The 140,232-nt window shown below is 35.8% G+C and overlaps 4 protein-coding genes across 4 annotated transcripts in view; 1 reads left to right on the top strand and 3 right to left on the bottom strand.

Moving 5' to 3' along the window:
* Nucleotides 1-18,105, bottom strand: part of LOC129808677 (paired box protein Pax-6-like) — a 60,755-nt gene extending 42,650 nt beyond the window's left edge. The window contains exons 1-3 of the mRNA XM_055858448.1: nt 17,423-18,105; nt 1,035-1,200; nt 861-918 (exon numbers count right to left, since the gene is read on the bottom strand). Of these exons, the coding sequence (XP_055714423.1) occupies nt 861-918; nt 1,035-1,200; nt 17,423-17,498 (300 nt within the window). The 5' untranslated portion in view covers nt 17,499-18,105. The remainder of the gene's footprint in view (nt 1-860; nt 919-1,034; nt 1,201-17,422) is intronic.
* A 23,090-nt stretch (nt 18,106-41,195) lies between these two features.
* On the bottom strand, nt 41,196-101,584 carry LOC129808813 (apolipophorins). The gene is made up of 9 exons (XM_055858712.1): nt 101,121-101,584; nt 93,854-95,118; nt 84,314-86,209; nt 75,378-77,874; nt 60,730-62,467; nt 49,309-49,588; nt 47,877-49,241; nt 42,045-42,521; nt 41,196-41,972 (listed from the first exon to the last, which is right to left on the bottom strand). Exons 1-9 carry the CDS (start codon nt 101,191-101,193, stop codon nt 41,490-41,492), a joined length of 10,074 nt encoding a protein of 3,357 aa, XP_055714687.1. The 5' UTR covers nt 101,194-101,584; the 3' UTR covers nt 41,196-41,489.
* Nucleotides 101,585-107,111: 5,527 nt separating this feature from the next.
* On the top strand, nt 107,112-108,103 carry LOC129808676 (putative nuclease HARBI1). The gene is made up of 3 exons (XM_055858447.1): nt 107,112-107,285; nt 107,397-107,719; nt 107,797-108,103. The coding sequence occupies exons 1-3, from the start codon at nt 107,112-107,114 to the stop codon at nt 108,101-108,103; spliced, it is 804 nt and encodes a 267-aa protein (XP_055714422.1).
* Nucleotides 108,104-114,558: 6,455 nt separating this feature from the next.
* LOC129808812 (protein BCL9 homolog) lies at nt 114,559-131,839 on the bottom strand. The gene is made up of 7 exons (XM_055858711.1): nt 131,098-131,839; nt 119,592-119,875; nt 119,012-119,503; nt 117,178-117,597; nt 116,892-117,098; nt 116,392-116,815; nt 114,559-115,330 (listed from the first exon to the last, which is right to left on the bottom strand). Exons 1-7 carry the CDS (start codon nt 131,333-131,335, stop codon nt 114,654-114,656), a joined length of 2,742 nt encoding a protein of 913 aa, XP_055714686.1. The 5' UTR covers nt 131,336-131,839; the 3' UTR covers nt 114,559-114,653.
* Between the last annotated feature and the right edge of the window lie 8,393 nt (nt 131,840-140,232).

The raw sequence follows: 140,232 nt of genomic DNA, 5'->3' as shown, positions 1-140,232 counted from the left end.
GTCGTTCGTTGTGAGGCAGGAGGAAGATCCAATGTTCAATTTGTATCATGGGACTTTCTCTTGCTTCAAAATGTTCGATGTGCCATCATCGTCAACATTGGAAAATCATTTAGAAGGATGTGTGGAAAGTGTAGCAGATGAAGTGGAATGATGGACCTTATCAAAATTTGATTATTTAGCATATTTTACATAATACTGAATGTCTTCAACTATATTTCAGACATTTTCATCATGGTGAGATCTCCGTGAGATTCAGGTGAAATCAGGTGAGATTTTCGTGTGGAACTTTTTGTGGAAATCGTGTTTTTTGAGTGAAGGAGTAAGAAGGAAATGAATGTCGTTCGTTGTGAAGCAGGAGGAAGACCCAATGTTCAATTTGTATCATTGGGGTTTCTCTTGCTTCAAAATGTTCGATGTGCCATCATCGTCAACATTGGAAAATCATTTAGAAGGATGTGTGGAAAGTGTAGCAGATGAAGTGGAATGATCGACCTTATCAAAATTTGATTATTTAGCATATTTTACATAATACTGAATGTCTTCAACTATATTTCAGACATTTTCATCATGGTGAGATCTCCGTGAGATTCAGGTGAAATCAGGTGAGATTTTCGTGTGGAACTTTTTGTGGAAATCGTGTTTTTTGAGTGAAGGAGTAAGAAGGAAATGAAAATGTCGTTCGTTGTGAAGGCAGGAGGAAGATCCAATGTTCAATTTGTATCATTGGGGTTTCTCTTGCTTCAAAATGTTCGATGTGCCATCATCGTCAACATTGGAAAATCATTTAGAAGGATGTGTGGAAAGTGTAGCAGATGAAGTGGAATGATGGACCTTATCAAAATTTGATTATTTAATGTCGCGACTCGCGGTTTTGAACCGCCAATTGCACGTGGACGTATGGATCCGGTTTCGTAGTACCTGCAAAAGTTGAGGCTGAAATGTGCCTGAAAAACAGGACAATTTGTGGAATAGCCCCTCCCCCCGCCCCCCCAGGAACCGATCCCTGTTGCCCATGGAGGATTTGCTAAACTCACCTGCCGAGGATCTTACTGACGCATCCATTGGACACCTGAAGGATGCGCGAGATGTCACAGGGACGGGCACCAGAATGGGCCAATTCGACGATTTTTTGTCGTGTGGAATCCGGAAGTGGACGTCCACCAACAAATACCCCACCAAGTTGATTGACCCCACTGTGACCTTTTGGTTTTTTTTGTCCATTTACATCAAAGAGAACAAGAACAAAAAAAAAATAAACAATAAGGATAAGGAATTAATTGCCTGATCATCCAAAAGCTCCGTCAAATAGTTTTCCCGCCAAAAACAAAAATTCATTCAGAGCGAACTCATAGAGATTAACCTGCAGCATAATGAATGGTTTTCCTGCTGTGAAACATGAATTGTCGGGGTTTTTGGCTTTTGTTTGGGGTGAAGAAATTTTTAGGGAAGAAAGACGAAAGGGAGGAGGGGAAAAATAGAGAGGAAAAATGGACACAATAGCCATTGAAGTGTTGACATTGTTAGAGTAACAACACTCATGAAATTTCACGCAGAAAATGTCGAATAATATTAGTTCCTTTTTGGGGTATTGTTAACTTAAATAGTCACACTCTTGAAGTCCTCTCCTCTCCCTCTCTCTGTGTCTTTTACACCAAAAAGGGACCTCAACATTATGAGCATAATAAATCACAATTGATCACAGGGGATCTATTTCCATTGACATACCAAAAACCCAAAAAAAAAAAAAAGTGAGAAAAATCCAAGGAAAATACGGAAAATACAATTGTGCAGAAGAGAAAACTTTCTCTCCCGAAGTATATATTAAGTCAAAAAAAAAAAGATAATATTAATTGAGCTACTAGAAGCTAGTTTCGAGCAATTTCCACCAATGTGAAAAATCAATATCAGTTCCAAATCATCTTCAGGAAAATCTAGGCTTTCCAAAACTGTCAAAATCATCAAAAACGGATTGAAAATAGATTTTTTGATTAAAATTTTCGCAAAAGAGTTATTTGAGAATGTGAAAAGGGAAGTTTGGTGACACTTTTCACCAATTTCCCTAAAGAAAAGTCAGTTTTCTTATAAGATAGTTTTCTGGGGAATCTTTTGATGATTCCAAAACTGTCAAAATCATCAAAATCGGATTTAAAATAGATTTTTGGCTAAATTTTATTCCAGAGGGCTTATTCGTAATATAGAAAGGGAAGTTATTCAGACACTTTTCATCAATTTCTCCAAAGAAAACCCAATTTGTTGGATAGCTAGTCCTTTGGGGAATTTCATGAGCACTCCAAAACGGTCATGATCATCAAAATCGGATTAAAAATGGATTTTTTGTCTAAAATTTTCTCAGAGAGAATTGCGAATGTAAAAAGGGAAGACTTTGGCGACACTTTTCACCAGTTTTCCACAAGAAAACTTTATTTTCTCATTAATAAGTTTTTTTGGGGAATCCCTTGACCTTTCCAAAACTGTCAAAAGAATCAAAATCGGATTAAAAATGGATTTTTGAAGAAGTTTTTGCTGAAACCTTGCACAAAGTTGTTTTGGAAACATTTAAAAGAAGACTTTGCAAACACTTTTCATCAATTTCCCCCAAAGAAAACCTAGTTTTCTTGCTAGATAGTCCTCTAGAGAATCCCTTTGCCTTTCCGAAACCGCCAAGATCTTCAAAATCAGATTAGAAATGGATTTTTGGTGAATTTTTCACTGAAACCTTGCACAAAGTTGTTTTAGGAAGATTCAAAGGAAGATTTGAAAACACTTTTCACCCATTTCCCTAAAGGAAACCCTGTTTTTGTGTTGGATAGTTTTCTGAGGAATCTATCAGACTTTCCAAAACGGTCATGATCATCAAAATCGGATTAGAAATGGATTTTGACTAAAATTTTCGCAGAGAGAATTGAGAATGTGGAAAGGTGAACTTTGGCGACACTTTCCACAAGTTTTCCACAAGAGAACCCTATTTTCTCATTAATAAATCTCCTGGGGAATCCCTTCAGCTTTCCAAAACTATCAAAATAATCAAAATCGGATTTCAAATGGATTTTTGGTGAATTTTCGGATGAAACTTTGCAAAAACGTGTTTTAGGAAGATTTAAAGGAAGATTTTGAAGATACTTTTCACCAACTTTCCCAAAGCAAACCCTATTTTCCTGTTAACCAGTTTTCTGTGGAACTCTTTTAGCTTTCCAAAAAACGTCAAAATCATCAAAATCGGATTTAAAATGGATTATTGGCTAAAACTTTTGTATACGGTTTGTTAAGAATGTAGAGAAGGAAAATTTAGTGATATTTTTCACCAATTGTTGCAAAGAAAACTCACTTTCCTTCTTAACTACTCCTCTGGAAAATTCCTTTAGCTTTCCAAAACCGTCAAGATCATCAAAATCGGATTAAAAATGGAATTTTTGTGAATTTTTTAGTGAAACCTTGCAGAGAAGATGTCATTATGAAGTATCAAAAAGGAAACCTTTTGGAGGGTGCTTTAAGGCAATTTCCTCCAAGAAAAGCCCTTTTGATTCTTTAGAATTTTCCCCGGAGAATTCTCTGAACTTTCCAAATCCACCAAGAACGTTTAAATCGGATTTAAAATGGATTTTCCATGAATTATAAACCGAAACCATGCAAAATGGTCCTGAGGAATGATTTAGAGAGACTTTGAAGACACTTTTCACCAATTTTTCCCAAAGAAAAGCCAATTTTCTTGTTAGAAGATCCAATATGGAATCTCTAGAGCTTTCCAAAATTGTCAAAATAATCAAAATCGGTTTTAAATTGGATTTTTTTTTGGTGAATTTGTCAAATTAATCCTTGGCACCATGCTGTCTTGCGAGATTTTCTGAAGACTTTTCCGAAAGAAAAGCCAATTGATTCTTTAGAATTTCATTCAGAGAATCTTCTGATCTTTCCATATTCGCTATTAATAATTAAAATCGGACTTAAATTGGAGTTTTTTGGCCAAAAAGCCGCTGCAAAGAGAATTCTAAAAAGAGTGTTTTGAAATGAGCGGACTTTGAGGGTGATTTTCACCAATTTTCTCGGTGAAAAGCTATTTTCCATCCTGAGAACGATCACTGGAGTATTCCATCAGCTTTCCAAATAATCCAAAATCATTGAAATCGGATTAAAATTGGATTAGTAATGTAAATATAAAGAGTAAAAGGGGAATTGTTGCAAAAATTGGGAAAATACTCAGGTGATTTTTCCTCAATTTCCACAGAGAAAATCTGTGTAATTTTGTTGAGAAAAATTTCTAATAAATCTTTTAAGGTTTCCAAATGTAGCAAGATCATCAAAATCGGATTGAAAAAGGATTTTTAGTGAATTTTTCAGTGAAATCTTGCACAAAAGTTGTTTTAGGAAGATTTAAAGGAAAACTTTGAAGACACTTTTCACGAATTTTTCCAAAGAAAACCCAGTTTTCTTGTTATCTACTCTTCTTGGGCATCTCTGGAGCCTTTTAAGACCGTCAAAATCATCAAAATCGGATTGAGATTGGATTTTTGGGGGTATATTGAGCAAAATGTTGCCGAAAAGACATTCTTTAAAATTTTCAATCATTCTTCCGGCCGTTTATCTCAGGGAAGATCTTTGATTGCCCTTGATCTATCTACTAGAGGGTTTTCTCATTTTTCTGACAAGTCCCAAATCATCAAAATCGGATCAGAAATGGATTTTTGGTGAATATTTGCCGAAGGGTTATTGACAATGTAGAAAGGGAAAATGTGGTGACATTTTTCACCAATTTCTCTCAAAGAAAGGCCAGTTTTCTTGTTAGGCGATCCAATAGTGAATCTCTAGGGCTTTCTAAAATCGTCAAGATCATCAAAATCGGATTAGAAACGGATTTTTGGTGAATATTTTGTTGAAACCTTGCAGAGGTCTTCCTGGAAATGATTCGAACATGAAAATTTTGGGGACACTTTTAACCAATTTCCGCAAAGAAAATCTAGTTTTCTTCTAAGTTATTCTTCTGGAGTAACACTTTAGCTTTCAAAAACTGCTAAAATCATCAAAATCGGATTTAAAATGGATTTTTGGCGAATTTTTTGCTAAAACCTTGCACAAAGTTGTTTTAGGAAGATCCAAAAGAAGAGTTTGAAGACACTTTTCACCAATTTCCCCAAGGAAAATCCAATATTTTTGTTGGCTGGTCGTCTAGAGAAAGCCTTATCGTTTCCAAAACCTCTAAAATCATCAAAATCGGATTTAAAATAGATTTTTAATGAATTTCTAGCTGAAACCTTGTATAAAATCGTTTTAGGAAGATTTAAAGGAAGACTTTGAAGACACTTTTCACCAATTTCCCCAAAGGAAACCCTATTTGCTAGTTGACCAGTCTTCTTGGAAATCTTTTTAGCTTTTCAAAATAGCTAAAATCATCAAAATCGGATTTAAAGTGGATTTTTTGTGAATTTTTTACTGAAACCTTGCAGAGGTCTTGCTGAAAATGCTTCGAAAATGAAAATTTGGGGACGCTTTTCACCAATTTCCCCAAAGAAAACCTAGTTTTTGTTTGAGCCTATCTTTTGCGGAATCTCTTTAGCTTTCCAAAACCGTCAAAATTATCAAAATCGGATTTAAAATGTATTTTTTGTGAGTTTTTTGCTGAAACCCTGCACAAAATTGTTTCAGTAAGATTTAAAGGAAAACTTTCCAGACACTTTTCACCAATTTCCCCAAAGAAAACCCAATTTTCTTGCTAGCTAGTCTTCTGGGAAATCCCTTTAGCTTTTCAAAACTGTGAAAATTATTAAAATCGGATTGAAAATGGATTTTTGGTGAATTTTTTGCTAAAACCTTGCACAAAGTTGTTTTAGGAAGATTTAAAGGAAGACTTTGAAGACACTTTTCACCAATTTCCCTCAAGAAAACCTAGTTTTCTTCTTAGTTATTCTACTGGGGAATCTCTTTAGCTTTCCAAAACCGTCAAAATCATCAAAATCGGATTTAAAATGGATTTTTGGTGATTTTTTCACTGAAACCTTGCAAGAAAGTTTTACATAGAAGAGTAAAAGGGAAACTTTGAAGTGACTTTTGAGGAATTTTCACCAAGAAAAGCCTTCTTGGTGTATTAGAACTTTCTAGAGAGAATCTCATTGGCTTTCCAAAACCGTTAAAATTGCATAAAATGGTGGATTTGGGGGAAATCAGTGCCGTTTTGAAGTTTCTTTTTTGTTTTATTTTTTGATGCAAGGGAATGTCTTTGATTTGGGAATGGGGTTATATCCTTTCTATTTGTATTTTATGGTTGCCTTGTACTGTATCTCCCTTTTATTCCGGAACATTGATCGCAGTCAGAGGCAAGTGATGTTGCGTTTGATGTGGCCGCGAGCAGATGACAGGACACGATATTTTCAGGGGTTTCAGTCTTCTAATCCCCAAGTTCTCAACACCACATCCCGACGGCAAAAGGATAATCCATTTATGCTACTCTCCCTTCTTTTTGCTGCAGCATAGAACAAAAAAAAATGCCCATGTTCACACTGTTTGTCGGCTCTTTAGGCCTCAACATACTTTTAACGAACAAAAATTAGGGAGACTTTCTATCTCTCTCTCTCACCCTTCCCTCCTTTTTCCTTTTTTTTTTTTTTTGCTGTTTCTGGCTACTGATTTCATTTATGTTGAGATTTTGCAAGCAACATACAAAAAAGCAGCATAACAAGAGAGAGAAAGAGGGAGAAAGGGAGAGTTACATGGGATTTAGCTGCACGATAATTAGGACATTACGCACAATTTGCACAATTGACAGACAACAAATTGACACTGTGGTTAGAGAGAGAGAGAGAGAGACCACAAAAAGGATCAACTCTTTGTCAATTAATTTTCCGATTAGATAATCCCAGGTTCAAATCTCCGACACCTCCCAAACAATTTTCACCATTTTTTCTTCTTTTTTACCTCTCTTTCTCCTCTGAAATGGAGATTTTCCAAAGGAAAATTAAGTGAAACTTCAAAAAAAAAAAGAAAACAGGGTCAATATAAAGAAAATTCTCGCAAAAGCGTTTTAAAGGAAGACTTTGAAGACACTTTTCACCAATTTCCCCAAAGAAAACCCTGTTTTCTTGTTGGATAGTCTTCTGGGAAATCTTTTTAAATTTCCAAAACCGGTTAAATCATCAAAATCGGTTTTAATTTGGATTTTTGGTGAATTTTTCTCTGAAACCTTGCACAAAGTTGTTTTAGGAAGATTTAAAGGAAGATTTTGCTGTCGATTTTCACCAATTTCCGGAAGAGAAACCCTATTTTCTTGTTGGCTAGTCTTCTTGGAAATCCCTTTGGCTTTCCAAAACCGTCAAAATCATCAAAATCGGATTTAAAACGGATTTTTTGTGAATTTTTAGGTAGAACCTTCCAGAATTCTTGCTAAAAATGATGCTAATAAAAAATTTATAGACACTTTTCACCAATTTCCCCAAAGAAAATCTAGTTTACTTCTTAGTTAATCGTCTGGGGGATTCCTTTAGCTTTCCGAAATCGTCAAAGTCATCAAAATCAGATTAAAAATGGATTTTTGGTGAATTTATCACTGAAACCTTGCAGTGGTCTTACTGGAAATGATTCGAAAGAAAAATTGCAGTCACTTTTCACCAATTTCCCCAGAGAAAACCTAGTTTTGTTCTTAGACAGTCTTCTAGGGGATCTCTTTGGCTTTCCAAAACCGTCAAGATCATCAAAATCGGATTAAAATTGGAATTTTGATGAAGTTTTCACTGAAACCTTGCACAAAGTTGTTTTAGGAAGATTCAAAGGAAGATTTTACCGACACTTTTCACAAATTTCCGCAAGGGAAATCCTATTTTGTCGTTGGCTAGTCTCCTGGGGAATCTTTTTAGCTTTCCAAAACCGTTAAAATCATCAAAATCGGATTTAAAACGGATTTTTGGTGAATTTTTTGCTGAAACCTTACACAAAGTTGTTTTAGTTAGATTTAAAGGAAGACTTTGCAGACACTTTTTACCAATTTCCTCAAAGAAAACCTAGTGTTTGTTTGAGCCTATCTTTTCCGGAATCTCTTTAGCTTTCCAAAACCGTCAAAATTATCAAAATCGGATTTAAAATGGATTTCTTAATAAAACATTGCGGAAGGTTTGCTTGAAATAATTCAAATGAAAATTTTTGGGGACACTTTTCGCCAATTTCTGCTAAGATAACCCAATTTTCTTGGTAGCTAGACTTCTGCGGAATTTTCTGGGCTTTCCAAATCGGTCAAGATCATCAAGATCGGTTTAAAAATAGATTTTTGGCGAATTTATCACAGAAACCTTGCAGAGGTCTTGCTGGAAATGATTCGAATGAAAACTTTGCAGACACTTTTCACCAATTACCCCAGAGAAAACCTAGTTTTATTCTCAGTCAATCTTCTGGGGGATCTCTTTGGCTTTCCAAAACCGTCAAAATCATCAAAATCGGATTGAAAATGGATTTTTGGGGGTTTATTGTGCAAAATCTCTCTGAAGAGGCGTTCTTTCAAATTTTCAATCATTTTTCCTGGCATTTTCTTCAGGGAAAACCTTTGATTGCCACTGATCGGTCTACTAGGGGGTTTTGTCATTTTTCTAACATGTTCAAAATCATCAAAATCGGATTTGAAATTTTTTTTTTGACTAAAGCTTTTGCAAAAGGGTTATTGAGAATAGAGAAAGCGAAATTTCGAAGTCGATTTTCATCAATTTCCCTAAAGAAAATTTAGGTTTCTTGTTAGCTCGTCTTCTGGGAAATCTCTTGGGCTTTCCAAAATCATTAAGATCATCAAAATCGGATTAAAAATGGATTTTTGGTGAATTTATCACTGAAACCTTGCAGAGAAGATGTCATTATGAAGTATCAAAAAGGAAACCTTTTGGAGGGTGCTTTAAGGCAATTTCCTCCAAGAAAAGTCCTTTTGATTCCTAAGCATTTTCTTCGGAGAATTCTCTGAATTTTTCAAATCCACCAAGAACGTTTAAATCGGATTTAAAATGGATTTTCCATGAATTATAAACCGAAACCATGCAAAATGGTCCTGAGGAATGATTTAGAGAGACTTTGAAGACGATTTTCACCAATTTCTTCCAAAGAAAAGCCAATTTTCTTGTTAGAAGATCCAATAGGTAATCTCATGAGCTTTCTAAAACGGCCAAGATCATCAAAATCGGATTTAAAATGGATTTTTTTTTAAATTTTTGGCTGAAACCTTGCACAAAGTTCTTTAAGGAAGATTTAAAGGAAGACTTTGAAGACACTTTTCACCAATTTCCCTAAAGGAATATCCAGTATTTTTGTTAGCTAGTGTTCTGGAGAATCTCACGAGCTTTTCAGAACGGTCATGATCATCAAAATCGGATTAAAAATAGATTTTTGATTGAAATTTTTCCAAAAGGGTTATTTGAGAATGTGGAAAGGGAAATTTTTAGTGACACTTTTCACCAAATTCCCTGAAGAAAAGTCAGTTTTCTTGTAACATAGTTTTTTGGAGAATCTCTTTAGCTTTCCGAAACAGTCACAATCATCAAAATCGGACTGAAAATGGATTTTTGGTTAAAATTTTCGCAGAGAGAATTGAGAATGCAGAAAAGGAACATTTGGTGACACATTTCATCAATTTCCCCAAAGGAAACCTAGTTTTCTTGTTGGATAGTTTTCCGGGAAATCCCTTTAGCTTTCCAGAACCGTCAAGATTATCAAAATCGGGTTGAAAATGGATTTTTGGTGAATTTTTGTCTGAGGCCTTGCACAAAGTTGTTTTAGGAAGATTTAAAGGAAGATTTTGAAGACACTTTTCACCAATTTCCCCCAAAGAAAACTCACTTTTCATGTTAGCAAATTTCCTAGGGCATCTTTACAGCTTTCCAGAACGGTCCTGATCATCAAAATCGGATTGAAATTGATTGAAAAGCGAAGAAGTTCAGTGAAACATTCTTGAAGCTCATTTGAAACATTCCTCAAAAGGATAACTTTGAATCTATTTTTGGACATTTTCTTCTAAGAAAACCTGTTTTGTTACCTTTAGAAGTCCTTTGAGGAATTTTCTTAGCTTTCCAAAACCGTCAAAATCATCAAAATCGGATTTAAAATGGATTTTTGTCGAATTTTCTTGGTAAAACCTTGCACAAAGTTCTTTTAGTAAGATTTAATGTAAGGCTTTGAGGACATTTTTCACTAATTTCCTCAAAGAAAACCCTATTTTCTTGTTGGCTAGTCTTCTTGGAAATCCCTTTGGCTTTCCGAAACCGTGAAAATGATCAAAATCGGATTTAAAATGGATTTGTTGTGAATTTTTTGGTTGCGGAACCTTGCAGATAGCTTTCTGGAAATGATTTTCAAATGGAGACTTTGAAGACACTTTTCACCAATTTTCCTCTAGGAAACCTATTTTTCTTGTTACCTAGTCTTCTGGGAAATCCATTTGGCTTTCCAAAACCATCAAAATCATCAAAATCGGATTTAAAATGGATTTTTGGTGAATTTTTCTTTACTCAAAATAAGAAAACTTTCATCGAAAGATTGAAAATAATTTGAGCAATTTTCCACAAATTGATGGGAAAAATCGGGAAAAATAGAAAATAAGGTGCCGTCGCTTGGTTTGTGTGCTGTGTGGAAATTTGTGTCTTTTGGGGCGTGTTGTGAATCCTCCTTCTGTCCTTCCTCCCGGTTGGTTTTTCTGGGCTGGAAAAGCAGGAGCAGGAGGAGGAGGAGGAGGAAACCGGGTGGAACCAATCGGAGCGGAAAGTCTCCCTTCAGCTGGAAAACAGTGTTCGTGTGTGTTTGTGTGTGTGTACGTGGCTGTGTGCCCGGGAAAATGCCGATAAGAGGAAAATGAATGAAGGCGATTGAATATCTAAATGGCACGTTGCGCCTGAATTCAGGCAAAAGTGCGCTATTTATGAGCAAGGACGGAATTGGAGGGAGGGAGGGGGGGGGGGGTCGGTGAAAAGCAGTGGAATGCTATTTGAGATGGAGGGGGCTTTGGGAACGACAAATTCTGTGTGTTAGCTTTAAATTTTCCGTGGTCACAGCTAAATTACCACAAAACACAAATTTTGAGGTTACCAAAATTCTCCTTTTCCCTTTCCCGCCAAAAACAAAAAAAACAGCAAAAAAAAAAGAAAATAGAAAAAATACAAGTGAAATATAGAAATTCCATATGATCTTAACAATATACTTCTATATTTCACATAGGACAACATTAAGAACATGCAAAGTTTCTACCTATTTTTTCCAGTTGGCGCTACAATCGCTCAAAATGTCTACTAAAATGACAATTTTCACCAAAGAAAGCCTTCTTGATCCTTTGGCGCGTTTTATTGAGCATTTTATGAGCTTTCCAAAACTGTCAAAATCATCAAAAACGGATTTAAATTGGATTTTCAGTGAAACTTCTTTTTTAAAAGAATAATGAGAATTTTCAAGGTGATTTTCCCAAATTTCCCCAAAGAAAACACAGCAAGGCTTTTTAGCTAGTCCTCTGGGGAATTTCATGGGCTTTCCAAAACGGTCATGATCATCAAAATCGGATTTAAAATGGATTTTTGGCTAAAAGTTTCACAGAGAGAATTGAGAATGTAGAAAGGGAAATTTGGCGACACTTTTTACCAATTTCCCCAAAGAAAACCAATTTTTCTTTTGGTAAGTCTTCTGGGAAATCCCTTTAGATTTCCAAAACCGTCAAGATCATCAAAATCGGATTAAAAATGGATTTTTGGTGAATTTTTCACTGAAACCTTGCACAAAATTATTTTAGAAAATTAAAAGGAAGACTTTGAAGACACTTTTCACCAATTTCCCTAAAGGAAACCCTGTTTTTGTGTTGGATAGTTTTCTGAGGAATCTTTCAGACTTTCCAAAACGGTCATGATCATCAAAATCGGATTAGAAATGGATTTTTGGCTAAAAGTTTTGTAGACGGTTTATTGGGAATGCAGAAACGGATACTTTGGTGACACTTTTCACCAGTTTTCCACAAAAAAGCTATATTTTCTCATTAATATATCTTCTGGAGAATCGCTTTAGATTTCCAAATCCGTCAAGATCATCAAAATCGGATTAAAAATCGATTTTTGATTAAATTTTTGCAAAAGGGTTGTTTGAAATTCTGGAAAGGGAAATTTTGTTAACACTTCTCACTAATTTCCCTAAAGAAAAGTCAGTTTTCTTGTAAGATAGTCTTCTGGAGAATCCCTTTGGCTTTCCAAAACCGTCAAAATCATCAAAATTGGATTAAAAATGGATTTTTTGTGAATTTTTGGGTAGAACTTTACACAAAGTTGTTTTAAGAAGATTGAAAGGAAGATTTTCCAGACATTTTTCACCAATTTCCCCAAAGAAAACCTAGTTTTCTTGTAAGATAGTCTTCTGGGAAATCTCATAAGCTTTCCAAAACCGTCAAAATTATCAAAATCGGATTTAAAATTGTTTTTTTTTGGCTAAAAGTTTCGAATAGAGAATTGAGAATGTAGAAAGGGAAGAATTTGGCGACACTTTTTACCAATTTCCCCAAAGAAAACCCGGTTTTCTTGGTAGCACGTCTTCTGGGAAATTCTTTCAGCATTCCAAAACCGTGAAAATCATTAAAATAGGTTTAAAAATGAATTTTTGATGAATTTTTAGCTGAAACCTTGCACAAAGTTGTTTTAGGATGATTTAAAGGCACTTTTCAAATTGGCACTTTGAAGACACTTTTCACCAATTTTCCAAAAGAAAACCTAATATTCTTGTTAGCTAATCTTCTGGAGAATCCCTTTAGTTTTCCAAAACCGTCAAAATCATCAAAATCGGAATAGAAATGGACTCTTGGTTAAAACTCTTGCAGAGAGGGGTTACTGGGAATGTAGAAAAGGAAAACTGAAGTCATTTTTCACCAATTTCTCCCCAAGAAAACATTATTTCGTTGTTGGGAAGTTTTCTGCAGGATCTTCAGAGCTTTCCAAAACAGTCAAAATCATCAAAATCGGATTAGAAATAGATTTTTTGTGAATTTTTGGGTAGAACCTTTCAGAAGTCTTGCTGAGAATGATTCAAATGAAATCTTTATAGACACTTTTCACCAATTTCAATAAAGAAAACTCTATTTTCTTGGTAGCAGGTCTTCTGGGGAATCTCATAAGCTTTCTAAAACCGTTAAGATTATCAAAATCGGTTTCAAAATAGATTTTTGTTGAATTTTTAGCTGAAAACTTCCACAAAGTTGTTTTAGAAAGATTTAAAAGAAGACTTTGAAGACACTTTTCACCAATTTCCCCCAAAGAAAACTCACTTTTCTTGTTTATAATTTCCCTAGGGTATCTTTGCATCTTTCCAGAACGGTCCTGATCATCAAAATCGGATTGAAATTGATTGAAAAGCGAAGAAGTTCAGTGAAACATTCTTGAAGCTCAATTGAAACATTCCTCAAAAGGATCAATTTGAATCTACCTTTGGGCATTTTCTTTTAAGAAAACGTGTTTTACTTTCTTTAGAGGTCTTTTGAGGAATTTTCTTAGCTCTCCAAAACCGTCAAGATCATCAAAATCGGATTAAAAGTGGGTTTTTAGTGAATTTTTCAGTGAAACCTTGCAGAGAAGATGTCATTTTAAAGTATCAAAAAGGAAACCTTTTGGAGGGTGCTTTAAGGCAATTTCCTCCAAGAAAAGCCCTTTTGATTCCTTAGCATTTTCTCCGGAGAATTCTCTGAAATTTCCAAATCCACCAAGAACGTTTAAATCGGATTTAAAATGGATTTTCCATGAATTATAAACCGAAACCATGCAAAATGGTCCTGAGGAATGATTTAGAGAGACTTTGAAGACGATTGTCACCAATTTCTCCCAAAGAAAAGCCAATTTTCTTGTTAGAAGATCCAATAGGGAATCTTTTAAGCTTTCCAAAATTGTCAAAATCATCAAAATCGGTTTGAAAATGGATTTTTTTTGGTGAATTTGTCAAATAAATCCTTGGCACCATGCTGACGCGCTTGGTTTTCTGAAGACTTTTCCGAAAGAAAAGCCAATTGATTCTTTAGAATTTAACACAGAGAATCTTCTGATCTTTCCATATTCGCTATTAATAATTAAAATCGGACTTAAATTGGATTTTTTGGCCAAAAAGCCGCTGCAAAGAGAATTCTAAAAAAAGTGTTTGAAATGAGCGCACTTTGAGGGTGATTTTCACCAATTTTCTCGGTGAAAAGCTATTTTCCATCCTGAGAACGATCACTGGAGTATTCCATCAGCTTTCCAAATAATCCAAAATAATTGAAATCGGATTAAAATTGGATTAGTAATGTAAATGTAAAGAGTAACGGGGAATAGTTGCAAAAATAGGGAAAATACTCAGGTGATTTTTCCTCAATTTCCACAGAGAAAACACCTGTGCAATTTTGTTGAGAAAAATTTCTAGTAAATCTTTTAAGGTTTCCAAATGTAGCAAGATCATCAAAATCGGATTGAAAGTGGTGTATTTTTTGGTTAAAACATTGCGGAAGGTTTGATAGAAATTATTCAAATGAAGATTTCGGGGACACTTTTCGCCAATTTCCCCAAAGGAAATCCAGTTTTCTTGGTGGAAAGTTTTCTGGGGAATTCTTTTAGGTTTCCAAAACCGTAAAAATCATCAAAATTGGATTTAAAATGGATTTTTTTTGTGAATTTTTGGGGTAGAACCTTGCAGAAAGTTTGCTGGAAATGATTCAAATGAAGACTTTCCAGACACTTTTCAACAATTTCCCCAAAGGAAACCCTCTCTTCTTGTTACCTAGTCTTCAGGGGAATTCCTTTAGCTTTCCAATATCATTAAAATCATCAAAATCGGATTGAAATTGATTGAAAAGCGAAGAAGTTCAATGAAACATTCTTGAAGCTCATTTGAAACATTCCTCAAAAGGATGAATTTGAATCTATTTTTGGACATTTTCTTCTAAGAAAACCTGTTTTGTTGTCTTTAGAAGTCTTTTGAGGAATTTCCTTAGCATTCTAAAACCGTAGAGATCATTAAAATCGGAGTAAAACTGGATTTTTGGTGAATTTTTAGCTGAAACCTTGCACGAAGTGGTTTCAGGAAGATCTAAAATAAAACTTTGAAGACACTTTTCACCAATTTCCCTTAGAAAAACCTAGTTTTCTTGTCAGCTGGTGTTCTGGGTAATCCCTTTTGCTTTCCAAAACTGTCAAAGTCATCAAAATCGGAGTAAAGAGGGATTTTTTGTGATTTTTTTGGTAGAACCTTGCACAAATGTGTTTTAGTAAGACTTTGAAGACACTTTTCACCAATTTCCGCAAGGGAAACCTAGTTTTCTTGTTATCTAGTATTCTGGAAATCCCTTTAGCTTTCAAAAACCGTCAAGATCATCAAAATCGGAATTAAAATGGATTTTTGGGGGATTTTTGGCTGAAACCTTACACAAAGTTGTTTTACGAATGTTTAATGGAAGACTTTGAAGACACTTTTCACCAATTTCCGCAGGGGAAACCCTATTTTCTCGTTGGATAGTCTACTGGAAAATCTATTTAGTTTTCCAAAACTGTCAAAATCATCAAAATTGGAGTAAAGACGGATTTTTTGTGAATACTTGGGTAGAACCTTGCAATGGTCTTGCTGGAAATGATCCAGATGAAGACTTTGAAGACACTTTTCATGTATTCCCTCAAAGAAAACCCTGTCTTTTTTGTGCAGAATTTTCTGGGAAATTCCTTTGGCTTTCCGAAACTGTCAAAATCATCATAATCGGATTTCAAACGGATTTTTGGTGAACTTTTAGGTGAAACCTTGCACAGAGTTGTTTTAGAAAGATTTAAAGGAAGATTTTGAAGACGCTTTTCACCAATTTCCCCAAAAGAAACCCTATTTGCTTTTTGGATAGTCTTCTGGGGAAACATTTTAGATTTCCAAAACCGTCAAGATCATCAAAATCGGATTAAAAATGGATTTTTGGTGAATTTTTCCCTGAAACCTAGCACAAAGGTGGTTTAGGAGGATTTAAAAGAAGATTTTGAAGACACTTTCATGTATTTTCTTAAAGGAAACCCTATTTTCTTCGTGGAGAATTTTCTGTAGAATTCTTTTCTCCTTTCAAAACTGTCAAAATCATTAAAATCGGATTGAAAATGGCTTTTTTTTGTGAATTTTCTGGGTAAAACCTTGCAGAAATGATTCAAATGAAGACTTTCCAGACACTTTTCACCAATATTCCTGAAGAAAATCTAGTTTTCTTCCTAGTGAGTCTTCTGGAAAATCTATTTAGCTTTCCAAGACAGGTGCGATCATCAAAATCGGATTAGAAATGGGTTTTTTGGCGAATTTTGGAGTGAAACTTTGCAAATAGCTGTTTTAGGAAGATATAAAAGAAAACTTTGAAGACACTTTGCACCAATTTCTCTCAAGAAAATCGTATTTTCTTCTTAGTGAGTCTTCTGGAAAATCTATTTAGCTTTCCAAAACGATCAAAGTCATCAAAATCGTATTAAAAATAGATTTTTGGTGGATTTTTATCTGAAACCCTGCACAAAGTCGTTTAGTAGGATTTAAAAGAAAACTTTGAAGACATTTTTCACCAATTTCTTCAAGGAAAACCCAGTTTTCTCTCTGTCTGATCTTCTAGAAAATCCCTTTAGCTTTCCGAAACTGTCAAAATTACCAAAATCGGAGTAAAGACGGATTTTTTGTGAATTCTTGGGTAGAACCTTGCAAAGGTCTTGCTGGAAATGATCCAGATGAAAACTTTGAAGACACTTTTCATGTATTCCCTCAAAGAAAACCCTGTCTTTTTTGTGTAGAATTTTCTGGGAAATTCCTTTGGCTTTCCGAAACTGTCAAAATCATCATAATCGGATTTCAAACGGACTTTTGGTGAACTTTTAGCTGAAACCTTGTACAAAGTCGTTTTAGGAAGACTTAAAAGAAGACTTTGAAGACACTTTTCACCAATTTCCCTCAAGAAAACCTAGTTTTCTTGTCAGCTGGTCTTTTGGGAAATCCCTTTAGCTTTCCAAAACCGTCAAGATCATCAAAATCGGTTTTAAAATGGATTTTTGGTGAATTTTTCACTGAAACCTTGTACAAAGTCGTTTTAGGAAGACTTAAAAGAAGACTTTGAAGACACTTTTCACCAATTTTCCCGAAGGAAACCCTGTTTTCTTGTTAGCTAGTCTTCTGAGGAATCTTTTTATCTTTCCAAAACCGCCAAGATCATCAAAATCGGATTAAAAATGGATTTTTGGTGGATTTGTTTTTTTTTGGACAAAACCCCAATCAATTTTCTCAGTGAAAAGCTATTTTCCATCCTGAGAACGATCACTAGAGTATTCCATCAGGTTTTTCAATTAAGGAAAAGCTTCTGGTCCGTTCCACAGACTTTTGATGAGATTGACAGGATCTGTCAAATTTGTGAATGATATTCGATTGTAGCACCAGTGGAATTAGGAGCTTTTGGATGCGATATTGTTGGATTTTGGTGTGTTAAAAGGACCTTTATGGGGCATATCATCGAGTGATATGGTACGATCCATCACTGAAGCTGGCCAGGGCGTCACAGTGGCCCCCATTGCAATCCACGAGACCGTCGAAGTCTCCCTTGATTCACTAATCACTGTTTTTTTTTTGGTTTTGGTTTTGGTTTTCTTTCTTTTTTAACCTCACTTTTCACTGAACGTTCACAGAATATCCATTAATCACAGAGTGATATAGTCTCACGTCCAGCAATTCACATTGAACATTTTTGATACACTTTAAAATTTGGCGAAATCGAAAAAGAAAAAAGGAAGATGATCACATGGAAAAACCGGCCAAAAAACCGAATTTGACGGTTAAAAAACGGACAAATATTAATTTTTAAAAAAATAAATAAATAAATAAAGAAAATCCTGAGTTAATTAAAAAGTGTTCTCTGCAAACAAAAAAAGGCGTTTTAGGTTGTTGGCAGAGTGCGTGATGCGTTTGAACTAAATGGCCAGAAAATCTGTATGCGTATCCTGGACCAAGAAGGAGGGTATAGAGTGTACTCCTGGGGCACATTGAGCAGACTCAGGACAGAGAGAAATTCCCTTTTTTGGCACACCGTTTTGAATGGATCATTTTAACCCGAAAAAATAGGACCAACCACAGTGTTTGCAACAGCAAAAGGATAGGGCAGAATTGATGAAGGCGGAGCCTGTGACTTATCATCAATAAATCCAACCTCCTGCGGTTTAAGGCCAAAACCAATTTGTTCATTTGTGTCTTTACACAAAGCCAAAAGGAAACGCCCTTTTTTTTGCGTCCTGAGGGGTACTTGGCAGGGATTGTCACCTGTTGAGTGCCCTTCCATGTGATTCCGTATCGCGAGGGAACCAAGGACACTTCATCCTGCCTTCCCTCTCACAAATGAAAAATCCACAGAGTGAAAAATTGAATAGAAAAGCCGACGGTTTTTCATTTGAAAAAAAAGAAATGAAAAATTTTGGTTTTCAATCTGAAATATCTTCACTTCCAATTAAGCGATTTTGATGATTCCAGGAGCATTTGAAAGGTCTTGAAAAATACTCCTAGGAATTTTCTTCTGTATTGGCAAATTGGTAAATTAACCGCTGGAAAATAATCAAAAACGGAATTTATAATGAATTTTTTTTGTTTTTTGGACAGAGGAAATAAAAAGAAAATCAAAGGAAAACCTTGAAGATGCATTTGGGCACAATCACACTAAGAAAAGCTTCCACCTGGGGAGATCATCAAAAACGGATTTAAATTGGGATTTTCAGTGAAACCTCTTTATGAAAAGCCCGATTATGGCAGTGATTCAGATGCGAAATTTCAAGGTGATTTCCTCAAATTTCCACAAAGAAACCCCTGTAGGATTGTTAGCCAGTCCTCTGGGGAATTTCATGGGCTTTCCAAAACGGTAATAATCATCAAAATCGGATTGAAAATAGATTTTTTGATAAAAATTTTCGCAAAAGGGTTATTTGAGAATGTGAAAAGGGAAGTTTGGTGACACTTTTCACCAATTTCCCTAAAGAAAAGTCAGTTTTCTTATAAGATAGTTTTCTGGGGAATCTTTTGATGATTCCAAAACTGTCAAAATCATCAAAATCGGATTTAAAATAGATTTTTGGCTAAATTTTATTCCAGAGGGCTTATTCGTAATATAGAAAGGGAAGTTTTTCAGACACTTTTCATCAATTTCTCCAAAGAAAACCCAATTTGTTGGATAGCTAGTCCTTTGGGGAATTTTATGAGCACTCCAAAACGGTCATGATCATCAAAATCGGATTAAAAATGGATTTTTTTGGCTAAAATTTTCTCAGAGAGAATTGCGAATGTAAAAAGGGAAGACTTTGGTGACACTTTTCACCAGTTTTCCACAAGAAAACTTTATTTTCTCATTAATAAGTTTTTTTGGGGAATCCCTTTAGCTTTCCAAAACGGTCATGATCATCAAAATCGGATTGGAAATAAATTTTTGATTAAATTTTTGCAAAAGGGTTAATTGAGAATGTGGAAAGGGGAACTTTGGTGACACCTTTTTCCAATTTCCCTGAAGAAAAGTCAGTTTTCTTGTCAGATAGTTTTCTGGAGAATCTTTAGGGCTTCCCAAAACCGTCAAAATAGTCAAAATCGGATTAGAAATGGATTTTTGGTTGCAACCTTGCTCAAAGTTGTTTTAGAAAGATTTAAAACCAGAATTTAAAGACACTTTTCACCAATTTCCCTAAAGAAAACACAATTTTCTTTTTGACTAATCTTCTGAGGAATTTCATGGGCTTTCCAAAACTGTCAAAATTATCAAAATCGGATTTAAAATTGTTTTTTTTTGGCTAAAAGTTTCGCATTGAGAATTAAAAATGTAGAAAGGGAAGATATTGGTGACACTCTTTACCAATTTCTCCAAAGAAAACCTTAATTTTTTTGTAGCAGGTCTTCTGGGGAATCTTACGAGCTTTCCAAAACCGTTAAAATCATCAAAATCGGGTTGAAAATAAATTTTTGGCTAAAATTTTTTCCAAATGGCTTATTCATAATTTAGAAAAGGAAGCTTTTCAGACACTTTTCATCAATTTCCCCAAAGAAAACTCTATTTCCTAGTCGGTGAGTCTTCTGGAGAATTCCTCTAACTGTCAAAAACCCATCAAAATAATCAAAATCGGATTTAAAATTAATTTTTTTGAAGAAGTTCTGGCTGAAACCTTGCACAAAGTTGTTTTAGGAAGATTTAGAAGATTTGAAAACACTTTTCACCAATTTCCCCAAAGAAAACACAGATTTCTTGGTAGCTACTCATCTCGCGAATCCCTTGACCTTTTCAAAACCGTCAAGATCATCAAAATCGGATTAGAAATGGATTTTTAGCTGAAACTTTTGCAAACGGTTATTGAGAATGTAGAGAGGGAAATTTTAGTGACACTTTTCACCAGTTTTCGTAAAGAAAACTCACTTTTCTTCTTAGCTAGTCCTCTGAAGCATTTTTAGAGTTTTCCAAAATGATCAAAATCATCAAAATCGATCTAAAAATGGATTTTTAGTGAATATTTCAGTGATACCTTGCACAAAATTGTTTCAGTATGGTATATGGGAAAGGTTTGCAGGCACTCTTCATCAATTTCCTCCAAAGAAAACCTAGTTTTCTTGTTAGCAAGTCTTCTGGACCGTTTTTACAGCATTCCAAAACGGTCAAAATCATCAAAATCGGATTGAAATTGATTGAAAAGCGAAGAAGTTCAGTGAAACATTCTTGAAGCTCATTTGAAACACTCCTCAAAAGGATAAATTTGAATCTACTTTTGGACATTTTCTTCTAGGAAAACCTATTTTGTTATGTTTAGGTGTCTTTTGAGGAATTTCCCTGGCTTTCCAAAACCGTTGAGATCGTCAAAATCGGACTAAAAATGGATTTTTAGTGATTTTTTAACTAAAGCTTTGCACTTTGAGGATCTTTGAGTAGAATACTTTGAAATTGCTTTTGGGGCATTTTTCTTCAAGGAAATGCTCATTTTCTGTCTTAATCTCAATATTGAGAATCTTCTGGGCTTTCTAAATCTGTCGAAATCATCAAAATCGGATTTGAAATCGAAGAAATATTGTACTATAAACCGAAACATTGCAGAACATTCTCAAAGTCCTTCAGGACAATTTTCAACAAGGAAAATCCTTATTGATTCTTTAGGTGGAATATTTTCCAATGGATCTTCTGGACATTCCGGGGATTGTTAAAAACGTTCCAATTTCGTTTTAATGTAATTTTTGGGCTAAAACCTTGCAGAAAGCTTGCTAGAAGTGATTCAAATAAAAACTTTGAAGATATTTTTCACCAATTTCCCTAGAGAAAACTGTATTTTATTATTGGATAGTTTTCTGGAGAATTTCTTTAGCTTTTGAAAACCATTAAAACCATACAGATCGGATTAAAAATGAATTTTTTGGGGGTGTATTTTGCAAAATATTGTCGAAGAAGGTATTCTTTCAAATCTTTCAATCATTTTTCCTGGCATTTTCTTCAGGGAAAACCTTTGATTGCCACTGATCGGTCTACTAGGGAGTTTTGTCAATTTTTTAACATGTCAGAAATAAACAAAATCGGTTTAGAAATGGATTTTTGACTAAAACTTTTGCAAAAGGGTTATTGAGAATGTAGAAAGGGAAATTTTGATAACAGTTTTCATCAATTTCCCAAAAAAAAACTTAGGTTTCTTGTTGGCTAGTCTTCTAGGGAATCTTTTGAGCTTTTCAAAATTGTCAATATCATCAAAATCGGATTAAAAATGGTTTTTTTTTTGTGAATTTTTCACTGAAACCCTGCCCAAAGTTGTTTTAAAAAGATTTAAAGGAAGATTTGAACATGCTTTTCAACAATTTCCCCAAGGAAAACCCACTTTGCTTGTTAGCAAATCCTCTGGGGAATCTTTAGATCTTTCCAAAATCGTCCAAATTATCAAAATCGGTTTTAAATTGGATTTTTTCATTAAAACATTGCGGAAGATTTGCTAGAAATAATTCAGATAAAAATTTTTGGGGACACTTTTCGCCAATTTCCGCTAAGAAAGCCTAGTTTTCTTGGTATCTAGACTTCTAGTAGGTATTTTGTGCTTTCCAAAACCGTCAAGATCATCAAAATCGGTTTTAAAATGGATTTTTGGTGAATTTTTCACTGAAACCTTGCAGAGGTCTTGCTGGAAATGATTCGAATGAAAACTTTGCAGACACTTTTCACCAATTTCCCCAAGGGAAACCTAGTTTTCTTGGCATGAGATCTTCTGGGACATCTTTCGGACGTTCAAAAACCGTCAAGATCATCAAAATCGGTTTGAAAATATATTTTTGGTGAATTTTTGGCTGAAACATTGCACAAAAGTGTTTTAGGAAGATTTAAAGAAAAAGTTTGCAGATACTTTGCACGAATTTCCCAAAAGGAAAACCTATTTGCTTGTTAGACAGTTTTCTGGTGAATCTTTTTAACTTTCTAAAACCGTCAAAGTTATCAAAATCGGTTTGAAAATATATTTTTGGTAAATTTTTCACTGAAACCTAGCAGTGGTCTTACTGGAAATGATTCGAAAGAAAAATTGCAGTCACTTTTCACCAATTTCCCCAGAGCAAACCTAGTTTTGTTCTTAGACAGTCTTCTAGGGCATCTCTTTGGCTTTCCAAAACCGTCAAGATCATCAAAATCGGGTTAAAATTGGAATTTTGATGAAGTTTTCACTGAAACCTTGCACAAAGTTGTTTTAGAAAGATTCAAAGGAACGCTTTCCAGACACTTTTCACCAGTTTCCCTCAAGAAAACCTAGTTTTCTTGTCAGCTGGTCTTTTGGGAAATCCCTTTAGCTTTCCAAAACCGTCAAGATCATCAAAATCGGTTTTAAAATGGATTTTTGGTGAATTTTTCACTGAAACCTTGCAGAGGTCTTGCTGGAAATTATTCGAATGAAAACTTCACAGACACTTTTCACCAATTTCCCCAAAGAAAACCCTATTTGCTTGTTAAAAAGTTTTCTCGGGGGATTCTTTTAGCTTTCCGAAGCCATCAAAATCATCAAAATCGGTTTGAAAATGGATTTTTGGTGAAATTTTGACTGAAACCTTGCACATAGTTATTTTTAAAAAGATTTAAATGAAGATTTTGCAGACACTTTTCACCAATTTCCCTCAAGAAAACCTAGTTTTCTTGTTATCTAGTCTTCTGAGGCATCTTAAGGCTTTCCGAAGCCGTCAAAATCATCAAAATCGGATTAGAAATGGATTTTTGACATTTTATTTTTGGATGGTAATTCTTGAAAGAAAAATTCCTTTATTTTTTCCTTGCAACTTTCCCAACTTGGAATTTTCCCGTGAGAAAATTCTTGTTCGTCTACTGGAATGTTTTACGGAGAATTTTGTGTGTGTGTGTGTGTTTTTTTTTAAATGTATTAAAATCGTTGTGATTCGATTTAAATGGTAAGAAAAACCTCTTGTACTTTGCTTAGTGATACTTTTAGTGAAATTTTGAGGAATTTTCCGGAAGGAAAATGATTTTTTCTGTCAATTTGAATGTCATTGAAGTTGTGTGAAGTGGTCAGATATTCCCTGGTGGTCTATTGAGTAACTTATTAACTGTGTAACTTAATTAAGTACTTACTAATCACTTAATTAAGTGCTTAATTTTAAGGAATTGTGTTCAGTGTATCCTTTGGAGATTGAAAAGATGTCTGTGGAAATTCGTGGGATTGTCCTTATTTTTGGTTTTCTTCTGGAAACAATCCACGACGATGTCCCTCCTTCCATTTTTCCCTGTTCCGAGCGCGAGAATGTCCTTTGGGATTTTTCGACGAACTGCAGGAAGTCGACTTAATGAAAGGTGTCCCTTTCTAGAGTCCTCAGGACGTCTCTTTAGGGCTCCTTTTGCGCCCTGGATCCTTCGATATCGCAGCTGGAGAGGAGAGATCTCCGTTGTTGTTGGCAATATTGTTGGTCTCTCAATTCATTCCCATTGTATTGATCCTTCTTTTCTTTCCCTATTTTATTTCTATTTTCATTCTTTTTTTTTATTTTTTTATTATTATTCTTTGAGTCCTCTAACATCTCTGGGATTCATTTTTTTGAAAAGAAAAGGAGAGTCATTAATTAATTGAGAGCAAAGTCAACTTCGATTGGCGACAACAAACTACTTCAATCATCGATTTCTTTTATTTTTTTCTTTCATTCTTTCTTTTTTTTTATTATTGTTCTTTTACAATTCAACTTGCAACTCATTATTTTGCATTTTTGCTCAACAATACGATTTCTATATTTTCTTTCATTTTTTTTATTTATTTTTTTGGGAGGGAAAGGTATTTGCAAGGACAAATTGCAAAGAGAGAGAGAGACTCTATTACCAATGCAGTACATTCTTGAAGACTATCAACAGAGACCTACCAGACTTACATATTGAGTACTTAATTAAGTACTTAATTAAGTACAAAATAAGTACTCATTAAGGCCTTTACATGCATGCAACTGGGTTCTCAATTTCAATACCTTTGAAGAAAATGCCCGGAAAAACGGTTTAAAATTTGAAAGAACGCCTCTTCAGCAACATTTTGCAAAATAAACCCCCAAAAAACCATTTTGAATCCGATTTTTATGATTTTGAACTTTTTAGAAAATTGACAAAACTCCCTAGTAGACCGATCAGTGGCAATCAAAGGTTTTCCCTGAAGAAAATGCCAGGAAAAATGATTGAAAATTTGAAAGAACGCCTCTTCACAGAGATTCTGCACAATACACCCCCCAAAATCCATTTTCAATCCGATTTTGATGATCTTGACGGTTTTGGAAAGCTAAAGAGATCCCCTAGAAGATTGACTAAGAATAAAACTAGATTTTCTTTAGGGAAATTGATGAAAAGTATCTGCAAAGTTTTCATTCGAATCATTTCCAGTAAGACCTCTGCAAGGTTTCAGTGAAAAATTCACCAAAAATCCATTTCTAATCCGATTTTGATGATTTTGATAGTTTTTGAAAGCCCTAAAGATGGCCCAGAAAACTATCTACCAAGAACACTGGGTTTTCTTTGGGAAAATTGGTGAAAAGTGTCTGCAACGTCTTCCTTTAAATCTTCCTGAAACAACTTTGTGCAAGATTTAAGCCAAAAATTTCTTTTAAAAATCCATTTTTAAACCGATTTTCATAATTTTCACGGTTTTGGAAAGCTAAAAGAATTCCCCATAAGTCTAGATAAAAAGAAAACTAGGTTTCTTTAGCGGAAATTTGGAGAAAAGTGTCCCCAAAATTTTCATTTGAATAATTTCTAACAAACCTTCCGCAATGTTTCAGCCAAAAATCCATTTCTAATCCGATTTTGATGATTTTGAACTTATTAGAAAATTGAGAAAACTGTCTAGTAGACAAATCATGGGCAATCAAAGGTTTTTCCTGAGGAAAATGACCAGAAAAATGATTGAAAATTTGAAAGAATGTCTTTTCGGCAACATTTTGCTCAATATTCCCCCAAGAATGCAATCTCAATCCGATTTTGATGATTTTGACGGTTTTGGAAAGCTAAAAGAATTTTCCAGAAAACTATCTACAAAGAAAACTGGGTTACCTTTGGGGAAATTGGCGAAAAGTGTCCCCAAAATTTTCATTTGAAGAATTTCTAGCAAACCTTCCGCAATGTTTCAGCAAAAAAAAACAATTTCAATCCGATTTTGATGATCTTGCCACATTTGGAAACCCTAAAAGATTTACTAGAAATTTTCGCCAACAAAATTACACAGGTGTTTTCTCTGTGGAAATTGAGGAAAAATCACCTGAGTGTTTTCCCTATTTTTGCAACTAATTCCCCTTTACTCTTTATATTTGCATTACTAATCCAATTTTAATCCGATTTCAATGATTTTGGATTATTTGGAAAGCCGATGGAATACTCCATCGAAAAATCCATGGAAAATAGCTTTTCACCGAGAAAATTGATGAAAATCACCCTCAAAGTGCGCTCATCTCAAACACTCTTTTTAGAATTCTCTTTGCAGCGGCTTTTTGGCCAAAAAATCCAATTTATTCCGATTTTAATTATTATAGCGAATATGGAAAGATCAGAAGATTCTCTGAATGAAATTCTAAAGAATCAATTGGCTTTTCTTTGGGAAAGTCTTCAGAAAACCACGCAAGACAGCATGGTGCCAAGGATTCATTTGACAAATTCACCAAAAAAAAATCCAATTTAAAACCGATTTTGATGATTTTGACAATTTTGGAAAGCTCTAGAGATTCCATATTGGATCTTCTAACAAGAAAACTGGCTTTTCTTTGGGAGAAATTGGTGAAAATCGTCTTCGAAGTCTCTCTAAATCATTCCTCAGGACCATTTTGCATGATTTCGGTTTATAATTCATGGAAAATCCATTTTAAATCCGATTTAAACGTTCTTGGTGGATTTGGAAAGTTCAGAGAATTCTCCGGGGAAAATTCTAAAGAATCAAAAGGGCTTTTCTTGGAGGAAATTGCCTTAAAGCACCCTCCAAAAGGTTTCCTCTTTGATACCTCATAATGAAATCTTCTCTGCAAGATTTCAGTGAAAAATTCACCAAAAATCCATTTTTAATCCGATTTTGATGATCTTGACGGTTTTGGAAAGATAAAGAGATTCCCCAGAGGACTTAATAAAGAGAATTCAGGGTTTTCTTTGGGGAAATTGATGAGAATTGTCACCAAATTTTCTCTTTCCACATTCTCAATTAACCTTAAATTTTTGCAAACTTTAATCAAAAATCTATTTTTAATCCGATTTTGATGATTTCGACGGTTTTTGGAAAGCCCATGAAATTCCTCAGAAGATTAGTCAAGAAGAAAATTGGGTTTTCTTTAGGGAAATTGGTGAAAAGTGTCTTTAAATTCTGGTTTTAAATCTTTCTAAAACAACTTTGAGCAAGGTTGCAACCAAAAATCCATTTCTAATCCAATTTTGACTATTTTTGACGGTTTTGGGAAGCCCTAAAGATTCTCCAGAGGACTAGCTAACAAGAAAACTGACTTTTCTTCAGGGAAATTGGTGAAAAGTGTCGCCAAATTTTCCCTTTCAACATTTTCAAATAACTCTTTTGCAAAAATTTTAACCAAAAATCTATATTCAACCCGATTTTGATGATTGTGACGGTTTTGGAAAGCCAAAAAGATTTTCCAGAAAACCTGTCAACAGGAAAATAGGGTTTCCTTTGAGGAAATTGGTGAAAAGTGTCTTCAAAATCTTCCTAAAACAACTTTGTGGAAGTTTTCATCCAAAAATCTATTTTAAATCCGATTTTGATGATCATGACCGTTTTGGAGTGCTCATGAAATTCCCCAAAGGACTAGCTATCCAACAAATTGGGTTTTCTTTGGAGTAATTGAAGAAAAGTGTCTGAAAAACTTCCCTTTCTATATTACGAATAAGCCCTCTGGAATAAAATTTAGCCAAAAATCTATTTTAAATCCGATTTTGATGATTTTGACAGTTTTGGAATCATCAAAAGATTCCCCAGAAAACTATCTTATAAGAAAACTGACTTTTCTTCAGGGAAATTGGTGAAAAGTGTCACCAAACTTCCCTTTTCACATTCTCAAATAACCATTTTGCGAAAATTTTAATCAAAAAATCTATTTTCAATCCGATTTTGATGATCATGACCGTTTTGGAAAGCCCATGAAATTCCCCAGAGGACTGGCTAACAATCCTACTGGGGTTTCTTTGTGGAAATTTGAGGAAATCACCTTGAAATTTCGCATCTGAACCATTGTCATAATCGGGCTTTTCAAAGAGGTTTCACTGAAAATCCCAATTTAAATCCGTTTTTGATGACCTTGATTGATCTTGATCTCTGTGGAAGTTTCATCCTGGTTATGCCTATCTTCGAGGTTAGTAATCCGGATGATGCTTTGGACTTTAGGGCTATCAGCCTCTTACCAGTCTCTGTATAAAGTATTTGAGACTTTTCTTATGGATCAGGTTACAACTTACTCGACTAGTGCACTTCTTAGGGTTCAGAGCGTTCGGAATGACATAACCGATACTCTGAAATACGTTCCTGTGCTTCGACCTTTGAAGGTTATTCTGTTTTTTCCCGAATCTGTCGTATTCATTGCTTCACTGGTCGTACAATCGACGATGAACGATTGTAATTTGAATTTAGCCACCGTTACAGCACTCCTCAGACTTACCACCGCGGCTGAACCGCGGGAGTGGTAGATTTGAGGTATATTTGAATTTTATCACACGATCACTTTACGAGAAAAATGATGAAGGTGAAAAAGAGAAGAAAATCGATTGGAAAAGCTTTCTTTTTTTTGTTCGAAATATTTTCTGCTCTTTTCCCCGTCTATGTGCGGGAAAAATTCTCTCCTGACAAAAGGGAATAAGAAGACCAACAACAACAACAAAAAGAGTTTTTCCGCGGGGAAAGTAGGTGGAAAAAGAAGGAAATTTCTCCTCTCTCGTTTATGACACACCATCAGAAAGATATATTTTTCGCATCACTTCACTTTTCTTCATAACACACACACAGAGCCCAAAAACTTGAGGGAGATATCCCCATGTCGGTCCGGAATTTTCCGCCTCACACCTCAAAAGTCCGTTTTTCCAACGTTTATCTCACCGGGGAAACACCCAACCACACACATACATCGCCGGAAAAACCACCCACATTTTCTTTTTTTTCTTTCTTCTTTTTTTTCCTATTTCCCCACGCCTCCGCAAACATGGAAAAATGCCCTTTTCCGACGGAGAAAATTCATTGATTTTTCCTCGACGTTGTTTCAACGGTTTCCGCGAGAAAAAAACCGCGCACCATCCAACTTCCGACGGGGAATCCCTTAGATGGAATTTTCCGAGAGTAAAATGATGTATGGACGAAATGTAGACACAAATGTCCTCTACAGTTATGTCGAAGAAATCATTAAAATCAGTTGAGCACGTGTCGAGATAATTGAGGTTATGTAAAATGAAATCGGTTTTTTTGACTGTGACGCCTTTAGCGTTACTCCTACCGCTTGCAAATGTTCTAGAAAGTTGTTGCGCTTTGCAAGACCTTTCATTTGCACCCTAACTCGTCAAAATCGGTCAAGTACAACCGGAGATATTGCATTGTGAATTTCATGAGAGATATTTCATTTTGATTATTGACTGTGGCGACCCTGGTGTTGGTCCTACGAAGTGCAAATGTTCTAGAAAATTGTATTGCTCTGTGAGACCTTTCATTTTTGCCCTTACTTGTCAAAATCGGTCAAGTAGAACTGGAGATATAGCATTTTGAATTTCATAAGAGATATTTCATTTTGATTATTGACTGTGGCGACCCTGGTGTTGGTCCTACGAAGTGCAAATGTTCTAGAAAATTGTATTGCTCTGTGAGACCTTTCATTTTTGCCCTTACTTGTCAAAATCGGTCAAGTAGAACTGGAGATATAGCATTTTGAATTTCATAAGAGATATTTCATATTGAATATTCACTGTGGCGACCCTGGTGTTGGTCCTACGAAGTGCAAATGTTCTAGAAAATTGTATTGCTCTGTGTGACCTTTCATTTTTGCCCTTACTTGTCAAAATCGGTCAAGTAGAACCGGAGATATAGCATTTTGAATTTCATAAGAGATATTTCATTTTGATTATTGACTGTGGCGACCTTGGTGTTGGTCCGATGACGTTAAAATGTTTCAGAGTGTTATGTAAATTTTGTAAGGTCTTTCTTTTGAGTGTTCAAACATCAAAATCGGTCAAATAAAACCGGAGATATAGCGTTGTGAATTTCGTAAGAGATTTTGTCATTTTGACTATTGACTGTAGTGATCCTGGTGTTAGTCCCATGAAGTTCAAATGTTCTAGAAAGTTGTAGAATTTTGTAAGATCTTTCATTAGAGCCATCACACGTCAAAATCGGTCAAGTAGAACCGGAGATATGGTGTTTTAAAGTTCGTGAGAGATATTTCATATTGAATATTGACTATGGCGCATCTGGTGTTAATCCTACAAAGTTCAAATGTTCTAGAAAGTTGTAGTGCTCTATGAAACCTTTTATTTCCGCCCTTAATTGTCAAAATCGATCAAATAGGACGGGAGATATTTTCGTTCTGAATTTCATGAACTTTGACCCCTCATATATCCGATTATATTTCACTCAGGGCGAACCCACGCCACTTTTTGGAAACTTCGTAGCTTAGATTACAATACTGTCAAATTTGATAAAGTTACACAGTGGCGTTCTTGAGAAAAATTACTTTGAATTTTGATAAATCTTTTTACAAATTTTTTATGAATTTTGACGGTATCACAGCGCCGCCTGTGGTGACTTTTTGAACTTCCATCTGATAAAGCGTGTCCCGGATTTAAATGTTAAGAAGACAAATGACTCTCATTAAAAAAACTATAGTACATATAAAAATACTATTTATATTTCTTGAAAGGGTATTTCATTGTGATTCAAATCCACTTTATGGTTTTTTTTTATTCAAGCAGTTTCTCCGCTAAATCTTCGTACAATCTTCTTTTAGTCCCCTCCGAAGGCTCTGGACAAGGTCGTCTCCACGATCTCTGACGACTTTCTTCCACTTTCGTGCAAAGTCCTGCGAATCTTTGGTCGGATTGGCCTTTTTCTTCAAGTCTCCTTTCAAAATTATTCCCCGGTATTTCTCAATGGGGCGGACTTCTGGAGTGCCGGGCGAGGGATGTCGTGGCTTTGATACAGTGGCAAAAGTCCTTTTTGAAGGCACTCTTTAATGTAGATATTCGCGTTCATTGTCCCTGTCATGAAAAATTCTGCGCTGCCGACGTCCACAAAAGCAGATTGCCATCCAAAACCACTTATTTCGTCAGGAACTAGTCGTACTCCTTGAACCTGTACTTGCTGGCTACCTGGCTACACCCGTACGAGTCTTCGCCATGTAAAACTGTTGGCCGGGCAACTGAGTAAATTCACCTTTTACGACACTTTCGTCGTCCATCAAAATGCATCATTGAAAGCCTTTAGTACGTTATCAATCCGTTATTCTCTTTGATTCTCTGCATTATCCTCTTAGAGATACCCAGCTTTTTGCCCAAATCTCTGACTGAATGGCAAGGTTGCTTCTGGAAAAGCGCCAACACTCTCTTCTCCATCCTCTTGTCTACTGCTCCAGGTTTTCTGCCACATCCTGGCTTCCGGACAACAGTCTTGAGTTCCTTGAAGCGTGACACTTTCCGGTGATCCTTCCGATTTCAGAATAGATCGTTTTTGGATTCTTTAGGTAATGTGTCCACGATCAATTTGCGCAGGTTCTCTATTTTTATCACTTTTCTCACCCAAAACATAACCTTTTTCAATATTTTTTTTTTCAGAAATGAAAAGCTGACGAAATTCTCTTGAAACTTAAAAAAAAAAAATTAAAACAAAATTCAATTCCTTTGTGACTAACTTCATGTCGAAAACTTGGCATTTAAATCCCGGACACGCTTTAAATGTATTAAACTCGTTCCGTTTGACGTTTTGAAATTTTCTATCCGTTCCGTCACAACCCGGCCAACACAGTGTTAACAACTAGCTGCTAGTTGTTAACAGAAATAGTAACAGAGTTGTTAATGTGCCGAACAAACATCACCAACTTTAAGATGAAAATGTTATAGGAGCAGCGCTCATGGTGGATGATAGATGAATTACCTAACAGAATTCTAACAGCGCTGTTACCATTTTGTTAATTTTTTTCTACTTTTCATTGGCCCATTTTTTTCTTAATTTCAATAAAAAAACATGAATTGACTGTAAAAAATTATTTATTTTAAATATTTATATATTTATAATTGCGTTACATGGTTATATTGGAAAAGTAACTTCTTAGTATTTGATAATTTAATTACTTGTGATATTATGTAAAAAATGACATGGATTTTATGAATTATTTACGAATTATAAAAAAAACAAAAATTGGAATATATTAAAAAAAAATAAACTTAACTTTGGAAATTACATTAGGTCTTACAATAAGATTACTGCTCTAACGGCCTTGAGACTCGGTGATTATGGGAGACGCAGTGGCAGCTTCGGAAGTTGTAGAGGACTCTGGTTTAAATTCTTTTTTCAGAATTTTGTTGTGAGTTTTAACGTGGTCATTAACCTTGTTGCTTGATCCTCCTTGTGAAAGAACATTTTTGAAAATTCTGGAGCAGTATCTCTGGGAACGCCCAACGGTTTCTTGAACACCATATCTGTTTCAAAGAAAAAAAAAAGATTGTAAGAGATGAGGGCGTGAATAGAAGAGAAATGAGATGTTCTCAAGTCTCTTGAACAGGATTTTTGGTAATAGCAAAAACAAGTTCTAAATCTCGATTTTCCTAAGATTTTTCAACTTTTTTAGACTTTAACACAATAATGTTCCTGAACAAAAATCGCTGGAAATCTGCTACCTTTAGTTTCCTGTCTAGAAATTTGCCCAAGAACAATAAGAAACTTTATTTCGCGAGATTCCAAGGATTTTTTAATTTTTTTTCTTTAAGATTGCAATTCAAATTTTCTGGACTAACGATACTAACAGGAGATGACTTACTATAAAAGTAATAATTGGGACTAGAATATACTCCTAATGTTCTCGAATTCGTAATTTTTGAGGTTTAATCCGGTCAAACTTCCAAGATAAATATTACTGAAAATGGAAGAACTTTCCTGGAACTTTCCTGATTACGAATTTTCAAAACAGAGAGAAACGGAGTACGATGTATTTTCCTTATTTTCCAAGGTTGCAGACTAAACTTCCTGGACAAACGTATCTGAAACAGGAGGATTTGTAGTACAAAGGAATAATTTAGGCTGAAATCCACATCCAGCTGGTCTCCTGACCAAGATTTGAAGAATTGATTTCCTCAATTATTTGAGGTGTCAGTCTAGATTTCCTGGACAAATGTTTCTGGAAGAGTGGGAGATGTTGAATAGAGGGTTAATTAAGAAGAATATCCACTTCATGTGGTCTTATAACCTGGAATTTGTCAAAAAAAAAAAACAAGAAAAAAATGTATATCGTCGGGATTCCAGGAATTTCCTCAATTTTTACGATTCCAGTCCAAACTTCATGGACATACGTTACTGGAAGAGTAGGAAATGTTGAAGACAGGGATAATTCAAACTAAAATTCACTCCCGTGGATATTCTGACCAGGAATTTGTCAAAGAACAATAGGGTAACAATGAATTGCAGGATTCCACAGATTGTCCTCAATTTTTTGAGGTTTCACCTTAATGTTCTTGCAAAAACGCTACTGTATGAGGAGTAGCTATTGTGGACAGGGATAATTGAGACTAGCATCCACTCCTGGTAGTGTTCTCACCAGGAAATTGTCAAAAAATAGGAGGAAGTCTTTGACTCCCGGAATTCCACAGGTTTTTCTCAATTTTTTGAGGTTTCGCCTCAAAGTTCCAGGAAAAACGCTACTGGATGAGAAGTAACTATTGTGGATAGGCATAATTAAGACTAATATTCACTCCCGGTGGTGTTCTAACCAGGAAATTGTCGGGAAACACGAGGAAGACTCTGTATAGCGAAATGTCTCAGATTTTCCTCAATATTTTTACGTTTCAGCTCAATTTTTCCTGAACAAACTGATTCAAAGTATGTTGTATGTGATTCTTAGGGGGATGCATGAGAACTGAGGCCAGTTCTGGTGCTTATCTGCCCAGGAATTGTAGAGGAAAATGAGTCTTAGAAAATCAGTTATTTTCAGGAAATAAAAGTACACATCAAATGTTACTTTGAACTTGTTCTAGTTTCTCAACTCTGTTTTTTTTCTTTTTTGGATACTTACCTCATTAATTTTATACAGAACACTTAGATCAGGACACACAGGATTCACTTTTTCTATAGAATTGCACAAATCTTACACCGCAGGAGCTGAACCAAACGTCAAAAGCAAAATTTTTGCAATCGACCGCTTGGAGCGGTAAAATAACTGAAAAACCTTACAGCACTGGCATGAAATTCATGCCAACCGTCACCTACTTTCCATTTGCATGAAATTGTTAACATCGACTGTTAACATTCTGTTACTTTTCGCTGTTGGTTGTTAGAAATTCCTGGCCGGGAAAAGGTGGTCAGATAAAAGGTGGCCGAAATTTCACACAAAGTGGCCGAAATACTACCCAAAGCAATGTCCATATTATTATTAATTTTTCAATATTTTAGTAACTGATTTAAAGAAAACAAAAATGATAAACTAGTCTTGGAGGTTCCACACAACCCTCCCCGAAAAGGAAGTAACATAAGATATCAATATTTATTAAAAAATATTGCATTTCAAACTTAGGACTTCGGTGCTTACATGCAATTATGCCGAAATTTGGCACACTTACCCTACACAACTTTATTTCTCACACAATTTTTTAGATAGATAGATTGCAAATAGAGTTAATTGAGTCAGCGGGTGATCAGACACCTAGGCTCTTTTGAGCCCCTTAGTCTACCCATCCAACTAAACTCCAAAAAAAAAGTTTAAAAAAGAAACCAATAATAATTTAAAAGGAAAAGATCTCCAAACTTTACTGCTCTGAGATCTTCCTTAATACTAGCATTTATAAAATATTGTCTTTAAACAGAACCAATATCATAAATATTGAAAGAAATTACATAAGTGTTATGTTTTCCATTTCTTCCAAAAAAAAATACCACCAGCATTAAACATTCAATTATACCTTTGGTTTTGAAACCAATGGCAAGGTAATCAAACGATTAGTTTTTTGCAGAGTAGATTTATTCTATAATTTTGATAATTCAAAATTTTTATTTAAAAATTTAATAATAAGGAAATAAAGTGTTCAATATTGATCGCTTTTTTAATCCTGAATATCAAATCATAAACTTTAAAAGAAATGTCGCGTTTAATTATTTCTTCAATTTCCAATATGTAACAGAGATTGATGAATTGAATTATCTATTTTGATCATCTTCTAATTCCTCTTCTACTTCTTCTTCTTCACGGAACCTTACTGTAGCGATATCAATACCACAGAGAATCCGGCCATTATTTTTATCAATCGTTATCTTTGAGATTGGGTTAATCCAGACGTGAAGAAGGGTGTTACCGTCCTCATATTCCACAGTCTTATTGACCCTCCACTGGTTTGTGCTGATGTTCGGGTTGACAGCGGTCATGATATCCAGGACAATTCTGGTACTCACTCTCGGTCCCGGAACAAGAATTGTGGAAAAATGGCCGCTCTTTAGGTTTCCGTGTTCGGTAACTTCTAGCTGTTCTCCAGTCGCGAGAGATAGAAATTGAGAAAAAGTTTTCTTCAGCCAATCAAACGTGAGATCATCACCACATATCACACAAAACCCATTACTCGACAGGTAATTGCCGATTATTGACGGCTTAAAAACAGTTTTGCCTCCCAAAATCCTTCCTATTACCTCTTTCTGCAACTGGGAAGCCAGCTGAGAAGCCTCATCTTTGCTATTCGACTGAGTATTTTCTTTTTTTCTAAAGTAAAGCTTTAAAAGTTTGGACACGATGTCCTTATAAGATTTAATTTTTATCTTTGGGCGCTTATTGACTTGTTTATCGGAGATTGAAATATCGGCATCTGAACGATCAGCCCTCGATCTCTTGCTTCCGGTTATACCTTCAAAGCCAGACAGTTTCTCAGTAAAGGCGTCCTTAGTCAAGTGGACCTTCTCCTCCGAGTAAACTTTCTTCTTGGCTTTTTTGAGATTCACCGTTTTGCTTTGTTTCTTAGAACTTCCGCTCGAGGATGACGGCGAAGCCACCCCCTTTTCAGCGGGAAATTGTTCAAATTTTTTCCTTAAATTTTCCAACTCCATTTGGAGCGCTACTAAGTTTTGGTCTGTACTGTCACGTCCCTGAGTAGAAGTGCCTTTGACAGGTTTCCCGTCATTTTTGGCACCCTCAACTCTCAGCTTACGTTCCTGGAACCACTTCTTCTCAGCAGATCTCCATTTCTTTTTTTCCACAGAGGTCATTTCCTTAATAGGTTTTTCAGGTAGGGGACGATTCTTGAAGGAAAAAGCATCGTCTTGTGGAAGAGGAGATTCCGCAGCATCAGTCTCCATGACCGCCGATGCTCCGTTTCCAGCCGATGGGGAACTTTTGGAATAATTCCTCACACTGCTTTCCTCTCGCAGCAAAATGCCTTCTTCCTCCTCAAGGGCTAAACCCATTGGTGACATCCTAGCGTCCGTCATCTTCGTCCCTATTATGGAACATACGAACAAAATCCTAGTGAAAATAACCTCAATCTTCTGAAGGAAGAAACGTTTCTCTTTCACCCATCCCCAAAGAATAGCCGGAGGGTATGCAAACCACCAGCAGATAAAAAAAAATCGTGTAAAGACTCACGTTTACCGCTATTTGCAAAGAAAACCTTCGACAATTAATTGAGGATTTCAGGTAAGATACTTCCTTCCCGACTCAGACTCGTTGCCTATTCTTCGCTCAGCTGCTCACTCTTCAGTTTGCACCAAAAATCACGAACAACAATCAAGTTTTTATTGAGTTTTCACTAGAACTTATGAGCTCGCACTTGACGCACGTCTTTACTCGAAGCCAACCAAAACCGGTCCCTCTTCTGACTGTATTAATGAATGATAATTTTTACTATAACGAAAAATATTGTTTATATTCCCGAAAAGATTTGCTTAAGAAATTAGATATATAAAAAACAAATAAATAAAAAAAAATCACTCATCAATACGGTAATTTGAAAGTTCATCACTTTTGAGCTTAAATATTTAGTTATTGTATCAAACAGTTGGAGATTTGCAAAAAAGTATTCTAGATTTCTACAACCTTCTACTTTACAATTACGTATAAACATTTGACAGAAATAACTTTAGGAATTGAGGTAAAATTATTTTCTCTATGGGGGTCACTGGTGACTAAACCGTACTTAGAAGGTTTTAAAGGTAGGGATCTGCGCACGGAGTGCGCGCATTTATGCGCGCTGCGCGCAAGGTGATTTTTACGACGCAGCGCGCAAAGTATATTTTATGCGCGCAGCATTTATCTTTTACGTTTTTTTCATATTAAGATGAATAATAATAATAATAATTAATATTATTATTAATTTAATAATTATTTTTTTAAATCAGTCCAACTCGCGCCCCGATAGCGATAAGTGGTGAAAAATGATGATGATGATGATGAAATCAATTCTATAGCGGATAAGAAGAGATTTATCATATATTTCATTTATTTTTTTAAAAAATCCTGCTACTAAAACCCAATATCTATCTATAATAAATAGGATTGAATTTAGAAGAAAAGTTCATTAATTTTAGAAAAATGGATTTGATTTTAGAAAATTTGAAGATAGAAATTTATGTCGACAGTTTTTATAAATAAATATGGGAGACCGGTATATGCTAGGAACAGGGTAGATAAAGACACGATGGATTTCTCTTTAATTATTAAAATAAATGGAACTAATGCATTTAGATGGGCAGCATTTAGATCTATCTTAATAAGAATAATGGATATCCTCAGTTTTATTGCTTGGATTCTATAAACAATTCTTTAAAAATTGATCAAAATAGTAGGTTTCTGATGTTGCAGTTTTCCTCTTTGTGTTTTATACTAACTATAAATGAACAAAATTTTGTTATCCCATTAACTTACAAAGTATTTTTTGAAAATATTTTGAAAAAAAAGTTATAAAGATTAAGCTCTATTTTTTAACATTTTAAATAACAAAAATACACGTGGGGATGTTTGGTCACTTCATTTTCTGTAAAATCTTAGGTGGAGCCAAGGGTGAAGCGTAGATCGTTTGACTGTCAAAGTAAGAGCGATAACGATATGCTTTTGCAAAATTCCCTTTTTCAAGAAATTCCAAATTTTATGTCAGAAAAAAACCGCGCCACGAATATCCTTATTCTTGTCCTTCTGTGCCCAATATCGAGGATGTTAGGGACAAAATTACACATTCAACATTCCTCTCTTCCAAGAAAGTCCATTTATTTTCTGAGCTCCATCGAATCCTTTTATTAAAGTAAATACTTATGTGTATTCTACGGGCAATAAAAATTCTAAAATAGTTTACTGGCCCCTTAGAATAATATTTCAAAGAGAAAACAAGATAAAAAATGGCCCAAACATCCCAGGTCTCCCCTACTTGATTTTATCTGTCCGCAAGAAAAATGTTAGAGCTCTGTTTTTAATCGAAATATTAATTCTTACTCTTTCAGAAAGAAATAAATCAATAGAACTTGACAAAAAAGACAATTATATGTAGACAATACTAATGTGAAAGTGTAAGAGGTAAAATTTTAATCAATTGAATTTCACAAAATTTAAAAGTTGTGCACTCTTAGAAAAGTTTAGATGTGATTACTAATGAAAATTAGTTGTTCGGGCGATTATTATAAAATCTATTTAAAATAGTTCTTATATTCCTAAAACATTATACTCATAATAAATTTATTAGTAGTGAGAATATAAGACAATATTTACGTGGATAAGTTGCGACAATTATTTCATAATGCTTTCATACAATTATATTTGCTTGTGTTAATTAAATGAAATCATTATCCCAACTAATATTGGTCACTAATTCCTTTTAGTTCTCACAACCAATGTAAATAGATGGGCCTATATTTTCATAAAGTTATGACTACTTTTCCAATAGTAAAGAGTGGTTTTTATTTTAGTAATGCGTTGAAGCTCTTTCGAATTTTAAGCAACTAATAAGAAATATGCATCACAATGAATGCTATATAGTAACCACAACTAATATGATATAGTTATTACAGCCAATAAGATGGGTATCAATCCCATTTATTTAGTAATTGGAACTAATATGTTATAGTACCCATTACTATTTTGATTTAGTTGTGATAACTAAATGAAAAGGATACTTTAACTAACTGTGGTCAACTATTTCATTTAGTTACCCAAACTAAATATATAGTTGGGTCTATATTTACTATATTTTATAGTTCTAATAACTGCATATGAGCTTGTACGAACTAATTTTTTCTAAGAGTGTGGGAGTAGCATTAGGACTAATTTTAGAAATTCCGTATGATCAATTCTAGAAACCCTCTGGGATAATTTTATTAATAGAATACCTTATTTTAGAAATTTTTAGATTGATTTGAAAAATTTTACAGAAAGAACCAGAAAACGTGGTACAGTAGAAATTGTGCACAAATTACGCACTACCTCAGCACAAACCGTGTAAAGTCTTATAAATCTTCTTCTCCTTTAATATGAACAGTTAAAATTGTGCACTAAAACTGTATAGCTTCTGCTTAAAAAAATCTAAATTGTGTGCAAAACTTACACAACCTTAGTATAAAATAATTAAGATAGTGAATAATACTCGCACAGCTTAAGCATAAAATGGTAAAGATTTTGCTAAAATACGCACTGCTCAAGTAGAGACTGTTTAACTAGCCGTTTCATACTTCAGCAAAATGATTAATTAATCTTTTATACTTAAGCATTGAGAGTTTTATGCACAATTTAACCGTTTTCTGTTTAATCTGAGCGAATTTTCTACATAACATTGTCTATGTTCAGTATTTTTCGTACCTCTACGGACGATAGGGACACAAATAGCTGAAAAATTTAAGAAATTGTTCTAAGAAAATTTTCACTGATATTTTACAAAGTTTTGAATTATAGTTGTCTTATTTCTAAAAATTGTCTAAATTACATGAAGATAGTATGTGCATTTGGAAAACATTCGAGAAATAATCTAGCCACATATTAAACATTTTATGTTATTATTATAGACAAAAAATGAACATATTTTTTAGACATTCTTATATAGTTTTATAAGAATGTGTTGGCCTTAGATATTGTAAATGCAATGTATACAAATGCAATGTATGTAAATGTTAATGTGAAGGGCGATTTATACATAAGGTATATACCAGTAACAAAAAATATTCCGTCAAACCACTCCTTACTACCTAATTTTTCCCCAAACGTGCCACTTTTTTCGGAACAAAATATACTGTGTAAATAAGGAAGAATCCATAGAGAAACTAAACGCTTTTTCTGGAAACCGGGAACTGAAGCCTTTTTCTTGGTTGGTATTATCTTCTTCAGTGTCAAATAAAATGTTTTTCGCGTAAAAAAGTTTGCGCGCAAAAATAGAGCTTGCGCGCAAGAAAAGAAATTGCGCGCAAACAGTGAATTACTCCGTGCGCAGATCCCTATTTAAAGGTCACTGAATTCAAATTCTTTACATTAATTCATTACAAACTGTATTAAATTAAGAGTTGCTATTCAGGAAGACAAATTGGTAACCAGAATTCAAATTAGGAAAGAGGATGAAGGCGCATTTGAAAAAGTTCGACGGGAAGTCAAATATAATCTTCTAAATAAAATGATTTTTGAAGATTATTCACTGTTTTTTTTTGAAAATTATCCATACGAAGTCATGTGTCTGTGCGAGTAGTATGGGATCTTGATCGAAAGATGAGCAATAATCAAAAGAACTTGGATTTGTGATTTATGGAGATAGGGGAATCCTTTGCAGCGTTGTAGCTTAGTTTTGATGTAGGAATCTAAAGAATTTAAGATATTTTTTTGAAAGTTCCCAGATATTTGCTGTATAATAAAGATTTCAGATTAATGCCCAGCGCATAATAACTTCTGTTTGTAAACATGTTTTCAACATTTTCAATGAGAGTGAGTGAGATGACTAGATCTAGATATCATTCATACACTCACTGAAATATCAAAAACATGTTTACAAAACAAAAGTTATTGTGCGCTGAGCATAAAAATAAAAATAAATTCATTTTTTTCACATTAATGATAGAATCTTAATATTTTTTTATATTTCTATTTTTACTACTCGAACTCAAATAGAGAGCTGTGAAATATCTTTTTAAGCAAAAAACTTTTTGAAACAAAAAGCTACATAATTTCAACAAAGTAAAAGTTATCATTATTCGGAATTTTCAGGAATACTTCTTAAATTTCATGGATTATATTGTCAAAATGATAGCAATCGTAAATATGGTATTCTGTTATTCCATTTGATTCCAGTGATTCCAATTGATTCCATGGATTCTAGCAGAAAAATGTGTCGGTATTCCATACTTGAGTAACCCCTTTGGGCATTTCGAAGAATTCCAACAGACATCACCAATTTCTCTTCGGCTTCTCTTTTAGCTTAGGTCTGCTTTGGCGAAAACCACAAGTCGATATCTTTCTTAGTTCGGCAGCTAATTGAGGTCCAAAAGAGCAGAAGTGGCAAAAAACACACTTTGGCCAAGTTTGAGCCTGATCGGACGACATGACACTGTTAAAAATGTCACCTAATGGACCAGAGAAATAAAAGAAAAACCAGATAATTTTCGATATTTTTTTCTAATTTCTCATTCCTTTTTTTTATTTATTTTTGTTTTTTTTTTTAATTTTTGTGTTTATTGTTTATTGTACAATTGGTTTTTGTTGTTTTTTTTTGTCTTTATTTGCAAAGAAAGAAAAAATTATTAGAGAAAATAGAGAGATTAAATACAGAGAGAGAGAGAGACTGAAGTTTGAAGACATTTAGGTTTGGAGTAGGGTAAGGGTACGGTAGGGTACAGTAAGCGTACGGTAGAGTAGGGTAAATTAGGAGGTAAATGGGGATTTTGGGAGACTTTCTAGCCCTTGTGTAGCCTCTGAACCTGCTTGAGCATCTTCACTTCGCTCACAGTACACTTCTCTTCTGGATGTAGACCATACATAACCTCACATTCGCACTCAAGGTGTGTCTCCAGCCTGGCAGCATGATCAGCAACGGCCGTAGCAACGGCTCCGACAAATTGTTTACGTGCCTTTACCGGGGCACCTTGATAGTTTTGAAGGATAAAGACAAAACCATCGGCATCCTGTACCAGTTCAATACCAAGATCATCGGTATATTTAACCGATTTTCGCCATGATGTTTGACCTGGATTTGCCCGTTTTTTCGCATCTGACACTTGGATAACGGTTCGACTGCTAAAACCAACGATATCCTTGGCAACAGCACCACGTACATCCTTTCCGGAAATTGCAAAATCAGCCACAGGTGATAGAAGATGTAGTTGTATTCCGCGTTTTTTCACCTGAGAATTTGCATAGGTCGCCGTTAGGGTTTTGCTCTGCAAAAAAAAACGGAAATTTTACGTTAGATTCCGAACTAAACATCTTAATTAACAAACCAAAAAACTTACAGGATTTTTCGAATGTGTCAATGGATCAGAACGAACGGCAAAGATGATTTTGGTGGCTTTAGCACGGAATGGATAGGCCATGGCTTCCTGGAAGGCACGTGCATCAGCTGACAATCCAAGATCATCCATTAGATTTTCCGTTGTATTAACCCATTGTTCAATAACATCATCAATCCGTTCAAATCCAGTTTTCAAATGTAAATCACATTTAGGTGCAGCTGAATCATCTCTTGCTCCAATTTTTCCATGAATATCCAGTTTTCCGCCATGTGTAAAGTGACTGGGATATCGTTGGTGTCGTTCAAAACCAATAACAGCAACATTGACATCAGCCATATCGAATGCCTTGAGTTCACGTCTCAGTTCTTGGGTCAATTGATGCGTGAAATCGGTCAAGAGTTGAGGAACACTCGTATCAACAACAAATACAACATCAGCCTGTTTCGTAGGTGCCTTCGTGGTGAACTGCTGACCAACCTGAAAATTACAAAAAATATTGAATTTGGAGCAATGCCCTAGTTCGAAATCAACCAGAATTTGTAGGATGTCGCGCCTTGACCTAACGAAACCTTGACGATTGAGTCTACTCAACTCTCGTGTCCTTGATCCTTAAAAAAAATCAAAGGAATGAACTATTCCGACGATTCCGACTGTTTCTGAACTAAATGACGCAACGTAGCCATGATCCCCTAGTTCGAAATCAACCAGAATTTGTAGGATGTCGCGCCTTGACCTAACGAAACCTTGACGATTGAGTCTACTCAACTCTCGTGTCCTTGATCCTTAAAAAAAATCAAAGGAATGAACTATTCCGACGATTCCGACTGTTTCTGAACTAAATGACGCAACGTAGTCATGATCCCCTGGTTCGAAATCAACCGGAATTTGTAGGAAGTCGCGCCTTGACCCAACGAAACCTTGACGATTGAATCTACTCAACTCTCGTGTCCTTGATCCTTAAAAAAAATCAAAGGAATGAACTATTCCGACGATTCCGACTGTTTCTGAACTAAATGACGCAACGTAGCCATGATGCCCTGGTCCGAAATCAACCGGAATTTGTAGGATGTCGCGCCTTGACCTAACGAAACCTTGACGATTGAGTCTACTCAACTCTCGTGTCCTTGATCCTTGAAAAAGTCAAAGGAAAGGACTATTCCGACCATTCCGACGATTTCGACTGTTTCTGAACTAAATGACGCAACGTAGCCATGATCCCCTGGTTCGAAATCAACCGGAATTTGTAGAAAGTGGCCTCCTGACCCAACGAAACCATCTGCATTTCCTTGCAGATTGCTTTGTATGCCCTACCAAGATTTTCCTGGAATCCCTACCTAGCGTACTAAGGTTGCCGCATCGGATAATGCACCCTCTACAGCTTCCCATTCTCTCGATCGATCGTCTGCCTACAAGATTTCTTACAAAGACCCTTTTTGATGGAAGGATACTCCATCTGCGTCGGGATTTAAAGCTCAGAATCCCATACACTGATGTAGGTTCATCTCTATCGAAAAGGGTGTCCCAAGGGACGGGACTCGACTGTGTGGACACCTGATAAGATCCTTTACTGGGCTAGTGCTCAGTAAAGAGTAAACCTTCTCCCTTCTCCGAATGGGGCAACCGAACGGGTCTTCGTAGTCGATGTTACAGTCGATCTAACCCAAGGGTTCAGTACAACTTTACCTTATTGAGACTCTAATAAGGGTATTCTTTCCAGTGACCTTCCGAGAGAGATATTCACGAATATCTGGCTATCCAAATTGATCTATATTCACATTTTCGATCAAATTCAGCATGTTATGTCATTAAAATTAAATTAATTTCATTAAAATTGTGGTCAAAATACGCACAGATGAAGTATAAAACGTTTAAGATTACTCTGAAAACACACACAGCTCAATCACACTATAATTAAAATTGTGCTAAAAACACGCATAGATTAAGGATAAAACATTTAAGATTGCGCTTAAAATAACGCACAGCATAATCATAAAACAGTTGAGATTACGCTTAAAAACACGCACAGTTCAGTTGTAAAACGGTTAAGAATGCGCTTTTTTAAGCGCAATTTTAATCGTTTTATGATTGCGATGTGCGTTTTTTTTAAGCGCTTTTACCGTTTTACGATTGAGCTGTGCGTGATTTTAAGCTCAAGTTTTCCTAAAATAAGTATAGAAAAACCTTTATACGTTCCCGAGATATGCAACTTTAATTTTTGTCATAAATGGTAATTAAGAAACGAATCTCGAGACGTCATACGGCATTCTCTATTTCGGGCTAGGATTCTTTTCGAAATCTTACTTTTTTTTTCGAAATAATATAAAATTCAAAAACACCGCAAAATATTAAGGTTAGGAGAAAGTGCCCATGTTTTGTACGATCCCAAGCTTTCTAATGATTAAATTTTTCCTGTGATTCCGCTTAACAAAAATGTTTTTAAACTTTTTTTCAAGTAAGTTGCTTTACCAAGTGAATAAGGTAAATCTAAGCTGAAAATTATTCATCAATCTAACAGAATTTTGTTCAAGCTTGATATATTATTGAAAAATTAATAATAATTTCGAGATGATAAATTGCAAATTTACCGTTCTAAAATTATTGTATATTTGTTACTGTGATTAAAAAACAAACTTGGCGGATCAATCGCCGAAAAAATGAAAGTTACAGTGGGTGTCAAAAATTTGTTGCCTCATGTATGTTCGGGAAACCAGGTGCAAAAAATGATAGAAAAAATTACTTTTTAAAATTTTTCTTTTTGCAAATTAGTAGCCTGTTATCCGTAGATCTTATTTATATATTTCGAAAAAATTATTGCATTTTATTTCATATAAAAAATTATTGTTTTACAAAAGTTGGTCATTTTTGAAAAATCAAAAGTTTGTTGCCTCATTTGAAAAGTTACTCAAAAGGGTCAAAAACATGCAACAAACTTAAAATAAACCGACCATATTTTGAGTTAGTGTCATTTGAGAGGCCAATGGTGCATTTGGACATTTTTAAAGTTGTATATGATAAATAAATGTGTTTAAAAGTGATAATAAATAACAAGAAATAATCTGTTTTTTGATAATTCATAAATTAGGTTAAAATGGCATGTTAGACGGAGTTAAAAGGTGGGAAATCATCCAGAGATACTGCCGGAATGAATCTGCGTCGTTAATTGCCAAATTTTATAGAAAATCACTAAAGGTTATACATAAAATATTCAAATATTATAGTAATGAGGTACGAGTACATCTGAAAAACGCTACTGCCAGACCTAGGGTATCGACTCAGAGGGTTGATAGCAGCATTGTAAGTATCTCTGATAGTGACCCAATGATGTCTGCTTCATAAATTAAAACATAGTTGGTTACTGAAGGAACACAGGTCCCTACAGTTACAAAAACGAGCTCATATTGAAAGAAAATGGTAAGAATGTTTGGGTTGTTCTCAATATTCCATTGGTAAGCAAGACCAATCTGAATAAAAAGTTGTAAATTTACTTGAAACATGTTAAGCAAGTAGAACTACAATATTTTATCCAGATTAAACTAGCTAGCCAATGGAATATTGAGAGCCACCCAAACATTCTTACCATTTTCTTTCAAAATGTGCTGGTTTTTGTAACTGTAGGGACCTGTGTTCCTTCAGTAACCAACTAACTTTTAATTTATGAAGCAGACATCATTTGGGTCACTATCAGAGATGCTTACAATGCTGTTGTCACCCCTCTGAGTCGATATCCTAGGTCTGCCAGTAACGTTTTTCAGATGTACTCGTACCTCATTAATATAATATTTGAATATTTTATGTCTAACCTTTCGTAATTTTCCATTAAATTTGGCAATTAACGATGCAGATTCATTCCGGCAGTATCTCTGGACGATTTCCCACCTTTTAACTTTTTGTAATTTGCCATTTTTAACCTAAATTATAAATTATCAAAAAAAAACAGATTATTTCTTGTTTTCTATAATCACTTTTATATACATATATTTACCATTGACAACTTTAAAAATGTACAAACCCACCATTTGACTCTCAAATGACATAAGTTCAAAATGTAACCGGTTTACATTAAGTTGGTTGCATGTTTTGATCATTTCAAATTAGTTTTTTAAATGAGGCAACAAACTTTTGATTTTTCAAAAATGACCAACTTTTGGAAAACAATTATTTTTGATATGAAATAAAATTAATTATTGTTTTTGAAAAATATAAATAATATCTACGGATTACAGGGAACTCATCTGCAAAAAGAAAAATTTGTAAAAGTAATTTTTTCTATAATTTTTTTCAATTGATTTCTCAAACATGCATTAGGCAACAAACTATTGACACCCACTGTATGTTCAAGAAATTATCACACTACGAAATTTGTAATTAAATTATTAATAGTTCCAGAATTACTTAAATTGATCACTTTAATTCAATTATACCTTTATTTAAATGGAGTGCGAGGATTTTGATTAGGTTAATAATTTTCGGGTTAATACCGTTCGAGACGGGTAAATTTATACATTTCTTGCGGGTCGGGTCCGGGTACGGGTTAAATCCATTGTGGATATGGGTTGAAAAAAACCCAAAAACCCGACCTATGCAGGGCTCTATTTCCTATAAAGTCGTATATTTATACTTTGACCTTGGAAAGCTTAAAGAAGTCAAGCCTCAAGGTCATGGGTATGTATGGACGAAATGTCCGCCTGGGTATTCTCCAAAAAACATATCCAAAAATGAAAATGATCGGATTACGCGTTTTCGAGTTATCCAAAAAACAAAAACATGTTTTTGGAGGGGTAGGGGAGGGGGTGGGAAAAACGGACATCATATTTTGAATCCTTGGGTCCACTTATGGGGGGGCTCCCGAAGACCCAAAGACGCTAACTCTATCCCTTATAATTTTGGTGGCCGCCATTTTGGCGATTCGACACACTGTGCAGTGGCCGAAGTGGCCGAGGTAGCCAAGGTAGCCAGGGTAGCCAGGTAGTCCGGGGTCAAGGACAGCTTCTATGAGTCCAGAATCTTCTGTAGGAATGTCCTGCGACTAAGTAGCGCTGCATGTTCAAAGCAGAAAAAGAAGCTAAAAACAGTTTTGATACATTAGCCGAGGTAGGCCAGGGTAGCCAGGTAGCCCGGGGTCAAGGACCACTTCTACAGATCCGGAATCTGCTGTAGAAATGACCTGCGACTAAGTAGCGCTGCATGTTAAAAGCAGAAAAAGAAGCTAAAAAGAGTATTGATACAGTAGCCGAGGTAGCCAAGGTAGCCAGGGTATCTAGGTAGCCAGGTAGCCAGGGTCAAGGACCACTTCTACAGATCCGGAATCTTCTGTAGGAATGTCCTGTGACTAAGGAGCGCTTCATGTTCAACGAAGAAAAAGAAGCTAAAAAGAGTATTGATACAGTAGCCGAGGTAGCCAAGGTAGCCAGGGTATCTAGGTAGCCAGGTAGCCCGGGGTCAAGGACCACTTCTACAGATCCGGAATCTGCTGTAGAAATGTCCTGCGACTAAGTAGCGCTGCATGTTCAAAGCAGAAAAAGAAGCTAAAAAGAGTATTGATACAGTAGCCGAGGTAGCCAAGGTAGCCAGGGTATCTAGGTAGCCAGGTAGCCAGGGTCAAGGACCACTTCTAAAGTCCGGAATCTTCTGTAGGAATGTCCCACGACAAAGGATTACCGTATATTCAAAGAAGAATAAGCTAAAAAGTGTTTTGATACACTGGCCGAGGTGGACGGGGTAGCCAAGGTAGCCAAAGTAGCCAGGTAGCCAGGGTCAAGGACCACTTCTACAGGTCCGGAATTGTTCAAACTGTTTCATGATCAAACTTGTGCCCTAACCAAATGTCCTTACCTTTCGATTCTCCGTGCATGTGAGACACCTATCCGGTACACTAACTGGAATACCATCCATTCGGGCAGCACTAACGTATGCCCTTACAATATTGCAGGCTACTTTGAGTTTATTGGCACCGGGCGTTGTAACAGCATGCTGACATGCTTCCCGATAATTGTGTGGATCATTGACCAGGAAGGCTAGTCTAAGTGTTGGATCACTGGCAAAGAGACTGGCACATGGTTCAGCTAGTTGAGCATCGTGTCCATGATGGGTGTGTGTTTGTGGTACAGTTGGACATGTACCTAGACCATAGGCCATACCAAATTCTGCATAATTTGCTGTTGATCCACCAGATGGCAGCTGGAAGTCATCCTGTGGTTCACCATTGCCATTGCCAAGGATACCACGAAGTCGTCCACGATAGAATCCACTAACTGTTACATGACAGATAACAAGATCTGTTGTACACATAACCTCAATACCTGATCGACTGAGGAGTGTTACGGTGTAGTAGCGACGCCAGATATGGAGATTTTCCTGATGAACTGGTAGATCGATGACTTTGTCATTGACCTTGACACTGCCACCGATATCAATTTGTGCTACATTTGATCCTTCGAAGAGACTTAGTGATGTCATACGACCTTTCGTGAGATGAGCTACAACACTGAAGTTACCATGGAGGAAATCCCTGGTTAGGACATAGCTACAGTCTCCGGGGAAGGTGAAATGACGTCCATCGAATGTGAATACGTGCTCTCCATCGACAATATGGCTGACCAATGGGAATGGTGGGAAGATATTGAGATTGAGACGACCATTTGGCGTGAGGGATGTCAGGAGATCTCTAACGGTCCAGAAACGTTCATTTCTGAGATAATTTAGCGGTGATAGTCGTACAGATGAGATATACGGTATACGACGTAGGATATCTAGGGAAAATGGCAATGGTACACCACCTGGTGCTACATTGAGGCTACTTGTAACATCACTCGGTTGACTCCTAACAATCTGTATAACAGCCTTAACAGCTGCCATACCTTTAACATAGATCTGTTTGAGATAGTCCAAATCATTGATATCCTTCTTCTCCAATTTAGCCTCAATATACACAACAATACTCTCAACAAAGTCCCTTATCTCCTGCGATGGTACAGTATCCTTTATAACTGTATTGAATTCTCTTAGGAGACTTATAGCATGTTCTGGTATATTGTATTGTGCAAATAATTCATTGTATTTATCTCTCAAAACATCAATTCCCGGCATTGATGTCAAATAATCCAACACTAACTTTTGAATATCATGCAATTCCTTCCGGACACTTCCCAAAAATTCCGTAAGACCTCTGGCAAATTTTCCAACAGTCTCCGATGATACCTACAACACAAATACCACAAAATTTGCTTTAAAAAAAAAACCAACAAAAAAACAAAAAAACTCTAACCTTAGCGAGTTTATTGAAATCTTCTTCATAGTCCTTGAGAGCCTTCGATACTCTCTCCATTGTTCCTGAGATCAAATTCAATGTATCGACATAGACTGTCTGGAGAATACCTTCAACAGCACCATACCAATCTGTCAGACTTGGTAGAATGCGTGCATTGAAAATATCCATCATACTGTGGTAGAATTGCATAACAATTTCACTAATTTTCTGCAAATTCTGCACAGCAACCTGACTAATGTCCTCAAAAGCCTTACTAACAACACCAACAAAGCGAACCCTATGAAAAAACCATAAATAAAAAATTAAAATTGCACATTTAAAATAATTATTGAGAATATTTGCTATAATTATTGGCATTATTGCAATAATTGTAATGATTAAGACTGAGCGTACGAGACAGGTGATTCGAGCTAGTCTAGCCTAGCCCCTTGACAAAAAAACAAACGAGGCAGCCGATTCGAACTATTAATCTAGGAAGAACGAGTCCGTGGACCCTAGCAAAGGCTCTGAGAATCACAAATTTGAAATTGCATATTTAAAACAATTATTGAGAATATTGCTATAATTATTGCAATTATTGCAATAATTGTAATGATTAAGACGTAAAGCGTACGAAACGGCGAATTCGAGCTAGGTCTTGGAAGCAAGACTGCGAATGGACTCTGGCAGAGGCTCTGGGAATCAGGGGGGATGAAAAAGGAATGATACCGCTCTCAGACGGAAGGTCATGGAGTCCTCAAAAGGACTCCAAACGATGGGGTACTGGTCCCAAGCAACTTGTCCTCAAGCTTGGCCTCAAATTAGGGCCAATGAGGACTTTAAGTGGCTCTCACAGAGTGAACCGGGACCGACAATCGGCAACATAATGATGATCTAGAGTTAAAAATCGGCAGAACGGTACTATTTTGCAAAGAGATCGACAGATCGGCATGAGAAAGGCTTGAGACAGTCTTGAGACCGGTCTGAGATCAGCATTATTTTTGGAAAAACAATCAATAGATTATACGCGCCTCGCGCAAATCCGTGAAAAGATTCGCGTTCTGCGAAAAACTACACAGTCCGCGTAAATCCGCGAGAAAATACACGTTGCGCGAAAATACGCGCCCTGCGAGAATTCGTGAAAAAAACCGCGCCCCGCAAAAATCCTCGAGAAAATTCGCGCTCCGCGCAATCCGTAAAAAAATACGCGCTCCTCGAAAACCCTGTGAAAAATTTCGCGTTATGCGACAAAACATGTGCACCGATAAAAATCGCGCTCTGCGCAAATTCGTGAATATACCGCGTCAAAAATACGCGCCTCGAATCCTCGAAAAAATTCACGCCTCGCGAAAATATACGCGCACCGCGGAAATTCGCGAAAATCTGCGAAAAACCGCGAAAAAATTCGCTTCGCGTGAAAAAATAGACGCGTCGCGAAAAAATAAGGGGGAAGTACTCTCCCTTCGAACGTTCATGCCTTCGAATAATGTGAATTTTCTTTTATTTTTCCTAAGACACTTACATATTTCTATGAACTATTAGTTAGCTTGTCATCTATTACTGATAATTATGTGACAATTTTATGGAAATCTCTTAGGAAACGTAACAAAAATTCACATTATTCGAAGGCATGAACGTTCGAAGGGAGAGTACTTTCCCCTACGTCACGCGAAAATCCGCGAAAAAATTCGCATCGCACGAAAAAATAGACGCACAGAGAAAAAATACACGCCCCGCGGAAATCCGTGGCAAATTACGGGCCCCGCGGAAATCTGTTAATATCCGCGAAAATATACGCGCCACGCGGAAATCCGCGAAAAAATTCGCATCGCGCGAAAAAATACGAGCCTCGCAGAAATCGATCGATGCACTTTTTTTTTTAAATTGTTTCAACAAGAAATAAATGAAAATAAATTATTTTTTGCGAACAAATCGTCGGTTCCGAAGAAGACTATTGTAAGTCTACTTACAGTAGTATAAAAAGATGGATTGGATCATTGGATCATTGGATGCAGAAACATTAGATCTACATCCCTACAAAATTTTATATTGATCAAGATATTCCTGGAAAAGTTACAAGAAAAAAACTGAAAATCAGCCTGCCCGATTATCGAGTTCTTAGTTCATAATTTTACTGTAAATAACTTAAAAGTCGCGTTAACCAGAAGATATTCAATGCGTAAGTGTGATACAATAGTTTCGAAAGCTAAAAATATATTAATTCCAGTGAAATTAATAAAAACAAATTTTAGCTGTCAAACTTTAAACCTCTCTCCTGAAAAGTCGCATTTTAGACTTACAATAGTCTTATTCGGAACCGACGAAATACGTTCAGCTTCACTTGTTCCTCGGATCGTCACACTTTTTTTTTCATGGAAAATTGCGCTAAGCGCACTTAGCTGTCATATTCAAGGCCATTATTAGATGTTTTTTGTTGTGATAGAACAATTACCAGTGAAAGTTTCATTAAATTTAACAATTTTAGAAGTTGTATCATGTGAATACACAGTACACAGTGTAAGGATGACAAAGATGCTTCAATGAACCCTTGTAGGGTGATTTAGATGCCAAGATAACAGGAGAATCCTCATCAAAACGTGTGCCGAACCGTGGAACACATTGAATTCTTGCATTTAAACCAATATATTATGGCACTGAATAAATAAGCAGTAAAAAGTTAAAATTGATCAGTAACAAAAAAATTTGAAACAGTGATATTATCGTCCAAATTTTGGCAAAGGGAAAATAAAGGACTTTTCATTCTATATGGAACTATTTTAAATGTTAAATATATAAAATAGACCCATTTTTGTAAAGATTTAAGTTTTTTACTGACCATAATCAGATATTTTACTGCTCATTTTTAATTTTTTACTGCCCATTTTGAATTTTTCACTGCTCGTTTGTTTTTGCCATATATTATTAATATCAAAATAATTTCCCCAATAATAGCGAAGTCTCACACCCGTTACCTAATGGCTACTTCAGAGACGGTTACTTAAAATCTATACATTTTATTGGAAAAAATTGACGAAAATATATTTAATGAAATGAAAAGAATAATTTTTTTCATAAATAATAAATAATTTTAAAGGCCTCAGCTGAAAATCACATCGTACATTTTTTTTTCTGTTCTCAAGAAAATTCTTGTACAATTATTAAAAAATGCAGAATTTTCGGTCGGGATTATGTTTAATACTGCTATTTAATCCTTCTCTATAGACAGAATACACTCGCAGTATTTATATATGTAAAATATATTATGAAAATCGTGATTATAAATTCTACCAAGTTGATAAATAATTTCAGAGAAAATATTCCAAGTCCATTTTGACAGAACGACATTTTGAGAAAAGTGCCGAAAATTCATAAAATTTTCTGTAGAAGTTCTACAGAAATTTCTGCAGAATTTTCGGCAGTTTTAATTTTCAAATCTGACGAATTTCTGTGGAATTCTGCAGAATTGCCGAGTGGGTTATTGCACTTATTACACTCGAATACTTTTCGACTGAAAATCGTAATTTTAAATATAAATTTTTGGAAGACATTCAATTAAGTTTCCTCCATTGCAACCGAGGGCAGTAGTTAAACGATATTTGAATTTTTTTTAACGAGGATTTTAATGAGGAATTGACGATAATTGCGATCGAAAAACGACATAGGGTGGAATCACCAGTTCTCGCCAGTGCCCCACTTCTCGCCACTTACATTAAAATCGCTATTTTTCGCAATTTATGAAATAAATGAGTCGCAATTTTTTTGTATTGTTTCTGCTTCTACGCATAGAATCGAAAAATAATAATTATTCGTTTTGGATTCACGATTTTGATCACTTTTTAGAGCAATATTTTAAGCAAGTGCATCGAATCCAACATCTCTTACCAAATGTACTAAGTGTCGTCAAATTTTCATCAGGCCAAAAATACCTATTTGGGTAAATAATTTGTCTATTGAATATATAATTACACTTGTGGAATACATAAAATTTGTATTTAGTCAATTAATATTTCATTTTATATTATTTTTGTATAAAAATGAGGCATGGCGAGAAGTGGCAATATTCTGGAATTGATTTTACCACCTGTCGCCATCTCTTTTCAATAGGCGACGCTAACTTCACTTCGTACATTCTCAGTTGTCAAATCTGCATTGTTTACTTTCTGCAAAAGCCCCATAATTTGATTTCTCAAATAAAAGTGAAGAAAAATCATTTAAAGAGAGTAATAATAAAGTGATCACAGGGAAAGAGAAATGGTGAATGTATTCTTTTCATAGCATTGCCTAAAATAACCGAGTGTGGTTCTTTTCAAGTGGGTGGCGAGAAGTGGTTACAAATTTTACAAAACTGGCGAAAAGTGGTAAAAAGTGGCGACGAAATGGTTATTTTTGCATTATTAATAAAAATCAGTTTTTTAAGTAGTCCAGCGTTATGTTCTAGGATTATTGTTTTCACGTATCTAGAGCCAATACATCTAAGTAACTTTGTGTCAAATTTGACTTATCTTGTAACAAGGATTCAAAAGTTATGATTAAATGAATTTAATTTTTTCCTAAACATGGCGATAGCCGGTTATTCCACCCTAAATTTAGTTTTCCAGAAAAAGCTTTAATTGCGTAACGTGCTTACTAGCACCTTTCTTACTGTAATTAATTGAAAAAAGCAAAAATCATTTCATTTTTTGAGACTTCCACTTCCGCAGTGTACTTCCACCCAGAGGGGGATGACATTTTCTCTGTTCAGTAGATGAACAGATATTAGAATTATTAACATATAATAGTAGGAATGTAATACTATATAATATCATATGTATTAAGAGTATAATAAAATTTAGTGGTAATAAGATTTATATTGCAAGATCGAGAAATAAAGCATAAGGCATAAGACCAAAATATAATTGTGATACCGTCGTTGCGGGTGACTTTGCACGTTTTTTCGCTGTTTTTCAACTTTACCCTCTAAAAGTGGATAGTTAAAGTGAAGGGAGGGGGGTTTTTGAGTAAAATTATTTGTATTCAGTTGTTAATGAATGGATTTTGTGCCACTAACATTAATTTTATAAAATTTTACTATGTTTAAAAAAATCAAGAAAAAAGGCTTGCACTGGGGATAAGGTTCGGTTGACTTTGCACTTTTTAATAAATACTAAAAAATCAACAATTTCTGTAATAAACGACAATGAAGATCTTCATATCTAAGGGTAAGATGCACGAGATCTACAAGTTGACGTGGTCGCCATCTTGATTTGACGTTTCTGTCCGCCATTTTGAATAACTGTCAAACCCTAAAACTGGTCCGATTGGGTTGAAATTTTAGTATGTTGTAGCTGATGTCAAGACCTTTTCAGAACGTATCTATGTTCCAGTCTACGTCGAGTATTTACCTAGATACAGAGGTTCAAAGTTTAAAATTTTGAAATATTCATATTTTGGTGATCTTTATTTTCTAATCCTTAATTTTAAGACCTAAACGAAATGTCTCAGTAACCATTAAAAATGGTTGAGGCTTTTATTTTATATATTTATTTACTCTTACATAATTAAAAATATAAATGAAAAGGTCATTTTTTATTTTTTTTTTATTTTTTCATCTTTGAAAAAAAAATTTTTTCAGATTTTCAAATAATATGCTGTTATAAAGAAAAACATTACTTTTTTTTGTTTGTTATTTAGATCTCATCGCCTAACGATAGTACTGCGTTTTTTTGTGATGGTTTCGATAAAAGAAGCTCTCCGTAGGTCTATATTCATGAAAATGTCAAAATTTTGAACTTGGAGCCCCTATATCCAGACAATCACTTGACCTAGGTCGGATTTTATATATGTTCTGAAAAGGTCTTGACATCAGCTAGAACATACTAAAATTTCAGCTCAATCGGATGAGATTTTTGTTTTGACAGTTATTCAAAATGGCGGACAGAATCGTCAAATAAAGATGGCGACCACACCATCTTGTAGATCTCGGTCATTTTATCTTAAGTTCCCACAAAATTGGATAATTTTTGGCCAAATACTTCTATAATAAAGCTTTAGAAAGTCCATTATATGCAATTTTTTAATATAAATCATGCGTTCTTAGGAAGACTATAGTGAAAAAAGGAATTTACTAAAAATAATGAACAAAATCGAAGTGGATTATTCTAGCCAGATAAATTTAGAATAGATTTGGGCAATTTACTTCTCTGAAATCGATTTTGGAATTGCATCTTCAGATAACTTTTTCGCGGAGTCGTTTTTTGACAAAATACCTATACCAGGATTTCATTGACTATTACTGAAACTACAAGAATCCTTTTGGGGATCATTGTACCTTACTTGGTGCATAAAATATCCCCATATACTTTGACAAGGTAGACCGGATCGGCGAGGACTATCAATAAGTGCTAGAATTGTTCAAAGTCTCACGAACAGCAGAGTGCAAAGTCACCCGCAACGACGGTATTAATTAACGGATAGTTTATATGAATGTAAATAGTATAAATTCCGGCAATATCTAAGATTTCCCCACAATTTTCCCAGTATTTCCAATTTCTCCTCAATAATCAAATTGTTAGTGTAAGCAAAATTTGTGTATAAAAGGTTATCAATTTTGTTTTTAGCAATAAATCAGTTCAACCGACCAAGAACTCCAAGTTTTTACTTGCGTTTACATTCTCTGAAAAAATGAGACCAGTTTTAGTGTAATTTTTTCCCTGTTTTTGTACACATTTCACGAGATATCTCCAAAACTACGTAGGTTGCTAATTTGGGGTTTTCGGTTGCATCTTCGTTATTAAATTGGCTTTTATTTTTTATAAGTATTTTTTGCTAATTCATTCCACAATGACAGAAGACACCGAATGAATTCCAAAGTTTTGCTAGAAACACATGAAAAATCTAGGAAACGTCATGACCCTGCTTCCACCTCAGTGTACACCACTTCCAAGCTAATATCTCCCCCTTGATGTTCCGCGCAAATACGCGAGAAAACTCGTGCCCAGCGAAAAAGAGAATGATTAAACACCCCAGCTGACCAAAGTTAACAACCAACAGCTCTGGGTACCAGAATGTTAACAGCGCTGGTAACAGTTTTGGGCCAGTGGAAAGTAGCACTGAATTGGCCTAAAATTGTTACCAACGCTGGCATGTTTTTAAGGTACAGCACACGAGTAGCATAGCGGCGAATTTCAGAACTAAAACGCGTCTTTTTTAGGATGACAGCTGAAGATTTTCCACCGCGGAAAATGCTTAAAACTGAATTTTTTGTCGTGTTAGTGGAAAAATTTTCTTCTAGAGGTAAGTTTAAGACAGTATGTATGGTTTTTCCTTCATTTTCCTCAAAAAAATCTCTCTCGATTGCCTGAAATTTGCGTATATTTATGGCTGTTAAGATTTGTCACTTTTCCACGTCCTGTTGGTCTGAGATCCACCAGAATGCCTTAAATATCGCATTCATAGCCCTCATTGACGAACTTCCATACCAATTTTCCACTTTCGACCAGAGATTTTCGCCCAAAAATGAAAAATTTCCCACAAATTATGCAAGTGCGCGACCTCCCATATTTTAACGTGTTTTTCACGTCCTATTTGCCTGTAATTGACCAGAATTCTTTGCCATAGCCCTCACTGATATACCTTCTACCCGATTTTCCACTTCCGGCCAGAGATTTCTGTCCAAAAATAGAAAATTTTCCACAAATTACGCAAATGCGCGACCTCCCGATTTTAACGTATTTTTCACGTCCTGCTGACCTGCAATTGACCAGAATCCTTGAGATGCATCATCAATATCCCTCACTGATCCCTCACTTCTACCCTATTTTCCACTTCCGGCCAGAGAATTCCACCCGAAAATAGAAAATTTTCCATAAATTGTGTGAATGCGCGAGTTCGTTGATTTTGACATATTTTTCACTTTCTGCTCGCCAAAATTCAGCCCAAATCACTTGGATTTCCCATCCAAGGTATTCACTAGTTTACTCTTTCCACGACTTTCCACTTCCGGTCAAAAATTTCTGCCCAAAACGAGAAAATTTTCAAAAAATCATGCAAGTGTCCGCACTCCGGAATTTGCACATTTTCTCCCATGACGCTGGCCAGAGATCGACCAGAATCACTTGGATGTCTAATCCACAACCCTCATTGACATACTTTATTCATGATTTTCTATCTCCGGCTAGGAATTTTTTCCAAAGATATAAAAATTTTCCAGAAGTTCCACGAGTGCGCGGCTTTCGGAATTTTCATGCATTTTTGAAACGTCATTGTGGCCAGAGATCTGCCCAAATTCCTAAAATGTGTTCATATCGCTTACTGGCATATATTTTTTCAAGATCTTCAACTTCCGTTCAGGCATTTTTAATTAAATGACCAAAAATTAGACTAATCACTTTTTTTTGTTCTATATTACATGATCCTGGAGATGAATCAAGATTGCCGAAAGCGGATTTGGTGAAGTAACACAGAGGAAATTCCAATAGAGCCGATAGATAATCCCAAAGCCAAGAGACAAGAAGCAAGAGACAAAGCAACACCAGGGGCCGTATCCTCCAGATGTGAGAGTTTGATTTTGTGGGAAAAGCCAACTCTCCGTGTGGAACTCGCCTATTTGGTATCCACGAAATTTTCGATTGGAAATTTTCTCATGAAAAACCGGAGAGAATTCTCGAGTGGTATTACCGGTGAGAGTTAGATTAATTTTATATAGAAAATAAGCAAATAAATCAATATATCGCGTTTTTTAAAGTTTTAAATGGTTTTTAAATGATTATTTCAAATAATAAATACAATTTCCGTATATTATATTTATAATAAATTTCAATTAAGTTTTTTTTCTTAATAAACTGGGCAGGCATTTCGAACTTTTTTTTTATTATCTGTTTTTATTTGTCTAATTTTTTTGAGTTTGATACCAATCATTTTCCAAACTGTTTATTATTTTAGTTTTATTTTGTTTCAACTCTCGTGAATAAGAAAACGATTGTGGCCATTTAATGATTAGATCTATGAATAACCTATTTATATTCTTAATAAATACGAAATTGAAAAGATTTTTAGCAGTTTACTTGGTCGTGAACTCTTTAAAACTCTTAATTTTTGTTTTAACTAAAACTTGAGAAAAAAGATCGCATAATTTATAGGGAGTTTATCAGGAAAAAGGTCTTTTTTAGTAAGTTGAAATTGTTAGATCTCAAGAGTCAACAAAACAAATATTTTAAACAAATATTTTTTGATTTTTTATATGTACGTGTTCCTCCTTAAATTAGGAAAAAAATATATTGAGTGAGATTCTTGAAATTTGCATCTATATTATCCTTTTTTGTTACTTCTCTATTGAAAAACTAATTACAATATTTGAAACTCTTTTCTTTAGGTTAGTAAAGTTTTTATTCGAGAAAATTCCTTCAAATACTCCATGTAAAATAGAAAATAAAACGGATAATGTCTAGAATTTTCCGAGAAAAACATATATCAATTTTGAATTTCACTCTTGAGTGATTGTATTATATCAGTATCTTATAAATTTCAAATTTTCAACGATTTTTCTATTTTTCTCAAATTGACTATAGTTCTTATATATAGTTCTTATATAGAGATAAAACCGAATTCTGAAATAATTCTGTAATAATCGAAAAAAAAACATCAAACCGTCGTCATTAAAATAGCGGAAAATCGAAATTATTATCAAACATTGCGAAACTATCATGAATATTTGTTGAAGTTCTCGTTACAAAAATACTCGTCAAATCCGAAAACAATACCTAATTAGCCACTAAGAAAACTTTCCTTGACGAAAACTCGTGACCTTCGTAACATTTAATATGCCTTGTTGCTTGAAAATTGGTTTGAAAAATCACAAAAAAAAAATACAAGAAAATGAGAAAATATTGTAGATAATCCTTGTCAAATTACTTTAAAAAAGAAAAATTAAATGGCAATTGGCTTTTTGTTAGAAAAATCTCTGGAAATTCACTTTAGCATTATTTGACAATTTTCAGAAAATTTATACAAAACCACAAGAAAATGAGAAAACCTATATACGTATAAATACGTATTTATAATTGAATTAGTATAAATGCAAAGGGTTTTTTTAAAAGTTTTTTTTTTACTGTAGTAAAATATTAAAAAGAGAAATTTGGCAAAAATTCCGGTGCAGTCATTTAAGTGTTAAGAGGAGTCGCGATGAATAAATCGAAGCTTATAACAATGTTATTTAATAGTTTATTCATTCATTTAATTTATAATTACTTTAGTATTCAGTTTTTTTTGTGACCAAAAACATCGCGCGGGATGTCAAAAAACGATTTCCACAAAAAGTTCCACACGAAAATCTCACCTGCTTCTCTCCAATGTTCGTGGATACGGAGAGCAGGCAGGTGGGAAAAATAGGAGAAAACGTCACGGAGAGAAGCTCGCGTAAAATCTTCTCTCACAAAGTGGAGGATACGGCCCCAGAGAGCTTGAGGAAAAGTGCAACAGATCCTGCCTTATTTAATATTTAAAATATTGTGATTGTCATCAAATGTTTATTTGAAATAAAATGTAATTTAACTAAAAAGAAATGTTTTATTTATTTAAAAAAAAAAGTAAAAAAACAATTCCGAAAAATTATTGTTAACACGGAAGTGACACTGGTGTTAACAGAATGGTAACAACTCTGGTAACAGACTGTTAACAGCGACAGCTAAAAATTTAGCTATTAGTTCCACTAGTGTCCACCATGAACGCTAAACTAACATTTAGGAACAAAAAATGAGACGTTTTTGTTAGGAGACCAACCAGAGTTGTTAACAGAGTTGTTAGTCAGCTGTTTGCCAACTGTTAACACCTGGTCAGCCGGGACCGTAGATGACACATTTGTTCAAATTCGCTCTAGTTCCTCTTGTTTTATCGTGATTCTTTGTATTTGAGCGCTTTTTTGTGGAATTTAAAATGATTTTTTGATGCCCATGACTTTTGCATGACATTTCGCCCAATATGCCCAATTGAGAGAGAGTCTACCTGTATTATTTGGAGATGCTAGAGAGATCGTTGGGATTCGTCAAAGAGGACGCTTCGATTTATAGTATTTTGTTCAATAAATTATAGTAAATATTTCAATAAATTATGGTAAATATAGCAATAAATTATAGCAAATATTGCAATAAGTATAGCAAATATTTCAATACAGTAGACTCTCACTCAATCGGCTCTTTTTCAATCGGGCGACAAATTTTGTTGACAATTTTCACGTTTAATTATGAAGCTAATTCGCTCAAATTTGCTGTAGTTCTTCCTATTTTATCGTGATTCTTTATAATTGAGCAGTTTTTGTGGAATTTACAAAGGCTTTGACGCTCAATTCTATCGCTAAACCGGATGACATTTCGCCCGATATTCCCGATTGAGAGAGAGTCTACTGTAATTGTAGTAAATATATCAATATTTGACAAAAACAGAATGAAAAATTATTTAAAAACTTACACAGCATCAATAACAGGTTTTATTGATGGATCCTTCTCGAGTTCCTTCATAATATTCATCAATTCAGCCCGGATTTTTTCACCTACCACTACAAAATCAGGTATATCCTTCTGTATATTGCCAATTTGCTGTCCAATACGTTTTTTTGTATCCTGAAATTTGGTTTCAATATACTGTTTGGCTTTTTGTATGTCATCTTGAACAGTTTTTTGGACATCTTTGAGGAATTGTCGCATTTTATCATTGTTCATTTGATAGTTTGATGATAGGAAATGTTGCTGATCGAGTGTCAATTGAGCTGTAAAGATATCACCACTAGCACCATTTATTTTGACACTTGCTGCACGATTAATGGCAAATTGTCCGTCAACGGAGAGAAGATTATCCCGTTTGACTGTAAATTGGGCATCAGTAAAGCCATTTGCTGTGATTGTTAGGTGGATTGGTGTTGATTTGAGTGGTTGAAGGGTTGATTGGGCTGTTAGACGATTACCATCGACATTACCAGTGGCAGTGAAGATATCTTCATTGAGTACACGGAGATTTGATTGGAGATTCGTTGGGGTTATGTAGAATAGGGCTGATCCGTCAATATTGACAAAATTAATGGTACCTTGGAAGCTGGCTGAACGTTTTTCCGGTACAAGAGCAACATGTCCGGCCATTTTGTAGTCCAAACCGTGTTTTGATGTTACAGAAATATCACTTGAAATATTGAAAGCACGTCCACTTTCGCTATTTGATACCTTTGCCACCACCAATATTTCCTTTGATGCCGTTTTAAAGATATCCAAATGCAATTTAACATTAGCTGTATGCTTTTTCGTATCGAGATTACCTTCGGCTTTAGCTGATATTGGTCGTATGGCTGGATGATTGAATGTAAGGGCTGATTTAAATGTTGCAGCACCTTTATTTGGTTCAGTTGTTGTTGCTTGCAATCCAATTTTAACACTATCATGGGGTTTATTCTTCTTATCAAGGTACAATTGTCCCGAGATATCCCAGACACCGAAGAAACTATCTGGCCGTTCAAAGACACCCTCAAGGGCTATTGTCCTTTCTGGCAATGTTACAACAACACCAGCACGTTTTGCATGGAAATACATTGAGTACTGATACTGTGGTCTATCCTGAGCCTGAAGATGCATCTCAATGGTATGATCCAATTGAACACCATGCCTCGTAGTCTCAGCCTTCAAGCCAAATTCATGTGAATACCCAAGTTTACGCAAATCAATAGATACAATAACCTGATGACGAAAACCATCCAAATCAGCCTGAGCTATTGTCGATTGTACATCCAAATTGATACATTCTTTCTGTTCTTCACATGCCGTATGCTTCAATTGAACATTCTTATCTGTCAATTTTAATTCACCAACAATACTTTTAGTACCCAATTTAGCATTAACAAGGAATGATACACCAGTTTCCTGATCAACTGCCTCAGTTAATGTATGATGGATAAATTTCAAATGTGCTTCACTCTCTCTATCATTGTACTTAACATTGCCTTTAGCCTCAAAGACAGTCAATGTTTTATTCTGTTCAACGGTATAGTCAGCAAAACCAGTTAAAATTGTTTTACCACCATTTGATGCTGTAACTTCAACACCTTTTGATGATCCCTGATGCTTACTCTTCAATTCACCATGGAATTTCATTAATTTCAATTTTGGTGCATCAATATCAAGTTTAGCGGAGAAATTGTCAATTGATGCAGCAGATACTTCACCTTGTTTTTTTTTAACAAGTTTTTTTTTGTAAAGAAAAAAGAAAAAAAAAGATTATTGTCATGGTTACTATAATTATAATAACTATTACTATATACACTATTGTTATTACTATTTTATTTTAACTGAACAAAATTGATAAAGTCCGCCTCTCCCAAGTAGCACGACGTGGCATAACTCTAATTTGGATATCCTAACGACCGCCACAAAAAGACCCAAATACGACTAAAGACAACTTAATAATTTTTATTTATTTAATCAATTGAGTTCCAGTGCTCTGTTGGGTCCTAGAAACTCTCCTCTTCGCAAGAAAATGAATGACTTACATTTTTCACGAAAAAAATCAAAAAAATATTATCCGATTTTTGGATATTGTAAAGTTGGTCGTAAAAGTATCCAAAAGCTGTACATTTGATGACTCCAGCGAACTCCAAATTTGAAATTTAAAAGAACAGTCCCCAAGCAGCATTTTTTTCTTAAAATAGTCTTGTAGAATTCCTTAAGTATGGCACTATAGAACCAAAAATCTATTTATTTACTTATAACGCTCTTGCTTCCATCACTGAGATTATTATAAGTAAAGTGGCGCACTTTTAAGAATCTTAAGAGCTGCTATAGGAATTTCAACAGAAAATTTTCACTTTAAGTCTTTTAAAAGTGCACTAAAAGACTTGTCTAATACTTGGTTCTATAAGGCAGCTATTTTGCTTCTTGGGTCGCGATCGTAGCGGCGATTAGTCAAAATTTAGCCTCTTTTCATTTTTCAATAGAGGGAGACACTATGGATAGAGTTTTTGTCGTCGCTGAGGAAACCCAGCTATACCGTCCCAATCTGGGTTGAAATAGAAGCTAAACGTAATCTTTTTCATTCTATAATTTTATGATTCTTATAATAGCCACGAAACGTTAAGAAATAAAGAAAAAAATAAATAAAATTCTGAGAAATGAAGAAATTAATGTAAATTTTTAAAATTTTGTAATTTTAAATCTCTTAACGACAATTTGATTCAATATTGTTCAATTTTATTATAATAAAAACTATTGAATATTATGAAGCCAAATTTATACCCAAGGGGCATTTGATTATCCAAATAATGTATGTCTCAAATGTAACCAACATATTTTCAACGTAATCGAGCTATTTCTTAAAAATATAATGTATGAACGCAATGGATGTATATTATCTGAAAATTATGTGCGTTGAATGCCAGTATAATAACTTGACTAAAAATTGTATAGAAAATATCAGTTATTTTCTATTAATACATATAATATGTTTTGTTTGATAAATTCCAGTTAAAAGGGACAGATAATCCTAACCGGCTTATGTAGGTGAGATTCTTAACGTGAGCTAACTCGGAGTGCATGCAAATTCGATTTGGAGCTGATGTTGGGAGACGCCATTCAGTTATCTTGAATAAAATTCGTGAAATTATACAAATTTTGTATTTAAACCAAAATATCAAGGATTTGGATGAACTGACAGAAAAGTGATATATGGGTGAAATGTAGACCAGAATGTACTCTATAATTTTCCCATAGAACATGATCTCATCGATTACTCAGAAGCCAAGATAATCGAGGTTTTTTGTTTCTTAACTCGTTTTTTCATCCAGAGTGCCCCAAGTGTTCATTTGTTGAACTTCAACTATATCAAAGAATTGTTGTATTTTGTGGGACTTTCCATTTAAAACCCTATTTTAAGTGTCTTTGTGGAGTAGAGGCAGTCAAATTGGCATCTGAGTGATTTCAAAGCGTTATTATGGGAAAAATCAATTTTTTCACACTTAAACGGCAAAATCGGAGTGATAGCGTAGTCTGAGCGGAAAATGATGTATGGACGAAATGTAGAGACAAATGTCCTCTACAATTATGTCGAAGTAATCATCAAAATCGGTTTAGCGACAGTCGAGATAATTGAGGTTATGTGATATTGAAATTGGTTTTTCGACTGTGGCGCCCCTGGTGTTGGTCCCACGAAGTTCAAATATTCTAGAAAGTTGTAGCGTTTGATGAGATCTTTCGTTTAAGCCCTCATTCATCAAAATCGGTCAAATAGAACCGGAGATATGATTTTTTGAATTTTGTGAACTTTGACCCCTCATATCTCCGGTCCTATTGAAACCACAGTGCGCATACGCACCATTTTGGAAACGTCCTAGACTGGACTACAACATACTAAAATTTCATTAACTTGCACAATGCCGTTTTTGAGAAAAGTGACTTTGAATTTCGATGAATTTTGACGCTATCACAGCGCCACCTTTAGTGACTTTTTGAACTTCCATCTGAAAGTGCTCATCGAGACGAAACCAAAAAGGTAAAATTTAGGTCGATATGTTAATTAGAACCGGAGATAGAGGCCGGTCAATGTTCGAACTTTGACCCCTTATAGCTCGGGTCAGGGGTTATGGATCGACTTAAGGTTTTTTTTGTTTGATAGGTATAATCAACGGCTACAACATACTAAAATTTCAGCCCGATTGCATAAGGAATTTTTGAGTTATTTAACTTTTAAGATTTAAAAATTTTCTTTTTAATAATAGCGCCCCTAGCGGTGGTTTTATGAACTTGCGATGTTAGAAGGGGAAGTGGCATTTCACGAGAGCTTTCCAAAAAGCCCTCATTTTTTAAATTCTGACAATTAGAACCGGAGTTATGGCCATTTTAAGAAATTTTTTTTGGACCCTTATAGCTCGGGTCAGGGGGGTCGGGGGACCTTAAGTTTTGTATTGATGGAAAGCTCTAAGGCCCAGCTATAACATACTAAAATTTGAGCCCGCTCGATGCCATAGGGCCGGAGCTATTGAGAAAACAAAAAAAGGGGGGTCTTCAAAATGGCGGAAGGAGGGGTGGGGGGTGGGGGGTCAATGCACCATGTTGCAATTTTCATACGATATTTAACCTTTGCCGAAAACCGCAAGTCGATATCTTTTTTAGTTTAGGAGCTATTAAGCTCCAAAGAGCGGCCGGACGGCCGGCCGGACGGCCGGCCGGCCGGGAACGTAACTTAGCCCCCCATATATTCGTGATCAGGAAGTGGCGAAACACATTTTGGCCAAGTTTGAGCGCGATCGGAGGACATGAAATTTTGTTAGGATTATAGTAGGTGAGATTGTTAAGAATCTCACCTAATATTTTTAGTTCTATAAACAAGTCATAATATAATCTATTTTTGAGTGAAAATGTATAAAACTATGTCAAAAATTTCTAAAGTATATTTATCTTACATATTCATACCATTATGTTCACATAATGTCGTGAAATTGTATGAACATCATGTTCTGATATATTTTAGTTACATTTGTTCCATAAAAGACACAAGTTATATACAACTTGTCTTCTTTTTGTATGACGCTGCCAGATTGTCAAATTCTACTTTGTTTACTAAGCAGAAGTTCATCTGCGAGTGAAAATTTGTGAAAAAAGTGATGTCTCACATTAATTAGAGTCCTGAAATGCACCAGCGTGTGCAGAAAAATCGAGTATACAGATAAAAGGCATTAAATTTTACAAAGTAAGTGCAAATGATGAAAAAGTAGTGAATTAAGACTTCGTTTGTGAGAGCTAATATTTTCTTCCTTTAATTGTAGTGTACCGCAAATACAAGCATTAGGACAGCTTCCACATCATTTGTTATGAAATCAAATTGCAGAATTAGTGCCCAGAATGCAGAAAAAGTTTATCAAAAGCATAATCTTTCAGTATTTTGACATTTTTGCTGTATAGTGATATTATTGACGTAAGAAGTCTACAAAATGTAAATATGATATACGACATCTTGCAAATATAAACACTAAAATATATAAATGTGTTTTATTTTCTGCTATTCTTACTTATTCGGGTTACAATATCTTGATTTTATTTTATCAGAACAAAAAGAAGATTATGGCGTGGAAAAATACAGAAAATTTGGCGACGCCAAACTCAAATTAATGGAAAAATTATACGCAAAACATTGCAGTGCAATGATATTTGTCCAAATTATTGTTTAAATGGCTGTATTCTATCAATACACGCAGTAAAAATTTGAGAACCATAAATTTTTTAAATGATGTAATGTGAAAAGCAATAAATTTATTCAATTTTGTTTTATTTAATTTCTCAGCTTTTCTTTAAAAATTTCAAGTTGGGAATGAAATTTTGTTCACTAATATCTTAGCCTCTAACGGAAAACAATTATTGCATTAAACTTTCATACGCGATAAAAGTGTACGAGGCACAAAAAATGTGACTGAATCGTTGAGGATAAATATTTATTCATTTGAGGAAAATATTTGAGCAAGTCTTAAAGAAAAATGGACAAGAAATGACAGTTCTTCAGTCGATAGTTATAATATTGGTATGACAGAGTGATTATATTTTATTTAGTCATAATCAATACATTTTATCGTACAGGATGACTTGATTAACTCTAAAATAAAAAATTGTTATATTTTGGGTATAAAAATTCCCCATTCACCCGAATATGGGCCTCTTTTATACGGTTATATAGAAGAAATTTATAAAGTCTTCGCCATAATTTTCGTATAGATATCAGACATCTCTACTCATTTATGGCGATAAATGCTCCTTGGGATAATTTTATGATTCTTATAATAGCCACGAAACGTTAAGAAATAAAGAAAAAAAAATAAAATTCGGAGAAGTGAAGAAATTAATGTAAATTTTCAAAATTTTGTAATTTTAAATCTCTTAACGACAATTTGATTTAATATTGTTCAATTTTATTATAATAAAAACTATTCAATATTATGAAGCCAAATTTATACCAGCTTAAAATTATAATACAAAAAATTCTTGAACGCTGCTTTGAAGATTTAGTAAACCAAGAAATTATTGAGAATTATCGATATTTTATTTGATATTTCAAGTAATGTTCAGGAGCTTGCTTGAGGCTATGTAACTCCGCAACAACCTCTGGAACTCTAAACCCGGCAAATCTTGAATTAAACTTGAAAACTAATGGAAATAAGAAAATTTTTAGAAGTTAGAGCCTGTGTCACTGTCACTTTAATTGGTTTAATGGTAGACTTAAAATGGTTTGAAATAAATTATCATGTTTTAAGCATTTTATTTTAATTTTGCTGTGCTATCATATTAGGTTTTATTCACATTTTTTTTTAAATTGAATTGAGCACTAAAATTTCTAAAATTACTTGAAATTTATTAGAGCTCAGAAGCATTTTGAGAGAAATTTGGTCAATTCAAATGGTGCGCGGGAATTTTGCATAGATCGCTCCTTGGAAATTACAAGGGGTCAACTCACTTTTTTGCGATTTTGAGATTATAATGCACTTAGAAAAACAATTTAATAAATTTTCAGATGATAAGTCATTAAATTTCGTTATTAGAAAAGTTTTTCAAAATTTTAATCTTTTTAATTACTTGCATAATTTTGTTTGAAGTAAAGGGGCACAAAATATATTCATCGTTCAAATTTTTGTGAAACAGGGGACTAACTCAAGCAAGTTGATCCCTTGTCATTCTAATTTCAGCAAAATTTGCACATAATTTAGAACGATAAGGAGCTAACTCATTAAAAAATATGTTTTGAAAGGTAAAAATATAAAAGTTCCGATGTTTACATTAGTGCTCATACAAATAGAAAGGAAATAAATTGTTTTTGTTCAGTCATTTAATTGAGATACTTATTTACACAAAGTTAAATCTTTTATGCTCAGGGCCGGATTTAGAAATGTGGAGGCCCAGTGCCCATTTGTGGGGCTTCAAAAATTTTACGTTTTCCAACAATGCGACAGTGTGAACTATGCCAAGTCCTAAAACCTGATTTTGTTTATTCTACTTGAAGAACTTTATACCGAGAAAACAGTAGAATTCCTCAATTTTTTGCCTATAAATTAGACAAGTTCAGTGAAATTATATCATTGAAATTTTGAGTGATTCGAACTCTGGTTCAATTCATTTATATAAATTTTACAGATTGATACAAAAAATACACAAAACGAGAAATTTTACTAAATTCTCAGATTCGAGAGCACAGTATCTTTAAAAGCTTTAAAGGTGCCTTTAAAAATATTTCGTCTTGATTTCATCCAGAAATATTAAGAATTAGGGTAAGAGCTCCTAATTTTGGACTGTTTCTAAATTTGGACACTTTGAGGGTAATGTTGGACACTAAAAATAAATTGATTAAAATTATGGATTATTATTTTAATATTTGATGAATAATGAATTCTATCTTAATATTTGTTCTTTTTGGATGATTTTAACATAACTATTTTTTCATAAGTTTTTCACAAAATCTATCCTTAAGTGGTCGACACAGGGTATTTTACCTTATTAAAACTAATTTTAGTAAAAAAGACGATAAATAGCTTTCCAAGTTTCTAAACAACCCTTCTGAAAAGAGAGTAGGGGAGGGTGGGGCAGTTAACGACGGGGCAGTTTCAATTTTTGCATATTCTTCTTATCTCTTTGAAAGGAATGAAATAAAACCTTTATGTTACTGAAGCTATAACTGAGATCCATGTTCATAAGAATAATTAATTTCGTAACGCTTCTAGTTTGAGTTCTGTAATTGATTTTACAAAACTGCATCAAAATGAAACTTTTTATAATGTCTTATTTTCAAAAATTTCTGAACCGTTGCACTTATCTATCGAAGTAACATAATTGTATTAATTTACTAGTGGTTTTATGATTATTATAAGGCATTTAGCGTTGAATGAATTCTAAGACGGTTCTGACAATTTTGATTTGAGTTCCGGAAGTGCGTAAGGGGCAGTTTCAAGCAAGCACATGGAGAAGTTTCCTGTGTCCAATAATTTACGTTTTTAATCAAAATTAACTTAAAGCAATCACTGAGAACGTTTTGTAGCTGTTTTTGTCGATAAAGTTCGAAATTTCGGGAAGTAGATTTTCTAAAAACTCATTAACAAAAAAAAAATTTAAAAAAAAAACAATCTTTCAATGATTTTATGTGCTTAAAAACGCTAAAGTGAGTTGTTATAATATTTTTCAGAATGTTTTCAGCAAGATATTGTAAATTTTTTTTGTAGTATTATGACAATTCAATATTTTTAAACACTATTATAAAACTGTTATTCTAAAAACGACATGTTCTAAGGCGACATATTGATCCATTTATGTTCTGAATTAGCTTAGAACTACAAAAGACATTTCTTTCGTATAAAATATTAAAGAAAATTGCTCAATTAATGAGAAATAGGATTGGAAATTTCTGGCGATGTTTTATTTTCACTGTATGATCCAAGGGGGTGACATTAGCTCTGAAAAATGCGACCGGTTTTAGTATAATTTTTTCCCTGTTTTCGTACACATTTCACGAGAGATCTCCAAAACTACGTAGGTTGACAATTTAGGGTTTTCGGTTGCCTTCTCGTTATTAAATTGGTTTTTATTTTCTATTAGTGTTTTTTGCTAATTCTTTCTACAATGACAGAAAACAGCTAATAAACTCAAAAGTTTTTTCGGCTCGCTAGAAACATAGGAAATGTCATGCCCCTGGTATGATCAATAAGAGTTAAAATTCTGTTATAAAGCTTTTGCTCAATTATATTTTTATGTTTTAAAGTCCTAGAAGACTTTAAAATATTAATTTTAATTCAATTTCAATCAACACATTTTTTCTCTCTCAAAAATTGCCTCATTATTTATCTTGAAACTGCCTCGCAACGGGGGACTTTCACGCATTCTTCCGTTCAAATGAAATCATCTTCTCCACAATAGACCAATGAAGTTAAAGGATTATTGTTATTGTTTTTATTAACCCGAAACCCAACTGTAATTCACAGAATATATAAAGTTTTAATTCTGTTTATCATATTTTTACAAAATGGTCTCAAAATCCATTTTGCAATTTAGGGGTGAAACTGCCCCACCCTCCCCTAACAAAAAAAAAACAATTGGCGTTGAAAATATCGCACTTCAAACTTAGAACATTAATGTTTATAAGCACCCTCCTTGTCCAAAATTATGAGCCCTTACCCTACGGTTTTAGAGCAGATTTTAGATCTTTTAAAAAATTGAAAAAATCGGAAGATAGGGGGTCGTGACATTAAATGCTCTAATCGCTAATAGCAATATAATTTGCAGTTTTTTTTGTTACTAATTTTTATTTCCTGACAATTTAACCATGGTAGACTTTTTAAATGTGGAGGCCCGGTGCCGTGGCCTCAGGGAACCCACCTAAATCCGGCACTGTTTATGCTGTCTCCTGAAAAATGGCCAAAAATTAGTTGGCCCCTTGTAATTTCCAAGGAGCGATATGAATGACTCTGGAAATATGTGTATCAAATAGTCAACCCATTCAGTCAAAGTACTAGAACTAATTGAAATAGAATGTTCATATTTTGGAAATAACTCCCTATAAAATAATAGATATTTTTTCTTTTTGAAAAGAAACTTTTTTTTTTAACTATTATGGACGCACGGGAACCCTCTATTAAACTTTGACGGTCACTGAATTTAAATACTTTACATTCATTCATTAAAAACTCCACTGATTTGGATAGGACAACTATCTAAGAAAACAAATTGGCAAGCAGAATTCAAATCCGGAAAGGAGATGAAGACTAATTTTGACAAATTCGACGAAATGTAAAATTTTCCATCCTCCATTTTGAGCAAAAACTTTGCATGACTTCACGCAGTCAGAAAAGAATAATAAAATGCATTTTCACCCCTGTGGGGTTATGTTTTTCTTTTTTCAAGTAAATATTGGACTAAATTAACTAAAACTCTATTAACGATGTTCTCTAGAATATAATTTTTGCCAGAAATAAATCATTCAAAATGTCTCAATTTGCGTATAATGAACGTGGCTATGGTAAGAATGGATTAAAAAGCCTCTTATAAATTAATTAATCTAATTATTTATTATTAATTTAACTATTAACTTGTAAACTTATATTGCACTTTGATTTTGAACTGACTTTGCGTTCAATAAATGGAATGCTCATCACTTTGGCAAACCGTAACTATTTATCTAAAATCTTCTAAAGTTCTCATTTTATCATTTTTAGAGGATTGTCGGTAATTTAAATATTTTCAACTTTGTCCTAATGAAAAACTCTATCGGTTTAGTAGAATCGAAACTATATTTTTTTAACTTCAAAAAACAAGGTGAAACGATTTTATTTAAGATTATGTGCGCCAAACTGCAATAAAATAAGCATTTTTATAAATTAATAAACCTAGAAAAAATTGCACAATCTACAATATTACAGTAATTACTTTTTTTAATCAAATGCAATATCTGCGAAAAAAAATTAAAGGTCTGAGCAAATATGCAGCCGATTCGAACTATTAATCTAGGAAGCACGAGTCCGTGGACCCTAGCAAAGGCTCTGAGAATCACAAATTTGAAATTGCATATTTAAAACAATTATTGAGAATATTGCTATAATTATTGCAATTATTGCAATAATTGTAATAATTAAGACGTAAAGCGTACGAGACGGCGAATTCGAGCTAGGTCGAGCTAGGACCCGGGCAGAGGCTCTAGGAATCAGGGTCAGGGGTGACGAAAGAGGAATGATACCGCTGTCAGACGGAAGGTTAGGGAAACCCAAGAGGTTACTAAAGATCGAGAATTTATGTCCATATTCCATTTATTCCATGGAATTCCAATGTGATTCTAAATTCTAATGATTCCAAATGTGTGATTCTCTTAATAATTCAATTCGGTATTCTATGATTCTTAATTATTCCATTCTGTGATTCTGTTTATCCCAGAATTCTTCGAAATTTATCGAATTTCAAATTTTGGTTAATACGATCGATTTCGTTTTGTTTTTGGATCAAATTAAATTTTTCTTTCTGTCACAATTTGTCGCTTCAAATGAAAAGATTGAATATTGAACTACAATGTTGAGCTATATTTATATATTTTATTGCAATTAGTAATATCTCTAATTTTTGGAGTTTATCGCGGAAAAAAATCCAGTGGCCGTTATAGGGGTAGCAAAAATGAAATGTTGACGGGGCCCATACCACAAAGATACCCAGTAAGAACCGTTCTTTTAAGTGTTTCGAATTTGTACGCTTAAATATTATCCACTCGGCCATCTTTAGTATTGATTCTCAAAAGAACTATAATTTCAATTCAATTGTAAAATTAAACAATTAAAATTAAACACAAAAAAAAATAAAAACATGAAAGTATAAAACTTGAAATAATTCAAAAAACACTCTAGATTTACTTTAGATTTTTGATTTAGGTAATTTTCAAATAAGACGCTTCTTCGGTTTTGAAATGTTTCTTGGGAAATTTTCCAAGTTTTCCAAAAAAAATACTCAAAATCATTTAATTTGGATTGAAAATCAGTAGGAAATAAAAATCGATAAAATATACAAAAAGCGCAACATCTAATTTTAGAGATCTTCAAAATAGGATTTTTTTTTTAGAGAACCTAGAAGAAGTTTTTAGGAAATATCTAGCTATGAAGATTTTACATCAGGCTGCAAAATAATCAAAATGGGATTAGAAAAAAAGGTGTTTGAGATTCTAAAAAATAACATTTATCAGTCCACTTTTGATCAAAGTTTCCCGCGTTTTTCCTTCAGGAAAAAGCCTTCTTGATGGCTTTTGGGAAACTTTCAACTTACGAAATTCACAGAAAAATTGAATTTAAATTAAATTCATGATCTTAAACACGTAAAAAATAATTTTTCTCTATCAGAATTTCCACCCGAAATTTTTTTGTACGTGTTTTCGTTTTTGAAAATTTACTGTGAATTTTAAACAGAAAGTTTGTCGAGATGTTCCTTAATTTCTTTTCCTAAAAAACAAAAAGAGCTAATATATATATTTTTTTTGGAAATCAATTAAATTTGATTATGTGCTGGCCGAACCGTTTAAAATAATCAAAATCTTTATTACAAAAAGATTTATTCTGATGTTTTTTAGGTATATAAAATTTATAAAGTCTAAAAGCCTTTTTGGTCTCTATGAACAAAATGTTAATTAGAACCGGAAATAGAGGCCGGTCAATTTTCGGAATTTGACCCCTTATAGCTCAGGTAAGGGGTTATGGATCGACTTAGGCATTTCTTTCCTTTATAGGTATAATCCTCAGCGATAACATACAAAAATATCAGACCGATGCACAAAGGAATTTCTGAGTTATTTAACTTAGAAAATTGAAAAATCTCCTAGAAGAGAAGTAGAATTTCACGGGAGATTTCCAAAACGCCCTCACTTTTTAAATTCTGACAATTAGGCCCGAAGTTGTGGGCATTTTGAGAAATTTTTTATCGACTCTTGTGGTTCGGGTCACGGAGTCGGGAGACCTTAAGTTTGATGGTGATCGAAAGGTCTAAGGCCCAGCTGTAACATACTAAAACTATTCTAAAATAGGATTCATCCAACTGAAGCCAGATCTTCCAGAAGGGTAATTGTTGCTCGGAAGAAGGAATCGTTTCTCTGAAGAAGAGTTTGTTCGAAAGAGGAATTCGTTTCCCGAAAGAAGATCTTCCAGAAAAGATTCGTTCCCCGAAAGAAGATCTTCCTGAAGAGGAATTCTTGTTCGGAAGAATTATTCGTTTCCCGAAAGAAGATCTTCCTTAAATGATTCGTTCCCCGAAACAAGATCCCCCGGAAAGGATTCATTTCCCAAAAGAAGATCTTCCAGAAATCATTCGTTCCCCAATAGAAGATCGTTCGTCTAAAAGAAGGATTCGTTCCCCGAAAGAAGATCCCCCGGAAAGGGTTCGTTCCCCAAAAGAAGATCTTCCAGAAAGAGAATTCTAGTTCGGAAGAATTATTCGTTCCCTAAAAGATGATCTTCCAGAAAGGATTCGTTCCTCAAAAGAAGATCGTTCGTCTAAAAGAAGGAGTCGTTCCCCAAAGAAAGATCTTCCAGCAAGGATTCGTTCCCCGAAAGAAGATCTTCCAGAAAGGGAATTCTTGTTCGGAAGAATTATTCGTTCCCAGAAAGAGGTCTTTCAGAAAGGATTCGTTCCTCAAAAGAATATCTTCCTGAAGAGGAATTCTTGTTTGGAAGAATTATTCGTTCCCTGAAAAAGATCTTCCTGAAAGGATTAGTTCCCCGAAAAAAGATCGTTCGTCTAAAAGAAGGATTCGTTCTCCGCAAGAAGGTCTTCTAGAAAGAGAATTCTTCTTCGGAAGAATTATTCATTCCCTAAAAGAAGATCTTCCTGAAGAGGAATTCTTGTTCGAAAGATGGATTCGTTCCCCGCAAGAAGATCTTCCAGAAAGGATTCGTTCCCCGAAAGAAGATCGTTCGTCTAAAAGAAGGATTCGTTCCCTGGAAGAAGATCTTCCTGAAGAGGAATTCTTGTTCGAAAGATGGATTCGTTCCCCAAAAGAAGATCTTCCAGAAAGGGAATTCTTCCACGGAAGACGGATTCGTTTTTCTGAAGAAGAACTTCTGAGAAAGAAGGATTTTTTTCCCAGGAAGAGGATCTTCCAGAAAGGGAATTCTTGTTAGGAAGAATTATTCGTTTCCCGGAAGAAGATCTTCCAGAAAGGGAATTCTTGCTCGGAAGATGGATTCGTTCCCCAAAAGAAGATCTTCCTGAAGAGGAATTCTTGTTCGAAAGATGGATTCGTTCCTCAAAAGAAGATCTTCCAGAAAGGATTCGTTCCCCGAAAGAAGATCGTTCGTCTAAAAGAAGGAGTCGTTCCCCAAAGAAAGATCTTCCAGCAAGGATTCGTTCCCCAAAAGAAGATCTTCCAGAAAGAGAATTCTTGTTCGGAAGAATTCTTCGTTCCTCGAAAGAAGATCTTCCAGAAAGGGTATTCTCCTTCAGAAGAATTATTCGTTTCAGATTCAGAATCTAGCCTAAGATATCATGGTCTGGGTACTATTCTACCTCGGTATCTATCTTATCTATCTTATTTATCTATCTTATTTATCTATTATAATTATATAAATAATATAGCTATAATTATAGTAATCTTACCTGTTGCCTCAACATTGTAGTCCATTAAATTGACAACTGTCACTTTGCCATTGTACTTTTTATCTCCGACCCTGGCAAATCCTGCGAAAAATTTAACTTGTTGCTTTGGATACACTGCAACAAGGTCAATTGATGGATTTGCATCTGATAGTACTAGGGCACTATTTAGTCCATATTTATCTTGATTTACTGTTAAATCTACGGCACTCTTGATGGTGCCTTCATTGGTTTTTGCTGCACGTACATTGGTCTCTATGCGTTTGGCCTTTTCGTAGGGTGTTTCTAGGACGGCATGAAGATCAATTTCTCGTCCTTGGGTGCGTTTTAGTGTACCTTGGGCATGAATCTGTTTATCCTTGGCATAGGTGACTGATGCATCAATGTGACATTTGCCTGATTGTTCATCGGATGATTGTTCATTGTTGTAGGTTAGGGTAACGGCAACTGGATCACGTTCGTGCAATTTCAGGTCAATTTTGACATTTGCATGATCTTCATTGGCAACACCAGCTAGATTTATTGATGATTCTCTGCCATTTGGTGATACTGTCAAATGCCATTTGGCATCATAGACACCATTGTCTATTTGGGGCGAGAGGAAGGTTCCGGATGATTTTATTTGGATTTGACGATTGTTCTGGGGGAGTTTTGATACACCTGTGAAAGTTATATCATATTCATTTGCCTTAGCACGTCCACCAATGACGTAGCGACCTGTTAGTTGGATATCACCATCTTTGTCGGATTTGACAGATACTGTAAAGTCGGCTGTTTCGGGAGTGTATTGAGGGATTTTAACGGAGACACCTAGGGATCGTTCAAAGAGACTACCACTGACGGTTAGATCACCATCGACAGATCGTACATTATCTTTGACAGCTTTGTGATTGATATCGAGTTTGACATTGACATCTCTACCATCGAGATTTCTGTAGACAACATTGTGTTTGGCATGGAAGACTTTTTGATTCCATTTACCATTTAGGAGTTCTGAGGTGATTGTTAGTGAACGAATTTGGTCATTTGGTAGCCGATCACTTAGGGCGATGTCACTTTTACCCCGGACACCATCACCATGTGGACGGAGTTCTCGGCGAAGAGATCCGGAGAGTTTACGTGACGTTGGAAGGATAACATCAAAATTGGCCGTTATAACGCCATCAGTAGCCTTACCATTGACCGTACCTTCGACATTGGCGACGTAGTTTTCGGTAAAAAGTTCAATATCATTGTGACTACGGAATGTTGTGGTGTCAATATGATTCTTTGTATCAACTTTGAGGGTCCTTCGACCACCTGAATTGGCAACATCGTAGAATACTTCCGTTGCAACATTGTACGTTGGTGCTTCAATGGCAAATACCGATGCTATCTTGACAATTTTATTCAATTTCAAGATATTCAGGGTTAATGTTGATGTACCATTGCCACCAGTTGCACTAAAATCACCATTACCCTCAACGATATCCTTCACAGTCACCTGTATCTCTCCCGTTTGACCATTACCCTTCCTCTGGAGTTTTCCCTTAAATCCCAATACATCCTGCTTCCCAATTGCCAAATTTCCCTCAGTTGTACCACCTTGAGGCTTGAGTTTCAGTTCAAATTTAGCCAAATACGGTGTTTGTTTATCAACAAACTGTACACGAGCATCAGCAACAATATCAGCTTCCTGTGCACTAATTTTATGTCCAATAACCCCATTTGCCTCAATATTAACACCAGAACTTGTTGTTAATCTATTGCTATACTTCGATGTATTCTCCATAACAATACGTTTAGCAATCAATTTAAATGATTTCCTATTAATTGATCCACTAGCATCGACAGCATAATCACCACGATTTTTCTCATTTAACTTAACATCGAGCTTCGATGATGCCTCATGTTGTCCATATTCCATTCCAATATCATATTTAATAACAGAATCATCAATAAATTCACCAGATACCCTTACATCAACTGGCACCTGACTCAAATGCACTTCATTTGCCACCAGTAATTCCTCAAGTTTATATTTACTATATTTATGACGCCAGTGTTGATGAATTTTAACATGTTGACTTGATTTTGTTGTACTACCATAATCAAATTCCAAATGATTAAGTATTTCATTTGTCTGATATGACATTTTGTACACAACATTAGCATAAAATGCACCCTTAATTTTCATATCTAAATTCACACGATTACCCTCAAATTGCAATGTACCTTTGACACTTGCACGATCATTAGCATGTTGTACATTGAGGTCCGTATCAAAGAGACTACCTTTTTGGACAACAGATCCAGATATAGCAAGGGGTCTTGTTGTAAAATAGCCACCTTTTAATCGAATATCATGTAAATTGTACTTAGTACCACCACCAGGAGCATCCTGTACACGTATTTTACCCTCAATACTGTATCCAAGGGCAGAATTATCACGTGATGTTGGGGTATTTAATTGGAGAATTGGTGTATATTCTCTCTTAGCTTCGTCTTTGCTGAAGCCAAACTGAAAAAAAACAAGATAAAATTCACATGTAAATTGATTATAATTAACCTAAATATAAATATAGGGGTTTTAGCTATATTTATGACATGGAGAACTATATGAAGGAAAAAGACAGATGGATATGAATACTTCTTTTAAAAGAATATCTCCATTGGAATTATAATGAAATAGGATTCATCCAATGGGAGCCAGATCTTCCGGAAAGGAATTCTTGCTCGGAAGATGGATTCGTTTCACCGAAGAACTTCTGAGGAAGATGGATTCGTTTCCCGAAAGAAAATCTTCATGAAAGGATTAGTTTTCCGGAAGAAGATCTTCCTGAAGAAGAATTCTTGCTAAGAAGATTTATTCGTTTCTCGGAAGAAGATCTTCTAAGGAAGATGAATTCGCTCCCTGGAAGAAGATCTTCTTGAAGAAGAATTCTTGCTCATAAGAAGATGTATTCGGTTCTCTGAAGAAGAACTTCTGAGGAAGATGGATTCGTTTTCCGGAAGAAGATCTTCCAGAAAGGATTCGTTCCTCAAAAAAGATCTTCCACAAGGGAGTCATTCCCCAAAAGAAGATTTTCCGAAAAGGCTTCGTTCCCCGAAAGAAGATCTTCTAGAAAGGATTCGTTATTCAAAAGAAGATCTTCCAGAAAGAATTCGTATTTTTATTTAAATAACTTTTAGTAATGCTCACATGAGTTACTTTTTCAAATCTTGTTCAATTTGTTCCATTATTTTCGGTACGGCTGCAAAAGAATTCAATTTTACAATATGAACAATAATGTCAGAATATTCTTTAGATATGATTTTTTTTCTCGAAATTTTCAAGTTTTCTGCGTTATTTGTAAGTTTGATTGTAAAGAAAAGTAGCCAGTGATAAGCCTAAATGAGCTTTTAGAGGTGCGATTCTTTCATTACAAATTTGGATTGGAATTCGAATGATATTTATACATAAATTGTGCAAATTTCATTTAATAATTCTTAAAGGAATAAAAAAAATTGGATGAGAAAAGCATAAAAGTGTCTGAAAATCTTGAAAGTCGATTATCTCGGAAACTGTGAGAGACAGAGGCCTGAACTTAGATCCATTTAGAGGCCTCTGTCATCGATCCGTGAGAATCTGCGAAGATATTCATTGCCCACAAAAATACGCGCCCCGCGAAAAATACAACTCTTACTTTTAGTTTTTTTTTTTTTTTTTTTTTTTTTTTTTGGCGGTGGATTGCGTATGGGATTTATACGAAAATACGCTTGGGAGTGATCACATTCCAATTCTTTTAAGTATTAGCACCCGACAAGGGAGGGGGATGGTTCAAAGTGCTGCGAATGAAACAATTGAGGAATTTGTCCACACAAGCCCCGTAAGAGTTGATTGGCAGAGATATCAAGAAGCTCTAGAAAGGGACCTTTTAGCATTAACAGACAATGTTGAAAATGACCAGAAATATTGTTCATTTGTGCAATGTGTATTGAGCGCAGTTAAAAGGTCTGTCGTCAGGAGGACGAGAGGAGTTGGTACTAATAGGCAGGATAAACCGTGGTTTGATGAAGTATGCAGGAGGTTATGGGAGTGTAGGCGTCAGGTGTATCGTCAGTTTGTACGTAGTGGCACCCGGGAAAGATATCTTGCATTTAGAAGACTTGATGCAATAGTCAAAAGAGCAATGAGACAAAAAAGAATCCAGTTTTGGCGAGATAGATGCTCGGAATTTACGAATCATACATCTCTTGGGGAGATGTGGAATTTAGCGAGATCGTTTCGGGGTTTACCTTTGCAAAGAACTAGTCGATTTCGGGACGAATGGGCACAAGATTTTGCCGATAAACTGGCTCCCCCTTTCGCTCCTAGATCTGAGACGTTCGATATTCCCGTTTCTCATGGTGTGGGTAGTGACTCCTTCGCTGGAGAGTTCTCAATGAGTGAACTTGAGGTAGGTATATCGTCATTGCGAAATAGAAGTCCGGGATTGGATGGAATTCGGTCCATTTATATTAAAAAACTCCCTAATATAGGCAAAATAATATTACTACAAATTTTTAATTTCATATGGAGAACGGGATCCATTCCTTTGGATTGGAATAGTGCTAAAGTGGTACCGATTCCTAAACCACATAAGGATAGTAGCAATATTAAAAATTATAGGCCAATTAGTCTCCTTTCAGTTTTGCGCAAACTTTTGGAGAAGCTTATCCTGGTGAGGTTAGAGGCGTGGGTGGAACAATATCGTGTTATTCCAGATTCGCAGTTTGGGTTCAGACATGGCCGCGGAACCCAAAATTGTATTGCAGCATTGCACTGTAAAATTCAATTGGCGTTCAGTAGGAAAAATATGCTAGGCTGTGTATTCCTCGATGTTGCATCGGCGTACGACAATGTCCTCATTGATGTTTTATGTGGAAGTTTGAGATATTTGGGTTTGCCCATGGGTTTTGTTGCAATTCTGTATGGCCTAATGTCCTTTCGTGAAATTTCTTTAGTTCTGGGAGCCAAAATCGTTGCAAAGAGGAAAAGTTGGATAGGTCTTCCCCAGGGTTCCACTCTATCACCAATTCTGTACAACATATATGTTAGGGCAGTGGATCTGGCAATTCCTCAAGATTGTTTCGTCTTGCAATATGCCGATGATATTGTGGTGGGAATTGAGAACTCATTTGATAGTTATATAGAAGATAGATTGAATGTCGCCTGTGAACAATTGGTTGTTGTTTTTAAGAACTTAGGTCTTTCTATTTCCTCAGAAAAGTCGGAGGTACTTGTATTCACGAGAAGGCATCAAGCTCCTGACGTTTCCGTGCCAATAGAGGGTGTTATTATTGCTCAAAACAACACTTTCAGATATTTAGGCATTATTTTCGACAGAAAATGCTTATGGGAGGCTCAATGCAGGGAAATTGTTAAAAGATGTAGTCTCAGAATAAACTTCTTGAGAGCTGTTGCAGGTATGTCTTGGGGAGCTCACCCGCACCTTATGATCATATTATATAAAACTACGATTATGCCTCTCTTGGAATATGGGTGTTTTACCTTTGAGAACGCGGCCAACACACATCTTCTCAAACTCAAGAGGATACAATGGAGATCCCTTCGAATTTGCTTGGGATTGATGCAGAGCACTCATACTGGTTCTGTAGAGGTTCTGTCGGGTGTTATGCCGATGGAATGCCGGCATCAGTTTATTATAGACAGATTTCTCAATCGCAGCCTAAGAATTCAGCCTGAATTGAAAAGGGATCTTTTACGTATACAGGAAAGATGTCCCCACAGTAAATTATCAGTGTATATTGAGAGATTACGGAGCTATGGTTTTTTCGCACAAGCTGACTCAGATGTCATTTTTGGAAAAATTACCGAACAAGCTCTAAAGAAATGGCAAGATAATTGGGATTCTGGGGACTTAGGAAGATATTGCCACTCAATTGTACCTAAGGTAGGACTGAAGGCTTGGTTTAGGAATTGTGGGAAGCTCTCTAGAAATGAAATTGTGATAGCTAGTCGAATGGCAAGTAACCATACCAAAGTCAATACACATCTCTTTAGAATAAATATTAGTGACACTCAGCTTTGTGACTATTGTAATGTATACATGGATGTTGATCATCTTATATTTCATTGTTCTTTTGTTTCGTCTGATAGGTTACAATTAAGACAGGAGTGTAGCGGTCTTACTAGTGTTAGAGATATTTTGGCTGTCGCTTTTGAAAACCGCAATAAAAAGGTCCTCAGAGGCTTAATTAATTTTATTAAAATAAACAACATTGATCTGTAGCGAGTTTTCAAGGTTCTGTACCGATAGATCTCCGGGTATTTACGTGCGGCGGGACTTTCTTGTTTGTGCGCCGTCGGGTACCTTAAGTTTCTACTAGGTCGTCTAGCTTGGAGGTTTGTGTTGGGAGGGTTTCTCTCGGCTTAACCGAGTTCTTTACCTCCAATCTGTGAAGCTCGGGCTTCCAATGACTGGACGGGGTACCCGGTGGCGGGATTGTTCCCGGGGCATGTGATTCGATGGAGTCAGTCGATACAGGATCTTGGTGAGTGAGTTTTCTTTGTTAAGACTCTTATTTGAAACTTTCAATTTTACAGGTTGTGCACTCTGTGGAGCTTTTGTTTTATGTATGTATGTTAGTGCCTTACGGCAGTGTCACGGTCCGAAATCAGCTCTTAGAGCTGACGACCTGTGGGTGGAGGAGGGCAAAAAAAATACTTTTAGTTTTTTCACACTTATCAATTGAAATATACAAACTAGAAGAACATATCTTTCAGGAAATAAGATTCTTACTACAGTTAGATTACTTTAAAACAATCTTTTTTGCACTTGAAAACGCAAAATGTTGCGAACGACATTTTGTTGTTGTTTTCTCTGATCTTTCACACAAAACTGAAGATTGTAAGCAAACGAAAGGTCAAAATGAGTTCAGCATCAGAAAATAAGTTAGTAAGACTATAACTCAGGACACTGTAGATATTGCAAGTTCAAATAAGTAATATTATCGCAGTAAATGCGATTTATAGAATGACCGCCTGGAGGCGGTCTTACCCGTTAGAGGGTTGAGTTTCTATTTTTACAGATCGATTTTTGAAATGGCGCAAACCTTAAGCATAAAGAAAAAGGTTAATATTATACATTAAATCCCAACTGGCTCAGCATGAACGACCTTAGTTGTGTGTAAAATAATACGCACAGACCAATCACAAAACGGTTTAAATTGCGTTTAAATCACGCACAGCTCAATGATAAAACGGTTACAATTGCGCTTAAAAAAATGCAAGCGTAATTTTAAGCGCATTGATCGTTTTATGATTGAGCTGTACGTGATTTTAAGCGTATTAACTTGAACCTTTTTACGTGTGTGTTGTGCGTCTTTTTAATCGTATTTTTGAGCGTTTTATGTTTACACTGTGCATGTTTTTAAGCGCAATCTTAACCCGTTTACATGTGTGCTGTGCGTGTTTTTAAGCACATTCTTAACCGTTTTATGATTGAGCTGTGCGTGATTTTAAGTAAATTTACCGATTTATGATTAAGCTGTGCATGTTTTAAGCTCTTTCCGAAAAACCGACCTAAGGATTTCTTGTTCTTTTAGAATATGATATACAGAAAACGTAATTGAATATTATTTAATTCTTATACAATTACTTCAATTCATTCCTTCTATCAGTTTTTTCAACGTCAACTGTTAAAAAAAAATGGAAATTTAAAAATCTTTAGTAAAATTAGGAAAGAGTTCTATTTAGTAAGATCAATTATTAAGCAACACTAGTACGATTTTCTAATTCCTTTAGCAGCTTTTTAAATAATTGGAGGGGTAAATGGTATTGTCTTCTCTGTGGGATTCGAGCAGAAATAATTGAAACAGTCAATATAAAGGGTCAAATATGGCCTGAAAACGCTTAATAAAAACATGCAAATACATATTTTGGCCAGCTCTAGTTATAAGTTTAGTTTTAGATATAAGGAAGGGTGTCTGAATCTACATCGGCAATATCATCAAGCTGAGTCTCAGAAACTCAGCTTGAAAGATCATTGTAATTGACGTTAAGTAAAGAATTAGAAATAAGATTGAAATTCAAAGAATCAGAGAGAGATGACCCACAATACAAGCTGAGTTCATCATCATTTTGGACCTCCGAAGACTGAGGAATACTACTGCGAAGATTCAGCAGCGGCAACTGATTCGACGTCCGCACTCCGAGTCGAGGGGGCGACTCCTCCTCCAACCCCCCGGCTCCCTCTGTTTTGCCCGAAAAAAGAAAGGCTTCACCGTAGCACATCCGTAATTAGCATTTTGGGGCAAAATAAGACATTTGATAAATAGTAACACGGCGTGATACTATTTAGCACATCCGTCATTAACATTTTTGGGCAATATATAAGGATTTGTTAAATAGGAACACGACGTGTTTCTATTTAACACGTCCGTGATAAATATTTTTGGGGCAGATGGGTAGTCGTGATAAATACTAACAAAATATCACGTTTGTTATCACGCGTCTTGCAATATAGCACGTTTCTGATAAAAATTGGCTTTTCCGAAACGTGATATTTAACATTTTTGTTAAAAAAAACAACCACGGCTGTTGATTGGCTGTTTAAACACGACCGGCGTCTTAGCATTTATCAATTTTTGATTAATAGAATCACGTTTTTCTTTGAGTATATAGAATAACGGTCAATTCAAATAGTTTAGTTTTGTTAAGTTGGCAGCATTGTTTTTTTTTTGTTACTGTTGATAGGTTTAGTGTCAATAAAAATATTATAAATCTTGGGCATCATCAATCTTCAGACGTATCACTGACTAAGGTAGAACTTGGTTCTGAAGCTCTGTGAGGCAGAAGATTAACATTGAAGAATTCGGATGTGTTACAGTTAGGGATAGGTAGGGACTGAGACCTCCTATTGTACCGATATAGCATTGTCAATCAAAGACATTTACAAAATCATTCCTTTACTCACCTTAGCGATATATTCATTGTTCTGATCGTTCGCCTTGGCGTACAGGGCAACTTCTTTGGCATCATTGACAAGACCAGCTTCACCGAGGACACGTCTGTACGGTGATTCAAGGCTGGCCCTTACAAAGATATTCGGTTGAGTGGCTGATTCCAGGGCAATTACTGTTGTACGACGATCAGTTGAATCGGGTGTATCGAATGACATTCTAATAAATTGTAGGGCATCATTGCGATCACTGTGAGTGAACTGGAAGTGATACTGTGAGTCTACTTCGAGCCAGATACCAATACGATTGGCACCATTTAGTGGAAATGGTGCTACACCGGTATTTCCGGGAATTGTTACATTGTAGTCCGTGCAGAAGGTGACACCGGTGTATCGATGGAGTTGATCGAAGCATCCACTGAAGGCTGCACGTTTTGCTGTAAAACGGAGTGGTAGGGAGACAGCCTGATGACCACGTTCGCGACTGTAGAAGACTACATCGTGGTTGACACTGAAGATTTCCTGTTTTTTCCTTGGCATTGATACACGAACATCAAATCCTGATGGTTTATCTAGTATGGCTACTTTGACATCGGCTCCTGTGGATGAGTGTAGACTACCGGATACTTGTAGGCCAGCTGTTACAGTGTAGACATCAATAACCATTGCACCAACAACATCAACATTTCCAGATGGTACCAATTTGAGTTGAATGGTCGAATGATTGGGATCTTTCCAGAGTTTTCGGAGATCTATCGATCCGGATGCTTCGAGACCGACAACACCGGTTGCATGGGCTTGAAGTTTGAGTGGTAGACCACCAGCTGTTGGATAGGCAAGTTCACCATCAACAAATAGGGCATGTGCTTCGAAATTTCTCTGGAATTTTGTTGTACCATCGAGAAATTCTTTGAGTAGGCTATTTAATTGTTTGGCAATTGTATCGGGTGTTGTTGGTAGATCATCACCAAGTGATAGGAAGACCAATTCATTGCCCAAAAACTTAAGAGATACATCAAGATCGAGATCTGATGTTGTTACATCATTTGACAATTGAACAGTCTTGGCAAATGTATCAAGATCACTACGACTGACATCACGACGACCTCTTAGAGCACTCTGTGCTCGATTTTGAGCCGTTTCAACAGTTGATTTGACATAATCATACAATTCCTGTGGTGATTTTGATGTTAAAATACCCCTAGGACCAAAATATCTCTCAATAACACTATCCAAATTCCCTTGACGCAGTGTCATATCGAAGAGATTGAATGAATTACCAAATAATTCGCCAGTTGCATTGATTTTAACCGAACGCGGTAGGAAACTACTGTGTGAATATATAACACTGGTATCCAATGATGCACCAAGTCCAAGGGAATCAACAGCATAGCTCAATTCACGCGAATTCGAAAAACGTCTAAGGTCAAAAGGGAATTTCTTAGTACTCCTAACACTACCAAGAACATTTCTAGCAGCCTGACGAGCCGGATCCGTACTAGCACGCAACGATGCCAAATGACTAGTAACAAAAGCACCAACTTGCAATACAACATCACCATCGAGAAGTTTCTGTACACGTTCGGCCATCTGAGGCGTAGGACATCGACTGTGTGCCAAATAGGCTTCAATACGCAATTCAGGATCGAGATTTGTATCATCCAAAAGACCAAGGAGTACACTTGATACTTGATTGTTGCAAGAAACACCAGCTAAAGCTTCAATGGCTGCCACACGAATACGTGACTTTGTAGTATCCTTCTTAACACACGCCAAAATACTATCTTGCAATTTCTTCCCAATACGTCCACCTGTATTACGGGCACCTTTTAGCGTTGCCACAATTGTATCTTCTTCCTTCTTCTTGCGCGGTGTACACTGATGCAGATGTCCGGTGAATCGATCCATGACCTATTTGATGAAAGAAAGCATTTAACGGGTAGAAAAGACTTTAGAGCAAGTACAGTATCTAAGGATTCCGAGGATCAAGGACACGAGAGTTGAGTAGACTCAATCGCAAAGGTTTCGTTAGGTCAAGGCGCGACTTCCTGCAAATTCCGGTTGATTTCGAACCACGGGATCATGGCTACGTTGGGTCATTTAGTTCAGAATGCGTCAGAATCGTCGGAATGGTCAGAATACTCCATTTCTTTGATCTTTTTTTAAGGATCAAGGACACGAGAGTTGAGTAGACTCAATCGTCAAGGTTTCGTTAGGTCAAGGCGCGACATCCTACAAATTCCGGTTGATTTTGGACACGGGGATCATGGCTACGTTGCATCATTTAGTTCAGAAACAGTCGGAATCGTCGGAATAGTCTGTTCCTTTGACTCTTTTAAGGATCAAGGACACGAGAGTTGAGTAGACTCAATCGTCAAGGTTTCGTTAGGTCAAGGCGCGACTTCCTACAAATTCCGGTTGATTTCGGACCAGGGGATCATGGCGACGTTTCGTTATTTAGTTCAAAAAGAGTCGGAATCGTCGGAATAGTCCGTTCCTTTGACTCTTTTAAGGATCAAGGACGCGAGAGTTGAGTAGACTCAATCGTCAAGGTTTCGTTGGGTCAAGGCGCGACTTCCTACAAATTCCGGTTGATTTCGAACCAAGGGATCATGGCTACGTTGCGTCATTTAGTTTAGAATGCGTCAGAATAGTCGGAATGGTCGGAATAGTCCATTTCTTTGATTTTTTTTAAAGGATCAAGGACACGAGAGTTGAGTAGACTCAATCGTCAAGGTTTCGTTGGGTCAAGGCGCGACTTCCTGCAAATTCTGGTTGATTTCGGACCAGGGGATCATGGCGATGTATCGTTATTTAGTTCAGAAAGAGTCGGCATCGTCGGAATAGTCCTTTCCTTTGACTTTTTCAAGGATCATGGACACGATAGTTGAGTAGACTCAATCGTCAAGGTTTCGTTGGGTCAAGGCGCGACTTCCTACAAATTCCGGTTGATTTCGAACCAGGGGATCATGGCTACGTTTCGTTATTTACTTCAGAAAGAGTCGGCATCGTCGGAATAGTCCATTTCTTTGATCTTTTTTAAGGATCAAGGACACGAGAGTTGAGTAGACTCAATCGTCAAGGTTTCGTTAGGTCAAGGCGCGACATCCTACAAATTCCGGTAGATTTCGGACCAGGGGATCATGGCGACGTTTCGTTATTTACTTCAGAAAGAGTCGGCATCGTCGGAATAGTCCATTTCTTTGATCTTTTTTAAGGATCAAGGACACGAGAGTTGAGTAGACTCAATCGTCAAGGTTTCGTTAGGTCAAGGCGCGACATCCTACAAATTCCGGTAGATTTCGGACCAGGGGATCATGGCGACGTTTCGTTATTTAGTTCAAAAAGAGTCGAAATCGTCGGAATGGTCGGAATAGTCCTTTCCTTTGACTTTTTCAAGGATCATGGACACGATAGTTGAGTAGACTCAATCGTCAAGGTTTCGTTGGGTCAAGGCGCGACTTCCTACAAATTCCGGTTGATTTCGAACCAGGGGATCATGGCTACGTTTCGTTATTTACTTCAGAAAGAGTCGGCATCGTCGGAATAGTCCATTTCTTTGATCTTTTTTAAGGATCAAGGACACGAGAGTTGAGTAGACTCAATCGTCAAGGTTTCGTTAGGTCAAGGCGCGACATCCTACAAATTCCGGTAGATTTCGAACCAGGGGATCATGGCTACGTTTCGTTATTTACTTCAGAAAGAGTCGGCATCGTCGGAATAGTCCATTTCTTTGATCTTTTTTAAGGATCAAGGACACGAGAGTTGAGTAGACTCAATCGTCAAGGTTTCGTTAGGTCAAGGCGCGACATCCTACAAATTCCGGTAGATTTCGGACCAGGGGATCATGGCGACGTTTCGTTATTTACTTCAGAAAGAGTCGGCATCGTCGGAATAGTCCATTTCTTTGATCTTTTTTAAGGATCAAGGACACGAGAGTTGAGTAGACTCAATCGTCAAGGTTTCGTTAGGTCAAGGCGCGACATCCTACAAATTCCGGTAGATTTCGGACCAGGGGATCATGGCGACGTTTCGTTATTTACTTCAGAAAGAGTCGGCATCGTCGGAATAGTCCATTTCTTTGATCTTTTTTAAGGATCAAGGACACGAGAGTTGAGTAGACTCAATCGTCAAGGTTTCGTTAGGTCAAGGCGCGACATCCTACAAATTCCGGTAGATTTCGAACCAGGGGATCATGGCTACGTTTCGTTATTTACTTCAGAAAGAGTCGGCATCGTCGGAATAGTCCATTTCTTTGATCTTTTTTAAGGATCAAGGACACGAGAGTTGAGTAGACTCAATCGTCAAGGTTTCGTTAGGTCAAGGCGCGACATCCTACAAATTCCGGTAGATTTCGAACCAGGGGATCATGGCTACGTTTCGTTATTTACTTCAGAAAGAGTCGGCATCGTCGGAATAGTCCATTTCTTTGATCTTTTTTAAGGATCAAGGACACGAGAGTTGAGTAGACTCAATCGTCAAGGTTTCGTTAGGTCAAGGCGCGACATCCTACAAATTCCGGTAGATTTCGGACCAGGGGATCATGGCGACGTTTCGTTATTTAGTTCAAAAAGAGTCGAAATCGTCGGAATGGTCGGAATAGTCCTTTCCTTTGACTTTTTCAAGGATCATGGACACGATAGTTGAGTAGACTCAATCGTCAAGGTTTCGTTGGGTCAAGGCGCGACTTCCTACAAATTCCGGTTGATTTCGAACCAGGGGATCATGGCTACGTTTCGTTATTTACTTCAGAAAGAGTCGGCATCGTCGGAATAGTCCATTTCTTTGATCTTTTTTAAGGATCAAGGACACGAGAGTTGAGTAGACTCAATCGTCAAGGTTTCGTTAGGTCAAGGCGCGACATCCTACAAATTCCGGTAGATTTCGAACCAGGGGATCATGGCTACGTTTCGTTATTTACTTCAGAAAGAGTCGGCATCGTCGGAATAGTCCATTTCTTTGATCTTTTTTAAGGATCAAGGACACGAGAGTTGAGTAGACTCAATCGTCAAGGTTTCGTTAGGTCAAGGCGCGACTTCCTGCAAATTCCGGTTGATTTCGAACCAAGGGATCATGGCTACGTTGCGTCATTTAGTTTAGAATGCGTCAGAATAGTCGGAATGGTCGGAATAGTCCATTTCTTTGATTTTTTTTAAAGGATCAAGGACACGAGAGTTGAGTAGACTCAATCGTCAAGGTTTCGTTGGGTCAAGGCGCGACTTCCTGCAAATTCTGGTTGATTTCGGACCAGGGGATCATGGCGATGTATCGTTATTTAGTTCAGAAAGAGTCGGCATCGTCGGAATAGTCCTTTCCTTTGACTTTTTCAAGGATCATGGACACGATAGTTGAGTAGACTCAATCGTCAAGGTTTCGTTGGGTCAAGGCGCGACTTCCTACAAATTCCGGTTGATTTCGAACCAGGGGATCATGGCTACGTTTCGTTATTTACTTCAGAAAGAGTCGGCATCGTCGGAATAGTCCATTTCTTTGATCTTTTTTAAGGATCAAGGACACGAGAGTTGAGTAGACTCAATCGTCAAGGTTTCGTTAGGTCAAGGCGCGACATCCTACAAATTCCGGTAGATTTCGAACCAGGGGATCATGGCTACGTTTCGTTATTTACTTCAGAAAGAGTCGGCATCGTCGGAATAGTCCATTTCTTTGATCTTTTTTAAGGATCAAGGACACGAGAGTTGAGTAGACTCAATCGTCAAGGTTTCGTTAGGTCAAGGCGCGACATCCTACAAATTCCGGTAGATTTCGGACCAGGGGATCATGGCGACGTTTCGTTATTTAGTTCAAAAAGAGTCGAAATCGTCGGAATGGTCGGAATAGTCCTTTCCTTTGACTTTTTCAAGGATCATGGACACGATAGTTGAGTAGACTCAATCGTCAAGGTTTCGTTGGGTCAAGGCGCGACTTCCTACAAATTCCGGTTGATTTCGAACCAGGGGATCATGGCTACGTTTCGTTATTTACTTCAGAAAGAGTCGGCATCGTCGGAATAGTCCATTTCTTTGATCTTTTTTAAGGATCAAGGACACGAGAGTTGAGTAGACTCAATCGTCAAGGTTTCGTTAGGTCAAGGCGCGACATCCTACAAATTCCGGTAGATTTCGAACCAGGGGATCATGGCTACGTTTCGTTATTTACTTCAGAAAGAGTCGGCATCGTCGGAATAGTCCATTTCTTTGATCTTTTTTAAGGATCAAGGACACGAGAGTTGAGTAGACTCAATCGTCAAGGTTTCGTTAGGTCAAGGCGCGACATCCTACAAATTCCGGTAGATTTCGGACCAGGGGATCATGGCGACGTTTCGTTATTTAGTTCAAAAAGAGTCGAAATCGTCGGAATGGTCGGAATAGTCCTTTCCTTTGACTTTTTCAAGGATCATGGACACGATAGTTGAGTAGACTCAATCGTCAAGGTTTCGTTGGGTCAAGGCGCGACTTCCTACAAATTCCGGTTGATTTCGAACCAGGGGATCATGGCTACGTTTCGTTATTTACTTCAGAAAGAGTCGGCATCGTCGGAATAGTCCATTTCTTTGATCTTTTTTAAGGATCAAGGACACGAGAGTTGAGTAGACTCAATCGTCAAGGTTTCGTTGGGTCAAGGCGCGACTTCCTACAAATTCCGGTTGATTTCGAACCAGGGGATCATGGCTACGTTTCGTTATTTACTTCAGAAAGAGTCGGCATCGTCGGAATAGTCCATTTCTTTGATCTTTTTTAAGGATCAAGGACACGAGAGTTGAGTAGACTCAATCGTCAAGGTTTCGTTAGGTCAAGGCGCGACATCCTACAAATTCCGGTAGATTTCGGACCAGGGGATCATGGCGACGTTTCGTTATTTAGTTCAAAAAGAGTCGAAATCGTCGGAATGGTCGGAATAGTCCTTTCCTTTGACTTTTTCAAGGATCATGGACACGATAGTTGAGTAGACTCAATCGTCAAGGTTTCGTTGGGTCAAGGCGCGACTTCCTACAAATTCCGGTTGATTTCGAACCAGGGGATCATGGCTACGTTTCGTTATTTACTTCAGAAAGAGTCGGCATCGTCGGAATAGTCCATTTCTTTGATCTTTTTTAAGGATCAAGGACACGAGAGTTGAGTAGACTCAATCGTCAAGGTTTCGTTAGGTCAAGGCGCGACATCCTACAAATTCCGGTAGATTTCGAACCAGGGGATCATGGCTACGTTTCGTTATTTACTTCAGAAAGAGTCGGCATCGTCGGAATAGTCCATTTCTTTGATCTTTTTTAAGGATCAAGGACACGAGAGTTGAGTAGACTCAATCGTCAAGGTTTCGTTAGGTCAAGGCGCGACATCCTACAAATTCCGGTAGATTTCGAACCAGGGGATCATGGCTACGTTTCGTTATTTACTTCAGAAAGAGTCGGCATCGTCGGAATAGTCCATTTCTTTGATCTTTTTTAAGGATCAAGGACACGAGAGTTGAGTAGACTCAATCGTCAAGGTTTCGTTAGGTCAAGGCGCGACATCCTACAAATTCCGGTAGATTTCGGACCAGGGGATCATGGCGACGTTTCGTTATTTAGTTCAAAAAGAGTCGAAATCGTCGGAATGGTCGGAATAGTCCTTTCCTTTGACTTTTTCAAGGATCATGGACACGATAGTTGAGTAGACTCAATCGTCAAGGTTTCGTTGGGTCAAGGCGCGACTTCCTACAAATTCCGGTTGATTTCGAACCAGGGGATCATGGCTACGTTTCGTTATTTACTTCAGAAAGAGTCGGCATCGTCGGAATAGTCCATTTCTTTGATCTTTTTTAAGGATCAAGGACACGAGAGTTGAGTAGACTCAATCGTCAAGGTTTCGTTAGGTCAAGGCGCGACATCCTACAAATTCCGGTAGATTTCGGACCAGGGGATCATGGCGACGTTTCGTTATTTAGTTCAAAAAGAGTCGAAATCGTCGGAATGGTCGGAATAGTCCTTTCCTTTGACTTTTTCAAGGATCATGGACACGATAGTTGAGTAGACTCAATCGTCAAGGTTTCGTTGGGTCAAGGCGCGACTTCCTACAAATTCCGGTTGATTTCGAACCAGGGGATCATGGCTACGTTTCGTTATTTACTTCAGAAAGAGTCGGCATCGTCGGAATAGTCCATTTCTTTGATCTTTTTTAAGGATCAAGGACACGAGAGTTGAGTAGACTCAATCGTCAAGGTTTCGTTAGGTCAAGGCGCGACATCCTACAAATTCCGGTAGATTTCGAACCAGGGGATCATGGCTACGTTTCGTCATTTACTTCAGAAAGAGTCGGAATCGTCGGAATGGTCGGAATAGTCCGTTTCTTTGATTTTTTTTAAGGATCAAGGACACGAGAGTTGAGTAGACTCAATCGTCAAGGTTTCGTTAGGTCAAGGCGCGACATCCTACAAATTCCGGTTGATTTCGAACCAGGGGATCATGGCTACGTTTCGTTATTTACTTCAGAAAGAGTCGGCATCGTCGGAATAGTCCTTTCCTTTGACTTTTTCAAGGATCAAGGACACGAGAGTTGAGTAGACTCAATCGTCAAGGTTTCGTTGGGTCAAGGCGCGACTTCCTACAAATTCCGGTTGATTTCGAACCAGGGGATCATGGCTACGTTTCGTCATTTACTTCAGAAAGAGTCGGAATCGTCGGAATGGTCGGAATAGTCCGTTTCTTTGATTTTTTTTAAGGATCAAGGACACGAGAGTTGAGTAGACTCAATCGTCAAGGTTTCGTTAGGTCAAGGCGCGACATCCTACAAATTCCGGTTGATTTCGAACCAGGGGATCATGGCTACGTTTCGTTATTTACTTCAGAAAGAGTCGGCATCGTCGGAATAGTCCTTTCCTTTGACTTTTTCAAGGATCAAGGACACGAGAGTTGAGTAGACTCAATCGTCAAGGTTTCGTTAGGTCAAGGCGCGACTTCCTACAAATTCCGGTTGATTTCGGACCAGGGGATCATGGCGACGTTGCGTCATTTAGTTCAGAAAGAGTCGGAATGGTCGGAATAGTCCATTTCTTTGATCTTTTTTAAGGATCAAAGACACGAGAGTTTAGCAGACTCAATTGTCAAGGTTTCGTTAAGTCAGGAGGCCACTTTCTAAAAATTCCGATTGGTTTCGGACCACGGGATCATAGCTACGTTGCGTCATTTAGTTCAGAAAGAGTCGGAATCGTCGGAATGGTCGGAATAGTCCATTTCTTTGATCTTTTTTAAGGATCAAGGACACGAGAGTTGAGTAGACTCAATCGTCAAGGTTTCGTTGGGTCAAGGCGCGACTTCCTACAAATTCCGGTTGATTTCGGACCAGGGGATCATGGCTACGTTGCGTCATTTAGTTCAGAAAGAGTCGGAATCGTCGGAATGGTCGGAATAGTCCATTTCTTTGATCTTTTTTAAGGATCAAGGACACGAGAGTTGAGTAGACTCAATCGTCAAGGTTTCGTTAGGTCAAGGCGCGACTTCCTGCAAATTCCGGTTGATTTCGGACCAGGGGATCATGGCTACGTTTCGTCATTTAAAGTCTGTAAATAACCAAGGATACTAACCTTATCGAGAACATCATCTGTGCAATCATACTGCTGACAGTACTTCCGGATCAGTGTACCAGTGGCTAGGAAGGCTTCTGGTAGGACATTTGGTGCATTTGGTGTTAGTTTGGCAAATGACTGTACTGATTCCCTATTCAATCCACTAACAAGATTCATACTTAGCAATGCTAGACGTTGTTCTGTTGGTGTTAGTGTTCTACCGTGAATGAGATCAATAATGGCTTCAACTGAATCACCCGTTGATGTCCTAAATAGAGCATCAAGGTAGATTTTCCGTGCTAAATCACTACGTTCATGCAGTGATTTTGATACAATTGTCTGATATGTTGTCTTAATGTCATTCTTCGATGTATCACGGAGTAGTCGGACAATATCGACAAATTGGGCCGTTGCATTGGCTGAGACGCCATCTTGGAAATTATCTACTGCATCTCGGACAACATCACGTAGACGTTGGGCTGTTGTTGCACTTGTATCATGTGGTACATCAAATACAATTGATCTGACTGATGTTAGTGTATCAATATTCCCGGGATTGCCTTTTGTGTTGGATTTTAAGTGGAATTTTGTTGTTATTTTGGCCCTTGATCCGGCTGATGGTGTTGAAAATGCCACAAAACGATATTCCTCATTGACACTAACACTCTCAATAACACCATTCTTCAATCTAGCCTCACTACTGTAGTCACCATTGAGACTTGGTGTTGATTTAATGCCAGATGCATCATTAAAGACACTACCAGTAAGGGTTTGTCCTAGATTCTCCCTATTGCTGCATTGATTTAGGTTCCTAGCCCGATTTACAATGACCTGTCCACCATTTTGACTAACACTGACAATTGTTGGACATTCCCCAAAGATATCAATGTCCGTTGTACCACCATCTTCGCCACCATTTACAAATGCTGATGCAATTGCACGTTTTACATTGAGTGACCAGGCTGTTTCATCCTCACTACTGCACACATTATCACTACCAAGGGCAAATTTAGCTGGTTTCTGAAGCTGTGACTGAAGATCAGATGGTTGGAATTTCTTATCATCTGCCCCAAACAGTGTCATACGTGCGACACTAACGGCAAAATTGCATTTATCCAGGGCCCAAACCTTAGCATCAGCCTCAAAACGAACCCGTGTCTCTTGATTATCAGCACCAGCCAATAGCACCACAGCCGTTGATTCAACATTGTACGTATAGACATGGCCAGGTTGCAATTTAACAAGATTTCCAGCCTGATTGCATTCCAATTGACATTTTCCACCTGGAACAAAAAGAACAACAAAAAAATACAAAAATTAGTCTTATTAAGAAACACTCAATCCGATTTTGATGATTTACACGCCTTTAGAAAGGTTAAGAAATTCCCCAGAAGACCTTCTACCAGAAAATGGGATTTTCATTGGGGAAATTGGTGAAAAGTGTCTTCAAAGTCTTCTTTTAAATGTTCTTAAAGCAACTTTTGTGGAAGGTTTTAGCAAAAAATCTATTAAAAAATGCATTTTGACACCGATTTTGATGATTTACACGCTACTTAGAAAGGTGAAGAAATTCCCCAGAAGGCCTTCTACCAGAAAATGGGATTTTCCTTGGGGAAATTGGTGAAAAGTGCCTTCAAAGTCTTCCTTTAAATGTTCCTAAACTAACTTTTGTGGAAGGTTTCAGCAAAAAAATCACTAAAAATCCATTTTTACACCGATTTTGATGATTTACACAGAATTAGAAAAGTCAAGAAATTGCCCAAAAGACCAGATAATAAAAATACTCGGTTTTCCTTGGGGAAATTGGAAAAAATGTCTTCAAAGTCTACCTTTCAATCTTCCTAAAACAACTTTGTGGAGGGTTTCAGTAAAAAATCCACTAAAAATCCATTTTTTTAACCGATTTTGATGACATGCACGCCTTTAGAAAGGTCGAAAAATTCTACAAAGGACTAGCTACCAAGAAAACTAGGTTTTCTTTGGGGAAATTGGAAAAAAATGTCTTCAAATGCCTTCAATCTTCATACAACAACTTTTATTCAAGGTTTCAGCAAAAAATACACAGAATTAGAAAGGCCAAGAAATTCCCCAAAGGACTAGCTACCAAGAAAAATAGGTTTTCTTTGGGGAAATTGATGAAAAGTGTCTTCAAAGTCTTTCTTTAAATCTTCATAAAACAACTTTGTGGAGGGTTTCAGTAAAAAATTCATAAAAAAATCCATTTATATACCGATTTTGATGATTTATACGGTTCTGGAAAGGTCAAGAAATTCCCTAGAAGACCTTTTACCAGAAAATGGAGTTTTCTTTTGAGGAAATTGGTGAAAAGTGCCTTTAAATCTTCCTAAAGCAACTTTGTCCAAGGTTTCAGGACGAAAATTCACAAAAAAAAATCCATTTTTGGACCGATTTTGATGATCTTGACGGTTTTGGAAAGCTAAGGCGTTTCCCTAAAGGACTAGCTAAAGAACATGTTGGGTTTTCCTGGGAAAATTGATGAAAAGTGTCTTTAAAATCTTCCTTTAAATCTTCATAAAACAACTTTGTGTAAGGTTTCTGCGAAAAATTCACTGAAAATTCAATTTCGAAACGATTTTGACGATCTTGACGGTTTTGGAAAGCTAAAGAGCTACCCTTGAGGGCTAGCAACCAAGAAAAATAGTTTTTTTTGGGGAAATTGATGAAAAGTGTCTTCAAAGTCTTTCTTTAAATCTTCCTAAAACAACTTTGTGGAGGGTTTCAGTAAAAAATTCATAAAAAATCCATTTATATACCGATTTTGATGATTTATACGGTTCTGGAAAGGTCAAGAAATTCCCTAGAAGACCTTCTACCAGAAAATGGGGTTTTCTTTTGAGGAAATTGGTGAAAAGTGCCTTTAAATCTTCCTAAAACAACTTTGTGGAAGGTTTCAGGACGAAAATTCACAAAAAATCCATTTTTAACCGATATTGATGATTTACACGGTTTTGGAAAGGTCAAGAAATTCCCCAGAAGACTTTCTACCATAAAATGGTGTTTTATTTTAGGGAAATTGGTGAAAAATGTCTGCAAATTCTTCATTAAAATCTTCCTAATACAACTTTGTGCAAGGTTTCAGCAAAAACTTCACTAAAAATCCATTTTTAAACCGATTTTGATGATTTTGACGGTCTTGGAAGGGACAATAAATTCTCCAGAAGACACGCTACCAACAAAACTAAGTTTCCTTTGGGGAAATAGGTGAAAAGTGTCTTCAAAGTCTTCCTTTAAATCTTCCTAAAACAACTTTTGTGGAAAGTTTCAGCAAAAAATTCATCAAAAATCCACTTTTAGTCCGATTTTGATGATCTTGACGGTTTTGGAAAACCCAAAGGATTTCCCAGGAGACTCGTTTACAGAAAAACAGGGTTTTCTTTGGGAAAAGCGCTGAAAAGTGTCTTTGAATCTTCCCTTTCCACAATCTCTATAAGACCTCACTGGAAAAGATTTAGCCAAAAATCCATTTCTAATCCGATTTTGATGATTTTGAACTTATTGGAAAATTGAGAAAACTGTCTAGTAGACAAATCATAGGCATTCAAAGGTTTTTCCTGAGGAAAATGACCAGAAAAATGATTGAAAATTTGAAAGAATGTCTTTTCGGCAACATTTTGCTCAATTTTCCCCCAAGAATGCAATCTCAATCCGATTCTGATGATTTTGACGGTTTTGGAAAGCTAAAAGAATTTTCCAGAAAACTATCTACAAAGAAAACTGGGTTACCTTTGGGGAAATTGGCGAAAAGTGTCCCCAAAATTTTCATTTGAAGAATTTCTAGCAAACCTTCCGCAATGTTTCAGCAAAAAAAAACAATTTCAATCCGATTTTGATGATCTTGCCACATTTGGAAACCCTAAAAGATTTACTAGAAATTTTTCCCAACAAAATTACACAGATGTTTTCTCTGTGGAAATTGAGGAAAAATAACCTGAATATTTTCCCTAATTTTGCAACTAATTCCCCTTTACTCTTTATATTTACATTACTAATCCAATTTTAATCCGATTTCAATGATTGTGGATTATTTGGAAAGCCGATGGAATACTCCAGTGATCGTTCTCAGGATGGAAAATAGCTTTTCACCGAGAAAATTAATGAAAATCACCCTCAAAGTGCGCTCATTTCAAAACAATTTTTTTTAGAATTCTCTTTGCAGCGGCTTTTTGGCCAAAAAATCCAATTTAAGTCCGATTTTAATTATTAATAGGGAATGTGGGAAAGTCCGAAGATTCTCTGTGTTAAATTCTAAAGAATCAATTGGCTTTTCTTTCGGAAAAGTCTTCAGAAAACCACGCAAGACAGCATGGTGCCAAGGATTCATTTGACAAATTCACCAAAAATCCAATTTCAAACCGATTTTGATGATTTTGACAATTTTGGAAAGCCCTAGAGATTCCCTATTGGATCTTCTAACAAGAAAACTGGCTTTTCTTTGGGAGAAATTGGTGAAAAGTGTCTTCAAAGTCTCTCTAAATCATTCCTCAGGACCATTTTGCATGGTTTCGGTTTATAATTCATGGAAAATCCATTTTAAATCCGATTTAAACGTTCTTGGTGGATTTGGAAAGTTCAGAGAATTCTCCGGGGAAAATTCTAAAGAATCAAAAGGGCTTTTCTTGGAGGAAATTGCCTTAAAGCACCCTCCAAAAGATTTCCTTTTTGATACTTCATAATGGCATGTTCTCTGCAAGGTTTCAGTGAAAAATTCACTAAAAATCCATTTTTAATCCGATTTTGATGACTTTTGCGGTTTTGGATAGCTGTAAGGATTCCCCAGAGGATTTTCTGACAAGGAAAGCGAGTTTTCTTTGGGGAAATTGGTGAAAAGTATCTCCAAAGTTTTCATTTGATTCATTTCCAGGAAGCCTTCTGCAAAGTTTGAGCCCAAAAATTCAATTAAAACGAAATTAGAACGTTTTTAACAATCCCCGGAATGTCCAGAAGATCATTTGGAAAATATTCCACCTAAAGAATCAATGAGGATTTTCCTTGTAGAAAATTGTCCTGGAAGGACTTTGAGAATGTTCCGCAATGTATCGGTTTATAGTACAATATTTCTTCGATTTCAAATCCGATTTTGATGATTTCGACAGATTTAGAAAGCCAAGAAGATTCTCTATATTGAGATTAAGACAGAAAATAAGCTTTTCCTTGAAGAAAAATGCCCCAAAAGCAATTTCAAAGTATTCTACTCAAAGATCCTCAAAGTGCAAAGCTTTAGTTAAAAAATCACTAAAAATCCATTTTTAGTCCGATTTTGATGATCTCGACGGTTTTGGAAAGCCAGGGAAATTCCTCAAAAGACTTTTAAAGACAACAAAACAGGTTTTCTTAGAAGAAAATGTCCAAAAGTAGATTCAAAGTTATCCTTTTGAGGAGTGTTTCAAATGAGCTTCAAGAATGTTTCACTGAACTTCTTCGCTTTTCAATCAATTTCAATCCGATTTTGATGATTTTGACGGTTTCGGAAAGCTAAAGAGATTCACCAGAAGACTACCAGAAGACAAAAATACTGGGTTTTTTTCGGGGAAAATTGATGAAAAGTGTCTTCAAATTTTCATTTGAATTATTTTCAGCAAGACTTCTGCAAGGTTCTACACAAAAATTCACCAAAAATCCATTTTTAGTCCGATGTTGATGATCTTGACGGTTTTGGAAAGCCAAAGAGATTTCTCACAAAACTGTCCAACAAGCAAATAGGGTTTCCATTAAGGAAATTGGTGAAATGTGTCTTCAAAGTCTTCCATTAGATCTTCCTAGAACAACTTTTATGCAAGGTTTCATCAAAAAAATTCACAAGAAATCTATTTTTAACCCGATTTTGATGATCATGACCGTTTTGGAAGGCTCTAAAGATGCCCCAGAAAACTTGCTAACAAGAAAACTGACTTTTCTTTGGAACAATTGGTGAAAAGTATCACCAAAGTTTCCCTTTTCACATTCTCTAATAAACCTTTTGCAAAAATATTAGCCAAAAATCCATTTCTAATCCGATTTTGATTATCATGACCGTTTTAGGAAGCTAAAGGGATTCCCCAGAAGACTAGCTAACAAGAAAACTGAGTTTCCTTTTTGAAAATTGGTGAAAAGTATCTTCAAAGTTTTCATTTGAATCATTTTCAGCAAAACTTCTGCAAGGTTCTACACAAAAATTCACAAAAACTCCATTTTCAATCCGATTTTGATGATCATGACCGTTTTGGAAACCTCATGAAATTCCCTAAAAGGCATGCTTATAAGAAAACTAGGTTTCCTTTGAAATTGATGAAAAATGTCTCTTTAAAGTTTTCATTTAAATCGTTTTGCTAGCATTCCTTCTGCAAGATTCACCAAAAATCCATTTCTAATCCGTTTTTGATGATTTTGACAGTTTTAGAAAGCTCTAAATATGCTACAGAACACTTGCTACCAAGGAAATAATGTTTTCCTTGTGAAAATTGGTGAAAAGTTACTTCAGTTTCCCCTTTCTACATTTTCAGAAGTTCTCTCTGCAAAAGTTTCAACCAAAAATCCATTTTCAATCCGATTTTGATAATCTTGACGGTTTCAGAATGGCCAAGAGATTCCTCAGAACAGTATCCGACAAGCAAATGGGGTTTCCTTTGGAAAAATTGGTGAAAAGTGTCTGGAAAGTCATCTTATAAATCTTCCTAAAATAACTTTTGTGCAAGGCTTCATCAAAAAATTCATTAAAAATCTTTATTTTAATCCGTTTTTGATGATCTTGACCGTTTTGGAAATCTAAAGAGATTCTCCAGAGGACTATCTAAAAAGACAACTAGGTTTTCTTTGGGAAAATTGGTGAAAAGTAACACCAAAGTTTCTCTTTCTACATTCTAGATAACCCTTCGATAAAAATTTTAACCAAAAATCCATTTCTAATCCGTTTTTGATGATCTTGACCGTTTTTGGAAAGCTCTAAGAGCTATTAAGAAATTCTCTGTTTAATCTCTCATTGAGGCAAACTATCATTTCTTTGAGGAAACTGTGTGAAATCCAATTATTACATATACTTTTAGTACATGTACCTTTAGTACATGTTTCTTTTAGTACATGTTTCTTTTAGTACATTTAGTACTATTTCTGTTTTTTTTCTTGGTACACTGAGTATCTGTCTATCAAACTTTGACCTCTCTGTGAGGAGTCTTGATAACCTTTAGGTCGAAAGGGTAAAGAGTGAAAATGGAAAGTTTTCCCCATGTGAGTGACCTTTTGTGACCTTGGGATGGTCGTGGGGGGGGCAGGGGAAGGGTAGGTGTTTTACCTTTGATAGCAGCGGCATCTGCAATGGCCAGAAAGGCAGCAATTAGGGCTATTATTGTCCAAAATTGCGCCATTTTCGGCGAAATTGTTCCTTCTGGTTTTCTTTTTGGCGGGAAAATCACTTTTTTTCGTAGGAATTTTCACTGATTTTGAGGAAAAAAAAATTCAAAGAGAAACTAAACTACAGCACCAATAACTTTAAGCACAGAAAACACTTTTTATTTGTCGTTGGGGCAGTTTTGTGGGGAAAATGGGGTAGTTTTAGTACACAGAATTGTTGCACAAAATGATTGTTAACCGATTTCTTTTTTGTTTTTGAGAGTCCGCGCGATCTTGTCGGTTGGACAAGAAGACTCGATCTGAGTCCGGGAACGATCAAATTGTGACTGATGAACTTTGGGGTATTGAAGATGATGAAAAAAGGTGTCTAAGATGAGAGAATTCCTTAAGTGGAATGTGTATCTTCGTCTGTCTCTCTTGGCTTTTTGTTGTGATTTTTCTCTGATTACAATTTTTACATTTTTCCCCCTTCTCGAGGAGAGAGATCACAAAGTGGAAAAGGCCACAAAAGAGAAAGAAGAAGAAAATACAAAATAAATAGAAGATATAGGGACGGGGAAAAGATAAGGTCCAACCCCCCATTAAATTATTTTACATAGATATATTCATTCTCTGGACCGTCTCTCTTATCATTTTCCCATTCATTTTCTTTCCCCTCCATCCCCCTCCCTATCCCCTCCCCCTCCCTCCACAATGGATTTTCTTAAGAAAATTTCTCAATTGATGACATCAATAAAATATTTTTCTTCAGGAAATTCTTATCAAGAAAAACCAAAAAAGATGCAGAAAGAGAGAAAGACTGAGAGAAAGCTGTGGAAAAATATTAGATAATTCACTACATAGGCACAAATACAACATTAAACATAATCTTAAAACATATATATATATATATAGATGCACATCTCAAATGAGGATAACACATATGAATGAGCAAAAAAAAAAAAAAGAATCTATATTTGTCTTTTAATAAATATTACAAAAACCACCAAGGGGGCAATACGTGATTCATGCTAATGAGGTGCTGTACAAAATTCGAAAAACGTTCAACATTTACAAGGTTTTACTCTAATTTCCCCAAATGTATTTTTATGCAATCACTCTTATCACTTTTGTTTTTATGTTCAATGCTCCTCTGAATCACTTTGTTGCACAATAAGGAAAATACACACAAAGACTAGAAAGGGAAAATTTGCAATCCAGTGAACTTTGCGAAATGGTCAAGATCATCAAAAACGGATTAAAAATGGATTTTTGATTAATCTTGCAGAAAGATTGCTAGTAAAATGATTCAAATGAAAAATTTGGAGGTAGTTTTCATCAATTTCCCCAAAGAAAACCCTATTTTTTGGTAGCAGGTCTTCTGGAAAATCCCTTTAGCTTTCCAAAACGGTCATGATCATCAAAATCGGAATACAAATGGATTTTTGGTTAAAACTTTTACAAAGAGGGGCTTATTGAGAATGTAGAAAGGGAAACTTTGGTGATACTTTTCACCAATTTCCCTGAAGAAAATCCTACTTTCTTGTAAGCTAATCCTTTGCAGAATTCTTTTAGCTTTCCAAAACGGTCAAGATCATCAAAATCGGATTGGAAATAGATTTTTGGTTAAAATTTTTAACAAAGGGTTATTTGAGAATGAAAAAAGGAAAAGTTTGGAGACACTTTTCACCAATTTCTCCAAGGGAAACTCTACTTTCTTGTTAGCAAGTCTTCTGGGGAATCTCATGGGCTTTCCAAAACGGTCATGATCATCAAAAACGGATTAGAAATGGATTTTTGGTTAAAATTTTTATCGAAGGATTATCTAGAATGTAGAAAGAGAAAGTTTGGTGTTACTTTTCACCAATTTCCCCAAAGAAAACCTACTTGTCTTTTTAGATAGTCCTCTGGAGAATCTCTTTAGATTTCCAAAACGGTCAAGATTATCAAAAACGGATTAAAAGTGGATTTTTAATGAATTTTTTTGATGAAGCCTTGCACAAAAGTTATTTTAGGAAGATTTATAAGATGACTTTCCAGACACTTTTCACCAATTTTTCCAAAGGAAACCCCGTTTGCTTGTCGGATACTGTTCTGAGGAATCTCTTGACCATTCCGAAACCGTCAAGATTATCAAAATCGGATTGAAAATGGATTTTTGGTTGAAACATTTGCAGAGAGAACTTCTGAAAATGTAGTAAGGGGAAACTGAAGTAACTTTTCACCAATTTTCACAAGGAAAACATTATTTCCTTGGTAGCAAGTGTTCTGGAGCATATTTAGAGCTTTCTAAAACCGTCATGATCATCAAAATCGGTTTCAAAATGGATTTTTGATGAATTTTTGACTGAAGCCTTGCACAAAGTTGTTTTAGGAAGATTTAAAGGAAAACTTTGAAGACACTTTTCATCAATTTCCCCAAAGGAAACATAGTTTTCTTGATAGCAAGTCTTCTGGGGTATCTTTAGGGCTTTCTGAAACCGTCAAGATAATCAAAAACGGATTAAAAATGGATTTTTGGTGAACCTTGCAGAAGAATTGCTAGCAAAACGATTCAAATAAAAACTTTGGAGACACTTTTCACCAATTTTCACAAGAAAAACCCAGTGTGTTTGCTAGCTAGTCCTCCGGAGAACTCTTTAAGCTATCCAAACAGGTCAAGATCATCAAAATCGGATTAAAAATGGAGTTTTTGTGAATTTTTGTGTAGAACCTTGCAGAAGTTTTGCTGAAAATGATTCAAATGAAAACTTTGGAGATACTTTTCACCAATTTTCGAAAAGGAAACTCAGTTTTCTTGTTAGCTAGTCTTCTGGGGAATCCCTTTAGCTTCCTAAAACGGTCATGATAATCAAAATCGGATTAGAAATGGATTTTTGGCTAATATTTTTGCAAAAGGTTTATTAGAGAATGTGAAAAGGGAAACTTTGGTGATACTTTTCACCAATTGTTCCAAAGAAAATTCAGTTTTCTTGTTAGCAAGTTTTCTGGGGCATCTTTAGAGCCTTCCAAAACGGTCATGATCATCAAAATCGGGTTAAAAATGGATTTCTGATGAATTTTTTGCTGAAAACTTTCACAAGAGTTGTTTGAGAAAGATTTAAAGGAAGATTTTCCAGACACTTTTCACTGAATTTCCCCAAGGAAAATCCAGTATTTTCGTTAACGATTCCTTTGGGGAATTTCTTTGCTTTTCTTGAGGCGTGTAAATCGTCAAAATCGGTTTAAAAATGGATTTTTAGTTAATTTTTTGCTGAAACCTTGCATAAATTTGTTTTAGGAACATTTAAAGGAAAAGTTTGCAGACACCTTTTCACTAATTTCCCTAAAGAAAACCCTATTTTCATGTTAGAAGGTCTTCTGGGGAATTCTTTTAGCTTTCCAAACCCGTCAGGATCATCAAAATCGGTTTAAAAATGGATTTTTAGTGAATTTTCCACTGAAACCTTACCGAGGTCTTCCTGGAAATGATTCAAATGAGAATTTGTAGACACTTTTCACGAATTTCCCCAAAGAAAACGCAGTTTTCTTGTAAGTGAGTCTTGTGGAGAATCTTTTTACCTTTCCAAAATCGTCAAGGTTATCAAAATCGGATTGAAAATGGATTTTTGGTGAATTTTTTGCTGAAACCTTGCAAAAGCCTTGCTGAAAAAATGATTCAAATGACAATTTTGATGTCACTTTTCACGAGTTTTCCGCAAGAAAACCTAGTTTTTCTTTTATTTAGTTTGTTCTCTTGAATTTTCAATTATTTTTCCACAAATTTTTCAATTATTTCTTTTTTTGTTTTTGAAGAAATCCGAAGAGAAATTGCTAGAAAAAAAAGGTAAATTCTCCCAGAAATTCGTTGGAAATTTGAAATATTTCGACGAAATTGTTGCTTTTGGACACAGTGCCATCTGTGCAATTTATTGAAAGAATTTTTTTTTTGAAGTTTTAAAAATATTTAAGAAAAATTATCTCTATCTTGGGTTTTGTTGTTTTTGTTGCTGTTTTGTCTGTTAACCCTAATGCCGGCTTCAGACTGGAGGTTTAGCCCAGTTCCCGAAGGTCTCAAAAATCTAAATAACAAGTAATTTTATCGATTTTTTCAAAATCTAATGGATCATTTGCCCTTAATATCCAATCCGAAACAACAATTTCCTAAAAAATCGTGCCTAATAAGGAATTAGAGGAGTTAAGCCAGATGGCTAAGCCTTAGGTCTGAAGCCCGTATAAGGGGTTACTCAAACTTGGAATACCGACACATTTTTTCGTTAGAATCTATGGAATCCATGGAATCACTCGTAAGATTCTAATAGGATCTGAAGTACAATTCCTTCAAGAATCATTGGAATCAAATGAAATCGCAGAATCATTCTTAATTCAGCGAAAGATAAGCCATAGTACATTGCAGACTTTCTATGGATTTTTTTCTTATTTTCCAAAGAATATTGGATATTTTCAAAGAATATGTCTCATTCGAAAAGAAATACAATTTCTCCCGTGGCGGATACAAGATAAAGGACCCAGTCAGCAAATATGGTTAAGGGGGACACACCCGGGATACCAAGAACAAAATCGTTCTTCAATATTTTACACAGATTGAGGTGCCCATTATTTTCGATTAATAAGAAGCTCTATTTAGAGACAAGGATTCAGATAGGATTTTAGAAAGTCAGGAGCCAAATTGATGAACAATCCCCAAAAGAAATTGTTTTTTTTTTTCGAACGCAAAGAACAAAAGTTTCCTAAAAGAAATTTGTAAAAAAAAAAGCTTATTAGACTTTGAGCTTAATTGAGAATCAATAAAAGGAAAACAATCTGGAAACTTATGGCTCGGGCACACCTTTTAGATCAGGAAAATTTCATGAAGTCGAAATTCGAATCCCTTTCTTTCTCACATGTTTTGCATATGACTATCTCATTCTTTCGCATACTAAATTCGATTGAGCTAAATTTAATTTGGAGTGATGTTTAAAAGAAGAAGAAGAGTACAAGAGAATGAGATAGACATATTCAAAGCATGTGAGAAAGAAAGGAATTCGAATTTCGACATCATGAAATTTTCCTGATCTAAAAGGTGTGCCAGAGCCATTACGATCTGTTTTACGAGGAAATCACTGCAATCTTTAAGCGATTTTGAAGGATTTAGACAAAAGGTACAAAAGCGTTTTCATGGATCTGAGAGTAGCCTTCAGTTCCAGGAAATTGAATTTTAAGTTTGAGAATCCCAAAAGGATGTTCTTAGAGACCAAAAAAGTTTTTAAACTTTAATAATGCTTGTAAATAAAAATCAATCCTATTTTAATCCGATTTTGATGATTTAAAGTGGTTCAGATAGCCCGTAATCAGAGGGCCAATTATGATGTTCTCACACTCGCAAAGTGAGTGCGAGTGCTGCGAGTTGACTCATCTCGATACAGTGAGAGAGGGAATTATTGAGCGCTACTCGAGAGGCGAAAGTGGCAAATTTCGTGACACATGGAATGGCGAATTGACATAACCTATATTTTTGTCAACAACAAGTTTAGTTTGGTTCTGAAAGTTGTGAAAAAATCGTGATAAATAAGAAAAAGTGGACGTATTCACGAAAATGTTGATGGTGCAAGAAATGTTGGACGAAATGCTGTTGGAGGATTGGATGGAAGAAGAAGCTGCTGACGAGCTGAACGCATTAAGACGACGTATACGAAATCGGCAGCTCGCACTTGATCTTCCTGATAAACGGTATACTCATTGTAATTATATTTATTCAATACTTTTCTTGAATTTTTTTGCTAAGAAATTTATATACATTATGAAATTATGAATAATGAGGGTAATCAAGATATTATTTTCCGTAATTTTAAAGGTTTACTGAACTGTTTCGGATTACTAAGTCCATGTTCGAGGAAATCATGAATCTCGTGGAATCCGATATCCCTGAACCTTTCCGCAGGTCTTCTTATCCAAAAGCTACACAAGTACTAGTATGGTTTTGCGTTTTCTTGCCATCGGAGACTATCAAAGACCAGTAGGAGAAGACCTTTTGCTCGGAGTTTGCCAAAGTGGAGTCAGTAATATACTCGAGGAACTTCTACCCATTCTTGCGAGGCGCCTTGGGTCTAAGTACATTAAGTGGCCGACAACACGTGAGGAGCGACAAGTCTCTAAAGAAGGAAGATTATGAAAAGTACGGAATATCATCAACAATAGGTGTAATAGGTATGTTAATCTTTGTTCGGGGTATAAAAAAACTGAGCATTGTGTGAAATAGGTTTACTTGGATCTTACAGATGGCACACAGATTGGCATAACCTCTCCAACTCAGGAGCATCTATACCTAAATAGAAAAGGATTTCACAGTATCAATGCTTCACTAATATGTGATCATGAACAGAAATTTATTTATGTTGATGCCCGGCACCCTGGAGCGACCCATGATGCAGCTATTTGGGCTTTATCTGAAGAACGAAAATTTCTTTTCAACATCAATCGTACTCAACACGAAAGATGTTTGATCCTAGGTGACTCAGGTTATCCGCTCGAACCATGGTTGATTACACCGTATAGGAATGCAAGAACGGATGAGCAAATAAGGTACAACAAAAAAGTAACAAGTTCGAGCATTCTGCAAAGCTGGTGCGCTTTGACGACCTTCTTTTTGTTTTTTACAGATTTAACAGCAATTTCTCAAAAATAAGAACGATCATTGAAAATTCAATTGGCGTTTTGAAGAACCGCTGGAGGGTACTTTTGACTTCTGAAAGAACACTTAGATACAGACCCATAAAGATGGCACGCATAATCAATTGCTGTGTAGCTCTTCATAATTTTTGTAAACTAGAAAACATTCCAGACATCGAAGGTGATTTCGTGATTAGTTATGACGAGGAAGATGATATTTTTCAAGAATATGGTCAATCGGCCCTCCGAGAAGAAGGAGAATACAACAGGGAACTTCTAAAAAGATACATAATGTAAATCTAAACTTCTTGTGATTCTATTAATGAAGTTTAAGTTCTTGAAAATCAATTAAATAAAAGCAATACTTTGGAAGAAGACATCTTTTATTTCAAACTATTTCTCAAAATAATTACGGAGACTCTCATGGATATTCTGGAATGTCTTCAGTGTGTCTTCCTCAATCTCCAGGCGTTTCTTCTCGATGCAAAAGCGTTCACGTTCCAAATTAAATTGCATTTTGCAAATATTTTGCGTTTCCTTAGAAATATCGATCAATTCCTTAAAAGAATATTCAGAAGCTTTCTTTGTTTCTTTAATGAAAGATAATTGCTCTTTCTGAAATTGTCTAGTAGACTCGAATCTTTCATTGTAGGGGAAACTGGGGCACCACCAAACACGGGGTACCACCAAACACTGCGATTTTTTAATCGGATATTGGATATCAGAAGATAAGACTGATAGGAATTTATAGGCACTATAGCGATGCTTGTCCACTGAAGGAATGGTCGAGATAGTCCAAGTAGTTTAGAAATAAAAATTAGTGTTTGGTGGTGCCCCAGTTTCCCTTATGCCTTTAGTAGAGTCGATCCTTTCGTATTTGTCAGATTTTTGCCCTTATTGGCATGCGATCCATTTACTTCTATGGTTTCAGCTTCATTTAGAACTGCAATCCCAGCATTTGATCTACATGAATCTTCATCTAACGCAGGATATTCAACCGATGGATCATTTTCACGGGCTTGGAAAGGACCGGAATGTGAAGGACCGGCATGTGAAGGGCCGGCATGCGAAGGGCCGGCTTCCGGTGGACCGGCTCGAGGTCGATCGGCTGGCGCGTAGGATGGGCCTGCCTAGGATGCATCAAATTTTTCTTGCAGTCCGCCAAATCCAAAATTAATTCCGGGATTACCTTGGACTGCTTTCGATAAATCCAAGAGGTCCCGGACTCTATTTTGGATTTCAGTTAGTTTCACTGGACGTGCCCTCCCTCCTCCTGTGGTGCCACGATCCACTTCTGCTTCTCTAACTTTTTTTTCTCGTTTCATGGATGAGATCGGTCCATACCTTTCTCCAACCTTTAGCATCCCTTGCTGGTGGACCAGCTTCATTCAACTTCTTCTCAAGTTCCAACCATTTGTCCTGCTTGAAACTCTTATATGAAGTACCCTCCGCCTTTGCGGTGGCAACTGATATGTTATCCTCCATAAAGGTTATTAAAATATTCATTTGCCGCCCTGTTGTTCTTTTGCTTTAATAAAAGAAATAGAAATAGAAAAAATGATTAGAATTGCACATAATATTGAATATGATGAAATAATATTTAAATGTACAAAATATACTTACACATCACCCATTTTGACGATTTTTAGGGGTTAAGAAACCAATCACTTTGAACACATAATAAAGAAAAAGAAGAAAAAATGGCGACCGTACTCGCACACGGTAGCTCCTGAGCAGCCGAGAGAAACCGACTCGCACACCCAGCAAAATATCGAGTACGAGAGCTCAATAATACTGTCTCTCACATTTTGCTCGCTCCCGCGGAGTGAGAATCTCAATAATTTGGGCTCAGATTTAATTGAATTCCAAAAAATAAATATTAGCATTTATGTTTTAAGGAAAAGGGACTAACAGCAGCTTCCCTTTTTTTTAATTCTTAAGAAAATTTCGACAAGCTTTCTGTTAAAAGTAAACAATAAATTAATTTTCAAATCGCTTTTTTTTAATGATATCTACTTATTTTCAAAGACGAAAACACTCCACAAAAAATTCGAGTGGTAATTCTGATAAAAGAATATTTTTTATGTTTAAAATGAAAAATTTAATCAAAATTTTGATAAAAAAAATGGACTGATAATGCTCTGTTTTTAGAGTTTCAAAAACTTTCTTTCAAAAGTTGAATTCTAACCCTATTTTAATTATTTTGAGCCATGATGTGGAAAGCTTTCTAGCTAGATATTTCCTCTAATTTGTTCCATATGGTGACTTTGTAGCGGTTACTATTGTTCAGAAATTATCTTGATCATATTTAGCAATAACATTTTAAATTCGATATTCGATAAATTTCGAAGAATTCTGGGATAAACAGAATCACAGAATGGAATAATTGAGAATCACAGAATACTGAATTGAATTATTAATGTTTTTTTTGCAAAATTTAAAAAGATCAGATCATAATCTAACGCGGAATTTTTAACAAGATGCATGTGATAAGTCGACATACAATACTATAATTTGGAGAAAAAAAATCAGAACTCGGTCATTTAAAATGGACTTACAATAGAAATATTATTTATATTGAATTTGTTATAGGGGAAAGTGCTCTCCCTTCGAACGTTCATGCCTTCGAATAATGTGAAATTATTTTGTTTTTCGTAAGAAATTTACACTAAACTATTACGGAATTATCAACAATTGATGATAAGCCAACTAATATTTAATAGAAATGTTTAAGTCTCTTAGGAAAACCTAAAGAAAATTCATATTATTCGAAGGCATGAACGTTCGAAGGGAGAGTACTTTCCCCTACTGATACGAGCAATACGAATGATTGATAAATTTCTTGTTAAGTATGGTTTAAAACCTAGTCCCTGGCAAGTTTCCTGAAATTTGAAGCCACTTTCTCATACTCCCACTTAAGTTTATATGGGATTTTTTTTGTACTAGCGACCGTTACGATAAATATCTAAAAAGTGAGAAGTTTTTCCGTATTATAAGATAACTTACCGCGTTGAGGGATAAATATACTAAATTTTTTGTTTAAATACATTTTTTCCTCGGAGCACTTTGAGCTGAGTCCGAGATCAATTTAAGAATTGGCTTCAAATAGCTCCATATAAAAAGACCAACTTTCCAGGCGCTTGTCTTAATCGTTTGTTATTGAGCTATGCGTGATTTTAACCGCATTTTTAACCGTTTTACGATTCAGCTGTGCGTGATTTTAAGCGAATTTTTATTCATTTTATGATTGAGTAGTGCGTGTTTTTAAGTGGAATATGAACCGTTTTGTGCTTAAGCTGTGCGCGTGTTTAAGCGCAATATTAACCGTTTTATGTCTGAGCTGTGCATGTTTTTAGGCACAATAACCGTTTTATGCTCAAGCTGTGCGTGTTTTTAAGAGCAATAATAACCGTTTTATGCTTAACCCTTTAAGGATGATTGGAACACCGGGGTCCCATAAAGAAAATAATTTTTTCTTACTACCTAAAGTTATTTTTTTCTTATGTCTGTACATAATTGCAAAGTAGAAGGTTGAAGGAATCTAGAATATTTTTTGCAAGTCTCTAGCTATTTGCTACGTAGTAAATATTTAAGCCCGAAAATGGCGAATTTTTAAATTTTCAAATTCATAATTGATTTTATTTATTTTTTATACTTCCAATTTTTTTTTAAGCAAAACCTTTTTGGCAATAACAACTACAATACTCATACGTAATATTTTTCATTAAAGCGAAAAATATTATTCATTGGTTTTAGCAGAAAAATCACTTAAATTTTTGGGCTATTTTTGTCCCTATTGTTCATAGAAGCACAAAATACACCGAATCAGACTCTGTTGGACTTTCCAAGGTTAGATGTAAGACTTATCATTGATTATGTTTTTTATTTTAATTTTTATTGTTGATTTTCAGTCCGTAAAATGTGTCTCGTCCTTAAAGGCTTAAAGTTAAAATATTGATCTCTTCAAATTTAACCCATTCAGTCAATGTACCAGAAATACTTGAGATAGAATATTCATATTTTGGGATAAGTTTCCTATCAGATTAGTAGATGAATTTTTTGAAAAGAAAAAATTTTTATCTCATATGGAGGCGCGGGGAGCCTCTGTCAAACACACGTCTTAACGGTCACTGAATTTAAATTCTGTGCATTAATTCATTACAAACTCTATTGATTTAGATAGAGTGACTATCCAAGAACACCAATTGGCAACTAGAATTCAAATCAGGAAAGAGGACAGACGCCAATTTTAACAAATTCGACGGGATGTCGTATTTTCTGTCCGCCATTTTGAGCAAACAATTTTGCATGACCTTCCGCGAAGCAAGAAAATAATATCAAAATGTATTTTTATCTCTGTCGGACTATTTTTCTCAAGTAACTGAATAACTAACGTTACTAAAAAATCCATTCCCGACAGTAATTCGGATAAAAATTACGCAGGAATAAATCATCAAAAATCACTCAATTTGCGTATGATGTATAATACAATGGTAAGGAATGGGTTAAATGGCAGTTACATTTGAATTCCCCGTGGAAAAGGGTAAGGTTTATAGAGCCTAAATCGAATTATTGAGGCTGTTGAGCAAGCGATAAGAGATATTGTCTTTTATTCTTCGATGACCCTTTATGAAAATGACAGTTTTCCTTAATTCTTTCGCGTCCCACTTTTATTCAGCAGATGAATTCATGTAAAATAGAGTTTTTCCTAATGCTTTATGATCAAATAAGGGAAGAGTACCCCGGATCGGAATGTTAAGAGCAGGGTTGTGCTTTTACATAGTAAAAAATATTTTTTACATTTTACATGTAAAAAATATGTAAAAATGTAAAAATATGTAAAATGTAAAAAATGTGTAAAATGTAAAAAAAGGAAAATTACGCATTTTTGAATCTTTTGAACATTTCCTGTTAGCAATACCAATATTGATATTTTTTATGAGAAATTTCAAGGAAATATTTTTGGGAAAACCATGAAACAAATTTCGATTTGGAAAACCCATAGATATGAAGTAATTGAACGATTTTGTACACATAAAACATACCGCCTGTAGTAAAATAATGTTAATTTTTTCTAATTAACACTAAACCTACCGACTGTTTTTGGCCGTTTTTCGGTCAAGTGACAAACTGCGATAATGTAGGATTCTCAACAAATTTGTTTTGGAAAAGAGCAATAAATTAAAATTTGAATGCTGAAAAATATGTTACATGCATATTTCAAGAAATTCATAAAGTTTGATAGGGGCATTGTACCGTTTAAAGTATGTGTTGATTTTAAACCGGCCAATGGTCGGGGCTTGGTAGGTTTAGTATTAAAAGAACTTCATCCTTTTTTCACAGATAGATATTTCAGAATGTTGTCTATATTAAAACCTTAAAATGTTAAGCTTTTTGACCGTTAACGAAAAATAGAATAAAATTTTATATTATTAGTAAACTAAACATGTAAAGCAATGAGACATAAAAATATGATTTTTTTTCACTATTCGTAATTGGCAAATGACATGACTTGATCAATCAATTTTTAAAATAAAAAAAACTTTATTATTATTTATAGTAATTATATAGACTATTTTTTTTATGAAATTTTGATATAACAATAACCGGCACTGCTTCAGCATAAATTGGTTAATATTGTGTTCAAATTGCGCGCAACTTACGCTTAAAATAATTTCTCTTGTATGTAGTGCACTCATAGCTTCAACACAAAAAGAATAAATTACAAATAAAAAGCGCACAGCTTCAGCATAAGACGGTTAAAATTGAATGTAAAATCCTCACAGCTTCCGAACGAAACATTTCGCAACTTTGATCGTTTTACTCAGATTTTGTGCAGATTTTATTAAAATCGATACAATATCGTAATTTTTGGATGATTTTTTTGTTTAATACGTCAGTTACAGTTTAATAACAAAGGACGATGGTTTCTAGAACATGTAAAAATTGGCCTCAGATCAATGTCTAAGAAGGAGTACCCGATTTTTCCTGGTAATTGTAGTGAAAAATTAAAAAAAAAATTGAAAACATTATCATTACTATAGAATCAGTGTTAGCAAGAAGAGACTGATTCTCTTCATGAAAACATTATTTTCTGGGATGTGATGTCTTGGACAAGGTATATAACAAGTCAAAAAAATTGTAAAGAATTAAGAAATAAATCTTAATTTGAATGATTTTCACAATATTAATGATTAACGGAAAACACAGAGCAATTGGAAAACTCCCTGAACGTAGGTTAAAAAAATTATGTGTCATTTATATGATTTATATTTGTTCAACCGGGCAAAGGAAAATTTGAACTGGGGTCGCCAGTAAATTTCACCATGCATTTTCGACGACAAGTTTTACGGCAAAAAGTCGCAAAATATTTTACAGATTACAAAGAAATCTTTGATAGAGTGAAAAACAAAAATTTACATTTGAAATTTGATGCATATAAATCAATTTTAGATTTTTTACATTTTAACTTTACATGTTAAAAATGTAGCACATGTTAAAAGTTTTTTTTACTATGTAAAAAATGATGTAAAATGTAAAAAATTCGCCCAACCGTGCCCCTTACCTTAAACAGAGATAGGTAGATTAATTCCAGGAGCAATAAGTGATGCCCCATCCAAAATTCAAGGCTCCTCTTCCGGTCCCAGCCTCAGCTTCAGTCGCTTTTTCTGTTATCCCTTTTTTACCCTTACCTTACCCTTATCACCGTCCAAAAAGTCAAAAAAAAAAATCAAAAAAAAAAGACATTGAGGTTAGAGTAAGAATAGCGATTCAAAAGACGCCTTTATTGAATGCCAATTTTGGCTTGGGAAAATGATGTTCGGGGGAGAATTAGGGGGGGTCTCTGCTACTTGCTGATAAAGTACGTTTGTTGCTGCGGTGCCCCCTGGCTCGAGCTCATGCTGCGCGTTGTGGTAGCATAGAGCTGTTGCTGGAAGTTGTGAAATTGCTGAGCATAATTGGGATCCGTCGTACTGGGTCCAACGTAGCTCTGGCTGACCGGTGGCGCCTCCATTGGGCCTCCATGGCGCATCTGTGGCGGCGGACCACCTCCGCCACCCTGAAACATTCCACCTGGTCCACCGCCGCCACTAACAGGTCCCCCAGGGCCCCCATCGTGCATCTGCTGACCCCCAAAAACACCACCGTTCATGAGATGGGGCGGTGGAGCATCGTGTCGCACTCGTACGCCACGGATACTCTCACCCGGAAGGACACCAGCACCCACCATCATGTCCGGACCGCCGCCATTGTGTGGACCACCCGGACCACCAGCGCCACCCATCGGCGGATTGGCGAAACGCTGCAGAAATTCGAGACTTGGCGGGGCACGGGGCATCTGGGGACAGATCTGGGGCCTAGCTGGAAGGTATTGGATGGTATTGGGTGCTGATGCTCTCACCTGAACACTAGCCCCATTGTAGCTGTCCGCCATTGAGGCTGGCGGACATAGGCGACCAGCTGGGGTACCCATTCGGGGCATTTGACCACCCTGAAAGCCACCTGGAACACCATGAACGCCACCTAAAACAGAAAAAAACAGAAAGAGAATTTGTAGGAAGTCGACACTTTTCGACTCTTTCTGAACTAAATGACCCAACGTAGCCATGATCCCCTGGTCCGAAATCAACCGGAATTCGCAGGATGTCGCGCCTTGACCTAACGAAACTTTGACGATTGAGTCTACTCAACTCTCGTGTCCTTGATCCTTAAAAGAGTCAAAGGAACGGACTATTCCGACGATGCCGACTCTTTTTGAACTAAATAACGAAACGTCGCCATGATCCCTTGGTCCGAAATCAACCGGAATTTGTAGGATGTCGCGCCTTGACCTAACGAAACCTTCGCGATTGAGTCTACTCAACTCTCGTGTCCTTGATCCTTAAAAAAAATCAAAGGAACGGACTATTCCGACCATTCCGACTATTCTGACGCATTCTGAACTAAATGACGCAACGTAGCCATGATCCCGTGGTCCGAAATCAACCGGAATTTGTAGGAAGTCGCGCCTTGACCCAACGAAACCTTGACGATTAAGTCTACTCAACTCTCGTGTCCTTGATCCTTAAAAAAGATCAAAGAAATGGACTATTCCGACCATTCCGACGATTTCGACTCTTTCTGAAGTAAATGACGCAACGTAGCCATGATCCCCTGGTTCGAAATCAACCGGAATTTGTAGGATGTCGCGCCTTGACCTAACGAAACCTTGACGATTGAGTCTACTCAACTCTCGTGTCCTTGATCCTTAAAAGAGTCAAAGAAATGGACTATTCCGACCATTCCGACGATTCCGACTCTTTTTGAACTAAATGACGCAACGTAGCCATGATCCCCGTGTCCGAAATCAACCGGAATTTGTAGGATGTCGCGCCTTGACCTAACGAAACCTTGACGATTGAGTCTACTCAACTCTCGTGTCCTTGATCCTTAAAAAAATCAAAGAAATGGACCATTCCGACGATTCCGACACTTTCTGAACTAAATGACCCAACGTAGCCATGATCCCCTGGTCCGAAATCAACCGGAATTTGTAGGAAGTGGCCTCCTGACCTAACGAAACGTTTGCAATTGAGTCTACTCACCTGCGACCATTTTGGGCGATAGTGGTTTTCCTGCTGTTGGTGGTAGAATTTTTCCGTACGGTGCCCCGTGCATTGGCGGCGGTGGACCACCCATTTCACTCGCTTGCACCATCATTCCGTGCAATTGTGCACACTCCAACATGGCGTCATCAGCCTCCCTTGCCATTTGTTGCTGCATCGCCGGTAAATCACCGTATGATTGCATCTGGGCAGCCATAATGGCACCATTTGGACCACCACCATTTGGTCCACCGCCACCATTAAATGGCGGCTGTGCACTTGTCAATTGCTGTGACATCTGTGCCAGTGATGATATTGGATCAAAAGGCATTACTTTGGTGGTTTCAGGTGCTGTACTTGTATCCGGATTCAGGGGCAAATTGTCATCTGGCAATCCAAAATTTCCACTTCCCATTGATACATGCTGCTAGGACGATAAATTTGTTTTTTGTCAAAGGATAAAAAGGGAAAAAAAGACAAAGAAGAAGATGGAAACTAACCTCCTGGGCATTTGCCTCGGGAGAAATGTCAGCAAAGAAGGCTCCTTTTTCATGAGCTGGCGAACATTGAACTCCCGGACTCGGTACATGGCTTCCTTCGACCTTCATTGATGATCCTTCGAGTTGTTGCTGTTGCTGTTGCTGTTGTTGTCCTCTAGCCGGACTACTTGGTGGTAGTTTGTCATCCGGAGGTGGTAGATCGACATCCTTAACCCCAAAAAACACACAGACAGGGAGAAAGAGAGACTTTAACCAAGATGGACGGTAAAATAGACAAAGACTGTACCTTAAAGGGTCCAGAGCACGGTGACAAATGAGCCGATGATGGTGTTGCTGGACTACTCTGGGCAAGTGGACGACTAAGAGCGGCTGGTGATCCACCAGAAACAGGACTCTGTCCAGCACTTAGGTGCCTAAGTGGTGCCCCATGGCGACTGGAGTCCGATGGTGAGGCAAGGGTTGTACCACGTGGAGACGGAAGGGAAAGGGTCGATGTGAGATTTTGTGGTGAATTAGGACTTGGACTGTGTGTGGCAATGGGAACAGATGCAGAACGGGGTGTCTGATGGTAGGGCGGTGGTGGTCCATGAGTTCTCTGACCACCACTATTGCTACCACGTCCACCACCACCGCCACCGCCACCGCCCTTTCTCTGTTGTTCCTCGCAGTACTGATGCTGTAGGCGTGTCCAGTCCTGAGGGGCCATCTGAAAATTTTCACATTAATACAGTAACGGCTACAAGACAGACAGGACTCTACACCGGTCAAGGTGGAGCCTGAGAAAAGGAAGAAGAAACCTGGGTTCTAAAGTGATAAACCTGGCTCCCGGACAGAAAAGAGACTGGGTTCTAAAGCGGTCTATCTGGACCCTGAGAAAAGAAGAAGAACCCTGGCTTCTAATAAACCTGGCTTCCAGACAGGGAAGGGGCCAGGGTCCAGAGTGTTCAGTCTGGACCCCAAAAGACCAAGAAGTCAGGACTCTAAACTGGTCAATCTGGACCCTGAGAAAAGGAAGAAGAAACCTGGCTTCTGAAGAGATAATCCTGGCTCCCGGACAGAAAAGGACCAGGTTCTAAAGTGTCGATCTGGACCCCGAGAAAAGGAAGAAGAAACCTGGCTTCTAAAGTGATAAACCTAGCTCCCGGACAGGGAAGGGGCCAGGTTCTAAAGTGGACAGTCTGGACCCCAGAAGATCAAGAAGTCAGGACTCTAAACGGGTCAATCTGGCACCTAAGAAAGGCAAGGAGAACCCTGGCTTCTGAAGAGATAATCCTGGCTCCCGGACAGAGAAGGACCCAGGTTCAAAGAGGCCGATCTGGACCCTGAGTAAAAGAAAAAGAAACCTGGCTTCTAAAGTGATAAACCTGACTCCCGGACAGGGAAGGGACCAGGGTCCAGAGCGATCAATCTGGACCCCAGAAGACCAAGAAGTCAGGACTCCAAATCGGTCAGTCCGACCTCTTAGAAAAGAAAGAAGAAACCTGGCTTCTAAAGTGATAAGCCTGGCTTCGCAACAGGAAAGGGACCAGGGTCCAGAGCGATTAGTCTGGACCCCAGAAAACCAAGACAGTCAGGACTCTAAACGGGTCAATCTGGCACCTAAGAAAGGCAAGGAGAACCCTGGCTTCTAAAAAGATAAATCTAGCTCCCGGACAGACAAGGACCCAGGTTCCAAAGCGGCCGATCTGGACCCTGAGAAAAAGGAAGAAAAACCCTGGCTTCTAAATCGATAAACCTAGCTCCAGGACAGGGAAGGGACCAGGGTCCAGAGCGATCAATTTGGACCCCAGAAGACCAAGAAGTCAGGACTCTAAATCGGTCAAGCTGGACCCCGAGAAAAGGAAGAAGAAACCTGGGTTCTAAAGCGATAAACCTGGCTCCCGGACAGAAAAGAGACTGGGTTCTAAAGTGTCGATCTGGACCCCGAGAAAAGGAACAAGAACCCTGGCTTCTAAAGTGATAAACCTGGCTCCAGGATAGAGAAGGGATCAGGGTCCAGAGCGATCAGGTCTGGACCCCAGTAGACCAACAAGTCAGGACTCCAAACGTGTCAATCTAGAAGAACCCTGGCTTTCTGTTTGAGGAATTGGCTAATGGATAAAAAATGTGATACTCCTTACTTTTGCATAGGCACCACCTGGGGCTGCCATTGGCTGTGTTGGGCATGGTAGGTAGTCCGGACAGTGACCCCCGGCGGCTGTTTGATGTTTATCCTCATCACCCGGACCACCATCATGTTGGGGATCATCACTCTGTTCGGGGAAGAGCATTAGGTGCATTTTGCGTATCATGGCCAACTGTTCCTCACGATGTTGCCTCTGCTGTGGCGTTAGATTCTCATCAGGTACTTTAACACCTTGCACCAGACTGGCATTGACCGTTCCATTGGCCATCTCTTCGCCATCTTTGACATCTTGCCATGATGCCGGACCATCGGGTCCATTGGCATCCTGTCCATCACCACCATCACCCTCCATTAGACCCAATTGACCCTTTGTCCTACCTGATGGTGCTGCCTTTGGTCCACTGCCACTACCAAAGGATCCCCCACCCGTTCCCATCAAACTCCACGGTGTATGACGATTGAACTGACCCAGTTTCAGTGGATGCTTCTGTTGACAATTTCAAAAAAAAAAAGAAAAAGAAAAAGAATTACTGTGCTAGAGGGGTATTTGAGTGTAAAAAATGTGTGAATGTTACCTCGAGGATCTTCTTGGTTCCCGGCTGGGCACAGTGGTAGGCTATGATGGAGGGATAGTGGCCATTGAGAACGGATTCAGCCCCTTTGTTGGCCAATGTGGTGGAGAAGACAAAGATCTGACTGGATTGCTGCATATACTCAAGGCCACCACTCTGTTTGCCCATCAAATTGGACACTAGAGGCTGAATGGAACTGGTGAAGGTCGGTTCGGTCTCTGATCCACTTCCCGAACTCACCTGACTCACTGTCACCTGACACTTTGTATTGGGCTGACCATCGGGACCTTTAATTCCGGAAGAGAGATACCGGGAAGAAAAAAACACAAACAATGAAAGTGATACAAGGATGTCCGGTTCTTGGACCCTTTTCTGATTTTTTGATCTGTGAGTCCTACAAAGTGAAAAATCGTGTAAAAATGTTCCATGTGTAATTTAAAATAGTAATTTTAACCATTATTTACGTCCGCCATTTTCTTTTTTTGGAAGCAGAAAACAGGGAGATTTTTAGAAATAAGTGAGTATACGATATTTAATTTTTTTTTCTTCTCTCTATCAGTGTTAAAGTGTATTAATATTTGACAAATATCTCGAGATACTATTATTATATATCTTCAATAAATGCTGAATTTCAAGAAATATACGATGTGGAAAACCGATAAAGACAAAAAAAAATGAGAATTGCTATAACCTAATTTTGTCACGTGTTTCTTTCTGGTAATTCTCTTCAGTTTCTTTCGCCTTTTGGGGCATTTCCTGTACTCTGAAGGCCTCTGTACCAATCCCTGTAGTCATGTCTAAAAGATTTTATAAAATATCGGAATGATTTTGTAAATAAAATCGATTTGAAAAGGCACTCTGATGACCCACGTGTGTATTTCGCTCCTTTGGAAATTACAAGTAGCCAAGTCACTTTTTGGCGATTTTAAGGTTTTAAATGCACTCAGACAGAGAATTTAATAAAATTTCAGATGATATGGGTCAATAAATTTCATTATTAGAAAAGTTTTTCAAAATTTTAATCTTTTTGATTGCCTGCATAATTATGTTTGAAGTCAAGGGGCATAGAATAGATTTATCGTTCAAATTCTTTTGTGAAACAAGGGACTAACTCAAGCAAGTTGATCCAGTGTCTTTCTAATTTTAGTAAAATTTGAGCATTACTTAGAATGACAAAGAGCTAACTCATAAAAAAAACATATTTTAAAAGGTAAAAATATGTATGTTTTGATGTTTATAATAATGCTCATACAAATAGAAAAGAACTAAATTGTTTTTATTAACATACTTAATTCAGATAATTATTTTTACAAAGTTGAATCTTTCACAAGGGGGAGATATTTTGGGTGAAAATGTGTACACCACTTCCAGGCACTTCCACAATTTGTATGGAAAAGGTCTTCGCACTTCCAGATTGGAACACTCTCAAAAATGTTACAATACTTCCAGTACTTCCTGCTCTAAGAAATCAATAATTTATTTCATTTATTTAATCTGATGAAAAATCTAATTAGAAAAATTCTTAATAAAATCTAAAAAAAAATTATTTTTACACATATTTTTAACATTTTGCTTATATTATGAATTTCTAGCAACAGATATTCTTGCATACTTTCAATATTTATAATATTATCTGAGTTTTACGAAGGTGTATCAACATATTTTGAGTTTTCCTAAGAGACCAGTGAAGCTACTTTTGGAAAATAGAACATCTAAAAAAAATGTATTGTCATTTGAAATAATTATTGAAACTCTGTGCTAGAAAGTCTACAAGAGTCCAAAAGCATGAGTGCAACAACTAGTGATTCAGACGTATCTTCATTTTTTATTAAGCTTAATTCTCTTTATGGTTTCAAAATTCTTTAAAATTACATAAAACATTGTGCACTCTTGGGAAAAGTTTTTGATGATTGCTAATTTTAATCAACTTTTGCAACAAGCTTGGCTATTTTTCCAGGATCTTTTTCGATATTGTTGTATTAGATCAATTCCTCATCACCTGTCGTCAATCGATTCAGAAAATTTTTTTTTCGCAATATATCCGAAGAAAAATGGCTATATTCATAAAGTTTCCCTTATTCCTTTCAGTGAAAGAATGTGGCACCCATGTATCGAGCTTTTAACACATAGATACTATAGGGATGCTTGTCCAGAGAAAGAATGATCCACATAGTTCAAGTAGTTTAGAAATAAGAATTTTTTTTCGCAAAATTGTGAGATTTTGATAATTTTAGTCATTTATATATCTACCTGGAAAATAAAACTGAAATAAGTTACATCAAATTTCACTACACCAGTACTTTCCTACATGTTTTGGGATAATATTTATGTATCTACAAAAGAAATTAATGTTCACACTTTTTTAAAAGAATATAAAATCCATCACAAAACAGAATTTGGGGCACCAACAAACAGGCAAATTTCTCACAATTGCAGATGTCGCGAGCGTAGTTTGAATGGCAAAATTTTTCCTCTTATCTTTCTTACTCTTCATCTTCCTCTTTGTTCGATTTCTGAAATTTCATGACTCAAGAGAAATATAGTTTCAAGAACACTATTTTGCATTAAATAATCCTTAAATTTTTTTGATCAAGGATTGACGAATGATTTCTCGATTTTATTACAAATAATCAGAAGAGCGCCCAAAATTTGAACTTTAGGTAAAATGTTTAACACGATTTAGTGGTGCTGCTTTCCAGTAAAAGTCGAATGTTGTCAAAATGATGAAAAATCCATTGAAAAATATGTTCAGTGCGCAGTGCTTTAGTTTCTTGCTATTTTAGTCATTCATACTAAATTTTGCAGTGCTCTTTTGAGAACTATTTACATTTTCAATACTTTCTTTATAATTAAGAGTTGTGGTGAATGCCCAAAATAACTTCAATGGGTGAGAAAAAGAGGTGTTTTTTGGTGCCCCAGAAAGTGTTTATTGGTACCCCGGGTGGTTGGAAAAAAGCGAAAAATGCACGGTGATACAATTTTCCTTTTTACGGAAAATTGAAGTGCTTTACATCATCCTTGTATACATTAATATGCAGCCTATACCCAAGACTATAACATGGGGTAAGCAACATTTTTCTAAAATTCACAGTTTTCAAAATCAAAATCGCATCTTTCAAAAGTGTTTGGTGGTACCCCAGTTTCCCCTATATGCAAAAAGATAAACAAAAAATGGTGGAGGTAACCTATGGGATACATATTAACGGCATTCGCGAAAAAGTCCCACGAATACGATAAATTAGTAGAAAATAAAATTATATGAAATTGATTGAAAGTCAACTGCAATAGCTTTGCGAGCCACTATATGAATTTGAAATTCCTGTAAAAATTAAGGAAAATTATTGTTCAACTAAATATTTTCCTCGGAAAAATTACGACACATATTAAGCTATAATAAATTTGAGCGTATTTGTTCCATGCCCCTGGCAAGTCGCCTGAAATTTTCATACTTCGATTTAAATTTATATGGGAATTTTTTTGGACTCCTGACCGTTACACTAAATAACAAAAAAGTGAGAAGTTTTTCCGTATTGTAAGATACCTTTCCGTATGGAGGGATAAATATAATAAATTTTTGTTTAAATAAATTTTTTTCTCGGAGCACTGTGAGCTGAGTCCGAGATCAATTTAAGAATTGGCTTCAAATAGCTCCATACAAAAAAATTAACTTGCCATATGATTGATTTGCTCCATTTCATTATAATAGCCGAACTTGAAAATTTCAAAAAACCTTTTCAAATTTTACTGCCGTGCCGCTCGAATTAAAAATCTCAACTAAAAGTAACGTAGTCTGAAAAATACGAAATCAGACGGAAAGACTTTGTATTCCAGTACTTCCACTTCCAAAGACTTCCAAGTACTTCATTTTCAGCTGTACACCACTTCCGACCCTAATATCTCCCCCTTGATCTTTCATGCTGTCTCCTGAAAAATGTCTCAGATTGAGTTAGCCCCTTGTAATTTCCAAGGAGCGATTTGATTCTCATGATGATGGGGAAGCAAAAACCGACATGAAGATAACTATATTGATGGGGAAACTGGAAATCGTCGGGAAATGGAATCTCTCAAGGAAAACTCATCAACTTTTCTCCCAACTTTAGAGCCGAAAGCTTTGAGAAAAGTTTATAAGTTTTCCTTGAAAGATTCCATTTCCCGACGATTTCCGGTTTCCCCATCTCATGATTAGTGATCGCAGCACCGTGTACCCGGTTCCTGAGTACCCGGGTACCCTCCAAGTTTTTTCACGGGTTTAGGAACCGGTTCCTAGCCATGGAACCGGTTCTAGAACCGTCTTTTTTTTTTGAATAATTAAACTGAATTTTACATCAAATCTTGAATCCTCTAGCCACCAGTCACAACACTTTTCGTTCACAGGAAAACTTATGAGTTAAAAAATTTAATAAATGTGGTTTTTAATGTACGGTAAAGTATCCTCGAGTCAACTGCCTCTCAACTCGACCACCCTGGGTGACCTTAAGTCGATCGGTGGAAATATTTATTCAATTTATTAATTTTTGCAATAATATTTAGCGAGTGGTTTAACATTATTGAGTCAAATATTTCATAAATAATACGAATCAGTTGAAAATTTGTAAAAATTGACAATAAAAGACTGAAAAAATAATAAAAATGCGAAGCGTGAAAGAAATTTCTTAAATTAAAAATTCTCAATTTTCCAGTAAATTTTGGCATGCTTCTTGATATCCTTGATTTCTTTTTCTTAAGGAATTATTTTAATTTATTACCCTTAAAAATTACTAGTAAATTTAAATTTTTAGTCTAATCGCAAGTCAAGGACTCTATCTATGTTACTGTGCATCAATTTTAGTTCTATGATTAAGTTAAATATTAATTTTGAGTCTTAAAATTGAAAATATTTTTAAAGTACGATGTTCCACTATTCGACCGGTCGACGAATCAAATTAAGTGAAGTTTTTTTTCACTGAAATATTATTCTATTTTGCAACTATTCCTAAAAGTGTGTTTTCCTATTTTATTTCAATGAATTCTTAATTTTAAGTGTTATCCGTGAGGTATACAAAAAGCCTAAGTTAAATTAATCACTCTATGATTGAGCTGTGCGTAATTTTAAGCGCAAGTTTAACCGTTTTATGATTGAGCTGTGCGTGTTTTCAGCACATTGCAATAAAATGTTGCTAAAAAAAAAAAAATTTCACTATTCGTCTCGTTTTCTGCGTTGCAAAATCAATGCAGGATTTTCTAATCATCTTTCCAAAACAAAATTAAAATATGCATAGAAGTATGCATTTCAGAAACTCTGTTGCTAATTCTTGTTATAGTAGTAAAATAAATTTTTAAAAAAAAATGCTTAAAAGAGAATGTAACAAACTTTATAAAAAAATATTTTTTAACCTTAGATATCTCGCAGAAACAATTTAAAATTATTTATAACTCAAAAAACGATATTTTATTCTGTTTCTTGGAAAAAGTCTAAAAAAAAAAAAACGTGAGGCAAGACGATCTTTGGTTAAATTGAAGAGAAGAAAAAATTGAAGAATAATATTCAGACTAAGGATTTCTCACTGGGAGCCTGTAAGAAATAAATAACCTTTTTTTAATTTTTTACCCCGTTCTGCCCAAATTCTCAACATTTTCTTAAAGAGATGGGAAAGAAGCACGAAAAGTGCCAGTCTAGAACAATTCTGGGGATAGTCACTATGTGGATGGACTCAGAATTCGAGCAATTCAGGAATGTTGTCTTATGTTCAGAAACTCTAAAATTGCTTTTTGTTTAAAATTCCAACTCAGTTTTAGTCCCAGAAAGCCTAGAAATATGTGTTAAATGGTTTTTTTAAATCTGTAATTTTCTATAGCCGTTTTTAGTTCGTAGGATTTCTGCAGAGGGTTTTTTTAAGTCACGACAAAAGTTACAAGGTTTTTTTTTTGGGATAAAGAGAGTTATTATCGAAATGTTTTTTACTTTGTTGATCCACTCAAGTTTGTGCTCCATGAAAATCACACTCGCTAAAGCAAAAATTTATATGTTTCCAGCAACGTATCTATAAAACAGGATTCCTTAGCACATTTTTCTTTAATCTAAATTGATCTAATATTACCGAATATTAATATTCGGTAAAAAACACAATTTGAAATTCAAATGTTCGGAGCATTTTTATTGTTGCGCTTAAAGTCCACCAGAGGCGCATAGAGCAGATGGTAAAAATTTGACAGTTCAATATGGGAATTTTCATCCGGAATTCCCGTCCGGAATGAAATATTTCCCGTGTAAACAGACGGAATTCCCACGGGAATTCCCATGAGATTTTCCATTCCGGATGGGAATTCCGGACGGAAATTCCCATATTGAACTGTCAAATTTTTACCATCCGCTCTATGCGCCTCTGGTGGACTTCAAGCGCAACACAAAAATGCTCCGAAGATTTGAATTTCAAATTTTGTTTTTTCCGAATGTAAATAACGGAAAATTATATCTGGAAGATATTTCAGCTACTTTATTTTATTAAAATGGCTCTATTATATTATGTTTTGTCTTTTATACTCAATTATTAATATGACAAAGTCTTTAGAATAATTGAAACAGCTTTTGGGATACTCTCAAATAGATTTAGGATAATTCGGGAGGAAATCGAAGTACAACCAGAGTTTGCTAATACTATTTGTACAGGCTGTAATTCTTCTCCACAACTTTATAAGAAAGATCAGCGAAAGTAAAGATCTAATTTTTGAAAATGTTCTTAACGTTGATGTTTTAGAAGAAAATGATCGACATATCCCCGGCAGACCAAGCAGCGAAGCAAATTTAAACAGAGATAAATATAAAGATTTTGTATAGGGGAGATTGGGGCAAAAAGTCACAAATCGAAAAGTTCAAAATTCAATATCTTCCCAGGTAAAAAAGATAGCGGCTCAAATTTTTTTCTGTAGATAGCCTCCATAGACCTTCTTCAATGTCGTAAGTTTCTTAGAATTCGAACAAGGAATTTAGAAAATAAAAAATATTGAAATTTTCAGCCCTATTTTTGAAATATTTTCCTTGCAGAAGATAACAATTATTAGCTACTTATATTCTAAAATTGATGCACTGGTCAATATTTTCTAAATAATTTGCATTTTTTGAATGCGAATCCGTTATTTATTTTAGAATTTCACAAAAGTTCTTTTCTCTAGAAATCCTTTTATTAAAAATGGCCACTTGGGGTAAAAAGTAACAAAAGGTATAGAGCAAAAAGTAACAAAAAGCGAAGCAATTTCTGATGTCACACGGCGAAAAGAAACGTCATTATCATGTCTCGCCGCTTATTGTTTGCATTGGTCAAACGATTTTGCAGTCTTTTGTGTGTTTTTTTCTAAAATAGCTTGAAAAGCGCTTTTCTCGTTTTCTCATTTTTCTCGAAGAGAAACGGTCTTTTACAAAGGTGTAGATGAATAAATTTTCTATGAAAATATGTCCTCTAGGTATTTTATCAAATTTACGGATGCCCGTAATGAAGCGAATCAAAATATGATAATACCCCATGTCTGGTACTATTTGCCCCAGCATTTTTTTAGAATTTTTACAAAATTACCTTTTAGAAATTGGCCCGATAAACGTATTTCCTTATAAAACAGAGGAAAATTACTTTCACAAAGTTGTAGAGTGGTAAATTTCCTATAAAACTGCGCTAATTAGAGATTTTTGAAACGCTAGAGTAGCTTGCAAAAAAATAAAATATACGTTTTGTGACTTTTTGCCCCAGTCTCCCCTAATAATTGAATGGACATTGTTCCAAGGAAGACGTCTGTAAAAGATTTTAAAACTCTATTTTCAATAAATTGAACGATAAAAAGAATATTCTTTTTTTATTTCAAAGTAATATTTTATAGCCGAAAATTTAATTTCTAAGGTTTCCGGCTGTAACTCCTATTAGTGAACTTCGACAGCTCTTACTATTCTTTAAGTTCCTTTTCTAAATTATTATATTCTTTACATTTTTAATAATGGGATCTAGTGAAAAAGATATATTTTGAATCTGCCTTTCCAATTACTAAAACCACTTCTGAAATATTATTGATGAATATTTAATTCAATCCAGGAACACTAATATTTTCAAAATTATTATATTATTATTATTCGTTTTCAAATCTACTTTCAAAATGATTTTTTTTTATCACTATAGTAAATTTTACAAGTTTTTTCATATATTACTTGCTCAAAAACATCCCAAATAAAATTTTCGGAATTTTCCGGAAGCAAAAAGCTATCTCGAGTGAGATAGCTTTTTTCCATTTTAGGCATTATTGCAGTTGATTTTCAATGAAGTTGATCAACTTGCGAGATAAAATGTTACTTTTTTAAAATTATTTTTGTTAAATATTTAATATTTCATCTCAATATTATTTAAATTTTAGGAGAATAACTCAAAATAAGTTCCTGGAGTGCATAAAATAATTTTTTTTTAATAGAACTTCGCAATATTATACAGCAATTGTATGTATATAAAAGATAGAAAAGGATATATGAAGCAGAAACACATAAGTTGGCGTAGGGTGGAATCACCAGTTCTCGCCAGTGCCCCACTTCTCGCCACTTACATTGAAATCGCTATTTTTCGCTATTTATGAAATAAATGAGTCGCAATTTTTTTTGTATTGTTTCTGCTTCTACGCATAGAATCGAAAAATAATAATTATTCGTTTTGGATTCACGATTTTGATCACTTTTTAGAGCAATATTTTAAGCAAGTGCATCGAATCCAACATCTCTTACCAAATGTACTAAGTGTCGCCAAATTTTCATCAGGCCAAAAATACCTATTTGGGTAAATAATTTGTCTATTGAATATTTAATTGCACTTGTGGAATACATAAAATTTGTATTTAGTCAATTAATATTTCATTTTATATTATTTTTGTATAAAAATGAGGCATGGCGAGAAGTGGTAATATTCTGGAATTGATTTTACCACCTGTCGCCATATCTTTTCAATAGGCGACGCTAACTTCACTTCGTACATTCTCAGTTGTCAAATCTGCATTGTTTACTTTCTGCAAAAGCCCCATAATTTGATTTCTCAAATAAAAGTGAAGAAAAATCATTTAAAGAGAGTAATAATAAAGTGATCACAGGGAAAGAGAAATGGTGAATGTATTCTTTTCATAGCATTGCCTAAAATAACCGAGTGTGGTTCTTTTCAAGTGGGTGGCGAGAAGTGGTTACAAATTTTACAAAACTGGCGAAAAGTGGTAAAAAGTGGCGACGAAATGGTTATTTTTGCATTATTAATAAAAATCAGTTTTTTTTAAGTAGTCCAGCGTTATGTTCTAGGATTATTGTTTTCACGTATCTAGAGCCAATACATCTAAGTAACTTTGTGTCAAATTTGACTTTTCTTGTAACAAGGATTCAAAAGTTATGATTAAATGAATTTAATTTTTTCCTAAACATGGCGATAGCCGGTTATTCCACCCTATCTTATGATAGTTTCTATAAAATAATTGTGATTCTAGTCTCAATTACAGCTTCTGGACTGCAATTTTGAATGTAGCTTTTTTTCACGAGATATTTTCAATACGGAATCGCATTTTTTTTTGACAATCTTGCTGAATATTCTGTCTCAAAGTATAGTATAGGGATATACATCCTGCAAAAAACCATCCTTGATGAATAATTCAGTGATTCTCGATGATTTAGAGATGCAAAACCATTTCAGAAAATTGAACATTTCACCATCCAACGGAAAATCATCATTTGAAATTCAAAATATTTGAACGCGTGAAGGGAAATTTGTGTTATTTGAGCCCCTACATTGGGATCTATTCCCAGGAATCGAACCCGAACATCTTCCTGAAGCAGTTAAAGAAAATTCACTTTAGATTTTAGTCGTTTCTTTTAAATTCAAACGCCGTAAGTGCCTGCCCGGGTGACACATCCTCATGACTAAGGAAACTCATCCTTTTTTCAGGCTGAAAATTCAGCCTTTTTTCAGCTATATCGAATTAAGCCTGAATTCAGATTGTTTTCAACTTTAATCCTAACAGACATTAGCGCTTCCCGGTGAATAGATGTGTAAATTCTACTAGAAGGAATTTCACAATTCTGCTGTCACTTTGAGGAGGAAAGTGCAATTGTAATCTTGATGTTTTAGTGTTTCACCTTTACAAGTGGAAAGTGTAAATGTGATCTTGGTTCAAGAGTGTGTTGTGCATGATCCGGCAGTGAAAGATCACCAAGAAGAAAGAAAAAAATAGTGTTTTGGTAAGTATGCAAAAAATTTTCTTGGTTAGGGTTTTATGCTAACAAAATGGGGCGCTATGCTTCCGGAAATCACTATTAGATTGTTAAGACAGTGAACAACAACTGGCTAAAATTGTATAATTTGTGGTAAAGGTATTTGTGTTGCCAAAAAAGGCGATTTTTGCTTCCCAGCTTGTCAAAGAACATTCCAGCAATTTCTTTTGTCCGGAAGGTTGTTTCTTGGCAAAATACTGTCCGGAAATGTATTACACTATGTGAAAAGTGATATTGAATGCTAAAATTTATATTTACGTGCTTTTATTTGTTTAATTATCCTCTTGACATTCCTTAAAACTGCCTTAGTATTAAGGTTAAATTAAGTCTGAATTCATCAATCTTCAAGTCTGAATCAATCTTCAGCCACACAAGATGGATTTTAACACTCCTTGCAGACAATACATGTGACTTAAGTATGACAGGAAAAGGGTTCAAAAAGCCAGGTCACAAATATGATCATTTTACTATTTTTGTTGTTTAAAAAATTCTATTTTTTGAAAAAAATCCTGAAGTAATATATAGAACATAACATATAGTACCCACCCTTAAAAAAAATGAACAAAAAGACTTAAAAACTTAAATTAAAATAAGAAAAATATTTATTGAATTTGTTATTTATGTAAATAGAAAATAATGAATTAAATTAATCTGTTACTAAGAATCTTGGTTTTCAATTGATAATTTATTTTTTCCACGGCAAGAGTGTTGTTTGCTGATTTCAGACTGAAATGAGCCTGAAACCTAAGGTATCATTCAGTGACAGATAAGTAGCCCATGAGGATTCAGGCTGAAAAAAGTCTAAAACCTAAAGTATCATTCAGGGAAACTTGGTCTGAATCTGAGTATTCAGGCTTAAGAAAGCAAAAATAATAAACCTGAATTCAGCCTAATTTCTAAGGTTTTGAAGTTCCGCTATCCGCCACGAAAGTAAGAGCGCAAAACTGTCTCATTTCCATACACCACCTCAGGGTTTTTTGCAAAGGCCTCAGGAGATTTTCAGCCTTAGGACCTGAAAGCTCAGTCTGAATTCAGCCTTTTTAAAGGATTTTGTGTCACCCGGGTTAGTCGTTTCTTTTAAATTCAAACGCCAGAAAGTGCCTGGAAGTGTCTGGAAATCATCTATGGTACACTTCCGGAAGTGCTAAAAGTGATTTACACGATTTTTCGACTAATATCTCCCTCTTGGGTTCATGGAACATCCCTTGGACCCCCCTTTACTTCCAAAAAGAATAAAAATTCAAAGCTAGATAAACTAACCATCTTCCTGGGCATCCTTTGGCTCGGACTTTCTATCCTGGCCACTTTGGGATGGCCTGGGCGATGATGAAGCTGGTCTCTTGGGTGATGTATTTGCCTCTTGATCGGGTTCCTGCTTCACCCGTTCCTCCTTGATGGTCATAAGGGTGGGTGGGGTACTTGGGGGTGTTGCAGGGTCTCGTGGTGAACTGGCTGGAGTCCCACTGCTGCCACCCTTTTCACGTTTCTCCTTAAGCATCTGCAATAATTGTCCACAGAGAGAGGGCCAAAACCCTCCAAGTCCCCTTTTCTTCTTCTTCTTCTTCTTCTGATCCTTCTGACGATTCCTTCTTCTTTCTTTTTGTTTTGTTTTTGCTTCTGTTTTCAGTCAAAAGTCATTTGAACAAAAAAAAGGAAAAGACTCCCTTTCGGCCTGATGCTTCTCTCTGTGTACGCGATTGTGTTTGTGTATTGGAAATTTTGACAGCAGTCACACAAAAAAAAATGAACTTCTTTTGCAAAGAAAAATAAACCAAAATAAATCCACAAAATGGAAGATATTCTGTGTCCTCTTATGGAGGATTTTAATCCTCAGAAATTGGCACACTGCCTCAGGGAACACACAAAATATTTAATAAATCGTTTTTCTTTTTTTATAGTTAATGCTCTCGTCGTTTCCCCCCTTTTTGACAGAAAACTCTCTTTCTCACGACTCACGGAAGCATCACAGAGAGGCCACAGTTTGACACTCATTTTTTTTCTCTCTTTGGCATTTCATGACATTCTTTTTGACATATTTTACCCTGTAAAAAATAATCCTCCCGAATGAAATTTCTTCAGGAATATTTCTTCATGGCAGAGAAATTTATTTAAAAAATGCCTTTTTTCGTCAGATATATCAGAATTTTTAAAAAAAAATACAATTTTTTACGAAAATATATGATCATAAGTCTCCAAGATTACCGCATCATAGGATTTTCAGTGGAATTGCAAGAGCAACCCTATAACCAATCGGTCGGAAAGTTTCTCAGTAACAGAAGAATCCATGGAATTTCCAGGGAAAACGCTAACAATCCAATTGGAATTCTGCGGAGTTATCAGATTTATTTCGCATGGATTTCCTGGAAAAAAAATCCAAAGTATTTTCTTGCAATTATCCACAAAAAGAGCATTCCCTGGGAATTTAAACAAAATTTCCATTGAATATTCAAGACTCCAAGGAAGTAAACACGATAATATCTGCTCGTTGGTTGCCTCAGCAACTGTGCTAACTGCATTTTGACAACTTTTCAAGAGACCATTTTTTTTACTTCAATCACATTTTAATAAAAATCAAACCCCGAATGAGTTATTTTATATTACAAAGGGACAGATAATCCTAACCGGCTTATGTAGGTGAGATTCTTAACGTGAGCTAACTCGGAGTGCATGCAAATTCGATTTTGAGCTGAAGTTGGGAGACGCCATTCAGTTATCTTGAATCAAATTCGTGAAATTATACAAATTTTGTATTTAAACCAAAATATCAAGGATTTGGATGAACTGGCACAAAAGTGATATATGAGTGAAATGTAGACCAGAATGTACTCTATAATTTTTCCATAGAACATGATCTCATCGATTACTCAGAAGCCAAGATAAGCGAGGTTTTTTGTTTCTTAACTCGTTCTTTCATCCAGAGTGCCCCAAGTAGTCATTTGTTGAACTTCAACTATATCAAAGAATTGTTGTATTTTGTGGGACTTTTCATTTAAAACCATATTTTAAGTGTCTTGGTGGAGTAGAGGCAGTCAAATTGGCATCTGAGTGATTTCAAAGCGTTATTATGGGAAAAATCAATTTTTTCACACTTAAACGGCAAAATCGGAGTGATAGCCTAGTCTGAGCGGAAAATGATATATGGACGAAATGTAGAGACAAATGTCCTCTACAATTATGTCGAAGTAATCATCAAAATCGGTTAAGCACGTGTCGAGATAATTGAGGTTATGTGATATTGAAATTGGTTTTTCGACTGTGGCGCCCCTGGTGTTGGTCCCACGAAGTTCAAATATTTTAGAAAGTTGTAGCATTTGGTGAGATCTTTCGTTTAAGCCCTCATTCATCAAAATCGGTCACATAGAACCGGAGATATGATTTTTTGAATTTCGTGAATTTTGACCCCTCATATCTCCGGTTCTATTGAAACCACAGCGCGCATACGCACCATTTTGGAAACGTCCTAGACTGGACTACAACATACTAAAATTTCATTAACTTGCACAATGCCGTTTTTGAGAAAAGTGACTTTGAATTTCGATGAATTTTGACGCTATCACAGCGCCACCTGTGGTGACTTTTTGAACTTCCATCTGAAAGTGCTCATCGAGACGAAACCAAAAAGGTAAAATTTAGGTCGCTATGTTAATTAGAACCGGAGATAGAGGCCGGTCAATGTTCGAACTTTGACCCCTTATAGCTCGGGTCAGGGGTTATGGATCGACTTAAGGCTTTTTTTGTTTGATAGGTATAATCAACAGCTACAACATACTAAAATTTCAGGCCGATGCACAATGGAATTTTTGAGTTATTTAACTTATAAGATTTAAAAATTTTCTTTTTAAAAAAAGCGCCCCTAGCGGTGGTTTTATGAACTTGCGATGTTAGAAGGGGAAGTGGCATTTCACGAGAGCTTTCCAAAAAGCCCTCACTTTTTAAATTCTGATAACTAGAACCGGAGTTATGGCCATTTTAAGAAATTTTTTTTGGACCCTTATAGCTCGGGTCAGGGGGGTCGGGGGACCTTAAGTTTGGTATTGATGGAAAGCTCTAAGGCCCAGCTATAACATACTAAAATTTGAGTCCGCTGAATGCCATAGGGGCGGAGCTATTGAGAAAACAAAAAAATGGGGGTCTTCAAAATGGCGGAAGGAGGGGTGGGGGGTGGGGGGTCTATGCACCAAGTTGCAATTTTCACCCGATATATAACCTTTGCCGAAAACCGCAAGTCGATATCTTTTTTAGTTTAGGAGCTATTAAGCTCCAAAGAGCGGCCGGCCGGCCGGCCGGGAACGTAAATTAGCCACATATATATTCGTGATCAGGAAGTGCTGAAACACATTTTGGCCAAATTTGAGGTCGATCGGACGACATGAAATTTTGTTAGGATTATAGTAGGTGAGATTGTTAAGAATCTCACCTAATAAGGAATAAAGAACGAAAACGGCGATCCTCTTTTGGCGCGATGAGAATTTGCTGTGATCGACACAAATTTGTTGACCACATCCTTCTTTTCTAGCCCTATTATCAGGGATACTTTCCGTGACTCCAGCAATTCCTTTTTCTACAGGAATTCTAAAGGCTGCAGAAGTGTCCTGTCCTTAGTTCTCGGTCTGTTCTGGAAAATTTCCTTAATATTAGTCTGCACACTGACTGTCTCATCTACACTGCTGTGTTTCTCGCTTCTCACTTTGTTTTTCACCATCTTCTGCGTAAATAAATAGAATATACATTGTATTTATCACTAAAATGAATACAATAATTAACATACCTTACTTTGAACTGAATCACAAAATGTTTCACAATCTTTTCATGGACTTTCTTCTTTGACGAAAATAAAAACAAAATATGAAAGTGAGGTTATGTTAAAGATACACAAAAATCAGTTATAAGCTGTAGGAGCTTATGGGAGATGTGATTCTTTCATTGTGTAATCGGTTTTTGCAATCTTGAAAATATATTCTTATGTGAAAATAATGGAAATTTGTTCCATAAATACTCAACTGCGGCATAATTGTGTGAGATTATTTTTGATTTATTGACTTTATAGTTATTACTTTCTAGATTCTAGTATTCGATCAAATCGCATGATTGCAATAGGTGTGAGGACGAAAGAATCTGACATAATGATAGTGAATTATCAAGCATGGCTCTTTCTTATTTTAAAGCATGGACACAGGCAGGATTTATTAATTTTCCACCACCTACACAACAAGGCTTTCTTAGGAAAAAGATTTTTCCAGAAATATTAACGATAGTCAACCTTCAATGACCTGTAATCAGGGCCGGATTTAGAATTGTGGAGGCCCAATGCCCATTTGTGGGGGCCCCAAAACTTTTACGTTTTTAAACAGAGCCATTGCTTTAAAATTTTATACAATATAATACTTTCCATTCTACAGGTAAATTTAACCCTCTAACGTCCAATTTTTAAATATGCAAAAAAAACAGAAGTATCATAATGTTTTCTAGGCTCATTAGGGTCCAATAAACTCAAAAAATACCATTAGTTTTTTATTACATCTTTTAGTTTAGGCGCTAGGTGCGAAAATATAAAAAATTTTTTGAAACCCTTTTCGCTTCTCAAATTTACATTTAATTTTTTCAATTTTTTTAAATTAAAATTTATAAAGTAGAACGACATATCTTTGAGTAAAAAATAAATTTATTTTAGTCAGATTACATTAAATCGGTATTTTTCTTAAAATGCGATTTTTTACACAAAAAAATGTCCTACTTTTTCTTTGACCTGTCACACAAAACTGGGGATAACAACTAAACGAAGAGTCAAAATAAATTTGAACTTTCAGTAAGACTATTACCAAGGATACTATAACACTTTTAAGTAAATAAAACCTTTATTGTCGCTCTAAATATTATTTTTGTGATACTACCCTGGAGTGACTCTTAGGGCCCATTTATAGCTGTAAAACACCGTCGTAATACACCGGAGTAATACCGAGAAAACTGTATAATTAATCAATTTTTTGCCTATGAATTAGACAAGTTCAGTGAAATTGTATCATTGAAATTTTGAGTGATTCGAACTCTGGTTTAATTCATTTAAATAAATTTAACAGGTCGATACAAAAAACCGCAAAACAAGAAATTTTACTAAATTCTCAGACTCGAAAGCACAATAATTTTTTCCATAAGTTAGAGCAATAAAGAACTTTTGAAATTTGGGTAAATTATGCGAAGCTTTGGGATTGAGCACATTGTTTTATTTTGTTTTTTTTTTCTTGTTGTTAGTCAATTTTTTACGATTCTTAATAAAATTGAATTTATCCATAATGCCTTCGCAGCTCAACTCTCTCAAAATATCTATTTCTGAACTCAACAACACTAGTCCGGAGAGTTGATTATTGCTCATGATGGTCGGAAGATGATTTTTCGCAATCTTCATTTTGGAGAAGGATCGCTCACCAGTTGCATTTGATACCATGAGAGACAGACAGGGCCGGATTTAGAAATGTGGAGGCCCAATGCCCATTTATGGGGCAATATATATCGTTATTCAATGCTACAGGTAAATTTAAGCAACTTTAAGTTTACGTGAGACCTACGACATTTCTTTTACTACTCGAAACGACTCGAACTCTATCGAAAATAATAACAAATAGTACAATCCCTCGGTTTCTTGCTTATGATATGACAGTTGCAAATACAGGTGAAAGGCCCAAACGAGAACATTCCTCTAAAAAAAAATTCCGGAACGTTTAAAATTAAAACGTATTCTCTAAGTAATACGAGTTACAGAACTTAGAATTCATAAAATCTGCTTATAACGCTCTTGAGCCGTCTCTGTGACTACTAAAAGTAAAGTGGTGAACTCTTAATGGGTTTATGAGCTTCTACAGGAATTTGAACATAAAATTCTCATTATAAGCCTTGTGAAGGTGTATTAAAAGATTTGTGAAGCCTTGGTTCTATAAGTCAGCTATTTTTTATGTATCTAAAATTAAAAATTTAAATTAAATTCAATCTTTCGGAGGATTTCGTAAACTGAAAGTTTGCTAAAGCCACCACGAAAACTTTTCCTTGAAGAAAATTATGGGAAATTGATCAAAAATGGAATGGAAAATTCTCTTTACGAATCTCAAAAGCTTTTTGATTTTTTTTGAAAAATTCAATGCTAACCCTATTTTGATTATTTTAGTTTAGGGCCTAATGAGGAAAGCTTTAGCGAGATATTCCCTAATACTTCTTTGAAGGCGACATTGTAGCTTCCTTTGAGAAAAGTTAATCAAAATTTTACCCAAAATTCCTTTAAAAGCATATTTTGAAGATTTTGAAAACTAGGTTTTGCACAAGAATTTGGCAAAAAGATTAAGTTTTCAAAACATGTAAAAAAAATACTATAATGTGATTTAAATTTTTGAGGTCAGGTCTAATGGCCTCTACTCGACACATTGGGAGCAATTTTCGTCAAAAAATTGCTTTTTTAAAGGAAATTGCCTGTAGCACTGTAGGTGGAAACATCAAAATTCTGTTAAAAAATGGAATTTTTTGACAAAAATTACTCCCAATGTGTAGAGGCCTTAATATATCCAAATATGGCTTAAAATTGTAAATATTTAATTTATTTCCCATATTGAGATTCCAAAATCATTATTTCTCAAAATAAAAATTTGTTAAGTAAAGTTAAAAAGTTTCAAATTACAATAAAAATGACTGGTTTGTAATCTCTTTTACTTGAGTTGAATTGCAAAAAATTTGAATAAGTTAAACCAATGTATGGTTAAAATATTGATCTTAAAGAGGCTCAGGGGATCCAATAGATAAAATTAAGTGCCTTAGGTGTCTTATAAACTTAAAAAAAAAACGTATTTACAAAGTTCAAGGGAAAGGCCCCATCAAAATTGTCTCTTTGCTACTACCTATATCCGCCACTTGAATCAGACAACTTCAGTGAAATATAATATCATTGAAATTTTGAGTTATTTGAACTCTGATTCAAAACAGTTATCTATATTTAACAAAAATATAGAATACAAAAAAATATGCAAAAAAGAAATTTTAAAACCCGAGATCACAATGCATTTCTCCCGGTGGCAGCCAAAATCCCGAAAGCCAAAATCCCGAATTTTTAAAATCCTGAAAGGGATGAAATTATATGGAGGAAAATGTTTAGAATAATTTCCCAAGGCACAGAAGATTTCCCTTTGCCTCCAGCAAGCGCGAGTGCAATTGTGGGAGTAGCTATGACACTTTTTAAGAATTCGGGATTTTGGCTTTCGGGATTTTGACCGGGACCCCATTTCTCCATAAGTTAGACCATTAGAAAACTTTATTAATGTGAGTAAATTATGCGAAACTACTTTTGGGATTGTTTTATTTATTTTTTCTTATTGTATTTAGCGATTCTTAACAATATTATAAATAAAATAACGATTTTAAGTGGGGCCCTCAGAACGAAATAAAAGGAAAACCTTTTCCAAAATGCAAGCCGTTTCAACGTTTTTTTTATTTTTTGTATATTAAATGCTTTAAACGTTTATACTTAAAACAGGTTAAACTGTAGTTTTTTTTTTGTAATAATTCTTATTTTGTGGCCATTGTGACTATAGTAAACTTCTTAAATGTGGAGGCCCTTAAAATGTGGTGGCCCGGTGCCATAGCCTCGGGGAACCCACCTAAATCCGGCACTGCCTGTAATAGGAATTTCTTCAGATAAATATTATTAACTATGAAAAATCGTATGAAATATCATCCATAGAAATTACAGATTTGGGTCTATTTTTGATTTTTGCTTCCTGGAACTAGGAACAAAGGGCTAGGCTCCTAATTTTTTCAGGAAATGTGAGGCTTAGGACTAGCTATTAAAATATATTGCCATGAGTCACAATTATTGATTAACATAGGAAAAAATTAGTTATTATCAAGGTTGGACATTATCAAGCATGGTCACTTTCCCCTAACTCCTTTCGATAACCTCCAAAGAATTTATTAAAATATTCCCCTAAGCCCCCCAAATAATTTGGATCTTCTGGTCATATCAAATTCTACACTTGTGGACACTTTTACACACTTATGGATGCTCATGTACACACTTATGGACACGAGTTAAAAAATGTTAGAAATCCTATTAATTGATATTAAAAAATTTAGTGAAATGAAAGATAAGTAAAATAGTATAATTTTAAGCAAGTTCATCAACTTTTATTCATTTTTTTGGTAGTTTTAAGTTTTTTTGGACAGGTAATTTTCCTTTGCGTCTGCTTTCTTTTTTTCTCTTGTTTTTTTATAGTGTTCTTCTTCTTTCTTGATCTTCTTTTCCTCATTTCGTCGTTTTCTGTTTATTTTATCTTCCATCGTCCTTATCCGACTTGGATGACTCTATATAGACGTGACGATTTGTAGGTCCGAGGACAACTTCTCCTGTTGGTGCGAGGCAAAAAGCTGTTTTGTCCATATTGAACACTCTTTCCGGGTGACGAAGGACCTCAACATTATCTTGCAATTGCTCTTCAACATTGGTGAACCATTCCTTTATTTTCTGCTCTGTCACGCTGCTCCTTGCTCTATTTATATATTCCGCCTTTTTTTGAGCAACTTCCGGATGTCTTCTTAAAAATCTATAGAACCACTGATTCGATGGTCTTGCATTTTTAAAACCCTGTTTTGGAATTGCGCCGCTGAGATGGATTTTCTCCACTGTGGTCAGTAAACCATCTTTTGTAATCGGAAAGCCACACTTAGCAGAATGCAGAATCGTGTGTAATCTTCGTGTGTAAAAAGCAAAGCCGTTTTGGAAAAGGAAACTACAATACTCAAACGTAGTATTTTTTATTAGACTGAAAATTATTATTCATTGGTATAGTCAGAAAAATTACTTAAATTTTTGGACTATTTTTGTACCTATCTCTCGCAGAGGTGAAAGGTGCACCAAATCAGACTCTATTGGATTTTCTAAAGTCAGATACAAGGTGTTTCATTAATTTTGTTGATTCAACTGTAAATGAAGGACCAGATCAGACCTGTGGTCGTTAAGTCGTGTAGTATCGGAAATTTTGTGTTGATAGTTGTAATGGAAATTACAGATAGCCATTCTGGTAATACTAATCCCGCTCATTAACGCTGCCATGATGAACATTTTTCCGCCAAAAAGACATAACAGAAAGAAAATCTCTCATAAAAATAAATTGTCTTCTTGATATCTTTGTTGGAAGACGATTAAATGCAAATATCACTCCAAATGGAAAGTTCTTAAATCGCGCCGCAATTCAACTCGAGAGAGAGATAGAGAGATAGAGACACAAATAACTCACTTTACAAACGTCTGGAGGCGCTGCAGTTGCGAAAAATCTCTAAAATGCCACAAAATATTTTCTTCTCAATTTTATGCTTCTTAGCAGGTCGTGTACCTTCTTCTAATATGTACTTTTGCATTCCTTA

Source organism: Phlebotomus papatasi, chromosome 5 (genome assembly GCF_024763615.1).
Source record: "Phlebotomus papatasi isolate M1 chromosome 5, Ppap_2.1, whole genome shotgun sequence".
Lineage (NCBI taxonomy): Eukaryota > Metazoa > Arthropoda > Insecta > Diptera > Psychodidae > Phlebotomus > Phlebotomus papatasi.
The sequence above is the reverse complement of the archived record's forward strand: the minus strand, read 5'-3'. Positions and strand labels throughout refer to the sequence as shown.

Excerpts from the sequence above, each read along its gene's own strand:
- LOC129808813 (XM_055858712.1), bottom strand. The coding sequence starts at position 101,193 with ATGGCGCAATTTTGGACAATAATAGCCCTAATTGCTGCCTTTCTGGCC. Across the intron at positions 95,119-101,120 it reads AGATGCCGCTGCTATCAAAG|GTGGAAAATGTCAATTGGAA; the intron begins GTAAAACACCTA and ends TTTTTGTTCCAG. Across the intron at positions 86,210-93,853 it reads CAGATGATGTTCTCGATAAG|GTCATGGATCGATTCACCGG; the intron begins GTTAGTATCCTT and ends TTCATCAAATAG.
- LOC129808676 (XM_055858447.1), top strand. The coding sequence starts at position 107,112 with ATGGTTTTGCGTTTTCTTGCCATCGGAGACTATCAAAGACCAGTAGGA. Across the intron at positions 107,286-107,396 it reads CAACACGTGAGGAGCGACAA|GTTTACTTGGATCTTACAGA; the intron begins GTCTCTAAAGAA and ends TGTGTGAAATAG. Across the intron at positions 107,720-107,796 it reads AGAACGGATGAGCAAATAAG|ATTTAACAGCAATTTCTCAA; the intron begins GTACAACAAAAA and ends TGTTTTTTACAG.
- LOC129808812 (XM_055858711.1), bottom strand. The coding sequence starts at position 131,335 with ATGCTTAAGGAGAAACGTGAAAAGGGTGGCAGCAGTGGGACTCCAGCC. Across the intron at positions 116,816-116,891 it reads CCGAGGCAAATGCCCAGGAG|CATGTATCAATGGGAAGTGG; the intron begins GTTAGTTTCCAT and ends TCGTCCTAGCAG. Across the intron at positions 115,331-116,391 it reads ATCGCCCAAAATGGTCGCAG|GTGGCGTTCATGGTGTTCCA; the intron begins GTGAGTAGACTC and ends TTTCTGTTTTAG.